This window comes from Antedon mediterranea, chromosome 3 (genome assembly GCF_964355755.1).
Source record: "Antedon mediterranea chromosome 3, ecAntMedi1.1, whole genome shotgun sequence".
NCBI lineage: Eukaryota > Metazoa > Echinodermata > Crinoidea > Comatulida > Antedonidae > Antedon > Antedon mediterranea.
This window is the reverse complement of record NC_092672.1, coordinates 33550542-33694720: the sequence shown is the minus strand read 5'-3', so window position 1 is coordinate 33694720 and position 144179 is coordinate 33550542. Positions and strand designations below refer to the sequence as shown.

Below are 144179 nucleotides of genomic sequence, written 5' to 3'. Positions count from 1 at the left end.
AAGCCGGGGTGCCATACAACATCGGCATATTCAAGGAGGGGTCTAATATACCCGCAGTAGACAGAGCATAGTTCATCAGGGTTGAAGCCAAATTTCTTTAGACTCCTTAAAATAAAAAGCTTCCTATTAGCCTTGAGGACAATATCCCCAATATGCTTATCCCATTTTAAGTTATTTTGTAACGTGACTCCAAGTATTTTAGCATGAGTGACAAATGCTAGTTCGTTACCCCCGATATAAATTTTATTTTCAGGAATATTCCTTTTACTAAAACATATTTGTAGTGCCTGGCATTTAGCAGGGTTCAGGTCCATAATATTCCTTTTACACCAATCATGAAACTCATTAAGATCATGCTGCAAGTGACCTGGTTGTGTTATCTTACGATTTTCATAAACAGATAGGTCATCAACGTATTTTAAAGCATTCGTTTTAGCACCCTTAACAGCATCATTGATCATGATTTGAAATGCAATGGGACCAAGTTTAGTCCCCTGGGGGACACCAGCTTTTAACGTGATAGCACTTGATAGGGAGTTGTTATATTTTACACATTGTTCTCTGCAGCTGAGGAAGCTACAAATCCAAGGGACGATAGACCTACGGACTCCAATGTCGATGATTTTATTGATTAAGGTGTTGTGTTCAATTCGATCAAAGGCCTTAGTGAAGTCCGTAAGGACAACCGTCCCTATGTTATGAGCCTCCTCAGCTGCAGCACACATATCATGAACTAGACGTACTAAGTAGTGGCTAGTTGATGCCCCTTTGACATTGCCATACTGTCTTACATCTAATTTATTCTGGATATCAGATACCACCCATTCACAAACAAATTGCTCTGCCACTTTTGCAAAGGCAGATGTTAACGAGATAGGTCTTAACTTATCAATTTTTGGTGGATGTACCTTGGGGATAGGAACAGTCACAGCAGATTTCCATTGGGTCGGGAGACTTCCTTCCCTAAATGAGCAATTTAAAATATTAGTGAGGGGTTCACTTAACTCAAGGGCAAACTCTTTAAGAATTAAGGGTGGTATTTTATCAGGTCCTACTAATTTATGCGGGTTGGTTTTTCTTAACTTATTATAAACCTCCCATTCTTTAACTTGCGGTGCAGGGCTGTTACATGGCAAATATGCCGGTAAAATACAATAGTCTAGTGGGGGTATGTCATTATTAATGCTAGCAAACTGGGAATTAATTGCATTAGCGATACCTATGTGATCAGAGGCGGATATGTCTGTAACATTAATATTTAGATCTCGACCCATTTTAGATGATGTTAAATCTTTAATTTGCGAGTGCCATTTTCGTGGGTCATTGTGCCGTAGGTGTCTTATTCTAGTTGAAAAATACTTAGTTTTGGCCAATTCAATTTCTCGTTTTACTTTATTTCGTAACTTCTTAAAAAGTGTTGTGTCCCCCCTAGCAAAAGCAGTCTGCCTCTTAGCTATTAGGTCTCTAATGCAATTAGTTATCCAGGGTCTATCAGCACAGGGGCGCAGCCAGCAAAGGATTAAAGGGGGGGTCAACCAATATGTGAGTATTTTGCGAGCGAAGCGAGCAACCATGGGCTGGGGGCCAGGGGGCCGCCAAGGGCCCCCGGTTGGGGTCCAGGGGGCGAAGCCCCCTGGAAGCTTTGGCGGTCTAGGGCAATCTAGATCATTTGAATCGGTTTACGCACACACAAATATGACAATGTTAACACTAAAAAACTGTAACAAAGAAAACAAAAAACAACTCTCATTTTCATTACAGAACATTTTTATATTCCAGGCTGCCACAGACAAACACTTTTTTTCTTGCTTGTTTGTTGATTTGTGTAGAGAGGCTGTAAACTCAGAGGAGGAATTATTTGAATTCCTCCCTTTTCACCAATACAAAAGTTGCATGAAATGAACGTAGAGATGCAAAAGTTTGAAAAAAGAAATTAGAATGATAGCATGGAGGGAGTGATATTATTAAATGAGAACCGTAAGGTTAGAGTTCATACTGTGCAAGTCCAAGAAGCTATCTTGGCTCCGTGTTTATGTGAGACGCTTATCATACCCAGTACATACAATATTTTGTTTAAAAATATACCTATTTTGTTCGAATGTATAGTATAGGTGATAGCTTATACATAATTGTAATAACTAACTTCTAAATTATTATCATACATTTTACGTTAGTTACTATAACGGCGCTCTTGACATCGCGTGATGCATCTTTAAACATAAGTTTGGAACATACATTCTTCTTGGCTTGGAGACAGAATTCGCGAATGACATTCTCTGTATTAATGTTCATGTTAAAGTGTATGTTCATGAGGCACAATCCCAAAAGCTGCTCATAAGACATGTGATTTCCCAAACAGGTTTTTTTCTCCATAAAGTCGAAAAACTCAGACGTTACGGGCATAGGCCTACGCGATTAGAAGAAGTGCACGCACATTCGGGAACACATCTGGATCCGCTAATTTTACACAGTCGCTTCCATCACTGAAGCTCGGAATGAAGATGTTCGTGTCTTGGCAGATCATCGTACCAAATTCAAGTTCCTTGAAGACTTCTTCAACATTACACTTCACTATAGACTCGGGTGCTACGCCAAATATTTTAAAGCATGGCCTGTTATCGGCAGAAAAACGGGTTTTTAACTCGGTTTGTAATCAAGAAGTTGATTTGGTAATACTGCTCGGTAGTAATCTTCCACAGTATCTCCAGGATGATTTGATCTGTATTGTTGTCTCATGTTTTTATTTATTTTTTCTAAAAAAAAAGGGGGGTCAGGACCCCCGTGACCCCCCACTGGCTGCGCCCCTGCAGCACAGTGTATTTTTACTTTTTTTGTCGGAAAATACTTATCTATTGCACTGTTCAAAATGTTATAAAGAGCGTCCATTTTGTCTTGAGTAGAAGCGCTATTGATCACCTCAAGCCAATCCTGTGTTAATAACCATCTTCCAAACTCACATTTTCTTGATTCATAAAATGGACGAACCACTATGTTCTTTGTAGAGTTGAGTCGCGGTCTGATCTTTGGTTTCCATAGTACACACACATGATCGCTCATACCAATAGGCGCTAATGCAGATGGTGCTGTATAAAACGTGTCATCCATATTTGTAATGATTAGATCAAGAACAGCATTATTACGCGTGTTAAATTTAACAATTTGACGAAAATCGTTGCCTTTAAGAATGTCACCAATTACCATACGGTTGAAATCACCAGCTATGCAAAATCCGGTATCTGGGGACCGTGTGCGAATTTCATCAATTGTGTTGATTAGATGTTCTTTCAATAACTGTTGATGTGGTGAATCTGTGACTATATATATACCACACACTACAATTTGCGATAGTCCTCTAGGTAGTCTGGTGCCTCTTAAGCCCCTTTCTCACAGAGTTGTGTGCCAGGAATATTGCGGGAATATACCATTACCATGCCGGTATGGTTTTCTGTGAGAACGGGTCGTCTTGGCATCATGCCGGCATCGACATGACCTGCTTTAGACCTAGTAATATTCTAGGGATATTCCCCGCAATGCCAGACGGGCATTCTGTGAGAACGTATTGCCGTTATATTCCGGGGTTCCCCGTCGAGGCTTTGACACCTTGCGCAGTCAAGTGTATCACTTTGGCGCATATTCAATTCAATTAACAATAGTAATGTCGAACTGGAGGGATAATGAGATAAGAGAGCTGCTTAAAATAAGGGGACAAGAAGAAATTTGTAGCATAATCTATATAGGCCGCTAGGCTCAGGCCAGCCATAGCTCTTTGTTTGTTGGTGCCTGACCTTTCGTCGCCTTGTAAATTGTAGGCCTACAGCCTTCTAAGGTGTTTTACAGATTGCCGATGACGGCAAATTAATTGCTATACCTGTATAATATATGCACAATATACTGTATTTATTGCATAAATATGCTATAAAGGAAAATAATAATCTGTAACTTAACATTCGCCGCCATATCATCGCTAGACAAAAATAATAACAATAAAGGACGCCCTCAATAATTATTTTGTCAGAGACTTTTTATTGGCCGAATATGCCCGACTCCTTTCTCACAGAAAGCCGGTATATACCGGTTATATTTCCGGCACGATAGTCCGATGAGAATGGGTATATGCCGGTAACGATACCGGCACGACGCCAGCACTGTACCGGTATATTGCAGGCACATCTGTGAGAAAGGGGCTTTAGTTTGATCCAAAGAATCTCCAACTCAGGGGGGGCTGCAACCTTAAGTTCTTGAGCATTGAGGCCATCTTTGCTGTAGATTGCTACTCCACCCCCACGTCGGTCTTCACGACATTTGGAGAATAAGGCATAACCAGGTATGTCCAGTTGGTCTTGATGGTGGGTGGTAGAAAACCAGCTCTCAGTAATTATACCAACATTAACTGATTCCTTATTCATCAACAGATGAAATTCATCACGCTTATTGATCAGCGATTGGGCGTTCGTTACTAAAAAATTAGGCAAATGTTGTTGCTTAATATTCTTCTCTATCGTTAGCCTATTGTTATCCTGCTTTGTTGAAGTAGCGATATGAATGACAGTTCTCACAGGGGTTCTATAAATGATGTGAGGCCGTTTAGATTCAATCGGGAAAACATTGAATATGACTGGAATCATGCGCCGTACTTTCCGCCCTGCTCTCCTTCCTCTAGGCCTATGCCTAGCTCTGATCACGCTTCCGGATGTTGTTAACTCATCATAGCGAGTGCCGGTGGAATTCTGCTTGCACATTGTAGCGGCCAACGGAAGCGGGGTAGCCTAGCCTATGTTGCAGATTGTTGGTCGGAGAGTATATAACACGTAAAAAACAGTTCACAAGACTATAAAAACGAGACAGCACAATCGGGAACAGTTACTAACATCAAAAATCATCAAATTACATCAAAAAAGGGGCTACGAACAAAAAACACACACAAAAAAAGAAGAAAGCGAAGAGCGAACAAGAAAAACGTGATGGCTGCAGCTTGATCAGCGCCCTCAAATGCATTGTGTTCTACATACCCAACATAATACCCCAGGAACACAATGCTTCAACATAGGAAAACGGCCTCATATTACAGTGGTTTATTCATCATATATAATACCCAAAATGATACCTCAGGAACACAATGCTTTAACATAGGAAAACGGCCTCATATTACAGTGGTTTATTCATCATATATAATGCATTGTGTTCCATATACCCAAAATGATACCCCAGGAACACAATACTTCAACATAGGAAAACGGCCTCATATTACAGTGGTTTATTCATCATATATAATGCATTGACAGTTCCATATACCCAAAATGATACCCCAGGAACACAATACTTTAACATAGGAAAACGGCCTAATTGCTTATTACAGTGGTTTATTCATCATATATAATGCATTGTGTTCCATATACACAAAATGATACCCCAGGAACACAATGCTATGACATAGCAAAACGGCCTCATTGCTTATTACAGTGGTTTATTCATTATTATAATGCATTGTGTTCCATATACCCAAAATGATACCACAGGAACACAATGCTTTAACATAGGAAAACGGCCTCATTATTACAGTGGTTTATTCATCATATATAATGCATTGTGTTCCATATACCCAAAATGATACCACAGGAACACAATGCTATAACATAGCAAAACGGCCTCATTGCTTACAGTGGTTTATTCATTATATAATGCATTGTGTTCCATATACCCAAAATGATACCCCAGGAACACAAAACTTTAACATAGGAAAACGGCCTCATATTACAGTGGTTTATTCATCATATATAATGCATTGTGTTCCATATACCCAAAATGATACCCCAGGAACACAATGCTTTAACATAGGAAAACGGCCTCGTATTGTGGTTTATTCATTATATATAATGCATTTGTTCCATATACCCAAAATGATACCACGGAACACAATGCTTTAACATATGAAAACGGCCTCATTGCTTATTACAGTGGTTTATTCATCATATATGCATTGTGTTCCATATAGGCCTACCCAAAATGATACCCCAGGAACACAATACTATAATTTTGCTATGGTTACTTAATTTTACTTAATCTTTATTAATACAAATATATTGATTTCCAAAGTGGTTCACAAAAGTTCTACAAAACTAAATGAAAATGATACACATTAATAAAACGCAAATTCAAGAAATGTTTCTACACTTCATACAAAAGAAAACTTTTAGAGGAAATCATGGAAGTGAATTACATTAACACATCTACTTTGCAGAAAATGTAAACAAATAATACTGTAACTGAATTGATAAGCACTGATCCCTTTAAACTTTACTCTAAAACACTATCAATTACGAAGGAAAAAAAACATGTTTCCACTACTTGATACTAGAGAGTATAATAGAGAATGCTCGATTGTCGAAATGACGCTCTCCCTCAATATCCAATCACACCTTCCTTTAAAACTTCCTAAGTTGTTAATAATCAATGTCCATGAGCATGTTCATGTCTTCATTTTGATGGTCCGAATATAGCTCCCATTTGATACTGAATGTGTGGTGACTACTTCTTCGCATGCAGCTAAAGTAAAATGACGTCACCTTAAAGCGTGTCGTCACAGAGTCTCATGCATATGCAAAAGGATGTTTTGTCTCTGCTTTGCGAGCTCATGATTTTACAAAATGTTTTCAGAGTGATATGATGGTGCGATCGGTGGTACAGAAAATAAAATAATTCCGATATTGTTCCTGATAACAAAGAAGCAGATTAAATATAGTTGTTTATTTGACCCATTTGGCTTAGATGCCTAGGCCTAGAAAGACTTTTCTAGGATACTAACTCACTAGCGGCCTAACTAAAGTAAAATGCAGCAGTATATTAGAGTAAGTTTACACTACCCACTATCAGGCCATCCATATCCTCCATCGTTACCGCGCGCGTAGCATCGTACACTAACCCAGCATCTAGCTAACTAAACCGTCCCACCAACCCTAGCTCTAGCTAGGTATGCACTGCGCTGCCACTAGGCCTAGGCCTAGCCTATTTCGAGTCTCATGTCTTGCAGCATTTGAAAATACGCATACTATATACTGTACATTAATATACAAATAATGAATGTTTATGAGTGCAATGGTACAAATAATGGCACGAGGTGAATGATGAAAGGTTATATCAACGAGGCAAAGCCGAGTTGATATAACCTTTCATCATTCACCAAGTGCCATTATTTGTACCATTACACGAATACAAAACATTCATTATTTGTTTTATATAACATCTAGACGTTTTTTTTTCGTACACAAAAATGTTTCAAAAAGTACTATTTAACGATCGTTGAATAGTGCGTACTATTGCACGCCATGTGACCCACATTCGTCCAATCAAATGACAGGAATTTATATAGGTGTTATATAATATTTGTTATTCGCACTGGAAGTATCTAGGCTTTCCTGTTATGTTAAAATTAAATATATTATTTATTATCCTCAGCAGTTAAAACAATTATATTTGACTCAGGAGTTTCGATAAATCTCGCGTCGCGTAAAATCAGCACCAAACCTAGAAAAAATTATTTACAAAGCGATTTTTATGGGAAAACCTTTATATGAATCTAAAATACCACCAAAAAAAAGTTCTAAGGATTTGGCCCATGGGAAACTTTTTTTTGGCGCCATTTTCAAAATGGCCGCTTACAACTTGACATGCTTGTATCTTGGTAACCATTAATCATGGAGACTTGGTTTTGGTCTTAAATTGTTTAGAAGATACATATTCCTATTCTTCATAATGAAACATTTTGTACAAAAGTGACCAGAAATTATATTTCTGACGTTTTGACCTTTGACCTCAGCTTATTATATCTCAAGAACTACTGGTCGCATAATCTTCATATTGGTCTCAAATTGTTAAGAACATGTATGTTCCTATTTGGTATAATGGAGCATTATGTACAATTGTGACGAGAAGTATGGTTTTATTAACTAATATGTGAAAAGAGCACCAAACTTGAGAAAAAAAATCACATTTTAAATGTTTTTGAGGGTGGGGGAGGGGATTATTCATCATGTAATAACACCGAAACTTGGATATTGCTCCCAGTCGTTTACTTACTAAAGATTCCTTATTATTGGTAATAGTTTAAAATCTACATGTAATTATAGACGTGCAATGATATTATTTTTACCAAATAATCAACTTTCTTTAAAACATACACCGTCACTTAGACGAAAGCTGATGATTTTTTTGTTGTTGAGACTAGCCAGATTATTACTGTGTCAGTAAAGTCTAGGTGTCTTCATCAGAAAAATGAATGAAAAGTTACATGAGCCATTTTCACATTTGCCCATACATGACCCACATGCACTTAAGCATTTAAGTTTACTCTTTCTACAATTACATCTATTCGTTTTACACATCTCATTACCATTTCCAGATTTACAGTTACAACAGATAAACTTTAAGAGTGACATAGGAGCATATTCGTCTAATGTTGGGACTGGTGTTAGTTCACCATTGATGTTTTTCCAACCGTATTTGGTGGCATCAATTTCATGATGTGCTAATTTCCTCCAGTCCAGTACTTGAAACCATACCCTCAATGAGTGCTGTAGGATGGCACCTTCAGTTGGAGGTAGACGCTCAATTGTTAAGCTACCCTTCGCTACCATTTTGGAGTACATACGTACTCTTAATGTTGTCATGTCTTCATCAGCACCATACATTAGTTGCATCAATGAGATGCCTGCTTCGTGTATCCCCTCATTTGTGGGGGTGTCTGAATAAAATACATCAATTTTCTCTAGATTACTGATTTTTTCAAGCTTTGATGCTAGTTTAACTTTTCCCTTGCCAAACACAGAAGATGTACTATCACATCCACTGAATGCATGAATTAATAATATATACTTAAGAACAGTCTTAGGTAGTTTCTCTTGTATTTCTAACACATTATACATAGTTAATTTTGTTTTAAGATAGATGTTATTTCCCTTATTCCAGTGAACCAGCATAACCAAAATGTCCGTGTCCTCTGCTACAACCACTATATTGGAACTTAGTTCGGTTGATTGTATTGCACGTTCAACTATGAGCATGTCAGCATCTGCTGAATAAGCATGGTAAACATTAACTCCATCCTCGGCTAAAGTCGATCCTAATAAGTTAATTAGTTCTTGCTTATTTTTCAAATTTGAAAGAAACTGTGTCTTTTGGACAATACATCTTTGGTTTGTTGACACCTTATAATTTGCACATTTAATCTTTGTTCTGCGTTTGTGTTCACGGTCTTTTATTGATGCATGTGTGTAAGTGTCAAAAATGACTTCTACTGTTCCTGCCTGGAAATTCTTTTTGATATAATTACTGTAGGATTTAATTATATCTAGGAATTTTGAATTTGGAGTCCATGGAATCTGATGTATCAACCATCCTCCATCTATAACGTACACACTGGGTTGGATTGTTGATGTTTGAAGACTGGCTGACTCAGATATGGTTTTGAGATAGTTCCCAAGTGACGCCTTGTCAGGCTTCTGTAAAAATTCAGAGGTATCATACAGGGATGTTGGTAGAGGTGTCAGTTCATATTTTAATGTTTCACGTAGTGAAAAGTTATCACGTTCTCTGAGAAAGACAAGTCTTGTAAACATTTTTGTAGACATGATAATGGTTTAATGTTTCGTGTAGACATTCTGTGATTCAGAGGTTTAGCATCTACTTGTTTCTGTATGGTGAGACCTATATTGTAGCCATTGTCACAATTTACTTCGTTGACGAATTCAGTGGATAAACCTGTCGACAGTGAAACGATGATTTTACTATTCTGTGGATCTTCAAATGGAGAACGTTCATTGAACCAATTGAGTACTTGACCGAAGGTAGATGTGTCAATTTTCATTGCACTTTGTGAGCATTCTTTGTGTGGCAGGTTTGGAGTGTTTCCTTTGTCTTCTAGTAGGTGATGGATCTCAGAAACATGATTCAAAGTCAGTGCCCAAGGCAGGTATGTTGCTCCGCTTGTAGTTGAAGTACCCCTCATCCGGCCCATAGACAAACCGCCCTGTGATTTTGAATGTCTCATAAGGGTCTGTTCAATTGCTATGTCACTCCATACACCTGTCCACTGTTTTTCGTTATATCTGATGGTATGATCCCCATTGCAGAATATCGCCCATGTGGCAGGATCATCTTTTTTCAGCTGCAACATAGTCTGAAGGTATATACTGCTGCCTTTGTCTAATGTGTGTTGCTTCTCTATACATAAACAAATATTCTATTTATGCTTACCAAAATTGCATTTGATATGCTGTTGCTGCACTCTTTCTAACAAACATTTGAAATGTATCCTGCTAGATGGCGCTTCCTGATTGGTCAAAAAGTTTAGCCTATGTACAGCCATGTGGTGGCGGTGTTAATACTTGAATTATATTATTAATAATAATTGAATAATCCTAGAGGGTGAGCTCGCTTCGCTCGCTCCCCCTCTAGGAAGTGTAGACGATGGTTCTCGGAATGATAATGTTCTCCTTATACGTTTTCTGTCGGTTACCATTATTGAAAATGCTTGACATTCGTAAAACTAAACTACTTTGTTTCACAGTGTTTTAGATGATTAATAACATTTTAAAGTACAGTTTTTATTGTTTGGTAGGGCCCTTTGGGGAGGCGGAGGTCATTTGAGGGAGGTGCTTATTCGAGGGATATATGTTACATTTTGTAGTTTTAATAATATGGTAACATTTATAATAAAATGAAATCCTCTAATAGATATGAAAAGTGCTAAAAAAGAATAACAAATGCTTGATAAATTGTAGATAACAGTGCGGTGAATTCTACTACAAATAGTATAATTGTGTTGTTATAAATATGTGGATGGACGTTTATTAGATAGTTGGGTTGGCGGGAGGGGGGGGGGGATTATTCAAAGTGATGTTTTATTGGAGAGGCGTTTATTCAAATGAATACCATCCTAATAATTATTAATACATTATTTAATTTAATCATCTTTTGAAACTAACTGCCGTGACAGAGTGGGCCCAAGAAAGAAGACATTACGGCTTGCAACATGGGCAGACATCTCGGTCCTTACGGGACACAGGAAGATAGCCTACAGTTATTCCTGCAAGCTTACTCAATAAAACTCAGCTATCGGGATTTCACTCTAAAAATGTCTTATCCTCAAATCTCCCTATGTAATTTTATAATACTATTCCCCACAATATATTCTGATCTTTATGGCGAATATTTAATTTGATCTTTATTAATTTGCAGTATAATTCCTATTATTTAACTACTGTACCTTCACACACGCGCGGTATGTTTTAAAATAAACAAAAAAACTGAAATGGCTATGATTAATGGCCAACTTAAGGGACACTGTATTGATTGATGGAAAGTGCCTGTTTCCAGTCACCTTTAGGGTCAAATCTATTATTTTAACTGCTCCCTTGTGTTTAAAAGAGAGAAAATATTTGAAACTAAGGTTGTTGCAAGGTGAACTTATCTTAAACCCGGAAATTACTTTGACCGGGAAGAATTGAAATTGAGAGGAAAATCTAATGTTGAAATCATAAATGTTGTTAAAAAACTCTTTATAATAATATCTTCCTAAGATATAAATATGGAACAATAGCGTCGGCGTGAACACTAATGTTATCAAATCTACGTTTCGCGGTACATCTCGGATAGATAAGGTAGGTATCCAAGGCGGAGATTTGTACCGAAGTTTTTGCATTGTGCTCGCCTATGTCAGAATTAACCATAATTTACCATAATTTATATATAGATTGGTTAATTGGGTTCAACGGTCAATAAATGGTATTTCTACTTGCTTTATAGAAAAATGTGTCATTACTGCAAATATAAAGTTGTACATTATAAACAAATTAAGACCAAAACCCACTCTCTAGGTCAAATAGTTATGTAGCTATGAAACTTCCGGTCAAGAAAGGTCAAAGGTCAGAAATAGCATTGCTGGTAATTTTTTAGAAAAATATTCCATTATTGCAAATAGGAAATTGTACATTGCGAACAATTTGAGACTAAAATTAAGCATCTACACTGTGTGGTTAATGAAGTACTAACTCATTACTAAAAATAGATTGACCTTTATATAAAAGGTCATAACTCCTTCCCCCATAGAGAAAATCACTAGAACTTTTTTTTGGTGACCCCTGGGACTTATATGTTAAGTTTGATGATAAAAATCCTTTGTAAATAATTTTTTCCAGGTTTGGTTAAAAAATGACGTTTTTAACCCTAACTATGTGGTGGTGTGGTGGAAAACACTCTCAGCAAGTTTGCTTCATTAATATGCATGATACTCTGTGACTACCCACTTTAACGTGACGTCATTTTACTTTAGCTGCATGCGAAGAAGTAGTCACCGTAGTACTGTATAACCTAGGTCTATAATTATAATGCGAGCGAGTTCCATTGTTTGGTTGGGCCTACGACTCGACTCTGGTTGCCGGCGGACAATTTCACATTAGATGAATGAAGTTTTACAGTAGTACAGTACTGGGACATGCAACAGTGACACATGCGTGATATGGATGGGCCTGTTATGGTCGCTTGACATGGAACAGCGCAGCAGTTTCTTGTTGTTAGACATGAACCGTACGAGAATGGTGGTTATATATAATACATACAGCTGATTAAAAGATTTTATCATAACATTATTAAAACTATTAAAAATACAATATTAAAAAGGAAGAATTGCACAATGATACGTTAACTCTCGAACAAGTCAAGCAAAAAAATGTGTACAGTATCAATTAGAAATTTCGCCAATAATGATCATTGACCAAATTACGTTTTGACAGTCATCAAAACCTCAATTTGCTTCTTAAAAAATAAATTTTAGTGACTTAGGCCTACAACTGTGTTTAACGCCTTTGAAAAAAAACAAACTCGTGAGTGATTGGTTTGTTGTCCAAATGTATACTTTGCTTTCCACCAATCAAAAGCAATCTTCATTTTCCAATCATATAAATATGCTCGCTCTCCAAACAAAGTCCAACATACGTTTAGCTTTGGAAACAATGACATGGACATGGTCATCCCAGGTCAATTTTGAGTTAAAAGTAACACCAAGGTATTTAAAAGATGTCACCGGACTAATATGAGAGCCAAACAAAAGGTATTTAGACAACTGTCTGTTACGCGAACGTGTGACATGCAGGACATTCGTCTTCATAACATTGAAAGGCATGCGATTTGCTTGGCTCCACAGACCGAGTCGGTCCAGATCAGCTTGAAGGTTTAGAGAATCCTGAGGAGAGTTAATTGCATTATAAATAAGAGTATCATCAGCAAAAATAGCAGTTTTACATTTAAGTGAACAAATAATATCGTTAATAAAAAAGTTAAAAAGAATGGGACCGAGTACACTGTCTTGAGGTTCCCCACTGGTTACCTCCACCCAGTTAGATGAAGACCCTTTAAATTGAACCTTTTGGTATATTTTAATTAAAAAAGACTTTAACCAGTACCATATATCACCAGTAATGTTAAATTGCTGCGGGAAAGCTTATTGAGGAGAATGTCATGAGGCATCCGGTCAAAGGCCTTCGAGATATCTAAAAAAATGGCATCAATATGGAGTGGAGATCTTTTATCTAAAATAGAGGACCAGTCATGGATAAATAGATTTATATAACATATAGCATATTATTGGCTAACCAATTGTTATGTCGAACTTTTGTGTAATAGCTGTCGCACTTTCCACTTTGTAATAGGTACCTATAATACTTTTTAATAACGTGTTCGCACTTTGAAATATCTATCGCACTTTCTAAAAAAGTTTTCGCGCTTGTATTCCTTTTGCACTTTGTAGTGAAAGTGATCGCACTTTGTAATAACTGATCTATCGCACTTTAAATTGCACAGTCGCACTTTGTAACACTGCATGTCACACTTTGCGATACCTTTTTTCTTTATATGCATGGGGGTCAAATACGAGTAATGTAGTATTAAGATTATAGTGAATTTTAAAGCTTCACAGTTTCTAGCAAAAGGTTCCACAGTTTCAGCATCACATTTATATCACATGTGGTGCCTGTATCAAGTGGGTACGTGTTGCTACTAGATACATGCGAAACACATGTGATGTATTACCAAATTCTTATGATACTTCGGAAATAGATAAAGTCCGGATAATCGGCTGAATGAAAAACTTAGCTCTCCTCATCAAGATTTTTCGCTGTTTTTTTGTTTCTGGATGTATCTAGAAGTTCGCTCACATTTTAACAAAGACATGTTAGTCAGGTCAAAATATGAAAATATAGGGCCTAACCCCAAAAAATTTGTAAAAAAAAATTTTTTTTTTATGTATGACAATTATATATGGTAACAAAATGGAATTTCCGGTCATGTTTCAACAAAATGTTCAGAAAGTGTCACTATAAACATGTATAGTTTAAACAATTTGATACTAAATAGACAGCTCCGCCATAACTTTGCTGCTCAGAATACGGACAACATTATTTCAAGTTTCAAAACGAACATTGGCTATACTCAATGGCTTCTCAACTAATCAAAGTAAAATTATTTTCCGTAGGATGATTTTTGTTTTCCTATGTAATGTTGTGTTTCTAATACATGATGACGTCGCCTGGTCTCTTCCGAAACAATTTCTTTGGTTTATAACATTTTAATCATTTGTTATGTTAAATTACCATGTTGAAAACATAGGTGTGTAAAGGGTAATCCTGATCTCTATTTAGATGTAGATCTAAAAATGATTTCCTATAGCTCTTTTATATGATATTTTTGTCTTTTCAGGCTCAGAAAGAATTTGACCATGTATATTGCATTGTTATGCATTTTGGTTTTTACTCCGTCGATCTACGGAGAGGATGAAGCAGAAGTTATCGATAAGGTCAGAGCTGGGGTAGAAGCCGGAAATGAGATCGTCAACGTTTTTAGTGATGAACACTTGTCCAGCCAGTTTAGCAATGATATCGCCAAGTTCACCAAGAATATTGGACCATTCTTAAGTGCCATCGGGCCAGTAATGGCGTTGGTCTCTATATTTTTACCAACTTCTCCGTCTGCTGAATTGAAATTAATGAAGACCGAATTCCAAAAAATAGACGAAAAATTCGACAAAGTGTTTACAAAGTTTCAAGAAGTGAAAAATCTTATTCAAGAAACATCTCTGAAAGCTCAGTATGGACAATATGAAGGCGAAATATATGCTTTGTCTCATCGCCTACAACAGTTTCTCGACGCTCCAACTGATGCAATTGAAGGACAGAAGGAATTATTTATCGCTGCTTACTCAGTCCAAATAGATAGCGCCATATTAATCATCGGGCGCGGTATGATGGAAGAATCTACTTTGTCAGATAACATTCCGAAAACAGCAATTACATATACAGACAGGCACCGAGGAAAAGTTCAAACAATTATGAAAGGAATAATGAACTTAATATTACAGGGTGTCAAAGTTCATCTAGCGTACCTGAAAGTCAAAGATTATAATGCCGCATATGAAGATGAAAAAACATTTTGGGAAGACAACATCAAAAAGTTAGCTGACCATATGATTGACGTAGACACAAGAGTGAAAGATGTTTGGAAACAACAGCTCCTAACCGATTTAAATAACAATTTGGCGTTGTTAAATGGCAAAAGCAACAGTGACTTTGCTGATAAATTTTATGCATTCCTCACTGAAAAATACGATTGGAGACATTGGCACATTGTTGTTTACAATGACATTTCCGGAGAAGATAATCATTGGGTGAGATTTTGCGGCGGGTATAAATCATTCCGCAAGCATGGCGGAAACACCGTCGTAGCAAGCTGTTCTAAAGAAGAACCAGGCAGTAGTCAATCGTACGCCAGAAACGCCCTCAACACTGTCGAAATTCTAGCTTATCGGCGACGGAGATTTCCGTTGTTCCCCGACCCAATTCAACCTCCTAATAATTATGGAGCTGAAGAAATTTTCAATTTCTTGCCGGCTGATCTTCGGACGGGTTGCACTTATGCGGCAGTAGGCATCATACGGAAAAATGCAAATGTCCATCACCGGGCCCCATCTGGGCGCCTTTCTGTTGTTGAAAGAGGAGATTACAAGCTTCATGCGTTTGATTAACGGCTCTGATTTCTGTTTTTCTTTTTACATAAAGCTTTTGTGGTATTATGTTATTGATTTCTAATTTCTAAGATAAAAAAACCTAAATTGACAGTATGAATAAATGTTTAAAACTTGCCCACATGTGTATGATTCCAATGATAATAAAGTATAATTCCAATGCACATTTACTTTACATAAATCTTTTTCTTACAAAAATTATATATATCAGCTATTTATATTCAGTATTTTTTAATTTAAGTCTGTTGCTACTGAGTAGCTTAATCATTTTCTTTCTCGAACTTTGCTTCATAAATTAGGTACTCTGAAAAATGTATGATGATAATAAGTAAGGCCCCTATGTAAATATGTTGTTGTTACACTGCTATATAGCTAGCTATATTTGATATACTTGGTTCTGGAAATGATTTATGTTATATAAATAGAAATTTCTAAACGAATTAGATGCTATATTTAACATTTGATATTTTACTGCTATTTGATAATATGAATAAGTCTCTAGCTGATGTATTTTTTTTTAAATCTGGAATTTCTTTCTATCTGCTATTTTGAAAATTGATTGATTAATTGATCATACGTAGGCCTATAATATTTCTACACTAATATAACTGCTATAATTGATAATTGATATTTTGAATATGCATTGTTTCTGAAAAACCATTTATTCAATTAATTAGTACGCTGGCGATGTTTGTTCGTTCTTGCTTTGATTCCAATGTTGTTGTATTGAGTATTATTGATAGTTATTAAAATACATTATTCGCATTACATTGGTCTACTGTATGTGTAGAGTTGTGCCATATAAACCACAAATTGTCGTTATATCTGTTAAGGCAACTCATTACAATTTCAAATGAATATAGTGGATAGAAGATAGGCCTTGTTGCTATAGACCTAGCTGCATATATACATTTACGTAAGGGCAAAATTCGGTAAATCGCGCGTCCACGTTCTATCATTTTTACTCGATGATGTATATAAAGTTGGTTCTGATTTTAACCACTTGATGTTACCCTGAACTAATTAGAATCTGAAATAAGCAGTGTGTGTTTCTCGGAACTTGTGGGCGTGGTCTCGATACTCACGGAGGGATAGTTTGGGTTGGTTCCAGATGGAGTTTTGTCTTAATTTTAGTAAAAAGATAAATATTTTTGCACATATGGCGTTTCATACGTATTCAGTAAGGGCAAACTTCTTTCTAGAATCTTTACTCGATATAATATATAAAGTTGGTTCATACTTTCGGTACTGATTTTAACCACCCTAACTAATTAGAATCTGAAATAAGCAGGTGTCTTTCTCGGAACTTGTGGGCGTGACTGAAAATTGTAGGGTCTCGATATTCACGGAGAGCAAGCAAATTATTTTGTGACGTTAAAAAAAGTAGCAACACTCAGATCAGCCGTCGTCGAATCACTTGTTTAACAACGAGCCCGTCGGATTTGGTTTAGGTGATTCTTGTTAAAAAGCTCACAAACACTCCTTCTATCACCTTATTGGTTGAAATGTTTATAATTTAAATAACATCAAAACTGATGCTTTTGTGTATCGCATTCTACCAACCAACATCAGAAGGGGGAGGGAAGTTCGAAATTATTGGGCAAGTGATGACATAACAAATTAATACATTCACATTGAATAGTTTTAAATATCAATTTAAATTTTCTACTTCTCATTCCTAGCGGAGTTTTGGAAATAATGTATCGTAAACATATAACAAGCTGGATTGGAATTATTACAATTTTATTGTGACAATATTCGAGCACTCAAGGCATTCTAAGCAGCGCAAACTAATCTACTTTTTTTCACATATCAACAACAATAACAATCAAATAACCGCTGCTGGGCCGGTCATTCCGTATTCAATATTCTGAACTTGTTTTTTGTACATGTCAAAAGAGCACCTCTATACAAGAATACATGCACTGTTTCAGTCGCCAACTCCAACTTGTTTCAGTAATGGCCTATCGTGGAAGCGGTACTGAGAATAATATGACTATGGGCTATGACGATGAATTGTTTGTTTTCCCCCACCTGTGTGAAATCAAACCGGCGTTATTTGCAGCACTGTTGCGTCGTCGGTTCCCACTTGTGATTTCGCAATACAGCACTTTGCGCCGATTTGTCGCTGCGTTGCGTTCTAGTGGGAACCACGCTTTAGTACCAGGGTGGTTTACAGTTATTATACTTAATATCATATATTTCCCAAACAAAAGCAAACTAGTATGATAAATTAAATAGTAATAAAGAGAGAATATATATATTTACAGTAATAATAATAATATTAATAATAATAGAGACCCAGTACAGAAATATAAACAATGCACACTGATACAAAAATAGTACATGCAAACATACACATTTACAACAACATTGTTTTTTTTAAGAAATAAAGCAAGCAGCCATACTGCTTTTTGGTCTTCTTGTTTTTTTTCAAAGTTACTTTGTGCTATTTTATCATGAAGCAAAACAAATGGCAAGAAAACATGTTTCATTTGTCTTTTAAAGAATGGATCTTGCTAATGATCTTCAAAGCTGGGCCTAGCTTCATGTTCATGGCGGTCATCAGAAGGTCCTCTTTTAGAAGCATTAAAGCCTGTCCATCAATCTCCTGCGCAAGGAACTCATTAGCATAATCCTTGCAGCCTGGGATAGCATTGATAAAATTGGATACCTGTTGAGGAGTCCATTGCGACGGTTGAGTTGGCAGTTGTTCAGATTCCTCTTCTATGTCCTCTTTGTCCGAATACGCCGCTGGTTCCAACTCGCTTGTCGGAGAAGCATTCCTGGGTGTAGAAAAGGTGGCATCTTCAGAAGGAGTTGAGGAACTCATGGCGCCTTCTGATAATGTAGCAGAGTTTGAGCTTTCATCAACATCCATGGGTTCTTCAGGTTTGCAAACCTCGTCAAGATCTTCATCATCATCCAGTTCATCTTCTTCCTCGATGTCATCTGCTATCAGCTGTGGAGTCTCAAGATGCTCTAACTGCTGGAAAACAAGTCAAAGTGTTATTATTAGGGCTTCACGCTATGCTTGTCGTGTCAACACTGTTGATCTAGCCCCAGGCCATCATTAATATTCACTACATCAAATCTTAAATGTACACATATAACATCGTGCAAGTTCACTTGGAAATTACAGGATGGATAAAATATATTTTACTCTAATGTGCCATTTGAGGCGTGGAGAGTGGAGTTCTCCCATTAAAACTCTGGCACTAGGTCAGAATTGAACCCTGGACCTTGGAAGTCAAACATGTTAACCACGAAGCAACAGTTCCATTACAGTACATGAGCACAGAAAAGTTATTTTTTTAGCTTCTTTTCCAGAAACTTTCATTTAGATTTCAACATTTCTATCTGCAGCAAATTTGGAATGTTATTGACTACTTACGTCTTTGCCTTTTTCTGGACGCTGAGTATTAAAAGCCAAGCGGCCATGCTTCACACGAACACCCTTCAGTGGGGCAGCTCGCTTCTTCATCTTCATATTGTGTTTCAGCCTTTCAACATTCAATCGCTTTGGTTTGAAGAGGCCAAGTCGTTTGCTGCAGCCTACGTTGTACCGTTTAGCACAGGCCATTGAACAGAACCGCTTGGATCGCTTGAATTTATTTGGCGCATCCATCTTGCCGCAAAACTCGCATTTCAACAAATCATCTTCTTTTTTTTCTGAAGTGTAAAATTTATTTATTTACATTTATTTTTACAAATTTCTTGTTTAACCTGGGTTAAAACCCAACTGTCATGTATACGTAGATGTAAGCAGGTGTGTATTAACATAACAACAAAGGAACAAGCCAACATTTTAAAGGAAACAGACATCACTTTTTAGGAAAACACAAGGGTGTCCGATTTAGGGAGGTGAATGTACATTACAAGTGTGGTAATGTAGCTTGGTGGTTAACGTTCTTGCCTTCAAATCCCAAGGTCCAGTGTTCAACCATGACCTAGTGCCAGTGTTGTAACTCCACTCTCCCCAAGCCTCAAATGAGACTTAGTTTATAAGCATGATAAATTATAAAATAGTTTATCCATCCTGTAATTGGCGAGTTACTCGCTGTTGGATTATTCAAGAAGCCGGAATGATGGGCATGTTTAAAAAGGAAAACGGAAAATGGGGGGAAAGAGAGGCACTTTACCTTCTACTGCAGTGTGGCCATTGCTTTGTGTCTTGCAGGTTTTTTCAGGTAGAGTTTCTTCAACAATTGCAGATCTTGTAATCTTTAAAAAGACAAAATTACTATCATGAAATATTAACATCACTATTTAAGATAGTGTAGTTAAGTTAATCAACTTTTAAAAGTACACTATGAACAAACCAATTTCATATATTTTATAATTCATATCCTTCTTACGCAATGGTACGTGTATACAGTAAAGTACATCTTTTTGACAAAGAAAATATGAATTGTTTATTAATAATTATAGAAGAAATCATAATAAAATTACCGGAAATGGTTCCGAGGCCTCCTCTATGACGAACCCATCAATTATGTGAGTTAAAACTTGCGGTTTGACTATGGCATGCGGTAAGTCCTTCACTCGGTTCTTGTTCTGAAGAATTGAGGTGGAAGTAGAAGGCCTCGTTGAAGAAGGTGTATTATGTAAAATATGAGGGGTACTAACTACATTTCCAGTAGGCATTCTGGTAGGGGGTAGAGTGGTTCGAATAACCATAAAGGGATCAAGATTCTGGCTAAATCCGGATGATCGTGGGCTTGAATATCCTATCGGTTTGACGGGCCTAAGGAGATGTCTTGGACGAATCTGCACTGAATTAGCCAGTGGAACAGGTGACTTCATAACCCGAACATGTTTAGGCCTAGCTGTTGATGGTACTTGATAGGCTATGTGTGATGTTGGAGGACTTTGAATGGGAATGGCAACAGCAACTGTAGGATTTCCTCTAACAGTATTTGATGGAAGTGGATTGCCAGTACTTGAGGTTAGCATAACTTGTCGTTGATATGATGTGATTGCTGTTGGGCGCGGTGCTCTCCCGTGGGGGTAGCGTACAATAGTTTGTATACGTGGAGAATTCATAGAAATCACTTGATGTCTCGCGGTGTGCGGTATAGTAATCGGAGGGTTAGTAATCATCGACGTTGACTGGACAGGATTGCGTATAATCTGAGAACTCTTAAACATACGAAGATCACTCGGTTGTAAGGGTCGAACTTGAATAGGTCTAACATGTTTACTTGTTGACACATGGCTAATAGGAACACTAGTTGTCGTCCCTGGAGCCCGTACAAACATCGGCGTTCGTGTTGTAGGAATGTTTGATTGTTGTCGAGACGGTGGGGCATTAACAATAAGCGTCTGCCTGCTGACCACTGGTTTTTGGCTTATGACCACTTTGTGTTGACTTGGGTCAGCCGGTTGTATGTCTTGAGGGGGTTGTCTTGTGGTTGATGACGTAGGTTGGTCTTTTGGAACACTAGGTACAGGACCTGAAAAGTTGAGCAAATTAAAATATCAACGATTTTAAATTAGATTCAGTATAAAAAATGTAATGACAAAGACTAAAAATAGAAAGAAATTATACATTGTAAATAAACATATGGCAGAGATTAAAACGATTGACATGTACACCTAAGCCCTTGGCCCAAAAAAAAATAAAATTTTATAATTCCATGCTTGGCCTTAGCATGATTTAGGCTTATCGATATCATATGTTGAGCATTATTATTCATTTAAACAACAAAGTTCCCTGTTTGTACAGTACCTTCTGTTCCTGTTCCTGCTCCATTCTTCCCAGATTGAGATTTCTGTTGGGAAAAAACAAACAACATGTTTAAAAATTTTATTTATAATAAATCTCCCTGATCAATTGAAGACAAGAACAAATAATTAAATCGTGAAAGGGCCGTGAAAGGCTATAAAATAATAGCTATGTCTAGGCTAGTCTTCCTTTTAATTTAATAATTAAACCAATTAAATATAGATAAATAGTCCTAGCCTTTTTAGTTAGTTAGGTCGTGTAGCCCTGGTATAAATACATCATCATCACAACGCCACAAACAATATTTTAATAAGACAAAACAAAGTAGGTCTCCATCATTAGCCTGCCTTGTCGTCTAATATACATGTTGCTAGGCCTAGCTAGGCAAAGAATCCCTAGCTAGGCCAGTATGCTGACAGATTCAGCGAGCTAGGCTCTCTCTAATTATGCACCATTGACTGCTGCAATGCACCGCCGACCAAACTAACTCAAACTAACCCCCGCCCTGCCTGCTGCCGAAGTGAAAAGGAAAAGGGGTGTAGGCTAGGCTAGGCTTAACATTTTTTAGTAAAAAAAAAAACCGACCTTATCACTGTGAAGTCCAAGACTACTGCGCCACGCATTAACATCCATTGCATATGCCAAAATAATAAGTGCTTATTTATACAATGGAAATTTGGACATAATTTACATAAAAAATAATAGTATTTTTCTGCAAAACTATACCAACATACGTCTCGGGAGAACACAAAGCACAACACACAATGCGTTTGTTTGTTTTCAGTTAAGCGCCCTCAACCTTTAGATTAATTACAGATCAAAGATCCCTGTATTACAGAAAAATATTCAATTTTCTCCTCCGTGATTGATCACTAATTTTAAATTCAAAATAAATGAGAGTTTTACAATCATGCATACTACAATTTTTGTTTAACATATCCAGTTATCAAGCTATTTTTATTTTTATTTTATTCAGTTGTGTCAACCAACAGCGATGAAACCGCCACTAACAGGTTGAATCTAAACATAATAAACATAAAATGTATTCATATAAACAACACAAACATAACAACATTAAAGAGATTTAACAAGTTTACCCTTAAATACATTTAAACTATCATAAAATAATTCAATATCCAAACAAGTAACAAGTAACCTATTAAATGTGTTAGGTAACCGCTGAAAGATACCTCGTTTTGTGCATTCAACACGACCACAATTAATAAAATTAATAATAAATAAATAATTATAAGATTAATTGTTAATACGTTATTTACTTCCTTTAGAGCCGAGGATAAGAAATAAATTCATTTAGTACGATGATAAATGGATTTTTTTCCATTATTACTTCGCATCCTTGTATTGAACGATTTACCCCCTCAGAGGTTCACATAAATTGTTATGACATTTGTGGATGACAGATTGAAAAAAATAAAGTGAAAGAAAAAAACAATTAACGTTAAATGCCTGCCATAATACATATAAACGTAGGTTATTGACCAGATCATGCCATCAGCAAACAAATTTAATCAGTGATGTAAAGGATTTCAGACACGAAATAAATGAAGAGAATGGGAATAGGTGATTAATTGAATGAATAAAATAAACAACGGATTGAAAAAAAATATGAATAAACCCATAATCGGTAATAAAAAGTTACACATTCTGGCTATTGACCATAGTATGACCTATCGGCTTCGTGAAGTCTCGCTTATACCCGTATTAATGGGTTGTATAAAGTCAATTTCGATAAACCGTTTCACTTTATATTAGTACTGCGATTTTCAAAAAGTTCTTCGATACAGTGGCTTTAAGACACGTGTTGTAAAACAGCTGCAAAAACATGTTATAATAATGGTTATATATAGCAGAATGTTCTATGTGTATTTCTGTTGAATGCAGGCCGGGATTTCTCTCATTCGATTCTCACAGATTTCCTTTAATATATTATTTTATTCCGTAATATTTATCACAAGATACATATTTTGGCACATATGGCGTTTCATACGTATAATACTTCTTGAGCTCACAACTACGTATTTTCGAGACAAAAATCAAAACGTCGACGGATGGACTAAGATAAAAAAAGACAATAAAATAATTACAGACTTCGGGCCAGTGGCGTAATGTATTTTACTGTTTTAAAGCGCCTGAAAATAATCAATGCGATGTTTAGAATCGAAAATTTTAAATTCAGCAACAATTTAAACGTATTATATTCATAATACATTCATGGTATGAAATTCTATGCTTTATTTTCAGAAATCGATTTCACGCGCACACAAATTACAAAAGTAATATACATAATTTTCAAAATATTTCTATCCATTCAATATATCGTGAATTGAATACGAAATTAGTAATTTTTATCGTTCCCGTTTATTGCTTCTATATATAAAATTACATTAAAGAAACTGAATAATATCACACGACTCTAAAAAATAACAGTATGTTTATGGGTAATTTAGTGGTAATGTTACTTTTTCAACACGTTTGATTTCATATTAAAGAGGTTACTATTTCTAGAGTTATTATTATTATTATTAATTACAAGTGCGTAAGCTGTTACCATCAACGTTTTGATGCACGCACACACGTAGGCCTACGTATTGATATTGTGTCAGTTAAAACATGCTTACCTATAGTGATATTACACGGGCGTGCGTAAGCTGTTACCATCAACGCACGCACACACGTACGTATTTTTGTCGTGCTTACCTTTTGTGATGCTTACCTTTTGATATTAAACGCGCGTGCGTAAGCTGTTACCATCAACGCACGCACACACTCACGTATTGATATCGTGTCAGTATAAAAATACTTAGCTTTAGTGATGTTTACCTTTAGTGATATTACACGCGCGTGCGTAAGCTGTTACCATCAACGCACGCACACACGTACGTATTTATATTGTGCTTACCTTTAGTGATGATTACCTTCAGTGATATTAAAGAGAGGCAGTGAGTTAGAACTCGTAAGGGTTGCCTCTTCTAAAGTGTAAAAGTATATGGTATTTGTTTAGCTATATAACTAATACAACCACCACAAAAAAGTTCTTTGAAAATGATACGATTTTGATTATAGGTTTTTATAATTGCTAGCATTATCATTTGATTGGAATTTTCCAAATATTCCCTGTGGAGAAAATACAAATTTAGAATTTGTTCAACAAGTTATTTTTAATTATTTTTCCTATTGAAGTAGCCTGTAATAACCCTATGAGATACGCGTTGTCACGCTTCAATAAGAGCAATACAGGTAGGGCTAATAATAAATCAAGCAAATCAAGAATACAGAACACTATCACCGCGGCGTTTATTTGATAATTTACAGCACTTATCTTTTCCAAATTTGAAATTTAGTAATCTTTAATACCCACTATATTAACCGAGAACATCACCTGTCTTTGAAGTCTCCGAAACCGGCACGCGTTTTTAATATTATTAGAATGATGATAGCAAAAATGAATAGCCTTGAATATAGTGCAGTGAATGCAGTTAGTGTAATAGGCAAAATATAATGAGAAATAATCGTTATCATCGCTGTAATGACCAAGGTCATTCTAAAAAACAAACGAACACAAAATAATTCTGTTTTATTTAATAACAAACTAAAGTATAAAGTGTGGGTTAAGTAAGAAAATCTTAGAAAATACATTATAAAATCATTTTTACAAGAACACTCATTGGAATGGAAATCAGTGGCTTAACGTCTATGAGCGCTCACTGGTTAAACCCAGGGGCCCCACCAGAGCTTATACAATAATTATGTCGAAAAGGCTAAAACGTCGGAGCCTCCAGCTTTAGAAGGCCACTTACGATTCCTAAACCAAGGGCCCAGGCGTCTGCGTTTAGGCCTACGTCACCTGGTAGAAAATGTTTCACAACTGTTTGGACTAACTTCTCTATAAGTTATCATTATGATAATATTTCTCCAGTACTTGTTGACAGCAAACGCAAAGAAAATGCTACATTGGGTTCTCGGCTTGATCATCATTGAGATCCAGCCACTTATACCCACATCATTGTCATTTTTCAGTGCTTATTTTATTTTTATCTCTATTGAGATACATCCACTGATACCAACAGCATTGTCATTTTTCAGTGCTTATTTTATTTTTATCTCTATTGAGATATATCCACTGATACTCACAGCATTGTCATTTTTCAGTGCTTATTTTATTTTTATCTCTATTGAGATATATCCACTGATACTCACAGCATTGTCATTTTTCAATGCTTATTTTATTTTTATCTCTATTGAGATCCAGCCACACCAACAGCATTGTGATTATTTTCAATGCTTATTTTAGTTGTATCTCTATTGAGATGCAGCCACACTCATACCCACAGCATTGTAATTTCATTTAATGCTTAGGCCTATTTTAATTGTATCTCCATTGAGATTCAGCCACTTATACCCACATTATTGTAATTTTTTTGCAATGCTTATTTTAATTTAATTTAGTTTAATTCTTATTGACTCTCACCGTATATTACGGTACTGTCATAGAAAACAAATAACACAGAAATAACACAAAAAATGTTACACAACAAAATAAAATGTGTATCTCCAGTAAGATCCAGCCACTAATACCCAGAGCATTGTAATGTTTTTCAGTAATTTGCCTTTGATTTATACTGCATACAAACAACATTCCATTTAAAACCGAACTGCAACAGTAAAATATATAAATGCTATAGTTTAATGCTAATGTATTGCACGACTACAGTAGATTATATGCTTATCAGCCAATTGTCGAATACAGAGATTTATATAATTGGTGTAATCAAAATACAATTTCCATTTGTATGCATCAATAACACTACATTAATAACGATACCAAAACATGTTATAACAGTGACCTTTCAGCTTGAAGGCATTTATCGTTTAGTGTTATTGATGGTAATAACTAAATAACATCATAACGCGAAATACTAACCTTGCAGATTATTGTATTTTTAGTTTAGTATAGTGCAATTTACCGTGATAATACCATCGGTCAATAGCCGGCCGAATCGTGTTCAAAGAGTTCAAAGGTAAATTGATGCAAGAAAATCTAACAACTGAATACTGAGTTCCGGAGATCAAATGGTTTATTTGTGGCTGCGACACGATCCTGCTCCACTCCCCTAACCCGAATATGTACATACAGTAATGCTTTTATTTTTCGCAGCCAGACATATAAGATCAAAATGAATGTTACGATTTGCTATCTTGGCAAGGCTAGCTCAGTCCTGCTGTTAGATTGTCTTGTGCTGTTATGCTTCAAAACAATAAATGAATGCTGGGATCGACGTACCATAAACTTCAATGTTGATCAAATTGAGAATAATCTATTTTAAATAAATTGTTAACTGTTTGATGCACGATTTATTAACAAAAATAAATCATAGAAAAACAAAATAAATGAATCTAATTTAAATCTACATTATTTTGGTCTAAAACTTTAATTTCGAATATCGTCACATATTAACCGGCCGTTAAGTTAATTTGCTGTACTGTGTGTGTGATTATGTTTTTAATAAGATTCTCATTACAAGTACAGGTAATTATCTTTTACTTATAGTAACACAAACGACGGTACTGCAGTCAGATTTTATTACAAAGAAAGCTGAATATATTGTTAAAGATCCGTTGGTGCAGTTAGATGAAATATACATAGATTGGATAGTGAAGGCAGCTCATAAAATAATTAAGGATGTTGATCTTCCCCTTAGCAAATACTTTATTATCAAACGCAATGGTAGAATACATGTTCCAATAACTAAGACAGATCGAGATATGCCTTTGTTGAAAATGCGATTCATATAATTAATTCACGTCACCATCGATAAAATGTTATGTAATACAAGACTATGTAAACAATGAAACTTTATAAAATGTTTTTACATTTTCAATATTTTTAAACGTTTTTAACATTTTTAGCCTATTTGAATTTTAGCAATTTATAAATTGTAAGGTTTTAGGATCACTTGACAAATTAATATTTCAACATTTTACAAGACGTTGGCCGTTGAATAGAAACATTCAATAGAAATATATCAGTATATTTAACTGCAGGGATATCTGTTTATATTAAGTTCTGTCTACACTTATATCAAACTTTATGTGACAAATGTGATGTGCCCATATTATGGCCATGATGATGTCATATCATTACCATATTTGAACATATCACTACCATATTTGGGCACATAACACTTTTTTTGTCAAACTAGTTTGATAGTGTAGACAGAGCTTTAAGGAGACAAATTAGATGGAAATGGGTAAGCAAGAATATATTGACGTGTACAGTTATTCTACACACTTACGTCACTATTCCGTCATTAGTGATACATTAGTTGAGAATAAATCGCTTTTTAATTACGCCCAATTAACCTAATTGTCTCTCTTTGAACATTACATGCAATATATACAATATTGTAATAATAATAATAATTTCATTAATATATTAATTTTGATTGGATATAGTGAGATGATGGATGTATTCATTCTACATTCCTAACTTAAGCCTTGTCTACACTATAAACTTTATGTGTCAAAAAATGTGATGTGCCCATATATGGACATGATGATGTCATATCACTGCCATATTTAAGCGTATTACTACCATAGGCACATCAAACTTGTTTGACAAATAAAGTTTAATAGTGTAGACAAGGCTTTAGACCATATTCCATTATTTCACCTACTTATAATAATACTGTTATACTGCATTTATTAATAATGCTTCTTTTTAAATTTTGCTTTTTACTTGCCAAAATATAATTTGCCAAGTATATAGTACCTTTGCTTGTTTGATTGTTAGCACGCCTACAATTTTAATATTACCAGCTACATAAATTTTATTTATTTATTTTATATTTATTCAATTTCTGCCATATACATAACAAAGAAGACAAAACAATTATAAAAGGAGGCACGGAAAGACCAAACAGGTTCTAAACACCTATGCTAGTTGGTCAACCCAGAACAGAGAAAAATAAATAAATTACGTTCTACAATAAAAGCATCGACAAGAAAGCGACCAACTACACACATTTTCAATATCAAAATTATTTAAAAAATAAATATTGAGATTAATTAATATCAATTTACAAGTTATACATTTCGGTTTAAGTATATTATAGACCATGCCTATTATAATTTAAGAAAATTGGTTCATTAATAACTTTACAATTAATAATAAAAGAAGGAAAATTTGTATTATTGTTAACATGCGCCCTCTGTGATGTGGCAATACTTTGTTAGAAAAAAAATGTTTGTAAGATGCATTGATATGCGCTCTGCGTAGGAGGACAGATCCTAAAATATGCATTCTCCATACGTGTATGTAGTGTATATAGAAATAAAAGAACAATTGAATATTTATGCATCATCCATGTACGCGTGTATGTAGAAACACACAGTAATTGAATAGCTTCATTTTATGTTGTTGACGTCAACAAACAACATAGGTTATCATGGCCTATAATATCACTTTATTCATTCATTCGTTTCCTTTATTTCGGATAGTACATCCATATACAAAACACATACAAAACAAGAAGAGAAACAATTTTACCAGGAAATTAACAATAGCACCTTTCACAAAAACAACTGCATCTGGGTTCCAGACGGAGTTTTGACTTAAAATTAGTAAAAGGATAAATATTTTGGCACATATGGCGTTTCATACGTATACTATTTGAGCTTGATACTTGGGCTACAGTCGCGTGCGCAAATTTGAGTTAGTGTTTACCGACCGACCGACCAACCAACCAACCGACCGACCGACATAGTGAACAGCCTACAATAACTTAAAATGTTCAACAATGCCGACGCATGTTGAATCGTGGAAGTAAATTAATATGGTTTTGATTAGTGTCACGCCCAGATTGAAGTTAACTATATGGCTACTGAAGAACGCAATTAAAAGTATACAGATATATAATATTAGCAACTGAATGTCTTTACTTCTTTGTCCGCCGGTCACTTGTGGACTTGTTCACTACCAATTACATTCCAATCATACATAAACAATCATGTGTATACTCGGCTTGGTTTACGATTTACTACAAATGGTGGTCAGATAGTTGTGTATTGGTACCAACTTCAGCCCAACGGGCAGCAAATGGTCAATCTGTATTATTGCTGAGGTGCGACACCTCCCTTCTCTACAAGGTTGATGTGAGGCGTAATTACTACATTCCTCCCCAATTCTTTTATACGGTAATACACCTGACTAGTTCTATGCAAATTACCCTTTGCGTTTAACTTTACATATCCGTCACTTTTGACTGTGACAATTAGACTATTACAACTGTCATGAATTCTGTTCCTTTATATTTATTATATTTTTAAAATAAAAAATAAATAAAACTATGAATGGAGTTCCTCCAATATTCATAAAATGAGGGAACGTTATTCTTAACAAACGTCATGCTTGCATTGTAACTGGTAAATTGAGTAGCTTACGTAACTCATTATTAAATATAGCTAAATAAATTATTTAAAATAAAATGAGTTCACAGAACCTTCACTGACTTAATAATCATACACTGACCGAATGATAATTAGTGTACGACCGGGAACAAATATCTACATAGTACGACCGGAAACAATCAAATCTTAGAAGTAACATTATTGTAAAAAAAAAGTAATTCAATTTTAAGTTTAAATTATAGATTCAATTTCTTAATAATTGTTTGGCAAATTTGATAATAAATTTAATGGCTGTTCCTATCAAATTGACGACGATAATAATTGAAGAAAATTATCAAAAACATTAGGAAATTCTAAACTGCATTCAAATTGTAAATACGTTTATTGTCGTTATTAGTTTAGTTACTCTGTTCAATGTAGCTAAATAAATTATTTAAAATAAAATGAGTTCACAGAACCTTCACTGACTTTAATCATACACTGACCGAATGATAATTAGTGTACGACCGGGAACAAATATCTACATAGTACGACCGGAAACAATCAAATCTTAGAAGCAACATTATTGTAAAAAAAAAGTAATTCAATTTTAAGTTTAAATTATAGATTCAATTTCTTAATAATTCTTTGGCAAATTTGATAATAAATTTAATGGCTGTTCCTATCAAATTGACGACGATAATAATTGAAGAAAATTATCAAAAACATTAGGAAATTCTAAACTGCATTCAAATTGTAAATACGTTTGTTGTCGTTATTAGTTTAGTTACTCTGTTTAATAATTCTTTAATTCAGCCCACGATTGGGAATAACCTAAGTGTAGTGACGACTGCTGATATAATTCAAAACAATGGCAATATTGTAATGGAAGTGGCCCTAATTAAATTAGATTCAATTTATAAAACAAAAGCCAAATACATGGCTGCAGTCGTGTGCTCAAATTTGAGTTAGTATACCAACCAACCGAACGACCGACCGACATAGTGAACTGTAGAGTCGTGTTTGCACGCGACTGCACCAAGTGACAGTAGTGACGACTGCTGATATAATTCAAAACAATGTGTCAATATTGTAATGAAAGTGGCATTACATTCTTAAAAAACAATACCTTCTTAATGATTAATTAAATTAGATTCAATTTATAAAACAAAGCCATATACACGGTTGCAGTCGAGTGCTGAAATTTGAGTTAGTGTTTACCAACCGACCAACCAACCGACCGATCAACTGACCGACATAGTGAGCTGTAGAGTTGTGTTTGCACGCGACTGCACGCGACTAAAAATAATTCTTGCTGCAAAGCAAATTCATTCGTGTCATATTACGTGTATTTATTTTATTCCTTTTTGTAATTTAACTCCTTTTCGTAAATGTACATTACATAACTTTGAAAGTTTGACCCTGTATTGTTATTTTACTGTATTAGCAAGTTTAAAGAATCTGTATGCATGTTTTTAACTTTGTATTTTCTATAAATAGGACCAATGTAAAACAGGTATGACTGATATGTTTTTATCCTGTATAAATATGTTTTAAATAAAATAAATAAGTTTAAAAAAATAAAATACTGACTACTTACATGTTGAGCGACAGCAAAATGTGAACGAATAACAAAAACAGCAGTAACGTCCAGAATGCATTCAAATAGTATAATTCATTGATTTTCGTTTGTTTTTTTCTTGTACTTAATTGAACAACAATTCCGAGTTCCTACAGCATTGTCATCAAAGTGTAATATAATCATAAGTAAAACATTGCCATGCTTAAAATCGTAGTCAATACCAGTAAATACATAATGGCATTAAAGGGTTCAGTATTAAAATCCGTACTCAAAGAAATAAACATACATATTCTTATTCAGTCATCTTTACACCTGTTATGCAAATTAGACAACTGATATCGCTCCACTGACACATGCCTCATTTTAATTGGTCGATTTAAAGACATGGTATTCAACTGTTTAATTTTCTCGTGTCATTATTAAAGCTCGGTTCCCGCAACGAAATGACGTAAGCGCAATGCAAGTCATTTGACCAATCACAATGTTCTAGTGGAAACCAAGATCAAGCTTCTACAATGATTAGAAGGACAATCACACCATGATTTTAAAAATCCATAATGATGATATCATGATGCGGATGTTGATAGTGATGATATTGATGACGACAACGACAATCATGATGATGATAATGATGGTGTTGATAGTGATGGTATGATGATGATGACGATGATAATGATGATGAAAATGATAATAATGATGATGATGAAAGTTATGCTGTGAGTGATGATGATGACGACGATGTTGATTAGAATGATGATGATGATAATGATGACGATACCATGATTACGATAATGATTGTGATGGTATGATGATGATGACGACGATGTTGATGATGATAATGATTCGAGTGATGGTGATGAAGAATAAATCCTTTTTTTTGTCTGCTAACAATATTCATTTTTTTTATGTACAAAAACATACGACTAGTTCATTAATCTATACCGTACATATTTTACGAAAACACAAATCAATAAAATTATCATTCATATTACCAGCTATATAATATCATCATTGTTATTAATTTATTTCTGTTTTTTAAAGAGATAATAGACACCAAAATAAAAACAACATTCAACAGATATATTCTTATTCAATATCATAGCGTTCTTCGTGTGCATAAATATACCAGTATCGATTTTATATTACACAAATACACTTATAATATTGTAGTTCATTGCCGCCGTGAGAATATCTTATAAAACTATGGTTGCTATAATATTATTACAACGGTATAATACTATACATAATAGTGTCAGCATACAATATTTATTTTATGTATTTACAATATGTATTATTTCATAATCAACCATTATGTCAAATTTATGTGAACGCTCAGGCAGCTGCACAGAAGCCGGATTTCTGTTTGAAAACCGGATCGGATCCTTGATCGGATGCCAGAATGGAACTCTGTTAAACCATGGATTAAAGAATAGAAGGATATTAGTCCGGTGGCAGGAGGGGGGGATATCACCACCCGAAAGGGGACAAATTGCCATCCAACTTTTCTAGACCAGAATTTTCCGTAGATTACAAATATGTAAGGTAATCGATCAGGATAGGAAGCGTTTTCGAGATATAAGGGGTCAAAGTTCAAAATTGACCAATATAAAAACATGCTATATCTCTGGAAATTCTGGACTTAGTGAGATAATTTTGGTGTCAAATTGTTCACAATGTATATGTTTATATTAGCTCTAACAGAATTTTCTTTGAAAAAATGACTGGAAACCCCATTGTTAGCAATTTTGACCTTTGACCTCTTTTTGCTATATCTAAGTAACGGCAGGTCGGAGAGAATTAAATATAGGAGCAAATTGTTCCCAAGATATACATTTATATTCAGTATAACAGATGATATTGCTTGAAAATGACCGGAAGTGTGGTTATTAACCTTTGACATAATTGAATAAGGTTATAAAAACATAAATTAATAAATATTTGTCGTAAGGAGCCAATTTTGGTATCAAATTGTTCACAATATATATGTTTATACTTGCCATAATACAACATTTTTTTCAAAAAGTGACTGAAACACCTATTTTTTCTGTAATTTTAACCTTTGACCTGTTTTTCTCATCTAAATAACGACATGGCATAGAGATTTCTAACGGCAAATTGTTTATAATAGATATTTTTATTCAATCTAACAGATTATAATGTTTGAAAAATACAAGTGTGATTATTGCCTTGAAATCCTGTACATAAGAGCCTATCAGGGCGGATTTAATTCAAAGAGGCGTGGAAGGGGAATAATACTATTACTATACAGTACTATGTCTTTCTTTTGAGCAATTTCAATCAGGTATCCATGTATCTCCAATAAACGGAATGTACGGCTCATAGAGAATTCAGAAGTTACCCTTGGTTCATTTTGGAAAATCCATATGGGTTCCTTTAAAAAGGATTGAGGGTGCACAGACAGGCTTTTCCCATGGCTTAATATTGGAACCTACAGTTTTAGTTACCCGATATATTTCTAACACAGTAACTTATGTAGCCAAATGCATTGATCCGATACAGGGGCCAAATGTAGAACTGAACATACAGTAGAGAACCACAGAAGGGTCTAAATAGATGACCTGCTGTTGTTTCATTTTAGGCAAATCCAAATCGGTTCCTTAAGGATCGAGAGTGCACAGGCAGCTTTATTCCATGTGCCTGTCTATTATGAACCCACAGTGTCAACCCTTATATGTCCATTATGGGGCTTAATGTCCATCCATGGAGGACCGGCCTTTGAGGGTTAATTTGGGTAAATCCATAATTTTCCTTAAGGATCGAGAGTGCACAGGCAGCTTTATTCCATGTGCCTGCCTATATAAACCCACAGTGTCACCCATTATATTTCCATTATGGGGCTTAATAACCATCCATGGAGGACCGGCCCTTGGGTTAATTTGGGGAAATCCATAAGTGTTCCTTAAGGATCGAGAGTGCACAGGCAGCTTTATTCCATGGTTCTGCCTGTCTATATAAACCCACAGTGTCACCCATTATATTTCCATTATGGGGCTTAATGTCCATGGAGGACCGGCCCTTGGGTTAATTTGGGCCAATCCATAAACTTTTCTTAAGGATCGAGAGTGCACAGGCAGCTTAATTCATGGGCCGCCCCTGTCTATATGAACTCACAGTGTCACCCCTTATATTTCCATTATGGGGCTTAATGTCCATCCATGGAGAACGACTGGCCTCTGGGTTCATTTGGGCAAATCCATAAATGTTATTTAAATATTGAGGGTGCACATTTAGTTTTATTTCATAGTTCATCCATGAACTATTTACCCCATACTAATTTCTAATACAGGGCCTTATGTAGCACACCACATAGAGATCCCAAAAGGATCCTTAGAGGGTTCATTCGGGCAAATCCATATAGGTTATTTTAGAATCCTTTGTATACAGGAAACTCTTTCCTGTATGGGCCAAACTATATAAAAATTGTGGTCTGTCTGTGTAGTGAGTTGTGGATTGAGTTTGGCCACCTGGATCTGCCTATGCCCTATCCTGTACGAATTGGTATTCTCTGGTTCTGATGAATAGTAGTTTATTTTCCAAAAACGAATATTGTAGCCCTAATAAATGCAACTGTATAGTGGCAAATCATTGAAGGTCAGCGCAACATTTTAACATCATAACATTTTAATCGTCATAATATTAATTTTATTATTTATTTTACAGTATTAGGCCTATATTAATACATTTAAAATAATGTGCACTAGAAAAAATATAAAAATACCATAACTTCACTGATCAAATAACGTTATTACATTTATTAACATCGATCTCATAGTTTGAATAACTTTGCATTATTTAGTATATCATTTATTCACATGTTGACCTTTGACCCATGTCAACTTGTGTAATGATAAATGTGCTCTTTTGATTGTGTATGATTGATAGATGTCTTAACAGAATGATAAAACATAACATTTTGTCTTAAATGTTAGTTTTTATTTGGTTTTAAATGCAAATTGTGTGATTGGTCAATATTGACATTTGACCTTTAATTGCAAAGTATTTGTTTTATAAGGCGACTGAATAACACCATACAACACCTATAACCATACAAATGTATTAAAAGACCAAACTGAACTTTAATAAATTGGTTATAATAGTATATAATACATTGTTATAATTGGTCAATTTTGAACTTTGACCCCTTATCTCTTCCTATTTGCTTCCTATCCTGATCGAAGTCTGATTTGATTAAATACAGTATTATACTGAAATAACATAACTTTACTAATCAAATAATTTGATTACTTGTAAAACCATCAATATCCTAGTTTGGACAACTTTGCATCTAATACGCGTATTAAAATGTTGACCTTTGACCTTATGTCAACTGATGAAATTGACCTTATGTCAACTGATGAAATGATGTATTCGCTCTTTTACATTGCGTATGATTGATTAACAGGATGAGAAAACATCCAATTTTGATTAAATATTAGTTTTTATTTGGTTTTATAGGTACGTTCTATGATTGGTCAATATTGACATTTGACCCTTAATCACAAAAGATTTTTTTTTCATAAGGTGATTGAATAGACACTTATAATCATAAAAATGTAATAAAAGACCAAATTGTGCTTCAATAAATTTGTTATAATACATATACATAATACATTGTTGTAATTGGTCAATTTTGAACTTTGACCCCTTATATCTCGAAAACGCTTCCTATCCTGATCGATTACCTTCCATATTCATAATCTACGGAAAATTCTAGTCTAGAAAAGTTGGATGGCAATTTGTCCCCTTTTGGGTGGTGATTCCCCCTCCTGCCACCGACTATATGCATCGACGTGAGATCAAGGGTTCCTTGACTCTCGCCGACAGAGCGCGGACCGCCCACAATGTTACAGTTTAATCATGAATTAAAGAATAATCCATGATGGGTAACAACGAAACGGTCGCGTGCCTAATATATTGTTTACTGCACATGTGCAACGAGATTTAACCTTGTTGGTTATAATGTTTATTAAACAGTTATTAAATTACATTGTATGTTAATGTGAAGACCCTAGTGTAGGCTTACTTCATCAATATACCAGATAAAATACTATATTGTTATTGGCTTAGAATTGTAGATGCTATAATTTTAATTAGTATAGGTTTCTGCCGCGATTGATCTACGCTAATGTTTTTATGACAAAGTAGCATTTTATGACCTGAAGTAGTCCTACATCTGATACAATAACTATTTGTTGTCTCAGCCTACATGTAAAATTACAAAATCAGCAAGGATACTAGGCCTAGGCCTTCTATTCTTACTTGTAAACCATATGATTTGCCGACATTGATACTGCATAGGTAGGCCTAGGCTAATCTTAAGTGTAGTAGATACAACGTGTAATCATGATCTATATACTCACCGTTGTCTTACTTCTTGTGTGAATAATAATAGGTACTTCGTTTGTTCGTGATTAAGTTTGCCCTGCGTGTACTTTTCAAAATGACCGCTAGGTAACGAATCGCAACTATACATAGCCAGCCAATCCCGGATCAGGGATCGCTGTTTTCATTCAATTAAGACCCGGTGATTGGATGTGATGTGGATGACATAACCACTAGCCAATCACCAGGCACTACAATTTAAATATAATCAAATCGATAATTAAGGAGATTTATGAAGAAACCACTGCTTAGCCATATATTAAAAACACGATTGTTGTATGGGTGAACACCGGCCACGCTAACAACATACATATGGTCAAATGCATAATTTAATATTCTATAGATTAACGCAATTTTTAATGACAGAAGATGGCAGGCAAATAATGATAATTCAAATATAAAAATTGCATATTTTATCAATATTACCAACTACTTAAAATTACCAGTCGTAAGAAAGTGAACTTTTCGTAGGCCTAGTCCGATTGTGATGAAACTAAAACAGAATTATTCAGCAATATATTTTTGTTGTCAATTAATCATCGACGCAGACATGTCAATAGAACATTCAGACTGCACATACGATTTCTACATGGTTACGTTTTGGTCTCACGCTAACAACATACATATGGTCAAATGCATAATTTAATATTCTATAGATTAACGCAATTTTTAATGACAGAAGATGGCAGGCAAATAATGATAATTCAAATATAAAAATTGCATATTTTATCAATATTACCAACTACTTAAAATTACCAGTCGTAAGAAAGTGAACTTTTCGTAGTCCGATTGTGATGAAACTAAAACAGAATTATTCAGCAATATATTTTTGTTGTCAATTAATCATCGACGCAGACATGTCAATAGAACATTCAGACTGCGCATACGATTTCTACATGGTTACGTTTTGGTCTCAACAAATGTAACAGTTGATTCGCAGCGTTTTACAGAGGGCCGCGGTTAGAGACACGGAGTTCAATGAGCGTTTTTGTTTGATTGGGCAGCAGTGCTTTAGTATAGGCAAGCGCGTTGTAAAATCGTTTGATGTTACCGTCGATGCATATCCTTCTATTCTTTAATCCATGGTTAAACTGGATGGCTCCTTGTTTGGAAGCCGGACTGGATCCCTGTTTAGAAACCGGACTGAAACTCTGTTCGGAAACCGAATCGGATCCTTGTTCAAGCCTCACTGGATCCCTGTTCGGAGACCAGACCGGAACCCTGTTAGGCTGGACTAGATCCTTGTTCGCAAACTGGATCGGAATATTGTTCGGAAACATGCCTGGATCCTTGTTCGGAAACCGGACTGAATCCCTGTTTGGAAACCAGACAGGAATACTGTTCAGAAATCTGACTTGATCCATGTTCAGAGAGCTTTACCCATTACAAATTTCACATATTAATGTAACAGTATCAGTGACGATCAACTCAAGGTGTTATTGCACAATGTATCTAATATTATAGGACTTAAATAATTTCTGCTTAAACATTTGTTTGTTTATATACGGAACGAGGAATACGTCATGTAGGCCTAAACATTCTGTTATTTGAGAGTGATAAGATATGGAGACATCGAAACAAAATGGATTAATACTCCAGCTTATCGTAACATATAATATGATAAAGAGAATCCATTCACATAGTAATCAGTTCATAATCTGTTTATGCTAAGAGTTGTGAAATGAGCCAATAGGGTTATGCGCAATGACTTGGAAATAAGCCAATCAAATGCCAAGGCAACTTGATTTCTTAATTTTCATTTATTTACAGGTTCACATAGTAACTGAATGTGAACCTATATATACAAGAAATTATATTGCACTGATGAAGGGCTAGTGTTGCCCGAAAGCTCTGCTAATTTTTCTGACTGTTTTACTTTATCGTTTTGATTTAGCTTTTCGCTTTTTTTTGTATCTCCATTGAGATCCAGCCACTGATACCCACAGTGGGACATAACCGTATAATTCAATTTATGAAACAGTCATTGCAGAGTAAAATATGTGTTTTTCTCCAAAAAAATAATAATTACAATATCCTGCATTTATATATCGCCTACTGTTGTGAAACCTCTAAGCGCTGTAGTCTGTACATAAACTAACACAATCAAAGGGATTCCAACCATGTAAAGTAAAAACTTGCTGATTTTCTGGTATACTTTAAAGAGTAAGCATTGTAATTACTGCAGTAACTGCAGTAGACTACTTTGTAAATGGTTCCTAAAAAACATAATATTAGAAAAAACAATCAGTGTACCTCCAGTATTTATTATGTTTTCCAACAGTAAACCATCATCCGCATTCTGCTTTTTTAATTGAATACATCTGTACATCATTCAAGTAATGCATGCCTGTGTTCTATTTATGTAACTTGGCTTCAGATAATTTTAGTACGCTGTAAGATTACGTTTCTAAATTAGATTATTATAAAGACGCATTAATGGCATAATATTATGAGCTTACTAATTTGTATAAACACTATTATTATCTTTATAATCTCCACAGTATTACAAATAAATGCGTCTAAAGCAAACTGCCATTAAAGATTGAACGTTTATCTTAACAATAATTTGTTTAATATATTTACGTAAAGAATAAATGCAAAATGACATAACCGGCCTACATTAGAATTAGGTACACTATATATAGTTAATCTATACAATACAGAGGCCGTTTGGATATTGATGGAGATGACGGCGAGGATGAATATGATGAATATGGTGATGACGATGGTGGCAATGACGACGACGATGATGATGATAATAGTGATGATGACGACGATGATGATGACGACGCCGATGATGATGATAGTGATGATGATGATGACGATAATAATAATGAATAGATGATGATGATGATAATGATGATGACGAATTTAATGATGACTTTGATGATGATGACTACAAACACGATGATGGTGATGATGATGTTGATTTTCCCTATGTTGTAGTTATTTTGAGGCTTTTCGATGTTTGTCTGAACCTGAAACCGGGCCTGAAATGTTTCGAGCTCAAGTAGTATACGTATGAAACGCCATATATGCCAACATATTTATCTTGTTACTGATATTAAGTCAAAAGTTCATCTGGAAGCCAGACTAATGATGATGATGATGGTGATGATGATGATAGTGATGATGCTGATGATGGTGATGATGACGATGCTGCTGATGATGATGATGATGATGACGACAAAGACGTCGACAATGATGATGATGATGACGACGACGATGATGATAATAATAATGAATAGATGATGATGATGATAATGGTAAGGAAGATAATGATGACGAAGACGATTTTGATGATGATGATCATGATGATGACGACTAAGATGTAGACGATCATGATGATGGTGATGCCTATGACGATGACGACGACGATCATGATGATGGCGATGACAATGACGACGACGGCGACGATGATAATTGCTTAGATTTACAATTACTGTGTACATTAGGATAGTATCTATTCTTTCAGAATGAATAAGATGCCATGAGCTATTTAATGTACATATATAATTTAAATGAAGTAGAACCTACTTATATTGTATATAGATAACATACTTATATGTATTCTGTTCTACTTATGCTAAACATAGACATACAATGAATAAAGTTTTAAAAACTTTGTTCAATCGTAATTATATTGCACCAGTAGCCTAAAACTGTTTTAAAATGTATGAATTCATATCTTATTGTACAATTTAGTTTATCTACCCCAAACCTCATAATACCCAACATTTGGCACCTGGTTTTCGGTACTGTATCTAGATTTTTCCAGCATAATATAATATTTGGTAATACCATCATTGTCTCTCTCTTTAATATTGTTATTATTCGTACAGTATAATTAAGTTTCCACATTCAGTCCATATGGTGCTCGAACCTGATCGAATAGGCATATTCGATTCGCCTCGGTGTCAAAATATGAACTAGCCTGCAGTTATAGACATTAACAACCATTTTTGTTTAATCTAGCAGACTGTTTGCGTTGACATTTTCGACCTTCATCAAACATAACATATCGCCTAATTTATATAAAAACCATTAAAAGTGATCCTCAATAATATATGTCTATGGATAGATTCAATCCCATCAATACAGAGCGATCATCATTATACCAAGCAATATGTAACAATATCTCCGATAGGATTCGAACCTGCCACTTCTGGTTCACAGGTCGAGTGCAATACCAATTGTGTGGTTTATGTTTTTATTCCACCAGTTTCGTTTCGATTTTTGTCTAGCAAGTATTATATGTATGAAACGCCAGGTGTGCCAAAATATTTAGCTGTTTATCAATTCAGTCGAATCACCGCTAGAACAAGACTATTCTCACTACTACAGGACGCGCCTCCAATCGTAACATGTACTAAACTTTAGTTGTAGGAGATTCATCTGATTGGTTCATAATTGTTGACTTAATCGTTGGTTTCGACGAATCATTTAACAGGGAACTCTGCTGTTTTGGCGAGTTCATGTTACAGTTTGTTGGCGATTTACGACAACAGCAGAAAAACTCAATAAATGATTGACGATAAAGCGTATTTGTCATATTGTAAATGACAGGATTGACTGCGGCGTTTAGGTACATTAGTGGCCGAAATACGTTGACGCTTTTTTTGACGACGTCTGGATCTACTTCAAAATACATGTATATAGTGTTTAAAATATTATAAGGTGTAAAACATAGTGCGAATATGCTGACTGTCAGTAAAACCGTTCGAAATATATTTAGGTCCTGAGCTTTGCGACGATTCTTTCCACTGGAACTTACAAAACGAGAATTACGCAATCGCCTGATCATTGTAGCGTAAAGGGGTATCAGAATTAGAATCACCAACAATCCGATTACGATATCAAAAGTGTATAAGTTATCAATAATTCTACATCTGGTAGAGTTTTTTGGTGAACATATGCTGCAGACGGTCGACACGTTTGGTTGACCTTTGTACATATGTGGCCACGGGTATTTGGCGACTTCAACAGTCATTGTCAACAGAAGTCTGGATTGGTAAATCAATACACAAAGCCAAACAACACAACATATTTTAGCCGCTCGTAATCTAGTTCCGTAATTGCGATACTGTAGAGGCCTACAGATAGCTAAGAATCTTTCAACTGAGATGCACAATATCATTAAATATCCAACTTGGTATGCCGTCTCTATGATCAGGTTATTGATCTTACAAAAAGTATTGCTAATATTTGGCGCGTCATACATATCATGAATGTCACTGCTTGCAAGCGATTGCCAGGCTATGATCGGTGCCATCAGCAGGAACAGCATATCAGCAATGGCTAAGCTTGTCAAGTAAACGTTCAACGATGTCTGCATACGTGGACATCTAGTTAGCACAAGAATGGTGATAAAGTTACCGATGACCCCAATGCCGATGATAACCGGGTTAAGGGCACCGATCACCCATCGGTCTATTTCAGTGTACAAGTAAGGTTCTACGTCGTAACCGACCGTTGGCCAGTTTCCAGTTTCGTTTACCACCATTCTGAAATTTAAACACAATGTATCAACTTAGCACAAACTCATTATTATTACAACTACGAGTTGGGTACACAGAGAGAACGAAAGTGGATCTCCCTATGTGTTTGAGCAAGGTAATTTAACAACAGAAAACTGAGCTCGCCTTCCAAGATAGGTGCTCGTATCAGTCTTTTGATTTTATGTCTGGCTGCGACAAATACCAACAGTACTGCACTATGTATTATGTACATTATCCACGACGCGCGGTGTCTGTAAAGCTTGGTTCTCACTAGGACGTAAACGCAAACCAAACGTGTTGACCAATGACAAGCGGCCGTTCGAATAGTCGATCGCTTTTGATTGGTTAACTCACTTACGTTGCGTTACGTCCATTGTCTTGCGTTTCTAGTGGGAACCAAGCATACATGGGCTTTGTACGTGACCGTACGGAGTGTGTACTGACGTACTTGCCTCGCAACAGTAGTGTTGGCCTAAACTAAATAATGCATGCTCCAATTACTCGGAACTTGTGTTATAATGACATAATTAATTTTAGTTTTCAATTCACGCTAAAGGTTAAATTCAGGAACACATTCTATAGTGTTATAGTTAGTTGTTAAAAACAATAATACAAGTATTAAAAAACCAACACAGTACTAATGTTAACAAAATCGTAATTAGTCAATAGATATTCGTTACCAGGACAACCATAATAAAAGATATCCGCGTTGTTTTGCAATTCAATATACTGTAAGTGCCTGGAAAATGTTTTTAAAATTAGAATTGTGTGCGTACCTGGGAATTTTGATTTAGTATCGTAGTTTTTGTATTATCTATTATTCTCTAAGGTAAATTAGATAGTGAATCAAACAGCTTCGAAATGTAGGTCTTATTTATATTTTCTCGCATCTAGACAGCAACGTGGGATTCAAAATCTCCAAATAGGTCATTCGTGTTTGCAGATGAAATATAACGTGTTCTTTCATTTTATTCAAAATAATTCACGGATACAACGCAAGTAATTTAAACAATCACTACGCGATGTATCATCTCAACTGCTGCTTATGATTAGTCAACTCACTTATGTTGCACGTACGCCATTGCTATAGTGTGCGCCGGGCTTAAGTCTGTATTTATTGTCTTTTTTATGTTCGTCCACCAGTCGAAGTTTCGATTTTTGTCCGAGGTAGTATACGTATGAAACGCCATATGTGCCGAAATATTTATCTTTTTCCTAAATTGAGTCAAAACTCCGTCTGGAACCCAGAGTAGCCATTGCGTTGCTTCCAGCAGGTATGTTTGCAGTTGATGACTACCTATCGGTTACTGTGTAAATAAATCTCAACCTTCAGAAAACGATTTGACCACAGACAACGAATCATCCATATGACGCTTCACAAGTAATGGGTCGTCATATATGTCACTCTTGTGATTGGTCTAACTTGCGGTGCGTCTACTAGTGAGAATTCTATGGGCGGCCGTTAGAGCCAGATTAGACAATGTATAGACATGCAGATTGGACAAACAGTACACACGCGGACAAAAAAAACCCAACACAAACCTCTTTTGTCATTTCGCATTGTCTATTCTGGCCCCCACGGCCGCCCATACAATTCAAACTAAAAGATCGGTTGTTCACACTAGGATGCCGCAGAGGGAACGAAGCGTTGTGTGTAGCATCATCGCAATCAACGGACAACAACAGTATAATCGGTAAAACAGCTAGGTCACACAGGAGAAGAAGGCAAACATCTTAATCAAAATTACACTGACAAGCTATTAGTTATCATAAGTATCTGGCAAAAGTAGCAGCCTTCAAAGAAATTGTCTAAAACTAATTTGAAACGATAACGGATGTTGGCCTACATATGAACATTTATATGATTGGTTGTAAGGAATACAGTAATTGATGACATTATGCTATCTACTATAGCAATGTAATTCTGAGAGTTATCAGTAATTGAAAATATCTGAGCTGATTAATGTTTAGAATCTGTTTTTAGTTGATTAACTATCGTCCTTTTCCCAACAACGAGGTTTGGTTTCAAATCAATTTTGTTTTCCTAACGCGCCACTCAACTTGTGCTTGGCTGTTAAGCTTAATTCCCATTGGACGCTGCAGAATGACGTAGGTACATCGCAAGTCACTTTACCAATCACAAACAACAGCTAGTTGGGGTGTGATATATCGCGTCGTGATTGGTCAAATTACTTGCGGCGCGCTACGTCCCCCTTTGCGTTGCGTCGCAATAATGGAAACCATAGCTGCGTATCGTATATTCACGTAGTTCGTATTCAAAACAAAAGGTCGCTACCGATTTTGGAAGTACGAAATAATCAAACAGGACAATTTTTATTTTAAACAAAACAAGAAAACACAATGATATTAAGCAGCAATTTAACACCGGTTCTTCACGACCGAAGTTAAGCAACGTTAGGCCCGGCTGCGTTCTGGATGGCAGACCGTCTGGGTGCTGTATAAAGGGGAAGGATGTAATGATAATATTGGACTAGCATGTGATAGGCCTAGTCATGAGATCAAACCTATCTTTAACACACAACATTGTATTCTTCGGATGGAATGTAAAGCCGTTGTCGATGTTCCGTGTACAAAAATAATGTGCACGTTGGTTCGATAATTTGGTACACTATTCAACAAGAGTAGGGGATCGTCCCCCGGTGTGCTTCTGGTAGGCGCTGTACTGTTGGCTGCCGGGGATCCGTAGACGGCCTAATTCGAATTTCCTTTATAGTAAATTTATTTGATTATACTTCGTATAAAAATAAGATGAAGTATTATCGTATGACACACCAGGTGTACCATTATATTTTTACCAGTATTAAATCGAATCGTCAATGCACACTAGATGTTATAAATATAAATGACCTATTAACCCAAAACAATTATACATCGTTCTATGAAAGTTGATAAAAGTACTTTCTGTATGTCATCAAAACCATTAGAGGCGAATTTGAATCGTAATGGTATTCTAATCCTAGCCCGCATTATTACATCATACAGTTGGTTTGGAAGTATAGGTCATTAACAAAATACGAACTCTAGTAGCATACACTTGGTGTTATGGTTATATTAATCGCTTAGTAGGTCTATCTCTCTCATATCGGTTAAGCCGTAAATTAGCTGGTGCTAAGTCGATGATTTGTGTATTATTAATATTCATTTTTTTGTTTTCACTCAATGACATGATTTCGTGAAATGTTACCTTTTATGCCATCGGTATTTTTCATTATTTATTACTTGGCATATGTTTCAAGTATGTATACTTTACACTGTTTTTTGTTTGTTTTTGTTTTTAATTGATTGCTTGTTTGTTTGTTTTATTGTTTCTTTGCACGAAACGTTCACGATTTTTATTTATTTTATACTTTTATTTTCTGAATTTTCTTGTGTAAACATTTTTATTTGGTTTTTGTTCTGTGCGTTTGTTATTTGTTTTCTATGACAATACTGTAACGTACGTTGAGGGTCAATACAGAATTATTTATATATTTAATTGTTGTTCATGATTTACTGAATAAAGATACTAAGATATACTTCCGAGCGCTTTTAAAAATCATAAATTGCTGCATTTTCCAAATGACGTATGTTGTTTGATTGATACAGATTATTATATCGGTTCTTTAGATCTGAAAGAAATATCAAAATGTAATTCAAGGCGTAATATAATCATATAGAGGTTGATAAATGCACGAAGACGTGACAGTTATCTATTTGCCCGAAGTAAAAATGTCGGCCAAAGATAAAGACAGCAAATGACTATATTTATTAGTTGAAACTGTAGGCTATACAGAATATTAATTATCTTAATAATCATTGGAGAAAACAAAACAAAATGTTAATGGTACAAAATCGTCCTCTCTCCCACTTTGTTAAACAATTTAAATAAAATAAATAATAATGATAAAAACTTGTTTTCCTTTGTAGCGCGACATCTCGCAAGCAAGAAGCGAGTTGACCAATCCATCGATTATGATTGGTCAAATCACTTACGTTGCGTTACCTTCTTTGCGGTGGGTCGCTAGTAGGAAATAAGATTAACTGAATTTAAATTATTTAACAATGAAAAATACAGCATTATATTATTTATAAGATTTATAATATATTATTATTAATATAGATGTAACGAATACACGAACAAGACAAAATACGCAACCGCAACAAAGTTACCCGTATCTATCCGAATTGTCGCTTGTCAATGGTTAAATCGCTTGCTTTTTTCATTGCAGTGCACGATAGTGAAGAGAAAGATTGATTACATCGGTATATATTGCGAAAGTCTGGGTTCCAGTCAGAGTTTTGACTTAATATTAGTAACAAGATAAATAGTTTGGCACCTATGGCGTTTCATACGTATACTACTTAAGCTTAAAAACTTGAATTTCAGACAAACATCGAAAAGCCTCGAAATAACTACCGATTTAGGGCAAGCCTATTATAGCTATTGAAAGCTTTCTTCCCTACCCTTTTTTTTATAGAGTGAAATGGACTACAGACAAAGAGAAGTAAAATATTATGTTTGATTGTGATTATCATGTGATTACGTATTACGAGACATAGATAATTATAACCAATGTAAATCTGGGTTAGCATAATTTTATCTTAATTGAAGTTGATTAGTATAAGTATTTTCAACTATCCGTTGGCGTTAATGTCATTATTAAGATTAACATTAATTGTTCCAGTCAGGACGTCACTGAGAAATGCAATCCTTTTACGTTTAGTATCCGTTGTCTACTATTATAATTGAAAATCATAAATATTATCTCGGTAAATGTGCTAAGTTGATGTAAAAAGCATATAAGCTTAATTGAATTTTTAGTAAGTGTGCATTTAATTGGTTCATGGTTTTCATCATGTGAATTACGACTTGCATGGTATACATTATTTGTTTTAATGTATATTGCACGAGCGTGTGAAATGTATATTGCACGGGTGTCAAATGTATATTGCACGCGTGTGAAAAGGATATTGCACGCGTTAATATACAAATAATGAATGTTTATGAGTGCAATGGTACAAATAATGGCACGAGGTGAATGATGAAAGGTTATATCAACGAGGCAAAGCCGAGTTGATATAACCTTTCATCATTCACCAAGTGCCATTATTTGTACCATTACACGAATACAAAACATTCATTATTTGTTTTATATAACATCTAGACGTTTTTTTTTCGTACACAAAAATGTTTCAAAAAGTACTATTTAACGATCGTTGAATAGTGCGTACTATTGCACGCCATGTGACCCACATTCGTCCAATCAAATGACAGGAATTTATATAGGTGTTATATAAAAATGAATATTGCACGCGTGTCAAATGAATATTGCACGTGTGTTAAATAAATATTGCACGCGCGCAAAATGTATATTGCACGTGTGTCAAGTAAATATTTCACGCGCGTCAAATGAATATTACATGCGTGTCAAATGAATATTACACGTGTGTTAAGTAAATATTGCACGCGTGTCAAATTTATATTGCACGTGTCAAGTAAATATTGCACGTGCGTCAAATCAATATTCACGCGTGTCAAATGAATATTGCACGTGAGTTAAATGAATATTGCACCCGTGTGCGTTTCAAATGAATAATGGTTATTATGATGAATATTGTCCCAAAGCAAAATAGGAGTAACACCAAACATGTTTCTACATTCAATTCTTTATCAGCGTTCAGTGTAGTGCCATAGGCCTACTGCAAGGACGAATAAACATGCAGGCCTACTAATTCAGTAACTAGATCTCCAATTCTTTGATCAAGACGTCTAATAATAGAAAGCACAAACAGACGACGGTCACTTATTCGTTTAATTGATTGGTCAATTTTAGTTTTTTATTTCACAGAAACTTGTTATTTTTATACCAAACATATTCACTTAGTGACCTGTAATTGCTTATCCGATTAGGACACAAAGTGACCACATAACTTCACCAGTATCATGCTGAAAATAAGTCACTGTAATGAAGACATTCACAGCTCGTGTATATCGGGTGATACACTTATATTACAAATCATAGATAAGCACGAAATCGGTTACTGTTGTACGTACATGTATTGTTTTGCGCGGATCACCAACTTGGCAGTGAAGAGTTCAAATTGATGTAGAAATCACGTTATCGATACAAATCCCTACAAATGCCTTTGATTTGAAATATCAAGCTCAACACAAGATTAGATTTCTAATCCTATATGAAATATACTACTCAGACCTCCTGTCGCTACGTTAAGTGTAATATTTTGTTTATTGTACTTATATTATAGATGCCCTTATTACGTAAATATATATGCACACTGAAGTTAAAAATAAATGCTTTCGCAGGGGAGGGAGGAACGGCTATTGACGTGTGATACAGCTACCTATTACAACATTACACACCTGATCAAAATTAAGCTCATTAGTTTGAATCGAACATGGACGGCTGTGTGTTTTTTGTCTCTGTCTCTCTGTGTTGATCTTGTAGGCGACCGTGGGTCCGTGAGAAGGGCCTAATCCGAATTTCTTCAGTTTCCAGTTAAGCTTGCGCGGACCAGAATGAATAAATTTGACATTTACATATTAAGGATGAATGGTTTGCAAGGTGACAAATGGTTGGTAGTCATGAGAAAGAATCAGTGGAAAACTTGGTAGCAAGTTGCAACAATGTCAGATGACGGAGAAGAGGACAACCCCACATTTTCGTTAAAAGTCAGCGGAACCATGACGTAAGCTCGTATAATTACTATATTAAATTAAGTAGGTTCATGGTGCTACCGCACGTTTATTGATACAAAAGCAAGATACCGTACGTATTTTAAAGTTGCAACCTTGCCTCGCTTCGAACACATTCTATGGTCGTCTAAAATCCAAAGAGTCATCCAATGGCGTCATCCTGGATGTTGAGTGTCCAAAGTAGGTTGTAATGCAAACTCATATCCGACTGCACGTAAATTGCTAAAGTGCGCCTCATAAATTGCTGTCTGCCTTTAAGTGAACATGAAAGTTCTCACGGAAATGAAACATGATGTTGGGTATTTGTAAACAGGCGGGCGTACGATAATGGCTAACATTATCCAAATCTATTTTACGTGATCGGTCTTACATCACAGGTATTGCACTAATTGCAAAGGGCGTACTAACACTATATTCTGGGGCGGCATCTTACATTGAGTGGTGAGTAATTGAAGAAGCATCAAAAGAGATAATGGAGTGTTTCAGATGATAATGTATTTGGCATGTATTACGTCATATATTTTACAGAAGATAATAGATGAACAAACAAGTAAAAATAAAGTAAAAATAAATTATAAGCATAGAGCTATATATTAGCTCCATGACGTATATCTCGTAAATAATGAAATGAGAAAAATAAAGAATTTTTTAATGAATCAACGCTAACATGGTGGTAGTAGTAGTAGTCATAATATATATTAAAAAGTGAGGAGCGTGCGCCCCAGATTCCATGTTTCATCGCCTGGGATTTGTTAACGGTCAAATTTCGGGTAACATTTACTGTGTTTAATAGTGCGTAAAACCAACAAAAACATCACTACACAACTCATGTACTAATACATCAACAACAAATTCCAGACGGAGTTTTTAATTGAAAGCTAAATATTTTGGCACATATGGCGTTTCATACGTGTAATACTTGAGCTTGTATGTCAGACATGGATACATTTTTTCATGTTTCTCCATGGTCAGACAAACGAAAAGCCTCGAAATAACAGACTTTAGGGTAAGTCTAACATGTGGGAAAAATACTAATTATTTATCGACTCATTAATATTATTCATAAATTGTTCAAATTTCATAAGTTCAACATTGGAATCAACAAAAAATTTCACACTGCCAATTTTTTCCTGAAGATTATTTAGGATTTGTCATGGTATTATTCATGATTAAAATGTTGAGATTGCAATCTATTATCATAGATAGTGTGATTATTTCAATCAGAATTGTAATCGATTGCTCGATTGTAGTCAAGTCAAATATGTTGTACTTAAAATTTCTCTGATGAATATGACACGAAATATATCGTTTGAATTTAGCTGTGTTCAACTAAATTGAAAGTGCGATATCGAAATCCTTTCATTTTGTCGCGCAAACAGTATCCCACCGTAGTACGTTTTTCGGAATAAAACAGTTTGGATACAAGTCTGGATCCAAACGAAATTTTGACTTAGTATTAGTAAAAAGATAAATATTTTGGCACATATGGCGTTTATACGTATAATTATGAACTTGTAAACTTGTATTTCAGACCACGGGAAATAGTTCCATGTTCAGACAAACATCAAAAAGCTGCGAAATAAGTACAGACTTGGGGCAAGTCTATTTGGATATCTTCAACTGAAGCTTTTGCATGGGGTAGTTCATTTTTTTTTACTCTGGCACTATGGCATAACACAAAAACATAAAATAAAACTTGTTTTATATTTTAAAATAATGATAATAGTAGCTGCATTGTTTTTCTTTTTAAAATAGTTATACGTTTTTGATCGATGATTATATCGGGCTGCAAAATAAGGCCAAGATTGTCAAAGTGGCAGGAAATTGCACTCGCCTACATAATATTGATTCTCTTTTATTCAACAAAGATCAAATCACATTTGAAAGATTCTAATCCGGTTAAACTTAGCATCGAGAGGGTGATAAAAATAATTTGTCACGAATGGAATTACATTTGTTCTATCTGAGGTACAATTTGTATACAAAATGACTAAAAAAAATCAGAAATGCATTTTTTTAGCCTCCTACAGATTTTTCTATTTTAAGAGAATATTAAAGAATTAAAATACAGAAAATTACCAAATATAGATCGTTTAGATTCCATAAGATACATTTTAAAATAATGTATACAGTCTGTATATAGGGTAACAAAATGAATTGTATATCTCAAAAAATACATACTGAAAATAATTACATTATTAAATGTATCTTCTGCAGTACATTTATTAGTTAAGTGTTTACAATTTTAGATGTAGAGAATTGTAGAACAAAAAAAAATATTAGAAAATTAAGAAAAAAGTGAATATAACAGAAAAGAAATATTAATGTACAGATTCTCTAAGAACAAAAACATTGATAAAATCACATAATGTAAATATATATATAAAAAAAACAAAAGTAAGAATAACAATGATATAGTTATTACTGTTAATATCACAGAAGTATTCAATAATTGTATTAATCTGTTGATGATGAAATGAATAAATAGTGGTTAACGCCACAAAAGAAAAAAAAGATTACATAAGATAACTGGAACCGAGTTCTTATTCCATCTTCTGTTTATAATAGTTTTTATAGGCCCACCTTTTCCCCCGACATTAATTTTTTAGTGGCAAAGGATACAATGGAATGTGTAAGTGATTTCCATCATTTGAATTCCACAATTTACATCAAATTTACATTTTTATTATTTGTTAGCAAATAAGTGTGCATTAATTTATAGTTCGTAGCACTTATGTGACACGGGTGTCTAATACACTAAAGCTGTATAGCATGTATTATTTATCAAAAGTGACAGTTGACACAATTAATAAGACCGTATCAGAGTACTATACATCCATAATGCATTAATAATGTATTATACATTTTGCATCGTTGGCACTTGTTTTTGAAGATCAACTCCCGGTCGCCGGATGTCTAGGGAATTAATGTTTATTGTTCCTAAAAGTGTGAATGTACGTCATACGTATATACAAGCTTATTAAAATGTAACCCATGTAAAGAAAACGTAATTTATAATGAACGAGTATAAGGATACTGTTTATTTTAATTTAATTTAATTTTATTTCATCAAGACCAATAGCAACAAAAGATGTTACTTATATTGAAGGTATGAAACAGAAAACAGATTCTATTCTATTCTATACATGGACAGGTTTTTATATGGCGCCCTACAAAGAACAAAGCGCCAAAAATACTTAGTAATTAATTAAAAAGACAAGTTTTAAGATGACGTTTAAATAGAGGTGTCGAATTTGCTCCTCTCAAATCGACAGGTGCGCGTTCCAGATCCGCTGACAGCAAAAGCCATAGGATAAAGCAAACTTTTAAATAAATATAATTATGTTAAATAGTAGAAATTAGCCTATTGAGCACAATTATTTTAAAAAAGTACAAGGAGTTGTAAATAAAGAATAAATGAAAAAAAACATTTACATTTACATTGGATTCACCTTAAAAAGGCAAGCACTGAAACCCACTTTTTGAAACTTTTACTATTAAAAGGAACATAAAAAGTGGACTTAAGTCTCGCGAGAAGGCGAATGTAAACTGAAAAGAGAACACAGCAGTCGATCACAACAACAAACAATTTAGGCCTACACTCTTGTAAAGAAACAGTAAATCAGACACATTTCTTATAAACGTAAGAGGTTCAAGACAATTAACAACATCAACAAGTTTACAAAGAAACCTAACAAACTTGTGGGATTATGAACAGAAATTGAATTAAAAATAAAAAAGAATAAGGTAATAGTTCGGTTTATGACCCAAAAAACATACTTTGTCGCCGGCTGAATGTGTGTTTATTTTACCCTATAAGTAGTGTTAACACACGAGAACACGTGCCTAAACATTAACAACAGACATGATAGTACCCTAGAGAATCTCAAATGATATTAGCTTTTATAAGAGCCACGGGTTTAGCCAAGTAAAAGTGATAAGCAACATGTCTAAGACCGCTCGGCTATTCGTCAGGTCAATCTCTAAGACCGCTCGGCTATTCGTCAGGTCAATCTCTAAGACCGCTCGGCTATTCGTCAGGTCAATCTCTGAATGTCAATGTTTCGGTTTACAGTATGTCCATCAAGTTTTATTGTTTTTTTGTTTAAAATTAGATAAAGAAACGTGACTTTATCATTTTTCTACTAGAAGATATACCGCGTACCAGCACTAGTGAGAACCTCTTCCGCACTCCATTCCCCAGTATGTAGTTTAAAACCTTCACAGTACACATTTCGGTCACGCTGATACCGCATTACAATTTACTCCCACTATTCTTCACCACTCAGCACCCTCCTCCCCCCGTGGATACAGACTTTACAGTCATTCATGTGTGAATGCGCTCAGTTAGACTTGCCCAAAGTCTGTATTTATTTTATTTTTAATGCTATTACACGACGTTTTGATTTTTTGTCTGTAAATACAAGCTCAAATAGTATACGTATGAAACGCCATATGTGCCAACATATTTATCTTTTTATTAATATTAAGTCACATGACCTCACTCCCTATGCTAAAGTACAATATTAAAAAGATGATATTTGAAACATATTGCTAGCTACTATTGCTACTTCAAAATTGGGGTTGTAAATATTTTGCTTATCTCAATTTGTTTTTTTTTCTTTTTCTGTCTCAAAATGTCATTTTTTGTTAATGTAATTCGTCCGTATATGTTTTATGTTTATGCTTAGGACTACAAAGACAAGCCACTTTGGCTTCTGTGTATCTTAACCCATAAACTATATGTATCTACGTATCTTTATTATCAATGTAATTATTGTATTGTATTAAATATTTATCATGTTCTCTCCGTCAAAAAAAAAAACTCCGTCTAGAACTTAACCCAGACTAGTGTGCAGTATGACACAAGTAATAGACACATGTTGCTTTGTTTATTTTTCTGCGTGCTGATTGGTTTACGCGGCATTTTTTTTCTAATCGCAAAATCCAGAAATAAAATAATATTATGGAATGGGAACGCATGCTCAATTCGTGTACTGACATTTACAGTATATGTATTTTTCAAGGAAAATTTCAGGCGAAAAAATTATTCATGAAAACGTTGTCACCACACGTGTTTATGTTATTACGCCCGTGTTTAAACCACCCGACATATGCACGCGTGGTCGCTTTGCGCGTCATTGACACGCTTTGGTGAACATAATCAATAGGCCTAGTATTACTTTAAAAAGTTCATATTTAAATTACATTCCAGTTCAACCTGCAGTTGATAATCATATTTTAAGTTAAATGAATTCGATATTATAGCTTTATTATACATTAACCTTGAAAGTAACGATTTGTAATCCGTAAACTATATAACAGAAAGCCGCGTGGAAATTAACAATCGATTTTTCTTTATTATTCTCTTACAAAAACACATTTTTTCATCTTCAATACCACCGTACGTTCTCAATTTAGATATTCTTAATTAGTGACGGAAAATTGATGGTTTTGGAAAAATATATCATTTTCATCACACAATTGAAATAGCTCTTCTAACTTGAAAGTATGTCCTAATGCCAAGGTTACGCGTCGATATACCGCCGTAGGAACACTCAGTTGGTAAATCACAATTAGCTATAGACCTATCACATGTCTCTGCTACAATTATATTGCGTTATAAGTAACACGGACTATTACGTCCCATAGCATATTTAGAGTTTACAACAGCTTGGTCTCGCACTAGAGACACAACGCACGGATGTGTATACGCAAGTAAGTTGACCAATGGCAAACGACAGGTTGAGTAATCATCGCATGTGATTGGTCAAATCAAAAAGTGGTGCGTCTCTATAACCAAGCATTAGATCATCATCCAGATCCAGGATTTATCATCCAGATCCAGGATTTATTCATCCAGATCCAGGATTTATGTATATTAATGTATGGATGTTGGTTTGTTTGTTTTTTCGTCATTGTTTGGTCAGTTTTGTGAAGTTGTGAAATTAATAAAAAAAAAATTATAAAACAAATTCAGTTAAGTATGATGTTTGTACACCGAGAGACGCACCCCTGGCACATATACCCATGTGGTCCTTCGTCAGTATTCATCCAGATCCAGGACCAGTGGAAAGATGATCCCCTTCTGATGTTTCTGATGTTTGAATGATGAATTTTGTTTACGTAGTTAAGTACAGTAGGCCTACTAACTATAGTTTACAAAAAATAGAAACATAAAATAAAACATCAGTCATGCGTGAAAGATCAGTCATTCGTGAACAAGAAAAAAAGATATTACAATTTTGATGCAATCAAGCCTATATATACGATCTTCTTAGAAATGTTTTTGCAAAGTAAAGGGGCGTACAAGGTTTATTACAATTAGGCCTAGCTACACATGAACCAACGCAAATAAATTGGAGTGGCCTATTAAAGTAAGCATGATCAGCTTAGTAACCCAACAATTAACAATCCTCTCTAGCATTGTTATAGTAGAAAGGGAGACCAACTGATAGTTGCTGAAAAATTTGCCAGAAAACATCAAAAAGATGTCCATTACATTATACCACTGCGATTAAAATTAACTAGCTACAGGTTTGTTTATTATATTATTTATAAGATGTTTTCACCAACATATTTCAGAATGTTCTTACCGTTAAGAGTACCGTATATAGGCTACTGTAATTAAAAGAAATAATTACCAGGTTAGTGCCTGTAAGTACTAATTTCCTGTCTCATAGCATTTATGTAAAAACCAAGAAGCACCATATTAGAAAAAAGGGAAAGGGAAGCTCATCTCATGACATTCCTACGCCTTTACCGGTGATGGAAAATAATTGTGTTGTTAAGGTAATAATAATAATAATAATAATATTATATTAATAGCTAATATTAACTTTATAGCCGGAGCTACCCTTTAAGACTCCAAAAAATATGTCATAGAAAATTCCGTATTTTAAAAAGTGGGGGCTCATATCATGACACTGTTTCTCCTTTACCGGTGACGGAAAAAATGTTGTTGTCAAGGTAATAATAATTATTATATTAATAATATTAACTTTATACACGGAGCTACACTTTGAGGCTGCAAAACTATCCCATAGAAAATTCCATTTTTTTCCGGAATCACCAAAAGTTTGCCCGAAAGTTGAGCGGTTGTATTTAGATTAATGAATACCTGACCTGTTTTGTGTTTGCTTTTCATCAAGCAATTTTCACGGAGTTCGGTTGTTGTACTTTTGACCATCTTCTGGATTAAGCCTAACTACTCGAGAAGAAGAAGACAGTTTAAATGTACATCGAAGAGATGTTCTCAATTTTATATCCGTTTTAAATCACACTGTGTACCGCAAATAAAACTTTAGTGTAATTTTCTGTCATGTGTGAATGATAGATAATCGCTACATGTTATCTATCAAGTTGTCCGATATTATGACTTACGATCATTGCGATGTTTTTCTAGCGGTATGTTTTTTTAGTTAAGACGAAGGCAATAGTTCGAAGCTTTTTATTAATGCAAAATACTCTATCACACGTTTCCACGCACAGTAGTGCCTCGTAAACATTGCTTCCAAGGTTACATTTAAAATAGCTTATTAATCGAATCTAAATAAAAATAATAAAAATATAATGAATGAGTGGTTTAATACTTATGCTATGATTTATGTGGTTCGTCATTATTTTATAAAAATTTATATTTTACAACGTACTTAAAAACATTTCAAATACGTTATTAATAATCGTTTTTTATTACTAAGGTCAGACGTTCATGTTGTATTCTAACTTTCTTTCATTACAGTAATACGGACTCATAAAGGTCACAATTTTAATGATAGCTTCAAGCCGGAAATCTATACTTTTAAAAATCACTTCTAACCTAAACCTAGTTATAGTCCTCACGTACAGATGGCCTGTGCGTACAGATAGATGGCCTACGCGTACAGATAGATGGCCTACGCGTACAGACAGATGGCCTACGAGTACAGACGGATGGAATACGAGTACAGACGGATGGAATACGCGTACAGACAGATGGAATACGCGTACAGACAGATGGCCTACGCGTACAGACAGATGGCCTACGCGTACAGACAGATGGCCTACGCGTACAGACAGATGGCCTACGCGTACAGACAAATGGCCTACGCGTACAGACAGATGGCCTACGCGTACACGACAAATGGCCTACGCGTACACGACAAATGGCCTACGCGTACACGACAAATGGCCTACGCGTACAGACATGTGGCCTACGCCTACAGACATGTGGCCTACGCCTACAGACATGTGGCCTACGCCTACAGACATGTGGCCTACGCGTACAGACGGATGGCCTACGCGTACAGACGGATGGTCTACGCGTACAGACGGATGGCCTACGCGTACAGACGGATGGCATACGCGTACAGACGGATGGCATACGCGTACAGACGGATGGCATACGCGTACAGACGGATGGCATACGCGTACAGACGGATGGCATACGCGTACAGACGGATGGCATACGCGTACAGACGGATGGCATACGCGTACAGACGGATGGCATACGCGTACAGACGGATGGCATACGCGTACAGACGGATGGCATACGCGTACAGACGGATGGCATACGCGCGTTCAGATGTCCTACGCGTACAGACGGATGGCATACGCGTACAGACAGATGGCATACGCGTACAGACAGATGGCATACGCGTACAGACAGATGGCATACGCGTACAGACAGATGGCCTACGCGTACAGACAGATGGCCTACGCGTACAGACAGATGGCTTACGCGCGTTCAGATGTCCTACGCGTACAGACAGATGGCCTACGCGTACAGACAGATGGCCTACGCGTACAGATAGATGGCCTACGCGTACCGACAGATGGCCTACGCGTACAGACAGATGGCCTACGCGTACAGACAGATGGCCTACGCGTACAGACGGATGGCATACGCGTACAGACAGGTGGCCTACGCGTACCTACAGATGGCCTACGCGTTCAGACAGATGGCCTACGCGTACAGACAGATGGCCTACGCGTACAGACAGATGGCTTACGCGTACAGACAGATGGCCTACGCGTACAGACAGAAGGCCTACGCGTAAATAAGGTATTTTTTACAATATTACAAAGTGTTATACCAGCACCATTATAAAATGCTATCAACAATGTGTAACTAAAGTAATATTATCCTACCGTCAACATACGATAATTGTTTGTTAGCAGTCGTTCTACATTGATATAGTTTTGTAATTGATGTTTGCTTTCTCTAAATCTAATTTATATTACAACATTTGAGAGTATAATTTAAGCAGTTAGAGTAATCACAGTAGGCCTAACTATTAATTTATTGTTAGGACAACAACGTGTTTTTGTAAATCAGCGTTTCTAAAATTAGATTATAAACAATTATTTGAAAGTCATACAAAAAACAACGTGTAATTCAATCTTTGATGTTGCGGGTACATCATCTAGGCTATTGTGTGATTATAAACACAGAGAACATACAGACACCTTAAAAGAAGTGCGATACGTGCGTAATATGTCGTTTCAAATTCATCGCGTACATTCAAAACATATTGTTCCATTAGGCTTGTTTGAACTATTACTGTGTCTGTTCTTATATCTATAATCTATCAATTATCTTTAGTGCAGATTACGTCTTAGCCAAAAAATGTGTTGCTAGCCATACTTCTAATCTTATTATGTTATTATTTGAGTGTCTTTCTTTCTGTGAACTCAGAAAAACAATTCCAGCTTTGATATATTTAGATGGTAAGAATTATGTACGTTGTTGCTGTTATATTCACACGACAGCGTCCAATACCTAGGCGCCCCATACCCTTTAAAACAATTGAAATCATTGATAATCTCAGCTCCTAAGACATTTCAATTCTACATGAGTATAATAAACAGATATTTATTAAAACATTACAAACAATTACAGCTTGAGAATTTTTTATCCTCAGAATTGTGTACGGTGTTACTGTTATATTCATGACAGCGTCCCATACCTAGGCGTCCCATATCTTTAAAAAAAGTTGAAATAATTGATAATTTTCCAAGATATTTCAATTCTATATAAGTACAAATAAACAGATATTTATATTGAAACATTATTTAAAAAATTACAGCTTGAGTATTTTTTATCCTCAGAATTGTGTGTACGGTGTTGCTGTTATATTCATGACAGCGTCCCATACCTAGGCGTCCCATACCTTTTAAAACAGTTGACATAATTGATAATCTCCCAAGATATTTCAATTCTACATGAGTACAATACACGGATACAGTATTTTATTAAACATTATTACAAAAAAATGACAGCGTCCCATACCTAGGCGTCCCATACTTTTAAAACAGTTTAAATAATTGACATTTCAATTCTACATGAGTATAATAAACAGATATTAAAACATTAATACAATTGGAAAGAGACCAATTAGAGAAAGCAGATGTCATTTCGAGATCGCTACAATCACTTAAAAAGAACAAAATAAAGATAGTTAATTTTAGATCACTGTATCGTTTCCATAAGATAAATTACCATGATGTTCAAAGTGGAATTAAATCTATCATGCGTGTTTGAATTGAACAACGATGCAGAAACAACAAAACATACATTTTAATTTCAATTAAAGTTGTTTTTCTCTCCTAGTGCAGTACATAATGCAGGTGCTTTTTTGTTTTATTAATAGCAAATTGATTCAATTCCAAAGAGAGATGCGTTGGTTGTTAAGCTTGATTCCCACTAGAACGTAACGCAAGGACGTAAACGCAACGAAAGCGTTTTAACCAATGACAAGCGAAGTTATAGACAGTTAGCAATTACAAGCGAATAAGCCATCGCTTGTGATTCGTCAATTCACTTGCGTTGCGTTACGTCCTTGTGTTGCGTCGCTAGTAGGAACGATGCTTTAGTAATTTTAATATTATTAAACAGAATGAGGAGATGAAACGGTAAATAAAAAAAAACCTTATCCCCATCTTCTTCCCAGTGTAAACACAGCTTAATGGAAGCAGTTTGATGTATTCTGTTTGACATACGTGATTGAATGCTTGTGGTTCCCAACAGGATGCACCACAAGGACGTAAGCGCGACGCAATTAGTTGACCAATCACAAGCGACAAACGAATCACGTGTTTTGGTATTATCCCTTCTGATCAAGCTTGGGGTAAATTAAAATTAATCAACATTCTTTAATTTACTTTTAATTGATTAATATTCTCTCACAAGCGATGGATTATTCCAAATGTCGCTTAAGCTTGGTTCCCAATAGAACGTAACGCAAGGACGTAAACGCAACGCAAGCGTTTTAACCAATGACAAGCGAAGGTAATAGACAGTTAGCAATCACAAGCGAATAGGACATCGCTTGTGATTGGTCAATTCACTTGCGTTGCGTTTACGTCCTTGCGTTACGTTCTAGTGGGAACCAAGCTTTATGATTGATCAATTCGCTAGCGTTGCGGCTTACGGCCTTTCATGAGCCGAAAGGCGAATTTGTTCGCGCGAATCGAAAGCGTCATGCTATGCACATGCGTATTCGCGTTTCTGTCTGTCATACTGCCTTGGGGGGAACAAACATACAACATCTAAAGCTTGGTTCTCAATAACGACGCAAAGTAACGCAATCTATGCAACGTAAGAAAATGCCCTTCCAATCATTGTGTTTGCCCCCGCCTGCGTGAACAAATCTGCGATGTCTGCAGCACTATTGCGTCGTCGGTTCCCACTTGTTGATTACTCAATACAGCACTTTGCGTTGCGTTCTAGTGGGAAACACGCTTAAGTTGTATGACGAAAACACCTTAAATATGATTTTTGTGTGATTAAACTTATTTGTATACATCACTGGACAATTATAACTTTTTTTCTAAACAGATATAATTGATTCTAAAATAAAGTATTTCAACAAAGATATAATAACAGCAGTTGTAATTGAAATAATCATAGCTTAGGCTGCTATTATCCCTGTCTGTCAATGTATGATTACCGGAGTAGCTCAGATGAGGGAGTTATAATGCGTTCATGTGATAACTTAATGTAATTTATATTTTATAGATTTTGCGTGGGCAACAATATAAAGTTAAGTCTATTTTCCATTAGGCGAATTTGTTCGCGCGAATCGAAAGCGTCATGCTATGCACATGCGTATTCGCGTTTCTGTCTGTCATACTGCCTTCTTCGTCGAATTCTAGTTTCTTTGATTTTTCGCTTCAGCGAAATTTACTAGTTCGAATTGTTTCTACTTTTTGCGAAGCGAAATATTGCGCAACCAATCAGAGCTCAGGAAATGAGCTATGACGATTTCATGAGCACTCATGCGAATCGAAATGCTCAGCAACCACGCGAGGAACATGAACGTCGCAGCTATTCGCTCTGGAGTGGAAAGAGAGTAGGCGATTTTTTTCTCTTCGAAACGTTGGATTCGCGCGAACAAATTCGCCTAGTGGAAAATAGGCTTGGATAAACATCAATTTTCCCGAATGTAACACTATTGTAGCCTAGATCTTTCCAGTAATTGCACAGATCAGGATCTTACTAATCATTTAATTTGCTATCAATGTATTCATATAAATAAACCACACTAGCATAAGCACAATTAAGTATTATTATCTCTAAACCAGAAGATGCAAGGTTACTGTAGGCCTACCTAAAATATGTCTTGCAACCAATTCCAACAGTGGAAAGCGCGCAATTTTTTACCAACCGAGTCATTTGACAGTTGGAAGCGTCGTTGTTTCTGCACGCTCTGTAGCATCTTTTAAAAGAAGATTGGGGACTCAGAATTAAATAAAGGGGCGAAGCTAGCATGTACATCACGATTACGTTTATCAGCACATGCTTACTGAACATGCAGCTAAAGAATTACGAATTTTGTTACATAATTGGGAAAATGCTTTTAAGAAAGAAGAAGAAAATAATAATAATGTTCAACTAAATTATGGATCAGAAGACCAAAATCATCAATAAAAGTATAAAGTTCAGGAGCAATGGTCGGGAAAATAAATCGATACTCGAGTTGGTTCTGTTGATAATGACTTTCGTATTAGTGTTTACACCAATATACTCTGTAGGCGGTTACCTTCAAATTTCCAAATTCATCGTTTACATTTTTACCCACAATGCTTATCCTACCTTAGTCTATCCATCCACAATGCATCGTTTTTTATGACGACTTTCAAAGCATCTTATAAGAATGTTTTATACACAGACTGCTAGTTTTTGTTTGTAATATAACGTGCTAGGACTTGTGTTTCAATTTGTTAAATAAACCTCTTGTGAAAGATAAACAAAATGTTGTTCCAGATAACTGTCAACTTTTTTGAATACAAAAAATACTTGAAGACAGCCGCCATCCGACTGTTGTATGTTTGTGGAAAAACTAAAGGAAGTCGAACGCAGTTAAGAAAAATGATAAATTGCTCGACAGCCTATAATTACATATAAGTGAACATATTGACACAGGGTGAAGTAATCAATTACAAAACTTAAGCAGTTAATTTTATCCTCAGTTAAAAAAATAATATTTATTCTTACCAATCATATTAACACACGCGCGCCCAATATTGTGTGTCCGGACGGCTGATGTTTCACATTATATAATTCCATTGAAATGTCAGTTTCTTTACGCTTGGTTCACCCTAATTTCACTGGACCAATTAATTATCACGTATAGCCCTAAATCACTAGTGAAAGTTTTAAAGGTTTAATAAATCATGTGTCACATGAATAGTAACCACGCGCGAAGCTCGCGTGGTACAGACGCGAGCTACTGTCTAATCTCATTAATTTAAAACATTTACGTTGGTTTATTGTCTAAGATGTCTTATTTAATTTAAGACATTAAGTCAAGTCAATTTGAAATATTGCTTTTATTTAAAGTGCATTTGTTGTCTGTGTGTTTGTTCTTTATATTATTTGAAAGTGATATATTTATTTTTGATATAGAATGTAAACACAAGTTTATTACTTGTAATTATTTTAATAAACCAGAATTAAATTGAATTAAGGGTTCGTACATAACACACGTACCGTTTTAATTACGGTACGTAACATAAACTTACTAACTATACTATTACAGGTTATTCAAAATAGGATTAAGATTAGAAAATAACTGTAAAGTATAAAAAACGAAAGAAAAATACATATTTTTCGTTTAGAAATTTTAAACAAGTGAGATGGAAAAAGCAGCACTCAAATGTATATTTAACCATACTGTTTCAAATGTAATGGATATTTAAAGGTTATTACAATCATTTATACTTTAAGACGAACACATTTCCTTGCAAAGAACCAATAAATAATTCCTAGTATGTAAATACCGGGACCAACAGACTATCATTTGAAATAAATGCTTCGAAACCGAAACGAATAAAGGTTAACTCTACAGTAACCAATGTTAAAGTGCGCATCCACATTTACAACTCAGAAGTTGTTGCGCGCGTCCATAAATATTTATTGTCAACACACAAAGATGACGCGTGTCCGTATACATTGATTGTCAACCCAAAGTTTGACGCGCGCGTCCACATTGATTTTGGGGTGATAACACACACCGATTGTTAATGATAGCGTACAAAAAGGTGTACGTACATTTTATATCATTATGTGCGTAGAATTTGTCTAATTTTTGTGTAACTGACAGCATACGTTAGTTTTGTAGAATGACATATGAAATAGGGAAGGCGATTATTAAACAACTAGAGTTTAGTCTTCGAAAACATTAGTTATAAAAATCTTTACAGAACAAAAACCTTGCTACCGGGGTTTATACATGGTAAATACTACTATATTAAATGAACATTCCCCCTAAAACTATCCGCGTTGATTTGTTACTTTATCTACATTCTGATTCAACTAAAGTTAATGTTTCAATATTTCCCTTTAAGGTAAAAAAGAGATTAAACTGTAATTTAAAAATCCTAAATTTAAAAGGTCAACAGAGAAAAAGTCATTTAATGACATTTAAAACTCGCCTGAAATATGCATGCATGGAGACATTAAAACGAGGATAAATATTATGATACAGACGTGCGCACGCAGTATTTATTTTCATTTTTTTAAATTTCATTTCATTCATTTTGCCTCATAAAAATACAATATAAAAAAAAAACATGGACAAAGAACAAGAAAACATCACACAAAACCAGGCACAGACAGGATTCCTAAAAAGCGAACTTAATCACTATCTTTATTTATTTATTTATTTATTCGGTATATAAAAATATATTACAAAACGACAGTCAAGGACTGAAATGAATTGTAAAACAAATGACTAAAAATTAGTTAAAATTGCTATAAAAATAGAAACATACATGAATAAAAAACCTTAAAACATTCACTTATAACATATCTAAAAAAGAGCTAGTGGTGCCTATGGTGTCTATCTATTAGGTCTCCTATTGCACTGATTGTATAAAAAAAATTTAGAATAAAATTTGCATAAACATAAAAATGCAAATAATACTAAATCAAAATAAATTAAAATATATTGCACTACACGCAGACAATTTGCGAGTATCTTGACAAACTTGCATTTGGTCTTATGAAAATAAAATTAGTACAGTGAACAGACATACAAGTTTTCATCCTATTCTAACTTTGAATACATGAGATTAATACATGTAAAAACATAGCGTGCATGTGAATGATTAACTAGTTTAAAGGTGAAGTTCTAGTTTGAATTCTGAGAGTTACTTATTTTCATCAAAACATAATTCTTTTGTAAGCTTGACAAATTTGTTTAAAGCATTGTGTTGGATTGCCATAAGTAAAAACATGAAGTTCATTCGCTTGTGGATTTGTTTAACAGTATGAAACAAAGTCAGACATAGACATTGTAACTTATTCCGTAAAATCAAGTAATTCATTATTGCATGTTGACAATCCTAAAGCTCTGTCTACACTAGAAGAAGATGTTAAACATTTCCTGTTTATTTGTAGTAAGTAAGAATTGAAGAATTGCAAACACTTCAACGTATTCTTATTGCAATGAATTGTGTAGATACTTTGGTTAATTTTATTTTATTTCTGGTGACCTATCTCTTAAGGTTCAATATGTCCTAGGAAGCACGCTATTTCATAAAAATAACTCTCTATTTATGCAGTGTTTGACAGTTTATTGTAAAATGTACACAAGCCGTGCTTGGAAATTAAGAAATGCAATTGTATTACAACTTTGAACTGTTATATTATTTTATTAAAGAAGTGTTTTTAATCGCGTGGAAGCGACTCTATAGTTCACTATGTCGGTCGGTCGGTTGGTCTGTCGGTCTGTCGGTCTGTCTGTCGGTCCGGTATCACTATGCGTTTTATCGCTTTCTGACCTTATCTTGATATCAGTTTAATCTAGCTAAGTCAATTTTTCACAGTATATTCCTTATGGCCAGGAATCGATGTGGTTATGTGTTCACGATGCGCAATAAAAAATTACGCGGTCTACGCACGATTTAACGAAATCACGTTTGTAATCATATCTTCACAACCATGAATCACAATTAAATAAAATTTGGTACTCATAAATGTCAGGGCATAAATCATCATATGGCAATACAATTACGTGCGTAGCGCATGTAACGCATGCGTACGCGCACTTAAAATTTTCAAAATTTATTTTCGATGAAATTAGAGTACGTTTCAGGCAATTTTAAGCGTTTACAAAATTGCCATGAGTGCGCCGATTTTTGCGCGCGCACTGCGCGTTAAATGTTATTGCGCACTCTTTTTGCCCGATTTCTGTTTTCTTGACTTACTTTTCAACTCGAAATTACGTTATACGAGCACGTCAAAAGTGACAGGCTACGCACGTGTAAATTAAAAAAATATAACTGTTTTTAAACATTTCAACATTTTTTAAGCATGTTCAGTAATTTCGGTCAGTTGGTAGGTTGGTCAGTCGGTCGGTAAACACTAAGCACGTGACTGCAGCCATCTATATGGCCTTGTTCTTTTCCATTGCTGTTGCAAAATTAGTAGTTGTATTAGTGTAGTTTTAGTTTAAAAATAAGTTTTGTAATAGCGTCGAGTCCAATTTTATGTCATTATTTTGAATATGTTCTATTTTAGTTTCAGTTTTTATTTTCCATTGTTTTTGTATTAAATTTTGTAATTGGTATGGACGCACCATCTACGTATGTGTGCCACTGTTAAAAAAAGTTGTTCCAAATAAATATTATTATTATTATCAAAACTGATACTGACACTAGCAAAACTGAATGTGACAAAAGAAATGTGATGCGGTCTTATATGAACATGATGATGTCATATCAATACCATACTTTTTCTCTCAAACTAGTTTAAAAGTATAGACAGAGTTAAGCTTGACAAATCATTTGTTTAAAGAATGTTGTTGGATTTTTGCTGTAAGTAAAAACATGTAGTTAATTCGCTTGTGAAAAATCTGTATCTATACAAAACAAGGTCTAATACGAACAGAAGCTGAAATAGCTTATTCCGAAAAATTAAAAAAGCAAATCACGTAAAAATGAGTTATTAGTGTCTGGATCTACCAATCGCAATGGCAAATAAAATAAGCACAAATCTAATAAAATAAAACATAAAGTAAAAAAGCCAAAATGAAAATACAAAGCTTTCTGCTAACGGAACTTTTCTTCAGAATATAAGTATGCGCGCTTTGTAAGGTTTTAGCATTGTACACGCTTTGATAATAATTATTTCTGAAAATCAAAATAATAGGCTTAGGACTACCGATGTGTCAACAGCGCTAGTGCAAATCTTTTCATAGATTTTCAGCTGTGGATATTGGCTTGAAATTATGGTTTATGTAAACAACAACTGCTTTTTTTTTAAATGTCAATATAAACTCTTCAATTAGAAACAACTAATGAGTAATGAATAATAGGAATTATTTCTTTAGGCTTAAATTAGTCGTAATGGTGAAACATTAATTTTTACGAATTTTATTATGAAGTACTTGTTAAATTAAATGTTTGTACAGCGTTGCCTTAAATACACGTTCACACAAATGACATCTTAGTAAACTGACAGATACTTACTTTATTTTTTGCTGAAACAGAGTGCCGTCGTGTGAAACCTCAATCACTACAGCAGAAATCCGTGGCAATGTTTTGTAAATCAATGCAAAATTCCTATATATAAAACAAATACGTCACTTTACAACGTATCACCGTGTAAATTAATGTGCGCCACGCATGGTGCGTGAAGCAAGCAGCAGCTATGCGAGGGCTACTGTTGCAGCAGCAGTTTATTATGATACTGAATGCAGTTCTCAATACAATAGGCTTACAATATACGTTCAATACGGTGACGTCATCATTCGAATGCACCAGTGTTGAGCCAGGATTGATGGAATAGTCGATGATACACAGGGTGATCAGAAGATGTCAGTACTCACAACTCAAAGTAATATTTTACTCTTCTTGAAAAACCAATCCAAAATAAGTCGACTATTGAATATAGGCCTATTCATGTAAAACTGCTAAGTGCTTCTGTTTTAATATGAAATATATGTTTAAAAAATCAAGTTTAAAATGCGCTTTCAGTGCCGTGTTTTATAATATTTTTAATATAATAATATATATATGGGCCTATGGTATCGAACGATGGATTTAAACAATAAAAATACTAATTGAGCACGTTGTGCTATAATGATTACTTTTGAGAATTACAGACACGATGATGATTACAAAAAGATAAATGAATGTACCTGTCAGACTAATCCATTATTAAACCAATATAGATATTAATATAACATTTGCCGTCGTTCTTTAAAAATTGTTTCCTTAAGCCTTGTCTACATTATCAAACTTTATGTGACAAAAAATGTGATGCGCGCCTATACATGAACATGATGATGTCATATCACTACCATATTTGGGTATATCGCTACCATATTTTGGTACATAACACTTTTTTTGTCAAACTAGTTTGATAGTGTAGACAGAGCTTTAATTTCGTATTCTTCCCTGGTACAAAATACAGCATCAGCGAATGTTAATATGTTCACATTGTAATGTTGAATAAGCCTATATAGTTTACAAAATGTTATATTTTATCGGTGTTGCATACTAAGTATTCCTAATTATTTAACTGTATTGGAATTTGAACAATTCTTAAAGATGTATTGTCCTGAAATAATAATGTTTTCAATTGTTTAATATGCCATTTCGATGTTCCGTAATAGTTATTCACTTTGACCAAAAATTGAATTGAAAAAAAACCTTCTTTACGTGAAAAACTGTAATTAATTTAAAGGAAAACAAAGTAAAATTGGCTGCCAGTCAATGGGGTTTTGGTTAAATTTAACAGTTTTTTTCTTTTTGTATAAGTAGGCCTAAAAAGATTTCTTTTTTTCGGTTTTTTTTCTGTGGAAGTGATTACCTTATTGAAACTACAAAATTGCCTATTCAAAATCTGATTTTATTAAACTGAATTTTCATGTTTTGGTTGGTCAATGCATCTTTAAATACTCAAGTGAAACAAAATTTTTAGTTGAAATATAAAATCTACAGTAGGAGATATTATGGATAAGTCTAGATTTAAGCATATTAATGAAATAACTCCACTGTTGAAACGAAGGGAAAATGCATTTTTAAAATATATGGCACTAATTGACGCTATTCCAAGAAACTGGAAAGTTATAGTGGTTGAGAAACCCTATTGTTATATACATAAAGAGGTTGATACAATAGACAAAAATGTTAATGTTACTTCAAATTATACAACTGTCAAACAATTCTATTCCACTTTTACCGATGTAGCATATAAAGCGTGCATACCAAAAGCACAAGATAAATGGGAAAACCAACTTCATAATTGTTTTATTGACTGGAATCTATGTTGGAAAAACAAAGTTAAGAGTATGTTGCACATAAAAAGAGTGGCTTTCTTTAATTTTAAGTTGCTACATAAAATTTTACCAATTAGGTGTAAGCTAAAATTATGGAATTTGTCAAACAATAATTATTGTGAATATTGTAATGAGGAGGTTGAAAATGAAAAGCATGTGTTATTTACATGCAAAGAAGTAAAACATTGCTGGGTAAAATGTTGCGCTATGCTGAAAACATGTTTTGCATTTACTCAGGAAGTTACATGGGAGAACATTTTACTTGGAAAATATGATGTCAAAATTAATGAAATATTTTCCATTTTAACTTTATGTGTTTATAAAAGTAAAGTCAAACACAGACTAGGACTTGTTAAAAAATGTCCATGGTTAATGTTCACTGCGGAGTTAGAAGGTATAATCAATTGTGAGTTTTTAATAAATAAAGAAAAGGCAAAAAAAATGTGGTCAGATATGGACCGTAACAATTTAGCAAGGTATAAAATTAACGTTTATAAAATTGATATTTAGGTAAAGTAAAATTTAATTTTTTTTTTATTGCCTGAAAGAGATAAAAAGAGTTATAAAATAAAAAATTCTGTGGTAAATTATACGTACATTGTTAAGGATTGAAAAACGTGTAAAGAGTGTATAACATAGAGGAAATTTTTTTTTCTTTCCTTATACTATTATATATAAAATGCAATGGTAGGAGTGAGATATCAGATGTACTGAAAGGTACTTAATGTCAATTATATTGTATTGTATCATTACATTATTCATGTGCAATGCATTGTAAACGAACATTTTATTGATGAAGAAATTAAAGTGGGTCGATCCTACATAAGACAAAAAAAAAGAAATATACAATCTGATTGTCTACAAACAGTAAAATACTAAAAAACAAGTTTGGTCATCTGATGATAAGACAGACGGAGAAATAGAGATCACGATTTGTTTTTATGGACATTCTAAGCTGGAACCGAGTAGCGAATGGCGTCGGTCTACTGCTATAGGTTGCTTCTTTCGCGTTTAACTTATATCGTTAATAACAATCGTATCAGTCATTTATAGTCATCTTACTAATTGTTTGTAGAATTAATTGTCTTGTGTCGTCTGGTCACGACTCAATATTATGATGTATTGTAGTATTGACATATCAATTCAATATGCTACATGGTTAAAATAATAATTGAACAATCGTTGAAAACGCGTCATAGATTAATTTAAAAACACGTCATAGATTAATTTAAAAACGCGTCAGATAATAATTTAAAAACGCGTCAGAGATTAATTTTAAAATGCGTCACAGAATAATTTAAAAACGCGTCTTAGATTGATTTTAAAACGCGTCACAGAATAATTTAAAAAAGCGTCAGAGAATAATTTAAAAACGCGTCAGAGATTAATTTAAAAATGCGTCATGGATTCATGTCGGAGAAGCGCTGATGACAGTTTGGTATGTTTTTGTTTTCCACATAATGCATGTCAAATCCTAACTAACTTGTCATAAAACCTATTTTTCAAATTATATTGCACGGCTGCGATGAGTCTGTAGTACACTGCCTGAAAAGTTTATTTACGTTTGCAATATTTTCTATAGTCTTGCTCTATTTGGCGCATCATGAAACACGTGTACGGGCCCACGTAGCTACAAACAGAATTTAGAGTATCTCTATTGTATTATTTTAAAAGAAGTTCATTACCCACTCAGAGAATAAAAAAAATATCAAAATCACAATGATCAAAATAACTCTTTACCGATTTTGTATATTTATGAATTTTTAACGATTTTGTAACATTGTTTTATTGTTTTTATTTTATTTTATTAACTTTTTACTTGTTGTAGGCCTATGTGCAATGTAATTTTGATCAAAAATATAAATTTAAAAAGATAGCAAAATGCCTATATGTACAATTAATTAATGTTATGTTTTATGTGTTTGTGATTTCGAATGTGTAGGATAGGCATGTGCTAACCTACTACATGTGCTTAAAAAACGCATACGCTATGCCAGTCCATTCAGTGGCGTAACGCAGAGGCATGAGGCCTCCAACGATGGAGGCCTCGGGTGTTTTTTACCTTTTTCGACATTATTTTAATGCCTGTTTTTCCTCTGGACACTGCCCAGGAGCCCCATAAGACCCGGGTCCCTGAGTTTAGCCAGACGTAGCTGTTACGTCACTGAGTCCATTGCTTGCAGTGCGTAGTGTACAAACGGTCCTACAATATTCGCGTATCACTTTTATCGTTACAAAACTGTCGGGTATTTAAATCGTGTGAAACTGTTTCTTACAATATGGCATGACGTGAACAAAGAAACAAACGCCATTTTGCCTCCTTCAAAAGTTGTTGTTGTCATGTTAAAACACATTTCTTTCTTGCTTGATTGAATTCAATTTTGAAGTTAATTATTTTGTTCGATTCTTAAGCCTAGGCGACAGCCACAGCTTGTGTATAGTGTTTTGACAATTGGCTATAGTCTGTTGTTTTCTGCTTTATCATTTCTTTAATTATGTGTCAACAGAAATAGAATGATTATTATACAGTATACTGGATCGTTCTATACCGGTATTGTACAAAAGAGGTCGATGCTCACTTTACGTGAGATGAATACGGAAAGAATGTCAATGTGTCTTATTTTATAGTCCTTAACTTGTCCTAGTTCGCGGGCCACAGGCGCCAAATGGTCACTTACCATACCTCAAAAAACACTCAATTTAATGCACATGTTCAATAGAGAGAAATGGCGAACATGCGGTCGTTTATATAGACCATACGGTGATTGAAGCTGAAAAGATTGTTTCCCGTTCCCTATTCAGCATACTTTCGTTGATTTGTAATAATATTAAGAATGCTTGACCCAAATTTTTCTCCCAATCTATCCCGTAATTTTAGAAAAATATTGATTTAAAAACGATAAAAAAAATTAGTTTCTGCCGTTGTCATTCTTCATCACATGACCTTAATTTGACCAATGATGCTCGATATATTTTCATCAGACGACGAACTGCTAGAGTAATAAATAAGTAATTTTACGTTTTAGGGCTCGCATAATATGGTTTAGAAAGGCTTTATAAAGTGATTATTTACAACTCTAGACGCACCTAAGATCAGATAAAGCAGGAGCGTTAAGCTCTGTCTACACTATAAAACTAGTTTGAAAAAAAAGTGTGATGTGCCCAAATATGGTAGTGATATGCCTAGATATGACATGATCATGTCCATATATAAGCACACCACATTTGGTTGTGGCATAACGTTTTATAGTGTAGACAGAGCTTTAGAGCAACATTTTGATACATTCCACTAACTACAACTTAAAGCGAATGTTATTATGTATTCTGCGTATTTCATAATAAACCGCTGGTTATGTTTCGTATAGTTTATGTTGCAATACTTTCTGATGTATTTAAACTTTTGTTTATAAATTTAAAATTTGTATTTATTCAGGCAGATTAGATTTTAAGAGCAGATCACCAGCCAAATCAATCAATCAATCACAAGAACAAGAATGAAAAATAAGCCATGTAGATAGGTCTAGGCCTACAACGAAACAGAAATAAATATATCGGTGTAATTGAGAGTGCCACATTCCAATTATAGGCAGATACAAATTCGGATCCAATTTCGGATCCAAATTCGGATCTAAATTCATTTCACAATATTTTGGCTCCACCACTGCCAATTGGTTCGTAAGCATGCGCAGTACTCCCACAATTCGAATAGTACAAGCGCGTTGGCAGAAATATCACGTTCGTTATTAACAGATTCGAAAGATAAAATGTAAAACACATTATAAAATTTAATTAATTTTGTGAGAGGTCGATGGTCTACAGGGAAAGATGGTTTTCGGAAAGAAATGAAAGATTTGATTGATGGTGATTTAGATTAATATTATTTCATTAAATATAATATCATTCCAATGCATCATCCTAAATATCTAATTTTCTAACTTTTGCATTCCTCTTTTTTCATCTCATCCATTTTGTCTTGGTGAAAATTAGAGAGGATATGTTATATTCCTCCTCTGAGCTTAGATAGCGACGTTTATCTTAATCGCTGTTTATCGTCTTTTATTGCCACGTTTGTTTTAAATATTTAATTAACATCTTCTTTAAAAATGTAATTGAAAGCAAATATTGGTTTTATATTGAAATCAATAGTCTTATTATGTAAATATGCATGTATTTTATCTACTTTTAACACTGTAAGAATCTTATATATTCAATTGTAATAAAATGTACATATAATAATAAGAGAAACCCACGCAAGACAAACAAAAGTAACGTGTTTAAAAGCAGATGTTTGTTGGATATTAATTTACTCAAACGTATACAGTTCTTCTGGGAAATAACGGCTTAACACATTAGAATAAAGATGTATTGTCCCCTTGAAAAATAATTGTTAACATCATTTTTTTTAATATGCCATTTCAATGTAACATAATGGTTATCGACTTTTACCAAAAATTGGATCGAAAAAAAAAATGTATTTACTTGAAAAAAAAAACTAATTTAAAGCAAACAATTGACAAATTGGCTGCCAGTCAATGGGATTTCGGTTGAATTCAACCATTTTGTCATTTTATAAGTGAAACCATTATTTTTTTTCTACGGAAGTGATTAATTTTATTAAAACTACAAAATAACATATTCAAAGTATGATTTAATTAATCTTCATTTTTCATGTTTTTTTAGGACAATACATCTTTAAATGATGGTAAGATAAACAAAAATTGTTTTTTTCAGAATTTGTAGGGACGATAGTGTAAGGGAGGCACGGTGTCGGGAGAAGATGACGGACTATCTAGGCCTATATATTATATCCAATTGACTGGCAGCTTCCTATGGCATCGACCATTAAAGTAGGCCTACATCAGTAATCTAGGTCTTAAGAGGCTAAGATAATGTTACGAGCATTTTTATGCCATTTGTTCGATCCGGTTACTTAAGCCTGTTTCCACTTTAGGCCTATGTATTCGCGCCAATCCATGTTTCTGCAGACTGAAACAGTTCATTACGACGCGTCACACCTTAAGAATATGACTAATGAATATTCGTATATTTGTTGACGTTTCATGAGGGTTCCCCAACTTATGTACGAAAAGAAATATCGCTCGCAGGTTTACTCAAACTACACGAACTTCATTCTCCACTCAGCACTTTGTGTAGCTCGTGTATAATAAATTGTATTAAAAACACATAAAAATAATTAAGTAATAGAGTGGATGGTTCTTATAATTACTTTACATTAAAATTTATGTTTTTTTGGATAAAAGAAATTCAAAGGAATTTGTATTTACATTTAAAAAAAAAAAAATTAATTGAATCTTTAAATTGAATTTACATATTCATTTATTTGGCCGTTGAATAAAGAATATTTGTGTTTAATATTATAAATCTGTCTCTTGAAAAATTAGAAAGAGAAAATTCGAAAAAGAATGTCATTTTGTCTAATGTCAATCATTATAGATATTAAACATTACAAACAATGATCGTAAAACGGGTCATGCTAAGAGGGGTAATTTTCTGAGCGTGCGCAAAAAGACCGACAGCTGTGTAGTCGAGTGGCGCGTCGTGGAAAAGAAATCTTTACTAAGTTACTTTATGAGAAATCAAATTTAGTGTTAAGTTAAAAAAAAATTTAACGAGACGGGAAGAAGTACATTAGTTTTAATTATTTGGGGAACAAAATGAATCAATGGTAAAAGCATTAAAAGTGAACTTTTCGAAAACATCAAACATGAACAGAAAAGCATATCGAGCATCATAAATCTTTAGACAAACCAAAGTAAAAAATTAGGTTAAAATTAGGAAAAAAAAAATTTTTTTCTTTTACTAAGCATACATAAATATTGGTCAGTTGAAAAAAAAGGAGATTACATAATTTCTTGAAACATGATAAAACTAGGAATTATATCTCATTTTAAAATCTCAGTTCAGGGTAGCTGATGTGCGCTAATAATAAAATACCATGGATTATAAAGCGTCTAATGTTGTTAAACCTCAAGCGTTATACATATTATTACCCTGGTCATTTTTTATGAAACACGTAATGCAGTTAGTAATCAGCTAAAAGTTGTGTGTCTTTACCTTACAGGTACGCATTTGTACATCTAGCTAAATGAAAATGTAAGTAGTGTAAGAATAAAAGCAACGAGCCGGCGTTGGATTGACCCATAATCTCACGTACCGTAGTCCAACACACTGCGCCACACGCAGCTACCATATGCTCAGTTAATTACTTCAAACTAACGACACTGAGTCGTTGAAGTCATCGTTTTAAATGTTAAACTTGGGACATTACAAAGATTGCTTTTAGCAGTAAATGTGAATGTAAATGATGTAATTACCGGAGAACATTATTGTTAGGAGACGAATACAAAATGAATGTTTGTCATTTTAAAGCTACTTACAGAAACCCACTGTAGCCCTACACAATTACAATATTAACTTTAAATACTTTTATTTACACAATTCACAATTACAATGTGCCATAGTACCAACAGAAGCGGGTGCTTGTCAGTTTGGATACAGTTAACATTGAGGAAAAAAGACATAATAATATCAATCAATCAATTCGTATTTATAATGCGCCGAATTCTTCCCAAAAAGATAAACGCCAGAACCGCTAGCACTCGTAAATTTGTTGGAATCAATATAATTTCAGATGCCTTTAAAACAAGTTTGTAGATTTTGATTTGATTGATTTTGAATATGGTAAAATCACGACCGGTTAGCACCTCCGGTGAGACACTCCGTGCAGGGGGAGGAATTTCCCCTTTGTGTAGTTAAGCGCACATAAAAGTGTCCGCCACAGGAGAGGTATAACAAACAGGTTTTTTATTATTACAGATGTTCATGTTTTATTGACATTTGACCCAGTTACTGCCTTCAAACAGCTTCCTTACACTCCACCTTAATTTGAGGCCAGTGCTATAATGACTCAATAGGCTATATTAGAAAGATAACAGCCCATGGATATAACGTATATGATTCGTCCGTCATGAACTGTGCACTTACAAGCCTGGTTAAAAAATTTCCCACGCTAGGCGTCTGCACGACGCTTTAATATCGAGTGTTTCATTTTCTAGTGAAATAGGTGTTGTTGTGTTGTAGTCGCTTGTGATAAGCCTACGTCAATCACTAAACAGTACGCGTGACCTGCGACGAGGAGGACGAATTAAAGAGGGAAATGCAAATGGTGTGTACCACACGCCATCTAGGCCTACATTGGTTTTACTTACCGTCAAGTTGTGAATTTGTGATTGGATTGGAAGCGTAACCTACGTTGTGCATTTTTAGTCGCGTGGAAGCGACTCTATAGTTCTCTATGTCGGTCGGTTGGTCGGTCTGTCTGTCTGTCTGTCTGTCGGTCTGTCTGTCGGTCTGTCTGTCTGTCTGTCTGTCTGTCGGTCTGTCTGTCTGTCGGTCCGGTATCACTATGCGTTTTATCGCTTTCTGACCTTATCTTGATATCAGTTTAATCTAGCTAGGTCAATTTTTCACAGTATATTCCTCATGGCCAGGAATCAATGTGGTTATGTTTTCACGGTGCGCAATAAAAAATTACGCGGTCTACGCACGATTTAACGAAATCACGTTTGTAATCATATCTTCACAACCATGAATCACAATTAAATAAAATTTGGTACTCATAAATTTCAGGGCATAAATCATCATATGGCAATACAATTACGTGCGTAGTGCATGTAACGCATGCGTACGCGCGCATAAAATTTTCAAAATTTATTTTCGATGAAATAAGAGTACATTTCAGGCAATTTTAAGCGTTTACAAAATTGCCATGAGTGCGCACATTTTTGCGCGCGCACTGCGCGTTAAATGTTATTGCGCACTCTTTTTGCCCGATTTCTGTTTTCTTGACTTACTTTTCAACTCGAAATTACGTTATACGAGCACGTCGAAAGTGACAGGCTACGCACGTGTAAATTAAAAAAATATAAATGTTTTTAAACATTTCAACATTTTTAAACATGTTCAGTAATTTCGGTCAGTATAGTTCACTATGTCGGTCGGTCGGTCTGTCTGTCTGTCTGTCGGTCTGTCGGTCTGTCGGTCCGGTATCACTATGCATTGTAGCACGCGACTTAATGGCTGTTGGCCTTGTTTTTACTCATTTCTGTACGTGTATTTCTTCTTTCATAGCTGAGCTGCTTCAGACGTTGTTGATACGCTGCGTAATGGCGAGTAAATATAAAGCAGGCAACTCGCTAATGAATACTAACAAACAACTCATTAATTTACATGTTGAATAATAAATACTTCAGCTGCTTGGACTTGTTGTCAACGTAAGCATAAACATTCTATATTAGACCATGAATCAAAACAACACTAAAGTTGACATTCAAAAAATAATCATATATTGACAGGCAGCTAGAACACAAGTTTAAGACTATCCCGAAATGTGCATTTTCCTTTGGAGGTTGAGGGTAATAATTAAAAAGTATAATAGAAGACGTAATCAATACACATCGACATAATGCCAGAGAACAGGTGCTACGTGCTATTAAAACAAACGATTACAACGGAAACGCGAAAAACATGGACGTTGAGCCATTCTTACAGTCGTTCAACATAACATAGAGATCTTGTATGTAACTTCGTATAAGAAAGGGCTAGACTTGTGTAGGCCTACATGCTGTGGCAATGCCATAAATAAGTATTACTATTAGGCCTATGATTTAAATTAAAGGAACGTAAACAAAGATCCTAATAGGCCTAATGAATTTGTTTCCAGAAAATATTTCTTTAAGAAGACGAATCTCGCTACTGTACTGTATGATAGGCAAATGGAGTCTCACATTATCACACTGTGTCATAGACCATAAGCCTAACCTAGCCTAACATTAACATAATAGAGGCGTCACATGTGATACATTGTGATATTGTATTAAAGATGATATGATACATTGTATATATGTTGATATACAAAGTATGCCAGTAAAACGCAACGTAAAATGTGTTCTGCTCATATCCACATCTTTTATAATTAAACGTACATACAGATGATAAAATTTCGCTTTAAATGTTGGTTGTGGAATTTTTATGTGTGCACATCAGAATTAATCGTAAATTTAAAATAGATAAATGTTCATGTTAATTCGCCTCCGCAAGATCTATATACCCTTTTGGAATTCATCAATATTTTAAAGTGATCTGGATACGATTGCAAATTACTCATAGAATTTCGGAATGTTTGATTTCGAACTTTCTGTCACGCTTTACCTTAATTAAGCTGTTTTCCAACGTGCAATTCATTAATTTCCAGTAGAAATGAACGATAGATACGTGAGGTAATTTTTGAATAAATGTGTATACAATTTTTTTCAATTTCTAAACAGAGAGGCATATTTTGGTTTACTTTACCACATGTATTAACATATCATGTCTACCGACAATAAACGTATCTGCTGACTGAAACACTCACATTAATGTGGATTGTAACATTATTCTGCTTCTAAATAGTTTATTATAACTCGATTGTTAGTCGCGTGCATGCAACGCGACTCTACAGCTCACTATGTTGGTCGGTTGGTCGGCCGGTTAGTCGGTAAACACCAACTTGAGCACGCGAGTGAAGCCATGTATATGGCCTTGCTAATTAAAGATTTACTTGATCGTTTCGATTTAGCTTTTCGCTTTTTTGTACCTCTATTGAGATCCAGCCACTGATACCAACAGCATTGTCATTTCAGTATATATGTACATCCAAAGGCAAATTACCGGAAAATTGACAATGCTGTGGGTATATCAATAGCTGGATCTCAAAGGAGATACGAAAAAAACGAAAAGCTAAATCAAAACGATAAAGTCAAAAACAGCAAGAAAACTTAGTAGAACTTTCGGGCAAGACTAGCCCTTCATCAGTATATACATCAACTTGATCTTAACTTAACCAAATTGATGTTTTTACGTACAAAGCCGAGGCCTCGCGAGGGTGTTCAAGATTCACTATCCAATAACATGCCTTTCAAGTCTTTGTTTTGTGTAAAGTGTTTTTATGATAACGTTTTTATGATAAACTGTTGTTTTTATATATCTAAGATTCTGTAAATACATTCTAGGAATAGGTAATTCTGCACCAAGTGTTGCAGTGAGAGGAGAATGTGGAAGATTTACTATCCAAATTCAAATTATCATTAATATAATTCGTTACTGGCTAAGAGTAATCCAAATGGATAATGACAAATTTATTAAACAATGTTATGATTTTCAATATAGAAAAGCTCAAAGAAATGAGCAATGTTGGGCCAATGACGTAAAACAAAATACTATGCATAAATGGATTTGGTAACATAGGGTACTCACAACAGGTTAATAATATATATACTTTTATTTCAAATTTTAAACAAAGGCTTACAGACATTGAACGACAGAAATTCGACGAAGATACTAGGCTACACTTTAAGCTCCAATATTACAAGCACATTAAATATAATTTTGGAATTGAAGAATATCTAACTAAAGTAACAAATTACAAACATAGACAAATTATGACTAAGATAAGACTAGGAATTTTAGAATTAGAAATTGAAAAAGGAAGATGGAATTGTATAAATAGAAATGAAAGATTATGCAAATTATGTGCTTTACAATCAATTGAAGATGAATCATTTCACTTTAGTTTGTCCATTTTACTCAGATATTAGAACTAAATATATGTTTTCCTTTTATACAAACAACCCAACTAAATTAAAATATATTTATCTTATGTCTGCCACAAATACTGATCTTATTGTTAAACTTGGAAAATATTTAATTTTTTCATTTAAACGTAGAACAGAATTTTTAAACGCACTCAACTGATATTTATTTAATATTGTATTACATTGTATATTATTTGGGCCAAAGGCCATATATAATAAATGTTTCTTGGATCTCCAAGAAAGAAGAATATACCTTATCCTTTTTAGAAAAAAAAATGTGTACCCATTACACTCTTCCACGATGTAACGTACACTAAATATTGTGCAATAACTGCAATATTTATTCATGGACTATTTTGGAGAAATAAAAGTGGGAAGAACCCATAAAAGACAAAAACAAAAGATCATGACCTTTATATTATTTTTTTTAAATTTTGTTTTGGCGGTTTAGACTCAAACTTTTTTTAAGTTTGTTTATTTGTTTTTTTTTTCTGTATAAAGCAAACATCGAATGGACGTTTGAGTGAGATACTCAACTAACCTTAATACAGTCGTGAGGTAATTTCCCGATTGATCGTAATCAAAACGGTACTGGGTTTGGTCTAAGCGTTCCTGCTCCCAACTCGTCATCCATTCATAGAAGCCTTGATGAAGTAAGTCTATATGGTGGTGGCCATAGAAAGGTCCCGAGAAAACGACTATACTTCGGCTTTAGTCGATAGGAGATTGAAATATTGTTAGATATAGAGTATACGATGTTTGATTATGTGTAGATGTGTGACTTGTTCTAGTATTCAAATGATATTCCGCATGGAGATGAAGATAGTGATTGGGTGTAATGATTTTGTATATCAATTAATTATCCTAAGCTAGGCCTAGATGGTTTGACCCTGAAGGTAAATGCCTCGATTTTGTTTTCAAATTGAATGATGAATACACAACAAAGCGGCTCTGTAATTTAAACACATGCGGGATTGACATTTTCAAATGTACAAACCAAGATAATTTCGTGGGCGTATGCTAATATAGGTTGAGTTTATTAATACATTTAATGTTGACCAACAATTAAGGTTTATTAGATATATGTAATTACAGAAACAAGACGATATATGCATTTTTTTATATTTACAAAGAGTATTCTACTGCTCTCATGACATTTTTAAAATTGTTAACGGACCCTTTTTATGGAATAATTTTACTTAAACATAATTATCGCCAACCTTACTTTCTTTAAAAAATACTTACTTTCTTTTAAAAATACAAATTATATTATATATATTTTTTATATTCATTAGATAGCTATTAAGTTTGCTCCTATGGAATGTATATCTTACTTTTTCTATTAATATACAACCAAAAATCTGTTTTTATGTTTTACCAAGTCTACCAAAAAACCCCTTGCCTGGCAGCCAATTTGACTATTTTTTGCTTTAAATTACAGTTTTTAGGTAAATAAATTTAACCTAAGTGGATAAATATTAAGCGACATTAAAATGGCATATTCAACAACAAGATTTTTAAGAACTATTTTTTTTCAGCGGGACAATACATCTTTGACAATGTACGCTACATCTTCTTTTTCAATCTTATTTTTTATTTTAAGGGCTTTGGGACAATCTGTTGATAGTTTTATCCTTTAAAAAAGCACTATAGGCCTAAAAATATCGACACTGCACTAACATTAACATTACATATTGTCCACTTACGCTTGTCGGTCGGTCGGTCTGTCTATCGGTCTGTCTGTCGGTCTGTCTGTCTGTCTGTCGGTCCGGTATCACTATGCGTTTTATCGCTTTATGACCTTATCTTGATATCAGTTTAATCTAGCTAAGTCAATTTTTCACAGAATATTCCTTATGGCCAGGAATCGATGTGGTTATGTTTTCACGGTGCGCAATAAAACATTACGCGGTCTACGCACGATTTAACGAAATCACGTTTGTAATCATATCTTAACAACCATGAATCACAATTAAATAAAATTTGGTACTCATAAATTTCAGGGCATAAATCATCATATGGCAATACAATTACGTGCGTAGCGCATGTAACGCATGCGTACGCGCGCTTAAAATTTTCAAAATTTATTTTCGATGAAATAGCCTAAGAGTACGTTTCAGGCCATTTTAAGCGTTTACAAAATTGCCATGAGTGCGCAGATTTTTGCGCGCGCACTGCGCGTTAAATGTTATTGCGCACTCTTTTTGCCCGATTTCTGTTTTCTTGACTTACTTTTCAACTCGAAATTACGTTATACGAGCACGTCAAAAGTGACAGGCTACGCACGTGTAAATTAAAAAAATATAAATGTTTTTAAACATTTCAACATTTTTAAACATGTTCAGTAATTTCGGTCAGTATAGTTCACTATGTCGGTCGGTCCGTCTGTCTGTCGGTCTGTCTGTCTGTCGGTCTGTTTGTCTGTCGGTCCGGTATCACTATGCATTGTAGCACGCGACTTAATGGCTGTTGGCCTTGTTATTAAAATAGTTTAATAGTCAAGAAGTCAAACGAGAGAGATTTTGCAAGAACTTTTTTGTTCCTAATATTTAAGGAAAAATATGCACACAATTTGCTCAGAATATTTCTAAAACTGACCTATAAGCAAAATCATTGACTTAAAATAACAAGTTATTTTTTAGCTAAGCAAATTTAACACATGAATAATCATTGCTGATGTTTCGTTGGTAACTTTTCCATTTTACTGTTTTTCCATTTCTTTTTAGAAACATGCAAAATGTTCCAGAAAACATTGATGTCAGTCACTGTACTGTTTTAAAAGTTACTCAAAGTCAGCAAGTTCATATCAGACAGATAGCATAATTATGATGAATGTGCTACTGAACAAACATTAATATCAGTATTCACTACTTAGTGGTAAGTTCGTGGTTAAGTTCCACGACGCATTGTAATTAATCAAAGTACCCAATTGATTAATTAAGTGCAGTTTACATCTTTCCAACAAGTATGTGTATCTTGCTTAGATAAAGCAGTCTCTCTTAGCCAAAGTCTAATGTAACGACAGGATATTGCTCTTCAGAGATCATTTTTTTTTATCTCTGGCTGCGATACGACCATGTCCCGACAACCTCACCCCCGTCTTCCATACTCCACATACTGGGCTGTTTCGCATAAACCCCAAACCTATTTAGGGTGCACATTAGCCCATATTTCGAGGTAAATTGATGGCTGCAACACCCAGCCTATTTTTGGCAAGTCAATTATAATAATATGCTTATATTTAATGCGTCGCTTTTTAGCTCCTCATCAAAGTTCATCGAAGATTCAGAGGAGCGACAATCTCCTCCTCAAAACAAGTCAGATAAATCTTAATGTTTTGCTGTTTTAAAGAGATAGTCTCATGATATAAGGAAAGTAAAAATGAAGGTTTTACACATAGTACATCCCGTATATTATCAAAAAAATTCATGTTTGTGTACGATATCCAAATATCTAAAATCAGAACGACTTTTAAAGTGATTGATTGTAAAGGAATAGCACTATATTGTAAACTTTTCACCCGGATTGATAGTGATATTAAATGTTTTATAGTTATGAAATTACATATAAAAAGACGTCATAGCCGCTTCATAGTAAAAACTTATGAAGGAACGTTTCGAACACCCGATCGTTGTCACGTTTCAGCGTATAAAGTGAATGACTTGGAGTTTAATACGTTTTCACATTTTATGGTCCGTTTTTTAACGTTCTTTTAACATATAATTTATATTATATAATGTTGATGACGTCTTTAAAATATTAGCAATTCTGATCATGTATTAGATAAGAAGATTATAAAACGTGCTTGGTATAGATAAGTATGGTGAGTGGTTTCAACAGAATATTTGACACTACAGTTGAATAATATTCTTAACAACGGAAAAAAAATGTTGTTGGTCGTTGAAATACCCGCCAGATAAATCGTAACAGGCAATTTTTATTTATTTTTTATTTGATTTATAAACTTACATGGATGATGAACCTCTATCGGTACGTATAGTCTACCAATCCGATATTCGTTTTCATTTCAATATTTGTTTAATTAGGCCTAAAGCGCAAAAGATCAGCGTGTCTTAAGTTCCTGAGAAATTCGAGAACAGCACTTTTTAGTCGCGTGGAAGCGACTCTATAGTTCACTATGTCGGTCGGTTGGTCGGTCTGTCTGTCGGTCTGTCTGTCTGTCTGTCGGTCTGTCGGTCCGGTATCACTATGCGTTTTATCACTTTCTGACCTTATCTTGATATCAGTTTAATCTAGCTAGGTCAATTTTTCACAGTATATTCCTTATGGCCAGGAATCAATGTGGTTATGTTTTTACGGTGCGCAATAAAAAATTACGCGGTCTACGCATGATTTAACGAAATCACGTTTGTAATCATATCTTCACAACCATGAATCACAATTAAATAAAATTTGGTGCTCATAAATTTCAGGGCATAAATCATCATATGGCAATACAATTACGTGCGTAGCGCATGTAACGCATGCGTACGCGCGCTTAAAATTTTCAAAATTTATTTTCGATGAAATAAGAGTACGTTTCAGGCAATTTTAAGCGTTTACAAAATTGCCATGAGTGCGCATATTTTTGCGCGCGCACTGCGCAATGTTATTGCGCACTCTTTTTTCCCGATTTTTGTTTTCTTGACTTACTTTTCAACTCGAAATTACGTTATACGAGCACGTCAAAAGTGACAGGCTACGCACGTGTAAATTAAAAAAATATAAATGTTTTTAAACATTTCAACATTTTTAAACATGTTCTGTAATTTCGGTCAGTATAGTTCACTATGTCGGTCGGTCGGTCTGTCTGTCTGTCGGTCTGTCTGTCGGTCTGTCGGTCTGTCGGTCTGTCTGTTGGTCCGGTATCACTATGCATTGTAGCACGCGACTTAATGGCTGTTGGCCTTGTTTTATATAAAGCCGATTTTCCACTAGGCGAATTTGTTCGCACGAATCGAACGCGTCAGCTTATACGCATGCGTAATCATGTTTCCATCTTCCAAATCCCTCTCTCTTAATAATGTGAACAAAACGTGGAACGCTTTATAAGCGAAATGTAACACCGGAATACAGTACGTACATTTTTGACAATTTTAAAGTATTTGGGGCATAACGTTTTTAGAACAGCACGTTATAGTTATCAATAAAATGTGCAACATGTACAAGGGGAGAACTGCCTGAACAAAACATGTTTTTACCCCTCAATTGTCCTGGTTTTGCTTAGCCATAAATCTGTCATTGATCGTAAAGATGATTTATTTTTAGAATAAAAAAAAGTCAATGTTTTGTAGCGTGTGTTAAAGTATTAATAAGTATTAGTATATGTTGTTGTTTTGACGTGCTGAGAATAAAAACAACTTAAAGATTAAGTAGACCTTTAATTTGTATAGAAATTGTAAATGATTTATTACATAAATATTACGTTTTTTCTACATCTTTTAAAGTTACAGTACAGTTTTTTTTTATCTTTTGTGGTAGCCACAACCTTTATTCATCATTCAATCTTTCATAAATATATTACAATTGTTGTATATAGGTTCTACACTCATTTCATATAATATATAATACATTTCCGTTTCCTCAGTAGTTTTACTTTTTTTTTTCTATTAACACGTGTTATTTTCAACATCCTACTTAACATCTAATATTCAATTAACAATGTTTGTTTTTTCTTCTGATTAGAACAATTAGTTGTATTCATTTCGTAACCTGTTCTTATATAATTTCTACTAGTACTGATTTCTTTTTTGTATACATATAATCTATTCTAACCCTTTCTCATTCTCTTAGCATTTTTTTCAACAATAACAAAATATTAACATTGCTTTTTATTTTGAATAAAAAAATATTTTCATTTAACATTGGTTTTTATTTTAAATAAATCCACTTTTCAACAGAGTTTCTTTTGCCTTATTGTTACATAAAATTTACTTGAAACATAGCGAATGTTGCATGAAATGTTAGTGAGTCCAAGATATATGATGAACCATAAAATATTTAACTACATAAAATGTCGTATAGTATGTTCCCAATCTTAGTACAAATATTGCACATTCCTTGTGATTAGTTCATTATGAAAGACATTAATAAGATTGTTTTTATGGTTACTGTGTTTAAATTTACATATTGAGAATTTAGAAATAAAAATAATTGTATTTATTTATTTACAATTCATTCTTTGTGCGTAAAATCCAAACATGACAATGTTCTAACTCTATATTTATCATTATATTTCGTCTCAGTTCATCCCATAAACAGGAGACTCTGGGACACAGATATAAATAATGTTCTATATTATCTATCAATTGTGCATTAGGCCTACAGAAGTTACAAAACTGATCTTCAATTATTCCTATTTTTTCAGTAAAATGTTTGTTGGGTAACAATTATTCAGGATTTACAGTTACAGTACAGTTATTTCTTTAATGTTCAGCCATTTGTTTCCCGAAATCGTACTATTTGTTTTTCTTTTAAACAATCAACACTGAGCATGAATAGCGTACGTGACATCGGATAACCGAATTCGTGCTCGGTGTGAAACCACGCTCAACGCTCGCTTTTCTCAGAGCGCTGGACCGAATCCGGGCGCGATGTGAAAGCATACTTAGAGGTTGAGTTAGGTAGTGTTTGACTGGTGCATGTGTACAGTTTCACTCAAGTATTGACGCAAAGTGTTGTATTGTGTAATCACAAGTGGGAAAAACCGACGACATCGCAGGTTTTATTTCACGGAGGCGGAGGAAAACACAATTGTTAGAAGGGTATTTGCTTACGTTGCGTAGATTGCGTTACGTTGCGTCGCCAAGCTTTAGAATCACACTAAACAAACATGTCTATATAAATAAAAAATGTATAACATAAATGATTACAGTATAATTACATTACGTTATAAATCACCAGACGGCGGCTAAACAGATTTTCTTAATCTGACTGTTCAAAATCTAATAATCTTTCTTTGGTGCAATTACTGATGATAAAACATGAGTTCCATAAGCAAAGGTCTCACAATAGCTTCAATAAGCCAATTTACACTAGGACGATAACGATCGACGATAAATAGATAAACATAAAACAAAATAAATTGGAAAAGTGTTGTCATTGATGAAAATAATATTTTTAAGATCAAATGACGTCATGTTCACTAATAACAATAACATCGTTGTATTGCCACGATACCATTGCTTTTACTGATCATGACGTCATTTTATTAGACATGTGAAAATAAAAATGTAATTTTCATCAAAGGCAGCATGGTTCTCCTATAATTCAAAGATAAAAATTGTTTAGATTTCCTTTGTTTTATGTATGAAAAATGCATTTTTATCTATTTATCGTCGATCGTTATCGTCCTAGGTGTATGAAAGCAATGTTCGCATTTATACCTTAATCGACTACGATAAGAAAGTTTTACTCCAATAGGAATTTAAGAATATATTTAAAAAGGGGAACTTAAAGATGTATTGTCCCTTTGTCAAATTCCAAAAAACTAAATATAAAAAGATTGCGAAAAAAAGTGGATCATTATGAAGTATCATAATAGTTATTAACTTTCACTAAAAATTAGTCGAAAAAAAAATTACTCAACTGAAATACAGACGTTTTTTGGTTCAAACAATAACTTTGACTTCCAAGTCAAAGTTTTCGATCAAAACATATGTTATTAAATGCAATGCGCTTATTTGGCTACTCTGTATGCATAATCATAAAACTTCCTCTCGATCATCTTTGTGAAAACACCTTCTCAACCGTGACGAGTTGTAAACAATCCTAATTAGCATCATGCATAATGTATACTCATGGTTTGAAATCTTTGTTTACTTTCGCTCGCGACTATTTTCCAGACGAAATGTAATAAAATTAATATAGCTGTTAATTACGTAAAATTGTTGTTTTTGGCTCGAATTTTCGACTTAAAGTGAATAACTTTAATATTACTTTAATATGGCCAATTAAAATTTAGTATATTTTGACCTTCATTTTTTGTGTGTTTCAAGGGACAATACATCTTTAAGTAAAGTTTATTTTATGGAGCAAAGGGGTGGAAACTTAAATATTCATTAAAGCACTCTATGGTATAGCATTTCATAGTTTCATTCATTAAAGCTTGGTTTCCACTAGAGACGCAACACAAGGACGTAACGCAACGTAAGCGAGTTGACCAATGACAAGCGACAGTTTAAATATTTCATTGCTTTTTTTTTGTCTTGTGGGTTGTCGTCCCACTTTTATTATAATTCTCTGTTTTATATGTATATATATATTATATATAAAAATAAAGGTATACATTTGTAACAATTATTATTTGCATGAATATTTCTCTTTCTATTGTATATTACTACGATTTTTACAGTGTTAAAAGTAGTTAAAATGCTGGCATATTTACATAAAAAGATGATTGATTTCAATATAAAACCATATGCTTTCATTTACAATTTTAAAGAAGATGTTAATTAAAATATAAATATAAAACATGGTAATTAAATTCTGTGAACTGTCACTGAAATCGTTCTTATAAAATCTTCATTGATTATGATTGGTTAAATCACTTACGTTGCGTTACGTCCTTATGTTGCGTATGTAGGAGAACCAAGCTTTATTATTTGTATTCTAAAAAATAACGTACCATATACACAGAGAAAAGGCCAGGGGAAAAGGCATTGACTTAATTTAAAGACGTGCCACTGCCGTCCAGGTTAACAAATGATGTGGTTAAAACACTAATACAAGAAGGCAACACTTGATCCAAGTGGACAGATTTAGTAGGCCCCTAAAACTTGCTGAGATGAACCGAACTGCTACTTAATTCGAAGAAATGCACAATTTCAACCAACACCAAGCCAACAAGCAGACATCTAACGTCTGAATGTAAACTATAATTAAACATTATAAAAATCTAAAAGTCTAATCTAAAAATATAAATCCTAGATGATTTATTTATTATTCAACATTCAATCCAATATACATTTCAAACATTTTCCAAGAAGAATTCGAAATTTTAGAATTAAGAAATAAATATTATTGCTAATAAAATTAAGTCCTTAATCCTTCTACTACAAAAGATAAATTGTATTCCCTTCGACATCAATACGCAAATCTCTGCAAGATCAATGCTTTCATCATCATCGCAGACAAACATGTTATTGAACCTACAACATTATAAAAATATTGATATAAAGTTTGTGGTTATATCTGGTTTTTGAGAACTGTTTTTTTTTCATTTGATTTCGCCATGCAAATCTTCAAACAACATACAAGTAATGGATGTTTATAAGTATGATCGTCCGAAGCGCTTAAAAATTTCGAAAAGCATTGTGGGAAAGAATAGAGCTAATGGGTGGCGCCATTGTGAGCCATGGAGTAGGGCGCCCGCATCAAATTAGAAAGTCAAAATCATAGAGGGGATCTGCTAATACTCTAGGGGGGTAGAGTAATTGACTTCCTAGTTTGGAGGGGGCGCTGCTCCATGCTGTGAAATGGCGTCGCCCAGTTTGACCTTTTAACCCTGTACTTCCGATACTATGTTTTGAATGCAAATTGAAGAACAGGAGATTCTTGTGTTATAAGTTCTTTGGTATGATGTACGCATATAAACGTTTTGGACGCGCGCATACACATTTTGTACGCGCACACACATTTTGTACGTGCATACACCTCATCATGCGTTATCAACAATTTGATTTTCTACATTTAGGAAAAAATAACACGCATTTCTTATTTGTAGCAGGTCACTTACTTTTAAGGAATTTAACAAAAATAAAAGGAAAATAAAACATTTAAATGAAAGAATTATCATAAAATTGGTATTTAAAATTAAAGTATAAGATAGGATACGTTCACAATGTTTAGTTTACTATACAAATAAATTATAATGAATGATACAATTTAGACCTACTTAAATTACAATCACGTATGATTAATAGTTACAAGTTGTGTATAAATATGAGAGGACATAATACAAGCATTAAATGCGCCTTCAAAAAGACTAAACACAAAGAAAGGCAATGAAAAAGAATAAAGCTTGTGTGTATGTGCGAAGAAAACCTGGACTTTAAGAAGTATTTCCTCACAATGTTCAATTCTGTTTTGTTTTATTATGAGTCAAATAACCTTCACGAGAGAAATCCTCGACTTATCATAAATTATCTATACTTGTATTATACAATTAATGAATGTTTATGAGTTGGATGGTGAGAATATTTTACGAGTTGAACAACTGACAAATAGAGCAGTCAATATGGTTCATCGAATGAAATATTCTCTCCATTGAAGGAATACAAAACAGTCATTATTTGTTTTATAACACACCTACTTTCATTCAAGTCCATCGAGTTGCTAGTCCGGGAATCAACCCATACAAAAGACAGTGCTCGAACTTTAGACGCGGCCCGAGGTAGAACCGTTTAGACGTCGCGCACAACAAGTTGATTACCGAACGCGATCTGACAAAAAACGTTGCGTGGCAAAAATGCTAAAAATGTTTACAGAATGTTAAACGTGCATTAGAGCGCGTTAATTATCCCTATTAGATATCACTTTTTCATTGGATAGGGTTAATATCATATTACGTGATGCGTAATTGACCAATCAAAGTGAAATAATACAATCAGGTGTGTTATAAAACACTATGTTTACTATATTTTATGTTTAAAAACTATTCTATTGATATTCATTAATAATAATAAGTATATTGTTCTTATATCTTTGTTAATTTTCCATTCTACCACCTCCATTATCGATTACCAATTTCAATATAATCGATTTTTTTCGATGACGTGAATCGGTTTTGTTGAAAACTAGTTACAATTTCGGTAAAGGTTTTGTTTTTGGTTTCGGGTACGATGAAGTAAACGAACACCACTGTCAGAAATAAAAACAGAGTGAAGACTAGGAATGAGTATCCACCTAATCCCTCCTGCAAAAAAAAAAATTGTATTTCGAGGTAAGTCATGTTGAAAATCCTACTTGATAAAAGTGTGTCCACATGCAATATTTCCCCAGTAGGAAAATGCTGTAATACAGTAACTCGTGGTGCCTGTAAGGTTAGGTTAAAGTTATGTTCTTATTATCTAATGGTACTTTGAAACACGTGTGAAACACATGTGATGATGTATTACGAAATTTACCTACGAAACTAGGAAATCGGGTGTAAATCTACAAGTGACGCATATTGTCGGGAAGGACGAACGTTAATTGGACAAAAACATAGCCCAGATCACACCCGATTCTTATTGCCGCATTATGACAAGGTGTTCAGTCTCATCTCATTGTGTATCATATGTTGCCTGTATCATATAGGTTAGGGTAAATGATACAGGCGTTGCGTATGAAACACACGTGACTCTGTATCACGTAGTTTGCCTATGATACAGTACGGAAAATGTGGTGTATGCATGAGTGGCGTCACTGGCGAATATATCATGTTGGCTAGAATTATACGCTACATATAATTGTCATAAAATATATTTTGTATTCATTTTGTTAGTTACCTTATTAAACTATTTGTCAATTATGTATCATTTTGTAGAAAATATAAAGAAGAATATCGCAATTAAAATGTTATATAGCGTGTTAAGATATTGTTTACACTAATAAGAAATAATATTTGGATATATATATAGACTGGCATTGTTATTTATTACTATTAATTGAGTACATTGTTTGTTCGGGGTAATTGTTGTTCCTGGTTCTGTGATTACGACTGACCATAACAATGCATGCAATCAACCACATTATTGTTGGAAGATAATTAGATCTATTCCCAGGCTAGGCCTTTTAAGCTCATCAGTACTTTATTGGATATTATGATAAGTTACTAAAGCAGCTGAACAGTGTAATAAAACGGATGTACGTGCGCTATTACAAATAATATAATTATCCGAAGAGATAACATCGACGAACCGAAAGATGTACCGTGCATGTTAATGGTTAAAAGCATGGAATAGTGACATAGGCATTATGTAATCGAAGAAAGAAGGTTCGTGCGCGTCTTAAGTTCTTTCTACATTATCAAACAAAAGATGTGATATGCCTATATATGGACATATCACTACATATTTGGGTATATCACTACTATATTTGGGTATATCACTACCATATTTGGGTACATCACACTTTTTTTGTCAAACTAGTTTCATAGCTAAGTGTGGACAGAGCTTTACATTTTTGTTTAGTTGTGTTCGGATTATGTTTGAAAATAAGTAATATACTGTTACAAGTTCAGATATTTTACCAGCATAAATGGAAATGCAAGTCCAACAGTGAAGTTTGACCACCAGTTAAATTGTCCTGCAAACGCCATTGCAGCAGGTCTGGGGCCTTGAGTCCAAAGCTCTGGTATTACCACAAACGTCATTGCGCCTTAAAGATGAAAAGATAATCAAAAATACTGTAGACGAATTTACATCTGTAGGTTATTTAGCTTGGTTGAAAACGTGGGCATAAGCGCAACGCAAGTAATCTGACCAATCACAACCGATGAATCATATTATAGGGCGTGTGGCGCAGTGTGTTGGACGTTGGACTACCGATCGTCAGACCTAGGTTCGAATCCAACTCTCGCTGCATTGCTTGTATCCGTAGGCAAGATACTTTACTTACGTTGCCTCTCTCCACCCAGGTGTATAAATGGGTACCCAGTTAGATCTAGACACAACTTTGCGCTGGTTACCGGCTGCATTATGGGAGTATGTTTCCATACGTGTTTGATCCCCCAAAAAATACTGGGGTAATAATGCTTGTAAAGCGCCTTTGAGCATGATTACTCATGAAAAGGGCGCTATATAAATGTGGTATTATTATATATATTATATAATCATTCGAAGTTTCGCTTGTGATTGGTAAATTCACTACGGCGCGCTTACGTAAATACGTTTCACTGATGAAAAGATAATCAAAAATACTGTAGACGAATTTACATCTGTAGGTTATTTAGCTTGGTTGAAAACGTGGGCATAAGCGCAACGCAAGTAATCTGACCAATCACAACCGATGAATCATAGTATATGATATAGTGTGGCGCAGTGTGTTGGACGTTGGACTACCGATCGTCAGACCTAGGTTCGAATCCAACTCTCGCTGCATTGCTTGTATCCGTAGGCAAGATACTTTACTTACGTTGCCTCTCTCCACCCAGGTGTATAAATGGGTACCCAGTTAAATCTAGACACAACTTTGCGCTGGTTACCGGCTGCATTATGGGAGTATGTTTCCATACGTGTTTGATCCACCAAAAAATACTGGGGTAATAATGCTTGTAAAGCGCCTTTGGGCATGATTACTCATGAAAAGGGCGCTATATAAATGTGGTATTATTATATATATTATATTCGAAGTTTCGCTTGTGATTGGTAAATTCGCTACGGCGCGCTTACGTAAATACGTTTCACTCAACAAGTGTGAACCAAACGCTAATGAAGTTAATTACCACACGCAAGATACTCGCGTGTGAATGAAATTCGAGACTGCGTTTATTCTTTCTATCATCACATCACTGCAGAAACTGGGAATATACAGTACACTTAGACCTAGCCTGTCTTAAATTTTGGTTTGACATGTTATGAACATATATCCCCTACGATCAAACATCGGTTGTTTTTTTTTTCAATTTTGAGAGGCTACTTAAAACCTGTTATTATTGTACATCTAAAAGCGATGAGCGCCTGGGGCTAGCGTTAGTTTCACTTGTATGAAGTGCAAGTGTAATGTACTATCATTATTTAGGAATTTTACACCTGAAATACTGTATTATAGATTATTGATTGATACCTACGCACCTAATGTTTGTTAAAAAAAATATGCGGCACGTTAGTAAAACACTTTAATAATAGGAATTTATAAAGAGTTTATTGAAAATAGGTTTTAATTATGATATTTCCTCTATGATGAGACCAAGTTTATATGTTAGGGTAAATATTTTTCTAAATATTTTTTAAATGAATTACAGAAGTTCATAGCAACGTAATTCAATAACAAATTAAAATATTTTTTTTCCATTTCTGAAGCTAGAGTACTACTAAATCCATTTTAAATTATAAACTAAAGGTAAAATTCCAGAAGTAAATATCAACGTATAATTGTTTTTAATAATCATATTATTATTTGAAAAGTAAAAAAAAACACAAATCATAGGCAAATGCCGTAATATAGCATCTCATGTCTATCACAAGTGATACCTGTATCATGGAAGGTTAGGCTAAATGTTAGGTTAGGTTCTATGATACAGGCATCACATGTGCACACATGTGATGGTGTATCATTTAAATTGTCTATGATACTGGTAAAAGTACAAATAATTGACTGAATTTAGAGACAAAAAAGACAAATTAATAATTACCTGGTCCAGGTGAAAATCCAAAGATGAAGAGATACACAAATAAGATGGACAAATATGACCAAGCAGCACCCTTAAATACGAAAAAAAAAAGGTGTAAAAATGAAAAATATTATTTTTGGCTCTGTGTATCACACCATGTAATAACATTACAGAATGCTTCTACTGGTCTTGCTCTATATCTTCTGTAAACACGGAGTATTCTATAGAGATGATATAGACACATTTGAAAGGAAGATGTAATTGAAAGAAAAAAAACAAAGTGACAATTTTCTACGGAAGGTGATCAATATTGGTTTTGATTGCTAATTAAAAACCATTAGGCCTACGCTATGAATGGAAATGTATTAAATTGACTTTAGTAGAGTCATTTTCATGAGATCCGTGACTAATTTTAGGATACCTTTTTTGGATATGAATTTAGTGAGATGAACCAATTTATAAAAAATATAGCTCCTATGCACCTCCCAAAAATCCCAGCAAAGTGTATTTTAGAGGGCGTTTTCAAAATGGCCGCCTATAAGATTAGGCTCTTGTATCTTTGTAACCACTCATGATAGAGACCTCATTTTGATCTTAAATTGTTCACAATATGCACATTTATATTCGCTCTTATGAAAAATGTTGCCGTAAAATGACCGGAAATGCTATTTTTGGACTATTTGACCTTTGACCTCAAGTTGTCGTATCTCAATAAGTTCTGGTCCTAAAAGCTTGAAATTTGTCACATAGTGTTCAGAATATGAATATTTATATTTGTCCTAATGAAATTTTTTGTCAAATTTTGACCGGAAGTGCCCTTTCTGACCTTTGACACTACACATGTATTAAATGACTGTGTTAACATTGGTTCTAACATCTGCCTGGGTGCAGAACGGTTAATATACACATTTGCGGGAAAAAAGTATAGTGTCACATATGTTCTGTTAATATGCTAATTATATTTGTTTGTTATTTGCAAATTATGCAAACTACGTTACGCTCGGTGAAGTAATAAAAGAGTAGTTGAATTAAAAGAACCGTGTTGACGAGTCACACTTGTAATATGGTGTCAGAATAGTGGAAATTCACTCAAAATGGAATCGTTGAAATTTAAGCCGCCTCCACCCTTCGATTTTGATGGTCCTAGTGTGTCTGCTGCTTGGAAAAGGTGGAAACAGAGATTTACATTCTTTCTGAAAGCGACTGGCAGTGCACGTAAAAGTGGTGAAATAAAGGTAGCAATTTTAATTACTACACTGGAAGGGCGTGGCTTAGATATTTACAACAACTTTACGTTCACTGATCTTGTAGGCGAACCGGGTCAGGAAGATTATGTCCCAGCAGAGGACAATAATAATTTTGATACAGTAATGTCAAAGTATGATGAATACTGTAATAAACGGGACCCGATAATGGCGTTACGAGCGCAATATTGGCAATATGAACGACCCGAAGGTCAGGGTTTGGATGAGTTTGTGAATGACTTAAGAACAATGGCGGTGAATTGTAAATTTGTGGATCAAGACGGTACGATTCGTGATAAGCTTTTCTTCAGTGTAACAAATCCAGTGATGAAAATGAAAGTTATGGGCGATGATGGCAACGCTACACTTGATACTGTGATACACCGAATGAGAACTTTTGAGAGTTCTAGACGCGAGCTTGAAATGGCCGGTGTTGCAAGTGATTATAAGCCGAAGGTTCATGCATTGAGAAGAACCAAATCACATAAACAGACGCCAAGGGTTAGTGGTCAACAGAATCATCAGTTTACGGATGCAGCCAAAATTAAATGTAGCAGGTGCGGTTCTTCACATCTACCTCGTCAGTGTCCAGCTTATGGTAAAACATGCTACGGGTGTAAGGGTTTGAATCATTTTCAGTCTGTGTGCACCAAACGTTTTTCCCGAGGACGCGGTCGTGGACGTGGAAGAGCTGTACATACAATGGATGAACAGTATATTATTGCCGAAGGTGTAAGTGATCCTAATGACTTATACATTGACACTTTAACTGTTAAAGATAAAAATGAGTACTTTTATATTGACACTCTAAGAGATAACGATGACAAGAACGCTTGGTTCTATGATGTGTTTGTGGGAGGTAATGTGTTAAAGATGAAGCTTGACACAGGAGCAGGTGTTAACTGCATACCACTGGAAACATTTAGAAAGTTACCAGGACATAAGAACATTAAAGTATATCATTCTAAAACTAACCTATATAGTTATAGTGATGAAATTGTAAAACATATTGGTAAAGTTACTCTAAATGTAAAAGTTGATAACATCCAAAATGATTATGACTTCTTTATTACTAATGTTGATGGTCCACCTATACTTGGATTGAAAGCCTGTAGGGAGCTTGGTCTGATCAAACGTGGTAACAATATGATGTGTAGTGATAATGTGATAAATAATAAATATGTACATGCACTAACTAAAGATTCTTTGATTCGAGAGAATCGTGATGTATTTACAGGTTTAGGTAAATATCAAGATCCTTATGACATCAAGTTGAAAAGTGGTGTTTCTCCGGTAGTCCATCCACCCCGCAGGGTGCCACTTAGTCTGCATACCAAGCTGAAAGAAAAACTTGACGATATGGAGAAGAGGGGCGTGATTAAACGGACCGACAAACCAACAGATTGGGTCAACAGCCTAGTGATAGTGGAGAAACGAGACGGATCCTTGAGGTTGTGTTTGGATCCACGTGATTTGAACAAAGCCATTAGACGTGAACATCATATGATACCGACTGGTAAGGACGTAGTGAGTCAGCTGTCAGGTAAAACACTTTTCACTGTCTTTGACCAGAAAGATGCGTACTGGCAAGTTCCTCTTACTGACGCTAGCGCAGATATATGTACATTCAATACTCCTTTTGGACGATACAGTTTTCTAAGAATGCCATTTGGTATCTGCAGTGCTAGTGAGGTGCTACAGAAACGAAACCAGCAAATATTTGGTCATATACCTAACGTACACATAATATCTGATGATATGATTATAGCTACAGGTAGTGAAGCAGAGCATAATGCAACAGTACAGAGGGTGATGGATACGGCCAGAGCGAACAATGCCAAATTCAATGGAAGCAAGCTTAAGTATAAACAGTCTGAATTGGTGTTCATGGGAAACGTGGTGAGTGCCGATGGACAGAAACCAGACGAAGAAAAGGTTAGAGTTATCAAAGAAATGCCTGACCCACAATGTAAATCTGACTTGCAACGTATAATGGGGATGCTTAATTATCTTTCACAATTCATACCTAATATGTCCAATGTGAGTGCACCTCTCCGGGAATTGCTCAAGAAAGATGTTGCATGGTTTTGGGGTCCAGAACAAGCAGAATCCCTGAGGCAGTTAAAGGCGTTGATTAGTAGCAAACCAGTCTTAAGTTTCTTTGATCCACAGAAGCCAACCATTATCCAATGTGATGCATCATCCACAGGGCTCGGAAGCTGTTTGCTTCAAGAGGGTCATCCGGTTGCGTTTGCCTCTAGGTCGTTAACATCAGCTGAAGTTAATTACTCACAAATTGAGAAGGAGATGTTGGCGATCTGCTTTTCTATACACAAATACCACCAATATGTATATGGCCGAGCTGTTGAAGTTCACACTGACCATAAACCACTCGAAACAATCACACGTAAACCACTCCATAAAGCTAGTCCTAGAATACAACAAATGCTGCTCAAATTGATAAAGTATGAGCTTGATGTTAAGTATGTTCCTGGAAAGTACATGTACATAGCTGATGCTCTCAGCAGAGCATATCCTGATAAGGTTGATCGTGATGCCCAACCCCTTGAACAGTTGAAATATAGGGTGCATAGTCTAGACGAAATATTGCCCATGAGTAAAGCAAAAATTGAAGAAGCAATACGAGCTACACAGGCAGATGTGGTACTCCAAACTCTAATTCTAACATGCAAAAGCGGGTGGCCTAAACATAGATGGGGTGCACCGGAGCAAGTTAGGCAGTATTGGCATCTTCGTGATGAGATACATGAAATTGATGGTCTTGTGTTTTTAGGTGAGAAGTTGATTGTTCCTAGCCAAATGAGAGCAGATATGCTGAATAAAATTCATGAAAGTCACCTTGGGATGGAGAAGTGTAAGGCGAGGGCCAGGTCTATTTTGTATTGGCCAGGTATGACCAACGATATAGAATCAGTAGTGTCAAGGTGCCCTGTTTGTGTAAAGTTCATGCGTAGAAATCAACGGGAGCCGATCATTCCACATAAGGTTCCTATGAGACCATGGGCTAAGCTGGGCGCGGATATATTTACATTCGCTGGCAGAGATCATCTTATTGTAGTTGACTATTTTTCCAAATACCCGGAAGTAGTGACACTCACTAGCAAAACGGCTGGAGAAATCATCAAAAAATTGAAATCTATATTCTCAAGACATGGCATCCCTGAAATATTAATGACTGATAACATGCCGTTCGCCAGCTACGAGTTCAAACAGTTTGCTAACCAGTGGGGGTTCGATTTAGTGACGTCCAGTCCGACATATGCCAGAAGTAATGGGCAAGTTGAACGTTTCGTCCAAACCATTAAGCAACTCATGAGGAAGTCCGTTGATGAGGGAAGCGATTTTCATCTTGCTCTACTAGACTATCGTGATTCACCAATTGCAGGGTTGAATTGTTCTCCTGCTCAGTTGTTGATGAGCAGAAAGTTAAGGTCAACACTTCCAGTCACACATACATTGCTGCAACCACAAGTTATTGTCGGAGCTAGAGATTTCCTGCAGTCACGTCAACAATCTATGACAAAATATTATGATCGTGGTACACGTGTATTGACGAAACTAAGAAAAGGGGACAACGTGAGAATATTGAAAGGACGGCAATGGGAACCTGCTGTTGTGGCTAAGGAACATGAGCTACCCCGTTCATATGTAGTGATGACCGAAGATGGAACGTCGTACAGACGGAATCGACAACATTTATTAAACACTCAACAACCGGATACTTTGCAGAAGGGCGTACCAACTTTGCAGAAGGTACCGGAAGCACCACCCTTACGTAGAAGTGATCGTGTTAGTCGTCCACCGGATCGATTGGATTATAAATAAATGTATCAATAATTAACTTCATTTTATGTTTATTTTGCAGATATCATGTTTATTTTCAAACCATCCTATAATGTATGAAACATATGAATGTGATCTAAGAAACAATTTGAAACATATGAATGTGATCTAAGAAACAATTTGAAACATATGAATGTGATCTAAGAAACAATTTATGTTTAAGGAAAAGTAATATTATTTATTTATGAGAATGTGATATATCGTGTCTAATTTACTTTTGATATTAATTTTAAAAGAAAATAAAAATTAAACTTTAGAAATTTATTTTGTTAGAAAAGGAAAGATGTCACATATGTTCTGTTAATATGCTAATTATATTTGTTTGTTATTTGCAAATTATGCAAACTACGTTACGCTCGGTGAAGTAATAAAAGAGTAGTTGAATTAAAAGAACCGTGTTGACGAGTCACACTTGTAATATATAGGAAATTTTTTTTTCGGTTTTTCTGATAGAGTATACCATATAGAATTTGAGAAAAAAAATCCCCATCCCAGAGTCTTGGGGACAATTTTTTACAGCACTTTCACATTTTTGCCTATGATAAAACACACATTAATGATTAACACACACAAATACCTATATATAGGGGATAGGGAAAACCAATTCACGTTTTTTTTTACTTGGAGTTGTGTTATGATGATTAAAATTAGCTGAGGCTTACTTTAATAACTACTTCTCATAGTAGTTGATAAATCGAGTTGATAACAATGACATCATCATGCCAGAATCCAATATGGCGTCCAATTTGGCGGGAAAAACAGGGAATTGCTAAACCCTGCAATGATACAAGAGCCTAATCTTATAGGCGGCCATTTTGAAAACGCCCTCTAAAATACACTTTGCTGGGATTTTTGGGAGGTGTATAGGAGCTATATTTTTTCTAAATTGGTTCATCTCACCAAATCCATAGCCAAAAAAAGGTATCCTAAAATTAGTCACGGATCTCATGAAAATGACTCTACTACTTCGGAATATATCAATAACGGTAAGACATTCTAAAGCTGTCTACACTATATCAAACTTTATGTATACGCACAATCTGTAATAACGGTTTGTTCGAATGTATCAAAATGTTACTCTAAAGCTCTGTCTACACTATCAAACTTTATGTATACGCACAATCTGTAATAACGGTTTGTTCGAATGTATCAAAATGTTGCTCTAAAGCTCTGTCTACACTATCAAAATGTTATGCCACAACCAAATGTAATTCATCCATATATGGACATGATGTCATATCACTACCATATTTGGGCATATCACTACCATATTTAGGCACATCACACTTTTGTTGATAGTGTAAACAGAGCTTTGGATATGACTTTTTTTAAAAGGTTTCCATAAACCATGGAGAGGAAACATAAACATACAAACCATATTTTATAGCATAATAAAATATCATGCAGAAATAATGACGCACGTGATGTGATGTGCCCATATATGGACATGATGATATCATATCATTACCATATTTGGGCATATCACTACCATATTTGGGCACATCACAATTTTTTAAAAGGTTTCCATAAACTGTGGAGGAAACATAACCATACAAACCATATTTTATAGCATAATAAAATATACAGAAATAATGACGCACGTGCACTATTTACAATATTCATATCTAGAGCGTCCCGTGTTGATCATAAATTATCATTTGACCAACATGGTCAAGTGTAAGGTGAAGTAATCAACCTTTTAATTTCAAAATGATTAAGATTAATTATTGTAAAAATATTATTGTTACAGGCCGGTGCTTTTCTTTGAAACTAGCTTGACAAAAAAAGTGTGATGTACCTAAATATGGTAGTGATATGTCAAAATATGGTAGTGATATGACATGACATCATCATGTCCACATATGGACACATCACATTTTTTTGTCACACAGCATTTTATATTGTAGATAGAATAAATACTTGCCATTGGTAATTTCGTATCACGTGCAATTCAGTATCAAATCAAATAATAAAGTATGAACATTTATTTCTTTCGTTTCAAATTAAATTCCTCATTGCTTATTGCTTCTAAAAGTAAGAACGGCCTAATTACCAATAAGTTTTTGATACTCATTTTGAGAATACGCTACCACGAGTTCGTTGACTAATCCGTGATAAACCTACAGTGTGCGCGTCTACTCCGCGTCCAAAATTGGATCGTTCGTTGCCTTCACGGCCTAAAACTTAGATTAAGATTAACAGCGGAATAATTGAATAGATTAATCTCCCCATCAACTCAAACGTTTGCTCCATTTTTGTCTTTCTTTTCTTTTGATTTTGGACTTTTTCACGGTTTTATTTTATTTGTGGCACACTCAAGCGAAATCGGACATAAGTTGGAATTTTCAAAATTGAGAAAAAAAAAATAAAACTACAGATTTGAAAATACTGAAACAAATATGTTGATACCATGTTTACTTCCAGAGATAATAGTTATTAAATTTGACCAAAAATCAAATCGAAATAAATGTATTTACCAGAAAAATTAATTCAAAGTAACAAATGGGTTTTTGGTTGAATTTAACTCATGTTTATTTCGTCATTTTATAAGTGAAAACATTTTTTTTTTCATTTTTTTTTTCATATAGAAGTGAATAATTTTGTTAAAACTACAACATGGCCTAATCAAAGTCTGATTCAATTAATCTTCATTTTTCATGTTTTTTGGAAGACAATCATTTTGAACTACAATTGAAAGACAAACGTACCGTACGCTATTCATTAAAACTATTTTAAAAAACATTGGTTTCACAGAATCAATATTGTTCCTTACATTAATCGACAGGAATCTTCACGTGATTGACTTCTGAAGAAACTAATTTATTTAAAATGATCTGTTAACAAAAGTTAATGATCAAAATTATCAGAAAACAGCTGAATGGAAATTGAACCGTTTTATAATAAAAACAATAAAATGGGAGAAATGTATATATGTTCTATTTACTAAATTTAAGTACATCACAATGAGATTGTTATTGTCATTTCATTTCATTTCAAAAGACATTTATTTTCCTCCATAGCAAAACAATACAAAATAATAAACAGAAATGGTAAGGTATATTAAAAATGAAATAGGCCTAGATGATTGTTGGGTATAGAAAAGAAAAGTGAATTTAAGAAAATTGGCTATGGCTAATCTAACAGTGATAATAATATACCTATTCCTACGAGAAAATAAATGTAATATATATTTATGTTCAGTTCAGTACTGTCATAACAACAACATGGGACGCTATTATACAAAGTTGTTTTTCTTTTTCGTTTAGCATGAGACATGGAAAAATATGCATCTATACATATACACGTATTACATCTGTTTCATATCTAGACAGTGAGTAAGAATTAAAAGGTCCGCTACATTGTTTAGTCAAAATACATCTTTGTCTTTGCGGGAAAAAATAAATTAATGTGTATTGGCTGCGCCTTATTTCAACTGGCACCTTGGACTGACAGGAGAAATAGAGCGAGAAAACGTCGCAGCAGCGCGACTAGAAAAGAGTTGAAGCATTTTCAATATTGAAGTCACGTCGCTTGTCGTTTTATCGCGCGACGATATATCGCTTCAATGTGAGCACATCTATGTTGCTTTTTCGCATCCAATGTTTTATTGCGTCGCTAGTATCGCATGTCGCGTCGCTTTATAAACAGGCCTTTTTATGCGTAATTGGCCGGAATTGCAACGCGCAAAATAAATGGCATATTTAAAACAGGTTAGGTAAAACCCAGCTCACACTAGAGCTTTCGGCTGAGCCAACTGGCACGAGTAACACTTGGCTCACTAAAAAAATTGCCGCAAACTGTGATCGCGTTCTATCGGACGCACACTAAACGCCTTCAGTATGCGATTTTCTGATTGAATAATTACTTACAACGCTATATACGGCACGCGCTGACACATTAGTATAATAAAGCAGAACATGTCATGCGAAGTGGAATTTGTTAGTGAGCTATCTGCTCATGTTCACCGCACACTTGAGGAAAATGACGCGTGCCAAAATAAAATTAAACACAATGGATATTTACGCGTGGCCGATTCCTCACGAATTCCCCGGCGCACACTGTGAGCCAAGTGTTACTCGTGCCAGTTGGCTCAGCCGAAAGCTCTAGTGTGCGCCGGGCTTAAGGGTACTATTTTAGTCAAGTGTTCACAAAATAGTATGGTATAATTGAACTCAATGCTCTGAAATGTAGGCCTACTTAACAGTAATATCACTGACGTCGATGAAACTATAGCGGGTGAAATCGATCTAATTCCATGCGCCATCTTAAGTGTTGCCGTATACCTAAAATGCACTCAAGTCAAAAGTTAGGTTCAATATAATTTGACACATATATCGAACTATTTACAAGCAGAGTATGCACTTATTTTTGCGAAAATACGAACACATACGCATACGTTTGGAACCATTTTAACGTTTATTTTAAGTGAATTTGTAAGCGCAGCATAAAAAATGTATTCTCCAAAAAACATAAAAAAAGGAAGAATAATAACATCAGTCTTTGAAAGGCTATTTTGTAGTTTTACAAAGCTAATCACTTCTGTAGAAAAAAAAAACTAAATTAAAGACAAATTTCAAATTAAACTTACCGATGAGGTAAGTGATATTGTTAGTAATATTGTAGCACAAGTCATTAGAGAATATGAAGCAAGCAGGAAGAATCTTCGGCCAAGACGGTCAACGTTCAATATCTAAAAACAAACAAAATACGTAGTATTTTAGATACTTTTTACTACAGTAAAGTTTGGTTACCACTAGCGACGCAACGTAACGCCACTTACGCAACTTACGCAACGTAAGACAATTCCCTTCCATTAATTGTGTTTGCCCCCGCCTGCGTGAAATCAAACCTGTGATGTATGCAGCACTGTTGCGTCGTCGTCGGTTCACACTTGTGATTACGCAATGCGGTACTTTGCGTTAAAACGTCGCTGCGTTGCGTTACGATGCGTGGCTAGTCGGAACTATGCTTATGTGTATATTATTAAGATTATATAATTAGTTCAAAATCATTTGTTCAATTCAATTCAATTCAACTTAACATTTATTTCTTCCTTCAAGAAAATGAGGTTGTTAATAATTCTATTCACGTATTTAATTGGTTAAACGCTTTTTTTCATTCATTGTAAATAGTAGGTAAATCAAAATGTAAACCAACCACATTTCATTTCTACCTTGTTGTTAAAAATGACAATAAATAATATCGTATCGAATTTAATTCAATCTCTAATTTTTGGTTTTTAATAGTTATGCCAATTTCATCACGTGATTGTTTCTGGTTTAATGGTTTTAAATGAGTATAGCGCAACATCCAAATAGTCTCTATGCGCTTTTAAACACAAGTGTAAAAAGAAAGTGTTTTAGTTAAATAAACCAGGAAAAAGCCTAATAAACTGAACAAATTGACACCACACTGTTTCACTAACTAATTTGAGCATCTGACTATTAACAACATATACATTTTACAGTTGATTACAGTAGTAATTACAATGATTATAATTATGATAGTGTTTAGGCCCTATCTACTATACCGTTTGAAACTATTTCTTCATGAAACCACCTTTAGACAAACGCTATGCCCTTTTCATCGTTTTACAAACGCAAATGAACTAAAGGTGACGCGTTCGTACAAAAGAAAACTTTTTATCGTGGGAACGCTTCATCATTTCAATCGATTTTGAACGCGTGTGTCACCTGCGTGATGTCACGGACGACGAAATCGTAGCAATTATGTATATATTACAACGTACTCTACTTTAGTTGTTCTAATCACACCTTGATGAATTCAACATAAATGGTAATAAAACTTGCTCGATATCATCAAAATAAATGAACCTAAACTGTGTTTATAACGATATTACGATACAATTCTTGAGCCAAAGTGCATCTGACCTTAAATAAATAATTAATGCAGTGTTGGTGAACATTGGAAATAGAGCTTTTAAATTGTAAGTAATAATATGATGTTAATAATGCTGTTGATTAGAATCGACGAAATGTAGTTTTGTATACCTTAAGCGCGGTATAATATTAAAAATAAGTAACTCGATATCATTAGTTTTATTTCGATACCGGTACTGTAGTAAATGACTAAACCGTGGTTCCCACTAGCGACGCAACGTAACGCAATTTACGCAACGTAAGAACATGCCCGTCCAAACTTGCGATGTTTGCAGCACTGTTGCGTCGTCGGTTCCCACTTGTGATTACGCAATACAGCACGTTGCGTCGATACGTCGCTGCGTTGCGTTCTAGTGGGAACCACGTTTTAGTAAGAGTTTATAGATGGCGCTATTGTTTTGAATTTCTTCCCTACCAACAACACATTAACACAAGTCAATATAGGGTTTGTAGAAAATAGTTCGTCGTCCAGGCATTAAGGTAAAAGTTGAAAAATGGGCACAAACGGTGACTACCACGACATGCTTGTATGAAAACTTATGTAATGTGATGTCACTCAGTGACGTCTACCACTAAATATATTAGGTATAATGTTATAATGATAATGTACTGTATTCATCTTCATTAAGATAATGTGAAATGCATTAATGTCTTTATGCTCTGATTATAACAATAATGACAGTGAGTTCACAAGGCTTCTGACTTCTGACAATTTGAATATCCATCATTTGTGATTAGTCAAATCCCTAAAGCTTGGTTTCCACGAGTAACGCAACGTAACGCAACCTACGCAACGTAAGAAAATGCCCTTCCAATAATTGTGTTTGACCCCGCCTGCGTGAAATCAAACCTGCGTTGTTTGCAGCACTGTTGCATCGTGGGTTTCTACTTGTGATTACGCAATATACAGCACGTTGCGTCAATACGCCGTTGCGTTGTGTCCTAGTGGGAACCACGCTTTACGATGCGTTACGTAGTTGTGTTTCGTCTCTAGCATTACGGTCTGCGTGATTAAGAAAAGCTCTCGGGGGAATACAGCAAAAAACACTGATGACACTAGTATGATTGAATATAATCCATGAGATCAAACAATAATTGGATACAATATCTAAAGCAAGAAAAATAGAAATCTTACTGTTACAATTGACATCATAGTCGTGACTGTGCCGATTCCCACAGTGGCTATGCTAATGGTATTGTCATCTAAGCCGGCTTGCACAAACAGTTCAGTCGTGTAGTACATGATCTAAGAACAAAGTATAATGTAAGAATGATTGATCAGGAATAAAACAAAAACTTATACTTATCATTACGTTGCGTAATCTGAGCACCCGGTTGTCTCTGAGCACCCGGTCGCCTGTGGCAAGGCAAATGTGTATCCTGTTCCTTTGTTTGGTCACTTTGGGCCTGTTTCTGCTGCATACAAAATAACCGGTTAAAATCGGTGTGAATAAATTAAAATCGGTGTGAATAAATTAACTCCATTTTCTTGGCAGCAGAAACAGGACACATTTGTGGTAACCGGTTAAAAGGCAGCGCAAAATAACCGGTTAAAAACACCAATTTAAATCGGTGTTAGAACGCCGTTTAACCGGTTATCGCTGAGCAATTCTTAGCTGCAACACGAAATAACGGTTATTTGATTGACAGTTGTGACCCCGGGTCAGATACCGTCGCATACGGTGCGTGTTTTCCTCGTGGTTTTGACAGTCGAACGAAGAAGTGAACATGTATGTGGATGAATGAAATCACAAGATATGTTATTCAGTTGTGGGGGGAGAGAAAGTACGGGAAAGGATGGCAGGCAATAGAAAAGAATCACAGATAATAAATAAGAGCATTTTTGCGAAAGTAAAAGAGGAATTTGGGGTGGAGTTCCGGGGACTACCCATGCTAAGCAATTTGAGGCGTTAGTACACGCTCGCGAAGGGTATGGATGGTCCTATATTAAAACCAAAACGGAAACAAAAGGGACTCAGAATGTTGCAAATACCTACCAAACGATAGTAGATAATGGTTAATTAATTATGAAAACCCAAATTTTATAGCAAAAATCATCCGAATTTATGTTATAAACGATGAATTTAGCAACAAAAACTTAATCCAAACGAGCGTATTTATGGCACGCCCTTAGTGCCTTTAATAGGAGAACAATGAACAATCTTAATTTGATCGTTTTATATAATTTTTTTAGAAAAACTTCACATCGACCGAAAACAAAGGTTATGAGAGCCTTTGATAATATATTAAATATGATTTTATTAAGCATAGAAATGTGTTATTATTTATGTTAGTACATAAATATACGAAACAATGTTTAATACTCATTATTCTATTAAAGGCACTATGTGCGTGCGATATTCTATGGAGTATGACTTGGATACTCTCGTTTGATATAAGTTTTTGTGGCTAAACTCGTCGTTTTTAACATAAATTCGGACGATTTTTGCTATAAAAGTTAGGGTTTCATAATTAATTAACAATTACCTACTCTCGTTTGGTAGGTATTGCAACATTATAATCGTTTTTGTTTCCGTTTGGTTTTTTGTAGGACCGCGCTCGCGAAAGACAACAGTCGTTCACGTGGGAAGGGCCGTATCACCATCGCCTTTGTTGAGGAATTTTAGGCTAGATAAAAATTATCCTAGGCGATCGGGCGCTGCACGACCCTCCCCATGTTATTGAAGGCGCCATGAGAATTAATTTTATTAGCGATCAGTAAGTAGGCTTTACAAAAAACAAAACTTGTAGACCTGTAGACAACATTTTATTATTTTAACATGTTTGAGATGTTCGGCGATATACACACTACGTGTGTATTGACGTTGACGACGTCGATGTAAACAAACAGCCAACTTACTACTTCCGTCTGAGTGTATTGCATTTTGGGTAATGATGACGTTTTGCTCGACGACCACCCATAGATTTAACCGGTTATTTCGGAGCACAAATTGAGCAGAAACGCGGTCTTGTTATTGTTATCTATTTTTAATCTATTTTAAAATAACTGGTTAAATTGCGTTATGCAGCAGAAACAGACCCCTAGGTAGGGGTCCGGGACCGCGACAGAACGAGAACGGATGGGGACCCTCCAAAGAAATTGCATTTTATTTGTCAGGCATTTGTATGATTTGTTTTTTATTTTTTTAAATGCGCCTTGAGCACTCTTGAGTGGTATGTGCGCTATAAAAATCCTGTTATTAGGCCTATATTATATTATTATATATTACATATTACTGTATAATATACTTATATTACATATTACTGTATAATATACTTATATTACATATTACTGTATAATATACTTATATTACATATTACTGTATAATATACTTATATTACATATTACTGTATAATATACTTATATTACATATTACTGTATAATATACTTATATTACATATTACTGTATAATATACTTATATTACATATTACTGTATAATATACTTATATTACATATTACTGTATAATATACTTATATTACTAATACCCAATCAAATGATCATTAATAACAATGCAATCGGTGTATCGTCACGTTATTAATAGGCCTGCTCTTACTAAAATATTATTTTAATCAAAGGTATCAAATGGTTATCCTATAGTTCTATCATGAAAACTTTTCTAATTTCTATTGTTTTTATGTAAGACAAATTCATATTTATCTAGTTATTGTCGATCGTTATCGTCTTAGAATAAACGGACTTTAATAAGGCGCTGCGTGGCTGGCGTGTTTACAATTATCACGTTAGTACTTGCTAATAATGTTCATTGATGATGTTAGGCATACCATGGAGAAATAAGTTAGTGTTTCTTCATGTTTATATTTAAAAAATGTAGGTTATATCTTGATATACCCAGAAAAGAATGGAAGTTCATTCTTTCAATATAACATCAATATAACATTTATTCAATAATGGTAAGGAAAATAATACAAGAATAATAAACAATAAGAAACAGCAATACAATACAAAAACAAGAAAAGGTAAACAATAGAAAGGAATGCCATCATTGGGGTCATGATTAGAAGTAAAAAACTTGTCTCACCATGACCCCGAGATAAGAGAAAACAAAAGATATAAAAGGCTACCTTAATTAATGCTATATAAAATTATTGTTGGTACAGTGATAAATATTTATTTTTTAATTTACTTTTAAAAAGCTGGTAAATAAACATAATTGTTTAAATTGATGCATCCTGTAATTTTTCACACCAAAGGCGTGTCACACTAAACTGGTCATCGTTTCGCAGTCACAGAGATGAACACTTTGATCCTCGGAGCTCAGTATCCAGTTGTTAGATTACCTTAATATAAGCAATTACTTACAGCATTTATTCCACACAATTGTTGGTTCGATATCAAGACGATAGATATGATAAGTGGCCATTTCCAGACTGGATTCTTTAACTTTATCAAGTCTAATATGCTGACATTGCCGCCGTCACTGCTGTCCTCCAATTTAGCACGCTCTCTCAACATTTCATTGAGCTCGACATCGACGTCGACTGTGCCTCGAAGTTTAGACAGAGCTAGAAGAATCAATTTATTTATTTATTTATCCGTATTATTACTCCAGTAATTGTTTTTGTTGATCAAACACGTATGGAAACATACTCCCATAATGCAGCTAACCAGCGCAAAGTTGTGTATTGATCTAACCGGGTACCCATTTATACACCTGGGTGGAGAGAGGCAAACGTAGATAAAGCATCTAAGGACACAATCAATGCGGCGAGAGTTGGATTCGAACCAGGATGTCACTATCAGTAATCCAACCATGGACCTATAAATTAGATCAAAGAGCCATACTATGTTGTGAGTCCTTCTAATTTATAGGTCCATGATATTATGATCAAACGTCCAACACACTGCGCCACACACACTTACCTTAGTGATTATCACTGAAGTACGTACAAGAAATTGACATGCTAAACATTGATCAATTTTCTTCAAAATGTTTAGTATCAATCGTAAAGCAGTTTTAGATTCCTATGGGTCTAACGTCTATTTTTTTCTTTATAGGCCTATATACTTACAACTTGAGTAAAATAATATTATACCAGAGAAGAATAATTTCACACTTCTCTGATTATACCTTATATCAGTTTGAAAAAAAAAATGCATTTTCAATGTATTTATTTATTTATTTATTTCTAACGTGGCAGGATTCTATTTATAGCTCACGAAGTGAAATTCACTTGGAATGCAATTATTATCAGTATAAATCGCATATAATCCAATAATTATTGATGAAAAATATTGATGAAATATTTTCATTAAAAAACAAACCTTTTCTAGATGGTTCTTTTATAATGGCGTCATCTATAATAAGTGGCTGTAACTCATCTATGAAAAATTAGAAGCAATTAACCTTAATATTCCACAGTGGTTTTAATAAATGAGCTGCTGTACAATAAAATCGATGTCTTAAATTTGTTTTTTATCAATTTTCACTGTCATAAAGTCTACGTCGTATCGGACAAATAGACGAATAAAAGACGATTCCCAATCGCTGTGTAAAGTAGTCCATACTTCGTCTCGGACAAACAGACAACAGACAACATAATAAAAGTAAGATTATCGCTTCCATAAAGTCTACAGCTCTGTTTACACTATTAAACTAGTTTAATGTGATGTGCCCAAATATGGTATATATATATATATATATATATATATATATATATATATATATATATATATATATATATATATATATATATGGTATTGATCAACATGTCCATATTACATTTTTTGACACATAAAGTTTATGTAGACAGAACGTTGTCTCGGACAAATAGACAACGACAACGATTCTATCATTATTAATTATAAATGATCATTATGACCTTGATATAATACGTTACCAGAATGTCTGCTTGATTTAAATTGGTTTAATAATAACCATCTTGGACTCTCAGGGCAAAAATATAACGCAGCAGCTCCAATCCAGCTTATAAACATATTCAAAAGGAGAGCGAATGGCCATGCTTCTTCAGAACGAAATAGATATAACCCAGAAACCTTAAAATATAACATTACGTAACTTTTACAGCAATCATGCAATCACGGTGTATAATACTTGCCGTGTAGACCTACATAAAACTTTTATTAAACTAACATACTTCTTAACACGACCAATATCTGCTTATTTATTTTTATTTACTGTGTAGACTCTACCACAAGTGGGATTGATCCAGTCGTCAAACTATTTCCATACAGGTGTTATCTGAAAAAAATGACATACCCCTCCAAGTAAAATGCCAGAGGCGACACCAAGCTGATGGAATGCCGAAATACCACCTCGATATCTAACAGGTGATATTTCAGACAGATATAGCGGAACAGCTACAGTAACACTACCTATAGAATAAACAATGATATGTATAAACTAAAAGTATATAACAGGCATAGAAATATTCCAAACCGCCCGGTAATACACTGAAAATTATTTAATTAATTTTTGAAACGATAAAGATGAGGGAATCTGGGAGAATGAGAAAAAGTCGCCCCAACCGAGACTCGAACTCGGACCGTCTGCTTGATATGCAGTTGCCCTAACCATTAAACCACTGGGGCTTTCATGGTATTGTTCTTTAACTCGATCGGATAACGACCCTTTAACATTCTCGGCGTGGTACGGTTGGAACACAAATAGTCCTCAGTTGTACGCACATATATATATATATATGTATTACACTATTTATAGATATACGTATCATATGTCCACAATTACACGCTACGTATCAATGAGTTGCAATTACGTCGGTGATTAAGCCTTTTGAGTATATGTTTCGTAGATTCAATTTCATGGCTTGAAATTAGGTAAGGTAGTTTTCGAAATACATAGACATATCATTTTTGTGTGTGTTTAGGTTCAGTTAGGAAATAGGTCGCCTATCTTGTAATTCTTTAAAGATGTATTGTCCCTTGAAACACAAAAAAATGAAGGTCAAAATATTCTAAATTTAAAGTGGCCATATCAAAGTAATATTAAAGTTATTCACTTTAAGTCGAAAATTTGAGCCAAAAACAACAAGTTTACGTAATTAACAGGTAAATTAGCTTGATTACATTTCATCTGGAAAATCGTCACGAGCGAAAGTAAACAAAGATTTCAAACCATGAGTACGCATTATGCATATGCTAAATTAGGATTGTTTACAACTCGTCACGGTTAAGAAGGTATTTTCACACAGATCATGAGGAAGTTTTATGATTATGCATACAGAGTAGCCAAACAAGCGCGTTTCATTATGGGATATGTTTTGATTGAAAACTTTGACTGGAAGTCAAAGTTATTTTTTTAACAAAAAAACGTCTGTATTTCAGTTAATTTTTTTTTTTTTCGAAAAATTTTTGGTGATAGTTAATAACTATTATGATACTTCAAAATGACCCATCTTTTTTCGAAATCTATTATTTTTTATTTTTTTGGAATTAGTCAAAGGGACAATACATCTTTAACATAAGAATAATTAACCTTAGGTTTAAGAAAAAAAATCAGGGAATCGAACCACAACGAATACGGTGCTGGGTTGACGCTCCTTCTCGACTAGCAAATTAGAAAATGGCGCGTTTTCAGAAAATCCACTGCTTATTCTAGCCTAATTTTTGTTAAAACATTCAGTAGGCCTATTCAGCTACCTTGATTTGCATATGACAGTCAGTACCTGATACATTATTAGCATATACCAGTTTCGTCGTCATTCATGCCTTCTCGCTTCAATAGCTTTACTGAGAAGAAAAAACCTAGATGCAACTGGTGCTAACCGCAGCTCATTAGTTCGAACCCTGATTAGCGACTTTCTCCCTTTTCCTTTACTTTTACTATTTACTTTTTTGTTTACATCGGTTCAAAACTTTCTTTTTCGTGCTTTACAAATTCATAACCATTATTATGTGAGAGTGCACTAACCTGCTGTGATTCCTATAACAAATCGTCCAACAATTAGAATCTCATAAATATTTACATACAAGCTTAGAAACATAAACAGCGCACCCACCGACGTGACAGCAGTGTTGATGAGTAATGTTCCTCTTCTGCAAACAAACAAATAAGAAATGAAGGGTTCTCCTTCAATAACTGTATTATAACGTAAAAGTATGTTTTTATACGCCTACATGAATCAGTTTTATTTATTATACCTTCCAGCTATATTGGTAAAATATGTCGCTATTAGCGCACCACATGAGCCTCCTATACAAAACACAGCTACAGTTATTGCCCACAGCCAGCGTATGTGATTTTCAGAGAGGTATTCATTGGTTTTTGAATGGTAGGATGCGTTGTAGAAATCTTGAACAAACTAATGAATAAGAATTGATAGTTCATTAACATTTTCTGTGTCCAGCAATAGGTTTCTTATTTACAAACAAACCTTTTTAAGAAAAAAAGCAAATCAAAGAAAGACATTTATTCTTATTATACACTGCGCTGTGTAACTTCTTTTCCGTAGTTATACGAGACTGTTCTCCCAGAGAGTCAATGCACATGACTATAATGTAGTCTGGGTTCTAGACGGAGTTTTGACTTTGAGTATTAGTAAAAAGATAAATATTTTGGCACATAATAGGCCTATGGCGTTTCATACGTATACTTCTTGAGTTTGTAAACTCCTGTATTTTCAGGAAACGTCGACTGGTACATTTTTTGGCACATATGGCGTCATACGTATACTACTTGAGCTTGTAAACTTCTGTATTTTCAGACAAAAATCGAAACGTCGACTGGTGGACTAACATAACACATATAATACAGACTTGGAGCAAGTCTAACTATATGATCAGATCAGTTCTTTGGGTAGACGTCCCATCCTAAGGACAAGGCAAATTATGTTACTTAAGGATAAAAGCAATTATGTCATAATAAGTGTCTAACCCATGCCTCTCACGTGCTAGTCAAATGCTCTTTATAATTACGCTATATCACTCTATCTATCACCAGATATTCCCAGAATCCCAGCCCAACGTTGCAAACGATTGGTTCCCCCACTAGCACTCATTGAAAGGGCGTGGATTCAAACGAATGATTAGACCAAGTACCAAGTAGTACTATTACTTACAGTTGATAGTCCTGTCAAGACACTAATATTATAACCATACTGTATGGATGAACCATATGCGGCTATAAGCGCTGATGTAAAGAGGCATAACGTTATTTTATCACCCTGTAAGTAAATGTTAAAGCAGATATTACATATTCTTAACATTAATAACATGAATACAATAAAACTTAATGAGCTAGGTGCGAACTGACAACTGTAGATCGTACTAAGAGTTAAACAAAATGAAATAAAGATTAGTGGATAAATTACGTATCAAATGTATGTATAATTTATAGGCTTAAATAATAACTGAGATATAAGCCTACTGTTACTAATAGTAGTGTTATTTTAAGCCCGTGTTTTAAATTACATAGAGTAACCTTAGCACAAATCAAGGTGGTTTTATCCGCTATCATCTGGATAATATCATTGAATTATTAAATTAAATTTTTATAATTAAAATAATTAAATTCAATTTACTTGAAGGTAATCATTATGAAAACTATTATAGCATATATTTTTATTGTTGTTATTGTTATTAAAAAAAAAAAGAACAAGACAAAAAACCTGGTTAAGTCTTTGTGTGGAATCTCAAATAAGCCAAAAAGGCTGAGTTTCCAAAAGACATTACATTGTACATGGTAACTTAAAATTGCTTTCTACCAAAAAAACACAAAACAACAAAAAAGCCGGATTTTAGTTGAATATCATAGAAATATTACTTTTACAATTATCAATCGAAATATTAATAGTATAAGAAACAAAAATATAAATAATTATAATGTTGTACAATACCTTTTTGTTTTCACCCAAAGAGTCATTACTTGGTTCCACACTCTCTTGCATTCTTAAAGCGTTTAATTTTGAAGTGGAATTATGACATGATTAATAGGCTTTAGTATAGAAAAGATTTACCTAAGAGTTAGCCAAGATTTTGTTCATTTTGACTGACGTCACTAATTGTACAATAAAGCTGGTAGCTATAGTAAGACACGTAAAGGTTAATGTAGCGATAATAGGCTAAGATAGAGGAACCATGTGATACATATGTGACCCTGTATTTCAGAATTTGCTTGTGACGCCTGTATCATGTTTATGTTAGAGCTAGGTTAGGCGTGTATTATAAAATTTGTCTATGATACTGAACACATTATAGATACAGTATTACCGTGAATTGGCTAATCATTTTTTAGAGAAAACTATACATTGTTTACCTGAATTTTAAATAATATTTAGATAAATTCAGTGGAGTACAAAGTGTGAAGAAAACAAACGTATTTCACAAAGCATATTTATTTTTATAAGTTATAAAGTACAGCATTATAGTATTAAAGAATAAATAAAGGGCCCAGCAAAGATAATCTTAATAATTGCGTCGTTAAAACCAGGATACGTACGGCACTCAGAATTAGCAATAAACACTGCTTGCCATTTAAAATAATAAAACGTGTTATAAGAGATTTAAAAGTATTCTTCTCCATTTCGCTTTAAAAAAAAAAATTAGAACTTTACTTTTTCTAACTGCATTATACTTCTTTTCAAATAAAAAAATATTTTTTTTTTTCATAATTAAAATCATGAACACATTGGGAGAATTACCTTTTTAAATAATTCTTGTTTTCATCTTGTGGTAAATATCCGTTATCGTTTTTCTTCTTACAACTGAAATCTTTATCTAAATTGACTATTGTGTAGAAGTATCCGAGTGAGGAAAGTCTATTTCTCGGATACTTTATATGCACGCACAGAATATATAATTAATAAAATGATTATATTATTATAAGACCGGAGTTGAATTAGACCGATCCTGGTTAAGCGTGGTTCCCACTAGCGACGCAACGCAAGGACGTAACGCAACCCAAGTGAATTAACCAATCACAAGCGATGGCTTATTCGCTTGTGATTGCTAACTGCCTATAACTTCGCTTGTCATTGGTTAAAACGCTTGCGTTGCGTTTACGTCCTTGAGTTACGTTCTAGTGGAAACAAAGCTTTAGTGACGAAGGCTTACTTACTCGGTTTAATTCTTTATTGGCATGGTTGGAATTCCCTTTTATCTTATTAGTTTACGTACAGCGCTTAGAGGTTTCACAACATGAGGCGCTATATAAATCCAGGATATTATTATTATACCATTTACTGGTACGGAAACTCTCTAATCAAAAGTAATTTTCGTAATTAAACTTTAATGATAGTAGTGTAAGTGAGCTTCCAAAGTTTACGACGAACAATAACCTATTTAGGTCAATCGATGTGTCGTTAGTTTAGAAACCAAGAGAAAACTGTGTCAAGTAATGGAGTTGGGAGTGAAGAAGCGCCTTCCAACTTCCCCGCATGCGCACAATGTACTAACATGACGTAGTTCCGGTAATTGGTCATCACATTGGTCAATCATGGTATATTCATAGTTTGGAAGTTAATTTAAAGCTCTTTCTACACTACCAAACTTTATGTGACAAAAATAGACATATGGACATGATGATACCACTACCACCAGTACCATATTTAGGCATATCACTACCATATTTGGCCACATCAAACTTTCTTTGACAGAGCTTTAATAGAATCATCACTTAGGCTTACATTACTTATATTTAAAAACTATGTATGATAGGTGGTTGTGAAAATATCACATTTTCATTAGGCTGTTATAACGGATGTTAACAATGAAATGAAAGTAGTACTTATTTAAATAGCTATAGGCCTATTCTGTCGAGGAAAACAATTTGTTCATACTTTAAAGATGTATTGTCCTCCAAAAACATGAACAATTAAGTTTAATTAAATTAAAATTTGAATAGGTTATTTTGTAGTTTTAATAAAGTTAATCAATTCTATAGAAAAAAAAATGTTTGCACATAAAATGACAAATTAAATGGTTAAATTCAACCAAAAATGTATTGGCTGGCAGCCAATTTGACAATTTTTGGCTTAAGATTACAGTTTTTCGGGTAAATAATTTTTTTGATCCAATTTTTGGTCAAAATGGATAACTATTATGTAACATTAAAATGGCATATTCAACAAAAAAATGTTCAATAATTATTTTTTCAGGAGGACATTACATCTTTAATAATGAAAGTATAGTACTAGTTTTGTATGCATGCATTAACTATTTTATTTTTTTTCTAGAAGCAAAAAGTTTGTTACGATATATTGTTTCATGGTATTTTAAGTCGCGTCGGGTAATCGAAGCATCAGTCCCCGTATCCATTACTGGCCACTACGGCGAAATTAAATCCAATTGTCATTAACACCGTCGTAACCTTAACGTAACGAGGTTTTGTATATTTCAGTCCAAATTAACGTTGCTAAAAAAGGTTTAGATGTATTATATTATTCGTAGATCCTATTTTCTAAGTTAATAACGTTCCATAATTACTATCGAACATCTACCTATACTATTATTTCAGCCAATATTAGTTTACTATATTAGTTTAACAAAGATTTCTTTTTTGTAACAACCAAAAAAAATGATAAGCAAAGTTACAGAACGTTTCGAAACCTGACAGATTTCATACTCAACTCATAGGATAAACAACGCTAGACGATGAAACGCCAGTTGAGAATAAAAACTGTCAGGTTTGAAACGTTCCGAAGTCCGCTTACGATTATTTGGTTGTTACAAAAAGAAATCTTTGTTATGTTTATTGTAAAACCTGATGACATTTCTCCAATATATTAGTTTAGTTGACCATTTCAAAACTTTCCGAAGACGTAAATCGGTTACGTTGAAAACTAGTTACAATTTCAGTGAACGTTTTGTTTTTCGTCTCGGGTACGATGAAGTACGTGAAGAGAACGGTTATGATTAAAACCAGAGTGAAGATTAGAAAAGAATAGCCGCCCATACCTTCCTGCAAGATAGAATATCAAGTAGCTTTATTAGGCCAAGTTATTTACATTATTTATTTTATGTTTTATTTCATCCAACAGCGAGTAACTCGCCAATTACAGGATGTATAAACTATTTATCGTGCTTATAAACGAGTCTCATTTAAGGCTTAGGAAGTTGAGTAGTATAAAGGGTTAGTTACAACACTGGCACTAGGTCAGTATTGAACCTGGGACCTTGGGATTGGAATGCAAGCACGTTAACCTCTAAGCTACAGCTCCACTTACAATATATTTCCATATTTGTATTCTAGCAATTGTGCATTTTCACCATTAACATCTAATGGTGAAAAATTCATTCTTTTGGTATTCAAACTTTTTTTTAACTTTTTTCTTTCCAATACTATTTAATAAAGATACAGACCCAACAAGCACTGTTTCTGTGTCCATTACAGTTTATAGTTAGTCAGTTATTAGGTTAGTCATGAATTCGGCTTTCGAAAATGGGACATAATTATATTAAAATATATTGTAACCAAAAATGGTTAAAATTTCAACTTGGACGCAACTCAAGTAAGTTGACTAATCACAAACGACGGTTCAGATGACCTATTGTGTCGTTAGTTAGTTATGAGTTGCGTCTAAGTGGGAAACCAAGAAAAATCTTATGTTGTCCCTGTCACTATGTTTCTTTATTATAAACATACCAACATAAATGGAAACGCAAGTCCAACAGTGAAGTTTGACCACCAGTTAAATTGTCCTGCAAACGCCATTGCAACAGGTCTAGGGCCTTGAGTCCAAAGCTCTGGTATTACAACGAATGTCATTGCACCTGTGGAAACAGAGGATTCAACTTGATATGGGTGTTGAAATATTCTATATGACTTAATAATCTAATCTAAACTAATAATACGGGCGTGGTGTGTTTGGTGTTGTCACGCGCGTAAAACTAGCGACGCAACGTAATGCAACCTATGCAACATAAGCAAATGCCCTTCCAATAATTGTGCTTGACCCGCCTGCTTGAAATCAAACCTGTGATGTTTGCAGCACTGTCGCTAAAGCGTGGTTCCCACTAGAACGCAACGTAGCGACGTATTGACGCAACGTGATGTATTGTGTAATCACAAGTGGGAACCGATGACAACAGTGCTGCAAAAATCGCAGGTTTGATTTCATGCAGGCGGGGGCAAACACAATTATTGGAAGGGCAGTTGCTTATGTTGCGTAGGTTGCGTTACGTTGCGTCGCAAGTGGGAACCAAGCTTTAAAGGCCAACTCAGACTGCGTCGTACAACGAGGCCCGACAAACGTCTTTACTCGAAACAACTTGTCGGGCATCGTCGTACGACGCTGCCTTAGATGTATACAAATCCTTTGTCGTATTACCATTTCACTTAAGTATCATTAGTTATTTTGTATTGCAAATAATTACTAAATCGTATTAATAATCATCATTGCATCGGTTAATACACACTTCAGTGTTACATACAATGCATGCTTTATCACATTACAGATCCCATTAATTAAATTATTATTATACTATTTACGTTTTTCTTCTTGTTGTTTTTGTATTGTCATGTAACGTAATAGTGTATTTTAAAACAATTTTAAAAATATTTTTATATTATTACTACTACTTGTCTGATTTTAAGTTAAGATTAAGATTTAAGTATTGTTTATTCTTATTTGATACAATTATTATTATTAGTTATTAGTGAAACCAGGCTTAAAGCTCTATGTTGCTTATTTGGTCTTTTCCAGGCTTTGCATCTTTTATTTAATATTTTGAATTATTCTGATACCTCTTATCAGGTGTGATGCATTGTGAAATAAAACGAACGAATGTATGGGTACAATATCCATAATCTATTACATACATTAAGATATTGTAGTGTTTGCAGTGAAGTAATATGCTACGCTTACTTGTTGTATTATTCATTGGAAGCAACACCCGATGAAATACATCTAATGAATTTTAAACAACAGTGTCATTTCTTGATTTCTTTCTTCCATAATTTAAACTTGTCAATTACCGGGATGCATTAACATGTATCGTATTTATAAACTACCGCCCGTATTTCTAAGTCGTAGTTAAAAAACTTCAAATTTGATTACTTCTTTTTGAATCGAATTTGGTTTAAACTTAGCACTTTTTGAAGTCGAACTACTAAAGTTCGGTTTAAGAATACGGACGTAAGTTTCATTTGAGAATAGAAAGATTTGTAAGTTACCATTACACTTGGTCAGGAGTGAACACTGGCAAGCATGTTAATCACCGAGTTACAGCTTCACTACTTAAACATTACCGCGTGCTCGTACATTAGGCCTATAATGTAACATAATACTACTGTACGATTGTGATAAGGCGACACTCGATTTTGCTAAGACCAGGACATACTCATCAGTGACGACACAAACTATTAGTTCGCCATCTGCAGCAAGATAAAAATAATGGAGTCGATATGACGTCACTGAATCTTGTACTGGTCAAAAAAACTTTGTATTACCTGGCCCTGGTGAAAATCCAAGTATAAACATATACACAAATACAATCGAAAAATATGACCAGGCAGAACCCTATAAACGGTAAAAGAAACACGTGTTGTTATATAATAATAATAATAATACATCGTTTAATTATCAGTAAAAAAAAGTTTGCAAAGAACAGAGGGCGCTAAATACCGAACTATCATAATCAAGCTGGATCTAGCCATGTGCGCACAATGTTATTTATTTATTCAATGTATTTTTATTTAATAAAAGTATAACGAATCGTATTCCACATTGTTTGACTAATAATTTCTGTTACTTTTTTTGATAAATATATGTAATTATTTTTGTTTTAAACGTTTATTTCTTTCAACTTAAGTTTAAAAGCAACAGAGGGCGCTCTATATTATACTATAAATTTTAAAATCACTATACGGTTTTTAGCTCTACTGTAAAATTTATTAATTCATTATTCCTAACTTCTTTCTTTACTAGGAACAGTGCCTAAGATATACACATATGCCATTGGTCCGAATACAAAAATAATAATAATAAAATAAACTTATGTGTGCGTTAAAAAATGCCTTAAACTCTACACTATCAAACTTTATGTGATGTGCCCATATATGGACATGATGATGTCATATCACTACCATATTTGGCCATATCACTACCATATTTAGGCACATCACACTTTTTGTCGAAATAGTTTGATAGTGCTCTGTCTACACTATCAAACTTTATGTGACAATAAAATACGATGTGTTCATAAATGGACACAATGATGTCATATCACTACCATATTTAGGCACGGTTTTTTTGTCAAGCTAGTTTGATAGTGTAGACAGAACTGTAAGATCTGTCTACACTATCAAACTTTATGTGACAAAACATGCGATGTGCTCATATTAAGGACACAATGATGACATATCACTACCAAATTTGAGCATATCACTACCCTATTTAGGCACATCAAACCAGTTTGATAGTGTAGACATAGCTTAATAGGCTGAGAGTAACTCACCGAGGATAGCAATGATATTGATAGGAACACTGTTGCAACAGCCATTACAGAATACGCAACAATCAGGAAGAACCGCCGTCCAAGTTTGTCCACGTTTAAGATCTATAAATAGTTATATTGTTTACTTGATGATATGTCAGATATTGGTAGGGGTGGTACTAAAATTACTACTACGTTACCAATCACAAGCAATGGTTTATCCGAATTTTCGCTTGTGATTGGCCAACTCGTTTGCTTTGCGCTTACGTCCTTGCGTTGCGTCCTATTGGGAAAAGAGCTTTAGTAACCGACAACGTATAGTCCACGTCGAAAACAACCAACACTTCGTTAGTGACTAGTCTATTCATTAGCCAATCGTAAATTTAGTATAGTACAGTCTTCATGCCTTAGGGTGATAACATTTATTAGTATATATGGTCGTGTTAAATAAAGTTGGTAAAGTGTATTTTTGTAATGACTGTATTTCATCTATGCCTATTGCGAAAACTAAAATAGAGTATTAGTAAAACAAGATTATACCATAAATAAATGTATATCTTACTGTTACAATAGCCATAGTTGTCGGAATGAGTCCGGTTCCTAGGCTAGCTAGTCGTACCGTCTCCTCATTTAAACCAGCTGCCATGAAGACTTCAGTCGTGTAATACATAATCTACAAGAAACGAGTAGGCCTATTAACAATGAAAATTGTATGCATCAATATTACAATGTTAGATTAAGCCTAAATTCTGAAAACAACAACAGTTTACTTATCAAAATGAAAATGATAATAACTGTATCTTTTCATAATACTTTTCATATTTGACTGATAAATAGATAGCAAGTTCAACCTTTTAGTTTTTTTACAGACAGACCAAAATTAACCAAAGGGTCAGTTTCTTTATCATGCTAAAATAATCTTAACTTTAACTAGAGTAGTCACTTCAATGATTTAGATTCAGATGTCAAAACAACATATAATAGGATCAAAACTGTTGATAAATAAAGTCTTAGTTATTCTTCTTTAATGATGTTGACTTTTTAGTAAAACAATTATAAATGCCAGTCCGGATATTTATTATTGCAACTTACCGCGTTTATTCCACAAAACTGCTGATTCGTGATTAACACGATGGAGATGATAAGGGGCCATTTCCACACTGGGTTCTTTAATTTGATTAAATCTAACATACTGACTTTGCCGTCTGTGCTATCTTCCAACTTTGCACGTTCTATCAGCATTTCATTAATTTCACCCTCCACTTCGAAAGTACCTCGAAGTTTTACCAGAGCTATAGTCAGAAAATATTTCTTTTCAAACACATTTTAAAAGCACCCGATTACTTTATCTTATATAGTTATAAATTATTTGGCAAGTTTTAATAATTATGGCTACATATTTGTCATGAACATGTTATGTTTTTTTTTTTTGTCTTTATGTACATATGGCCAAGGATTACCAATAATAAATGTCACTGTCCTGTTAGATGGTAATTATTAGCTGGTAATTCCCTTGATACAGGGGCTATTTTTTAAAACACCGGGCTAATATCCTACTCGTCTCGAATGATGAACTGGGTTCTTGAGTGTAGAGTGAACCTAATGTTTATAGTCATCCGAAAAGAGGAACTAGGAGCGAGTCGGCCTCGAACACATGCCAATATTGTTGGTTCTTTAAGTGGTAAGGTAAACCTGCCTTAACCGCTCGGCCATTTAATTCGAATAGACATGGACAGAATAACAATAATCTTATTCGCAATTAATATCAATAATACATAATAATAAAGGTTAAAAATCTAAAACCATCACTACATTAAATTAATTATACATTGCATGATTAATACTACTGACCTTTTCTTGCTATAGCTTTCTGAATGCCATTATCAACCAATAGTTGTGATTCATCTATTCAATAAATTAAACTGATGTTGTATATTTGTTTAATGTATAATTCACTAATTGAGTTGGTCAGTTAAGGCAAACTCGTACAACGAGGCTCCGCGAAACGTCTTGACTCGTCGGTGCTGTCTGAGTTGAATCTCGACGAGATGAGTCGTCTTGATATAGCGTCAGGCGTAATTTTTAGGTCGTCGGGAAAACATTAAATATTTTATTTTATCCCGTCGGGCCGCGTGGTACGACGCTGTCTGAATTGGCCTTTAGTCCACAGTCAGTAGTCCTGTCAGCACTATCACGTTGTTCACTCGTTGAGAGTAGTATACGTCCATAGCTAATGGTTAGCTGTTTTGCTGGTCGATAGAATCAGTAGGTCGGTTGGTCCATCAAAATAAATCATATGTATACAGCCAAAGAATATATATCACAAGAATGAGTAATCCGCGATTTTCCCTGTAACAGTAATATTGTCCATGTGGTAGGGCACCGCCATAAGTGTGGATGTATCTGGGATGTATACAACTTTTGGTGAAGGTTTCACTAATCAAAGGCTGGACCACCGGAGTATTTTCCGATGATAAAAATGTTATCAACTACATGCCAACATCATGTTAAATACTATTTGGATATTTAATTGTTCGTTTTATGCAATTCATTTAGTAAAAACTGCCGTATAAACAGTTTGCTTTATCAACCGGGCGCTACGATAGCGTGACCGGGCGTGTTGGTGTTTACGCGTTTTCACGAAGGATAGTTTAATAATATTCCTATATTTAACTTGTTTCTGGTAAAACAAATAAATGTTAATGACATTTAACATTTTCTCCTATTAATAACATGTGTTTTATACTAATTTATATCATAAAAACAATACTTAATTTACCGGGCGTAGAGTAGTACACGGCAATGGTAAAGAATAGGCCGTGCTGAGTAATATTCGTTGATTTTTGGTGTTGCTGTGTTAGGCCTTTTTTGTGAACTAACTTAGCATGTTAGTAAATAATTGTCTGTAAAAGTGAATAAACACTAGTTTGTTAATAAATATGTATTATAAAATAGTTTACAATTGCAAAAACTATCATCATAATTCTATTTAATGTGGCACGTATCATGTCTATTAAATCAAGTCTTATTTAGTATGTATACATCCGCCCTTATGAGGGCGGGCATCACTCACTGGAACTCTCTGTTACAAATTTCTCATGCAAAAATCGCGGAATACTCATTCTTGTGATATATATTCTTTGATACAGCTAGCTAGTGTTAACTTACCTGTACTTCCTCCAGAACAAGGTCTGTATCGATTTAGTAATAGCCATCGTGGACTCTCCGGGCAAAAGTACAAACATGTCGCTCCAGTCCAACTTATAAATAGAGTCAGAAGTAGCGCGAACGGCCATTTAGTATCGGAATAAAATGCATATAATCCTATAGACTAAATAAAATAATGAATATTGATGTTTTACTTTGGAAAACACATCTATTACTTAACAAACCCCCAAAATAAATGATGTATTTATTTGCTGACATCATTTTAAAGTGATGGCACATTTTTATTTCAACTTTTATTTAGTTCACTAAATTGCTTGACGTGTTTTGTAATACCTTTAGTTAATTTTAGGCCTACCTGTCCGCATAAAATTCCAGATGCAACGCCCAGTTGATGGAACGCCGCAATGCCGCCTCGATATCTTACCGGTGATATTTCAGACAGGTAAAGAGGAACCGCCACAATCACAATGCCTGACATAAAAGAAATCATTAATTAAACATGTAATATTAATCTTTCATAATCATATACTACTCTATTTTATCTTTAATATCATTTTTTTTAAAAAGAATATTTAAAATCATCACTTTATGAGTTAACATTAACTTTTCTTTCATAAAGTTAAGTAATGCCACTGATACTGTTCAGGTTATCAGAATTTCAAAACGTTGGTGGCAGTATAACAAATGTGGTCACTAAGTACCTATAGTTAAAATGTATTTGCCATTGTATTTTGCATAGTACAAGGTTGTGGGCCTACTATTTATACGTAAATAATAGTGACAACTAACCTACAGCGATTCCCATAATCCAACGCCCAAAAATGAGGATTTCATAGCTATTAATGTACTTGCTGATGAACATGAACAGCGCCGCCAATGTCGAGATGATGCTGTTGAGGAGTAATGTCCCTCTTCTTAAATAGAAAGTATTTTTTAACGTATGGAACAATAAACATTGATGACGTTTGTAACTGTCGCATGTACAACCAAATATTATAAGCAGACTATTATTGACAAAGATCGTATAATATTATTGTCAATATGTTTAGTAGGTACAAGATGTATTTACTGGGTATACGCTCAGGCCTAAACAGTGTAACGTTACGAATTAATAGAAAGATTATGTTTGGCTGCATTTAACTGCATTTAAAAACGTTATAATTAAGATGGATAAAACAAATATTAAAAAGTGTATTATGGCAGTAACACACGTGTGAGAAAAAGTTTGTTGAATTTGTAAAAAGTAAACATAACAGTTTTGTTTCCACTCCGACTCAACGCAATTACGTACAGTACGTAGCTGCAACGCACGTGAATTGACCAATCACAACAACGATAGATGACCCATTGCGTCGTGATTGGTCAAATTACCTGCGACGCGCTTACATTTCTGCGTTGCATTCAAGTGTGACGAAAAGCTTTACCTGCCAAAAAAGTTTGTAGAAGAAATTGCAATAAGTGAACCACATGACCCTCCAATACAATACACTGCAATCGTCATTGCCCATAGCCAACGTAGATGATTCTCTGACAGGTATTCATTAGTTTTTGAATAGTAAGATTCGTTGTAAAATGTCTGAATAAACTGTAAACAAATTAACATTTTGAACGTGAGAGTATTATACTAAATTTTTCAGAAGGTGAATGAATGGCGGGAAAGAAAAAAATGTACATATAAGTGAAACAATTTTTTTTTCTTTGGAAGTGATTAACTTTATTAAAACTACAAAATAACATATTGAAAGTCTGATTTAATTAATCTTCATTTTTCATGTTTTTGGAGGAAAATACACCATTATTTACAAAAAGCGAAATAAACTCAAAACAGCTATCTCTGGTATAACGCAGTTGTGCTGAATTACGTTTGACTCATTGTTACCAGCATTTTTTTCTTCAACAACTAAAATCACTTATTTATACAATAAGCAATCAAATAATACTATTGAATCATAAGACATGAATTGTTCACAGTTCATAATAGTTAATCTCATCTCAACACTATTTGTACAGTGTAAGGTTTATAGCCTGGGTGCAGAACAATTATTATACACATTTGCGGGAAAAAAGTATAGGAAAATGTTTTTTTTTGGTTTTTCTAATAGAGTATACCATATAGAATGTCAGAAAAAAATCCCCATCCCAAGGTCTTGGGGAAATTTTTCATGGCACTTTTAAATTTTGGCCTATATAACACACACAAATTCCTATTAACATACACAAATACCTATATATAGGGGATAGGGAAAATTATCATTATTATTTTCATTATTTTTTGGTTAAAAATTAGCAATCATTTTTTACCAAAAAATGATGTTTTACCCCAAAAAATAAGTAGTTAACAGTAGAAATTTTTTTTTTTTTTAAACATGGATATACCCAGTGGGTCGTACACTACATGATTCAATCACTTTTATTATGTTGGTTCGGTGGGGTTTGCTATGTTTTTTTTAACTAGTAGGTTTGCAAGGGTTTGCGGGGTTTAGCAATACCCTGTTTTTTCCGCCAAATTGGACGCCATATTGGATTCTGGCATGATGATGTCATTGTTATCGACTCGATTTATCAACTACTATGAGAAGTAGTTATTAAAGTAAGCCTCAGCAAATTTTAATCATCATAACACAACTCCAAGTAAAAAAAAACGTGAATTGGTTTTCCCTATCCCCTATATATAGGTATTTGTGTGTGTTAATAGGCATTTGTGTGTGTTATATAGGCCAAAATTTAAAAGTGCCGTAAACAATTTTTCCCAAGACCCTGGGATGGGGATTTTTTTCTGACATTCTATATGGTATACTCTATCAGAAAAAAAGAAAAAAATTTTCCTATACTTTTTCCCCGCAAAATTTTTACTGCACCCAGGCTATTAGAATATTAAGGAATAATACATGCATTGCAATTGGTTCCTCCTTGTAAGATCCACCTAAAAAACGTACGCGCTGTGCATTTAATTTAACAAATTAAAAATGTATTGTCCCTTGAAACACAAAAAATGAAGGTCAAAATATTCTAAAATTGAATTGGCCATATCAAAGTAATATTAAAGTTATTCACTTTAAGTCGAAAATTCGAGCCAAAAACAACAAGTTTGATTATATTTGGTCTGGAAAATCGTCACGAGCGAAAGTAATCAAATATTTCAAACCACGAGTATTCATTATGCATAATAAGGGTTGTTTACAACTCGTCACGGTTGGGAAGGTGTTTTCACACAGATCATGAGGAAGTTTTATGATTATGCATACAGAGTAGCCAAACAAGCGCGTTGCATTATGAGATACGTTTTGATAAAAAACTTTGATTGGTACTCAAAAGTTATTTTTTGAACAAAAAAACGTCTGTTTAAATGATTTTTTTCGCCTAATTTTTGGAGAAAGTATGCAACTAATAAGATTCTTCAAAATGACTTACTTTTATTCGAAATCTTAAATTTTTAATTTTTTTTGGAATTAGTCAAAGGGACAATACATCTTTAATGAAAAGTTATAATAGACACGTCTCTTGTAATTGTTCAAATTACTTCGTGCGTTGCGCCCATCTAACGAACGCAACCATCAAAATTGGCGCTTGTGATTGGTCAAATCACTTGCGTGTACACCTTTATACGTTGTGCCCAACTAAGAACCAATATATAAGTAGAAAGACTTACTGACGATACGCCAGTCATGACGCTGATATTATATCCATATTGCAGCGATGAACCTAGCCCTGCTGCCAATGACGATCCAATGAGACATAGCGTTAAACCACCACCATCACTGGTGCTAAAACCACAGCTTCTACTCTCATCACTGTTAACTCGGCCTCTCTGTAAAAACAAAAAGTATGGCCTAGCCTACTGTATACAGAAAATGTATAGAAACTGAATGTAAAACAATGTTTCCTCTGCAATACTTCTTACAAATAACACAAAAGGAATGCGAATATTCTACGATGCTTTAACATAAAACATTAAAGGCCTGTATATTAATTAATAAATATACAAATAAAACAAGAAGATTGTAAAGTCGATGCCGGATTGGTTGCCAGTATGGAATTGCGCAAACAAAATTTCTGGCAAAACAAAACACAAAGAATGTTTACTTACTCGTGTTTTCAATTATTATATAGAAAAGATAAATAATTGCTTGTCTTACCATTATACGACCGTTTCCATGAGATCCGTTTCCGACGAAAGTAAGCCAACTGGACATTGCTGCTGTTTGTATTAGTAATGTGAACATGGGTTTGGTTTATATATATTATTTGATCCTGTGATTGTATTTTATTAACAATTAACTTTTAATCACTTGGTAAGCTGGTATGTTGACTTTTTGTGCTGGCGTTCTTATGCAGTACCACACTGGATCAGGAAAATCATTACAAAAATCGTACGCAGAGATAATAAATATTTAAATCTTCATAAACAACATTCAAGATAATTAATTTATTATTCTCACTCCCGAGGAAGATCAAAGCATGATCGAAACGTCGAGAAACTCAACAGTTCTTTTCAAAACTATGCTGTGTACCGCAAACTTTATATCATGCTAATGTATTTGTGTTATCATAATAAATTCTTTAAAGTTTATACTAGCACACCAATAGAACTACTATTCAAATCTTAACATCATAATTACCCTTGTCGTGTATTCTATTATTCCATACAATGTCCCACTGGGACGCCAGGGTGCGAACTTTCTCTAAAAGATACGTGAAAGATAGCCGAACTACTTCCTAAATATAACTAAATCTAACCCTCTAAATAATATCTCGTAACATAAAGTAACATAAAGTAACAAAAAGTGGGTTATGGGATTCGCAACCCATACATCGACCAAAGTCGAGAGCCTAATCCATTCGACTACACAGACAGCTCGACGGAAAGCGTAATAAAAAGTGCATTCATAGGGCGAGCGCAGAGCAGATGAAACATGATGCATATTCATACTAATGATCCCTCTCTCGTATTTTCAGAAAAAGTCTTTGGGGAAAATATTTTCGCCGCCCGTGTGAATCGCCGCATAGTTTTAGTTTACGTTGTTACGTAAACAGACTGATTTGTTTTTCCGTAAACCGTTAAAATCGACGCAGAGGGTCATTTTCGACTGTTGTTGCGTCTGTTTAGGTGGTTTGTTTCCCACGTGTGACACGAAACGTTATATTTTCATACGGCACTTTCTGTCGATAGGTTGCTCCTAGTGGTAACCAAACTTTAAAAATGTCAGTTTTATTACTCAACGCAGCAGCACCAACAAATGTGAACTGATCATATCGGACAATTACTTCACATAGTTGGTTATTTTTCGTTGTAGCGGGTTCTATCACAACGTACGATTTGCAATTGTCAATTGTGCTATCATGTTTTTTTTAGCCACATGGTTCAATAAATGCCCTATAATATTGCGATGATCAGTTAATTGTAATGAAACAAACTAGTTATAATCAGAAATACACGCGTACGTGCTATTACGTCATAGGTCATGAACCTGACATTTCGATATGGTTGCCATGATGTGACGTATTGTTTTTGAAATGTGAATAAATCTCTGCAAAGGTTTTCTGTTTTGTTTCAGGTACACAGAAGTAAAAGAATATAACAACCATCGCTAAAAAGGCTGAAAAAAGCAGAAAAGAATATCCCCCTAGACCGGTCTAAAAAATAAAAGGAGAATTGTGAAAATTAGTAACATATAAAACAAAATCTTTTCGACAATAGGCGTCGATTATTTGCTCAAAACAGCGCAGTCAAATACCTTTACATGCGTTTACAGAGAGAGAAGCGCGTTAAAAATAGTTTTGGAAAACTTGTTACAGAGAAATTTATACTGCAACAAAAACCATTTAAAAAAGAGAATTCTATCTTCTTACCAACATATATGGAAATGCAATTCCTATGATGCAGTTAGACCACCAGTTAAATTGAAGAGCAATAGTAATAGCCGCGGCACGCGGGCCTTGTGTCCAAATCTCCGGGACAATCACCATTGTCATGGCTCCTGAAAGTTAAACCAGCCACTCATTTAATTAAATCACTTGATTCTGCAGCTGACAGTAGATAGTGTCTAACAGACTGTCGCAAGTCATGTGGATGTATTAAATACGTTAACAATAGTAAATATGATAAAGAACATGAAAAACGCATATTGAAATATTTTGTATATAACTCTTGTATATAACTTTTTTTACTACTAGTATTTTTACCTGGTCCTGGTGAAAAACCACAAAGGAACATATATACAGCAACAATAGACAAAACTGACCAAACTTCACCCTTTGTTTGTTGAAGGAATAATTAGAAGAAAAACACAATTTAATTCAATTTAATTGTTGAACATTTTTTTATCCATTAAAATGTGTTTTACTTGTCACTACATAAAATACAAATATATTCACCGTGAAAAGTAAATTGATTTCTATGTACCACAAAACAAAGAGGTACATCTGTAGTGCATTGATACGTATTATCAGGTATAAAGCAGGTATAATTGTGTTTTTTTTATTTTTTTTTTTATTTTTTTTTTTTTTTATATATTTAGGCAAATTGCCAAGGATAACCATAAGCAAATTCAATCACTATCCTTCTTAAAGGTGGCAATCCGTTCACGAGACAAACATATACACACAATGCTCTACATAAACAAAGTCTTTATTACAAGTCTTTGGGAGTGGAGTTGTAAATTGTCATTAGAAAAAATCCTGACATATGACAGGACTTGAACCCAGGACCCTTGGATTGGCAGCCAAGCATCATAACCACCAGGCCACAACTCTACTCCAAATATAGCAAAGTTAACATTTACTATATATTGTGTTTGAATCAACAATAACAATTAGTTACGAAACAATCTTACATTTGCTGTTAGAGTCACGGTTAGAAAGGTTGTTGCTACCGCCATAAGGGAATATGCAAATATCAAGAAAAATCGTCTGCCAAGTTTGTCAACAAGTAATATCTGACGGAGGAAAATATTTATTTTGTGGACAAAAGAACAAAATAAAAGTTGAATTGAATTAATTTAATGGATAGTTTATTTGTTTGTTGCTTCATTTGCTTTACACAAATGATACATAATAATAATTTCTTTATAAATAATTAAGTATAAATGTTGATGGTGGTCAAAATGAGTCTAAAAATAGAGCAGAGGCCACAATTTACGAAATAGAAAAACATTAGACCTATATTGAGGTTACAGTACAATAACTAATTAGATAAATAAATAAATAAAAGGAAGTGTGGTTTATAACACTACAATGGTAGTAGTCTATGAAGCTATTTAGCTTAATATTCTCCAAAATGAATAATTTTTGCATAAACGGCGTGTCGTTAACTATATCAGAATCGAAAAAAACTTCCTGGTGGCGCTACATTAAAAAAATTACAATGGCTGATTAGCACAAAAATATACTATATACCAGAACATACATCATATTGGAATGTATTGTAAACAATGGTTGAATATGTTTATGTTTACTAATTAGGCCTATGAAGAAAATGTAAGAAAACCCACCGTTATGGTATCCGTTATAATGGCTATAAGACCAGTACCACACGTTGCAAGCTTGATAACATCCTCACTTAAATTTGCCTCTGAAAATAGTTCGGTTGTGTAATACAACACCTACAAGAAATTGAAGTCTAACGTTACCACATAGTTCGTAGAGGGCAGTGTATAGTGACATACACAGTATACAATACTTACGGCATTTATTCCTCCAAGTTGTTGACTTGAATGGAGAAGAATTGAAATGATCAGCGGCCATTTCCACATCGGATCTTTTAACCTAAGTATATCCAGTATACCGACTGAAGTACTGTTAGAGGTCGCTTCTTGTCGACGTTCGTAGAGCATCTCTTGGATTTCATCATTGACGTTATCTGTACCTCGAAGACGCTTCAAAGCTATCAAGAGGCGGTTATTCATTTATTAAAAAAAATATATATTATATATATATATATATATAATATGTAGGCCTATAATAAAATTATTTTAAAAGAAAAGATAGTGGAACAGAACACTTATGTTTGAGCAAGCATTTTGAGTCATTGGAGAAGGATGGAGATTTGTTTCTATTTACGTAGTTGCAGTTATGACACGCCATGCGCTAACGTCGTTACGGGATCTTAACCTTGGTTTTCACTAGAGACGCAACGCAAGGACGTACGCGCAACGCAAGCGTGTTGACCAATGACAAGCAACAGTTTGAATAATCCATCGCTTGTGATGGGGCAACTCACTTACGTTGCGTTACGTCCTTGTGTTGCGTCGCTAGTGGGAACCAAGCTTAAACTTTACTTACAGTTCACTGCTTTGTTATATCTTATGACATCATATTCAATGAGAATCTCGGATTCTGTTGATAAAAAAATATTATTGAATGCATAATAAGCTGAACATACCTATTCATCAAATGAGTGCCGTTTTAAATGTGGAGTGGGGGCGGTTATTCCCTGTGTTTACGGTGTCAAGTCAAGCGACGATAAACTCTTTATGTCATACCTGCAGGCAGCAAATGTCACCACCACAGATAGAAGTATTACTACCTGTTTTTGTAGTAAATGTATAATGCACGGCACAGTATAATAATAATAATATATTTCAGGGGGTTACCTTCATTTTTTTCAGTAGGCCCACTGGAACCGGATGTGATGAGATACCATCTAGGACTTTCCGGACAAAAGAGTAGCACAGTACATCCGATCAAACTCAGGACACCGTTCAATGCAAGTAACACAGGCCACAGCTCTTGGGTGTAAAGAGGATACAATCCTATAATCTACAAAATGTGTATTAATATTTATGTTATCAACGTTATTTTTATTTATTAAAAAGCGCTCATTCAAACTGCATCAGATGCGGACCAGGATAATACTAAACGAAAGAGCGCTAACATAACATTCATAAGCTGTCTACTTCAGAATTTAGTAGGCCTAGCTGCTGTCAAATCAGCCGTGACATTTTGTATTAATATAGTATGTAGGCTATGTATGTTTTATAAACATTTACCTGCGCTGAGAATATACCAAGTGATGCTCCCAATTGGTGGATAGAGCCGAAGGCTCCACGATAACGAACAGGTGAGATTTCAGCCAAGTACACTGGCGTCGCTACTGACGAAACCCCTGTGTATTAATAAGTGTAAACATTATTATGTGTACGATGTAGTAGCCTGTACAAATATAGATTCGATATGAAATAAGTCAAGTCAAGTCAAGTCAAGTATCATTTATTATCATTTGTTTTAAGAAAAAACATAGAAATTCCGAACTCAAAAAAAAAAAACATTACAAAAATAAGGTACTAATAAAACAAGATAAATTACACTAGAACTCAGAGTTGACCGTAACATTGAAACAAATTTCTTGTTCATTTCACTGAGGAAATTGTACCCTTAACATAGGTGTCCCCTCAATATAAGTATCTACAAGTACTGTATGGGTTCCATTTTATGTGATTTTATTTCTCTTTAGGAGTAGTTCAGTCAATATCTGTATAATATTGCATAGTCTATGTAAATACAAAAACGTGATTGGTCGAAATGGAATCACATTATGACTAAACGGTTCAGAGGATCGAAAACATTAACGGTTTATGAAAAATAACCGACCGGTATGACGTCTTCGGATTACAACAAATAAACACCCAATACCTTCGGGAACATAATCCTCGAGAATAATATAATTACCTCAGGGGATCGCAAATGTTATAATAACCCTCTAAGCAGGCAATATCTATAATATAATTGATATATTACCTGATGAGATACCAATAACAAATCGACCTACGAAAACGAGTTGGTAAATATTTACACGCTGACTAATTCCCATAAAAATGGATGAAATAATGGTTACAACACACGTCACAAGTATCGCACTTCGTCTGCAGAAAAGAAAAACTGAACTGCAATGTGTGACATATAGTTATACAATATGTGACGTAATATGATATAGTTATACAATGTGTGACGTAATGCGATACAGTTATACAATGTGTGACGCAATACGATATAGTAGTTATACAATGTGTGACGTAATTCCATATAGTTATACAATGTGTGACGCAATACGATATTAGTATAAAATGTGACGTAGTATGATATTAGTATACAATGTGCTACGTAATAATGATACGAGTATACAATGTGTGACGTAATACTCTGTTGGTATACGACGTGTGACATGATACGGTGTTAGTACAGTATACAGTGTGTGATGTAATACGATAATAATATAGTTGTTTTGTACGCATTACCTTTGTACCTATCTCATTCTGCGCTTGCTCATATAGTTTTTTGACAGTTTTGTAATCGCGTGGTACGCTGTGAAAACGGAAATGTTAAAGATGCGATGGAATAAGGTAGAAAACGAAAAACAATAAAGTATCTTAGTTATGATAAATATCTATTCCGCCTCTAGACCGAATCACCTCTAATTACCTTCCAATAGCATTAGAAATGGGAGTTGCTAACAGTGCTCCAACTGATCCTCCTACGCTGATTATGGTAATAGTAATGGCCCAAAGCAATAGGATTTGACTCTCCGAAATATATTCTCCATATTGGTCAAAGTGAGACTGGTTGTAAAAGTTCTGTATAAACTGTAGACGAAAATATACACATGATCAAACTGATATCATATATGTTTGAGTAATGAAACAATTTAAAGGAAAACTGTCTAAAGGAGAAGATGGAATAAAGGCCAATTGACACTGACGAGCGGCAACGGTAATAACAAACATAGAATCTATTTATTCCTTATGACCATTTACACACAACGCGGAGCAAACGGGCGGTTTCCGCTTAGGATAGATACGATTTTACGTGTAACAATCTACGCGGTTTTCCGCTTCCCGCTACCGCTTGTCTGTGTAGCCTAAATTGAGAGACAGTTAAAACAAAGTGACTGAAATGTTTACGCCTTTTTTTACTTAAAAAATATGGAATGGGGTTATCAAGCGAAATTGTACTGAAGGGTTTTTTTTCCATTACTTTGGCGAGTAGGGGAACCCACTCAGGCCGGGTATTTTTTCTATTAAAACATAAAATAATAATATTTCAAACATACAGCAGAAGGTCCGGTCATCGCACTTAAGTTGTAGCCCAGGACTACAGATGTACCGATGGCTGCCGCAAACGAAGACACCAGCAAACAAGTAGTAATTCGTCCCTGAAAATGTATAAAAGGCTTTGCATGACTACCATGCTAGGCCAGCTATATTAATATTTTCTTATCACAAAGTCTTCATGCACTGTTTTCAATGTGAATTGTTTGAATACTGTAGCTTTATCACAATGTTCAGAAATACCAACATGACTTAAATAATATACTTAAATCAGTATACAACCTAAGTACACTAAAATAAGCAAAGCAATGAATCTATCAAATTCTAAACAAATATGGTGGTGATATACCCAAATATGGTGGTGATATACCCAAATAATATTATAGTAATAGTGTACAGAGAAAACTAATTACTCCAAAAGGAGGGGATTCAACACTATACCTCAGACACTGGTGGCGGAGAGACCAAACTATCGCTTTCTGATCCATATTTGGTCATGCTGAATGAAGTGACGTGCCGTAGACGTAGCCCCACTATTGTGTCCGTGTGTCTTCGACAGGCCTACTATTTAAAATCATCATACCTTTAAATAATTTGCATTAATATTTGTTACTAAGTCAATTATCTTTGCTGGTACAATCCTATAAAAGCAGAGACTTCTAAACCATTTACTCGGTATCTTCAAAGCGAGCTTGACAAAATTATATTAATAATCATTATTAATTATTAACTGCTTATAATTGTTTTTATTTTTTTTTAACGCGGAGACTATTATTTCTCTATGCCGACAAGCTGGTGTCATTTATTACGTCAGAAAATGGACTATTTTTTTTATAATGAGCGGGTTATAAAATATTATAATATTGTTTTGTTTTCAACCGTACAGCAAAGTTCTCGATTGCATCATCAATACCATCATTTATTTCCAATGGACCTTACATATGGAATAACTTACTACTCAATCTAAAAGCAATACCTATCATAAATTCATCGAAAATAAAAAAAAAACAAAACAAATACTTATTTCAAACTATTTAGAACATTAGTATTCACAATTTCCTCAAGAATGGTTTTTTTTTTCTCTTTATTGTGCCTCTTTATTCGTCAATTAGACGAAAGAAAGAAGTGTTTTTCCCCTCACTTAAATTAAATAATACTTATTTATTTATCTGGAGGACCAAACTTAAAGCCTTGGCTTAATGTGTCCTCCTCACACAATTATCTATATATAAATTTACGTAAGGGCACAATTCTGTAAATCACGCATTATTTCTAGAATGTTTACTCGATGGTATATAAAGTTGGTTCGTACTTTTGGTACTGATTTTAACCACCTAATGTAATACTGTTTACTAAATAAATTGAGTTTGATGATTAGTTATTGACAATTAGTTATTGACAATTAAAACGAATTTAGGTTCAACGATTTGCCCCAAATAAGGGTGTTTCCCGATCGTGGTATACACTGTCTAATAGATGTCCATCTTGAAAAATGCCCGCACACAATAGTACAAGGATGCTTCGCATTTCCTATCTCCAAATTTAAAATTCAAAAAACACTTTTATTGTCCAATTACATACACAAAACATACAATTGGAAATGTGTCGTTTGATACACTACATACATAACAATTACAAAATTATATAGAGTTATACTGTACATCAATCACACAAAATTTGTTACAACAAAAAAATAAAATATAAAATATAAAAGAACACACGTAACTAAAACTAAAACGTAATGTATTGTGTTGAGGAGAGACTAGGCGTATTGCAGATTATTAAAATATCATAAAAAAGATACTCTATTTAAAATCATAATTCATAATCATAATAATCATCATTCATAATTGTATATTTATCTATTGCACTGCTGTGTGTATAAGTATAACAAATTCAAATCGTTGAACCTAAATATATATATATATATATATATATATATATTATATATTCAATCTTGTGATTGTATTTTACTTAGCAAATAACTTTTAATCACCATGGTAAGCTGGTATGTATAGATTTTCTGTGCTGGCGTTACTATGCAGTATTACACTGGACCAGGAAAATCATTACCAAAATCGTATGCAGAGACAATAAAGATTTAAATCTTTATACACAACATTCAAGATAATTGATATATTATTCTCACTCCCGGTTAAGATCAAAGCATATTGATCGAAACATCAAGAAACTCAACAGTTCATTCCAGAACTATTGATTGATTGAAATATATATTTATACTGGGTAACCTCTTCAGTCAAAGACTGGTCTCCCAGAGGGCCCAGTTGGTGATCAGTGGCTGTGATGTACTAACACACCGGGGTAACCCCCTACTCGTCTCGAAAGATGTACTAGGTTCTTTAAAGTGCACACGAGCTAGATGTGTACACTGGACCTACGGTTTATAGTCCTTATCCGAGAAGACTCGTTCTACCACCAGAACCATGGAGTGAGTGAGCCTCGAACCCATGCCGATGTTATGGCTACGTAATTACGGTTCCACTGTCTTAACCGCTCGGCCACTCACTCACTATGTTGTGTACCGCAAACTTTATATCATGAATTAGCGTTATTAAATCAATTCTTTAATGTTGATACAATCACATCAAAATAACTACTACTCAAATCATAATTACCCTAAAGCGTGGTTCCCACTAGCGACGCAACGTAACGCAATCTACGCAACGTAAACAAATGCTCTTCCAATAGTTGTGTTTACCCCCGCCTGCGTGAAAATAAACCTGCGATATTTGCAGCACTGTTGCATCGTCGGTTCTCACTTGTGATTACGCAATACGTCACTTTGCGTCGATACGTCGTTGCGTTACGTTGCGTTGCGTTCTATTGGGAACCACGCTTTATTGTCTATTCTATTATTCCATACCATGGGGTGGTTCCCACCAGGACGCCCGGTTCGTTTACGTTGTTACGTAATTTGAATTCCGTAGACCATTAAAATCGTTGCGTCTGTTTGACGTGTGACACGCACCGTTATATTTTCTTACGGCACTTTGCGTCGACACGTTGCTCCTAGTGGGAACCAAACTTTAAAAATGTCAGTTTTAATACTCAACGCAGCACCAACAAATATGAACTAATCATCTGGTCAAGTGTCAAATTCACTTGGTTAAAGCAATTCAATTGACCAAGGACAATCGAAAGTTTGTATAACTTATCAAATTACTTTTGTTGCGCTTGTGCTCTTGCATTGCGTCATAGTTGGAATCAAGCTTTATACAATACGATAGACGATGTTTCCATTGATTCGCGAGTTACTCGCGATGATCAGTTAATGGTAATGAAACAAACTAATTATATTCAGAAATTCACGCGTGCTATGACGTCATAGGTCATCAATTCGACATTTCGAAATGATTACCATGATGTGACGTATTATTTTTGAAATGTGAATAAATCTCTGCAAATGGTTTCTGTTTTGTTTCAGGTACACAGAAGTAAAAGAATATAACAAGTATCACTAAAAAAGCTGAAAAGAGCAGAAAAGAATATCCCCCTAGATCGGTCTGAAAATAAAAGGAAAATTGTGAAAATTAGTAACATATAAAACAAAATTGCACAAAACAGCGCCGTCGAATACCATTAATATGCGTATGGGGAGAGAGAGAGGGAGAGAGAGAGAGCGTCGTTGGAAATAGTTTTGGAAAATTTGTTATACTTGTTTTTTTTTCACGCTGCTGCTCTAGCCCGCTACGTCCCACTAGGTCTACTCAATCATAAGCTAAAGCAAGCAGCAGTAATATTATCTAAGGACGACAGTTTTGCGAAAATGGAAACTCCACTATAATTTATAGATTCCCTACTAGACCCAGAAAAACGTCTTGGAAAAATTCTATTTGGCTAAAATTACACATCCCAAAGCATTTCTGGTATTTATCTCATTTGACTATAATACTGACTTTTGACTGTAATTCACTGTCAGATATTCATTTAATTATTATCAAAACAGTCCATTAAAGTTTGTGTTTGTAATAGAATACTTCACACTTGAAATATCTAGGGTGATGAAGTGACCCCCAGAATTGACCTTAGCAATAAAATTAACTAAAAAGTGACAGAAATTGAGTATTAACTTCTGTAACAACAAAATAATATTTATTCACATAAAAAGAGAAAAGAAACCCAAAAAACATTGTCAATTTAAGTATTTAATTACATTTTTTCAGGTAGAATAATTATTATGTGACAATAAAATGACACATTCAAATTTGAAATAACAAATATTTGTCAATAAGCGAGCAGCGTTTTTTGTAAGAAATATTTCTTGTTTATTTAATCTTTGTATATTATCTTTGTCATGGAATGGCATAATAAATAAAAATTCACGAAAGAAAAAAAAAAACTTATACTGCAACAAAAACCATTAAGGTCAATTCTATCTTCTTACCAACATATATGGAAATGCAATTCCTATTATGCAGTTAGACCACCAGTTAAATTGAAGAGCAATAGTAATAGCCGCGGCACGTGGGCCTTGTGTCCAAATCTCCGGCACAATCACCATTGTCATGGCTCCTAAATGTTAAACCAAGCCACTCATTTAATGAAATCACTTGATTCTGCAGCTGTCAGTAGATAGAGTCTAACCGACTATCGCAAGTCAGTAAATACGTTAAATAATCAATAGTAAATAATGATAAAGGATCATGAAAAACGCAAAACAAATGCCTACAGCATATTGAAATATTTGAAATTTAACTCAGTTATCAACATTTTTAGTCGCGCAAACTCTACAGCTCACTATGTCCGTTGGTCGGAAAAAACTAACTCAAATTTGAGCACGCGACTGCAGCCATGTATATGGCCTTGTTTAATTAGTACTATTATTTTTACCTGGTCCTGGTGAAAAACCACAAAGGAACATATATACAGCAACAATAGATAGAACTGACCAAACTTCACCCTGTGGTTGTTGAAGAATTAGAGGCAAAATACAATTTAATTAAAAGGTTGAACAATTTATGTATCCATCAAAATGCAAATGATATTCACCGCGAATAGTACATTGGATTCTAGGTACCACAAATGAAAGATGTACATCTGTAGTGTATTGATACATATTTATCAGGCTATAAGGCAGGTATAATTGTGTTAACATTTACTATATATTGTTTGAATCAACACATGAACAGGGTAGTGTATCATTTAATAATTAGTTAAAAAAAAAGCTTACATTTGCTGTTAGAGTCACGGTTAGAAAGGCTGTTGCTACCGCCATAAGTGAATATGCAGACATCAAGAAAAATCGTCTGCCAAGTTTGTCAACAAGGAATATCTGACAGAAGAAAATATTTATATGTATTATAATGTATTATATGGACAAAAGAACAAAATTAAAGTTGAATTGAATTACTTTAATTGTTGTTTTTTTTTAGTTGATTTCTACAAATAATACATAATATAGGCCTTTTAGTGAATCTGCGTGGTATATTTCTTTATAAATAATTAATTAAGTATAAATATGGATGGTGTTCAAAATAAGTCTAAAAATAGACTTTAAGCAGAGACCACCATTTACAAAAAAGAAAAACATTAGACCTACATTGGTTACAGTACAACAATTAATTAAATAAATAAAAGGTAGAATGTTTATTACACTACAATGGTAGTACGACACGCCGTTTATGCCAACAATTAGTCTATGAAGCTATTCTCCGAAATAAATAGTTTTTGGCATAAACGGCGTGTCGTTAACTATATTAAAATCGAAAAAAACTACTTTCTGGTCGCACTACATAAAAAAAAATAACATTTGCTGATTAGCACAAAAATAGACTATATACCATAACACACATATTGGAATGTATTGTAAACAATGCTTGAATATGTTTAAATTTACAAATTAGGCCTATGAAGAAATTGTAAGAGAACCTACCGTTATGGTATCCATTACAATGGTCACAAGGCCAATACCACAAGTTGCAAGCTTGATAACATCTTCACTTAAATTTGCCTCTGAAAATAGTTCAGTTGTGTAAAACAACACCTACAAGAGATTGAAGTCTAACGTTACTACATAGTCCGTAGAGGGCAGTGTATATACACAGTATTCAGAGCCATAGAGAGAGTTTCGACATTGAATGGATTAGAAGCCGTGTTTGTGTCCAACTATTCCTATGTAGCGTATGGAGTTGAGTCTTTTGTTTTGAAAATGTATAACGTTCAAAAGGCTTTAACAAAAATAATTATAAAGTTACTGGGTCATTTTGAAGTATCATAATAGTTATTAACTTTCACCAAAAATTAGTCTAAAAAAATTATTTAACCGAAATACAGACGTTTTTTTGTTCAAAAAATAACTTTGACTTCTATTCAAAGATTTCGATCAAAACATATCTCATAATGCAACGCGCTTGTTTGGCTACTCTGTATGCATAATCATAAAACTTCTTCACGATCTGTGTGAAAACACCTTCTCAACCACGAAGAGTTGTAAACAATCCTAATTAGCATCATGCATAATGCATACTAATGGTTTGAAATCTTTGTTTACTTTCACTCGTGACGATTTTCGAGACGAAATGTAATCAAATTAACTTGTTGTTTTTGGCTCGAATTTTTGACTTAAAGTGAATAACTTTAATATTACTTTGTTATGACCAATTTAAATTTAGAATATTTTTTTTTTTCATTTTTTGCGTTTCAAGGAACAATACATCTTTAACAAAAACCTTTAAACAAATTGATTGTTTTGATATTAAATTCGATATTTAAAGCTTTGTGAATGTTATACATTTTTTAAGCAAATGACTCAACTCCATATGCTATATAAGCATAGTTGGACACAAAGATGGCCGGTGTGAGCTCCACGTGACTTTCGAAAATCTGTGAACGCAATGTCGAAACTCTCTCTATATATGGCTCTGACAGTATTTAATACTTACGACACTTATTCCTCCAAGTTGTTGACTTGAATAGAGAAGAATTGAAATGATCAGCGGCCATTTCCACATCGGATCTTTTAATCTAAGTATATCCAGTACACCGACTGAAGAACTGTTAGAGGTCGCTTCTTGTCGATGTTCGTACAGCATCTCTTGGATTTCATCATCGACGTCATCTGTACCTCGAAGACGCTTCAAAGCTATCAAGAGTCAATTATTTAAAGTGTTTTGTTCTATTTAGAGTCAAAACATTTCAATTTTTTAAAGAAAATATATTAGAACAAAACATCTAAGTTCGGGTAAGTATTTTGAGTCATTGGAAGATGATTAAGACTTGTTTCCCTTTACGTAGCGCCACCAGGCAGTGGGTTGGTTTGGTATTTATTCCAGATCAATTATAGTTATGACACGCCATGTATGCAAGATGTGCTGCTTGTGGTCAATTTTTTAAAGATTTTTTAGGATAGAGTGTAGTTTGGCTAAAAGATACATTTGTAGTTTTTTTTGTGACAAATCACAGGCTATAGATTATTCAGTCGCTTGTAATTGGTCAAGTCGTTACGGAAACTAAGCTCTACTTACAGTTCACTGCTTTGTTATATCTTATGACATCATATTCAAGTAGACTTTCGGATTCTGTTAAAAAAAATTATTGAATACATAATAAGCTGGACATACCTATTAATCAAATGAGTGCCGATTTAAAGGATGGGGTGGGGGTTATGCCCTGTTATTTACGGTGTCATGTCTAGCAACGATAAACTCTTTATATTATGCCTGCAGGCAGCAAACGTCTCCACCACAGAACACCTCTCTCCACCATAGAGGTATTATGTCTGCGTGTTTTTGTAGCTAGAGTTTCTTTATCCTCTAAAGTGAATGTATAATTCATGGCACAGGATAATACACTTTTAGGGGTTACCTTCCTCTTTTTGAGTAGGCCCACTTGAATTAGATGTGATGAGATTCCATCTAGGACTTTCCGAACAAAAGAGTAGCACAGTACATCCGATCAAACTTAGGACACCGTTCAATGCAAGTAACACAGGCCACAGCTCTTGAGTGTAAAGAGGATACAATCCTAAAATCTACAAAATGTGTAGTAATATTTATGTTATCAACATTATTTTTTATTTATCAAAAAGCACTCATTTAAATTACATCAGAGGCGGACCAGGATATACCAAACGGAAGAGCGCTAACATAACATTCATAAGCTGTCTATTTCAGATTTTAGTTTAGCTGCTGTCAAATTAACCATATATTTTTCGAGAATTGAAGTAATATTTTGTATTAATATGATATGTAGGCTATGTATGTTTATATAAACTTTTACCTGCGCTGAAAATATACCAAGTGACACTCCCAATTGGTGGATAGAGCCGAAGGCTCCACGATAACGAACAGGCGAGATTTCAGCCAAGTAAACTGGCGTCGCTACTGACGAAACCCCTATTAATAAGTGTAAACATTATTATGTATACGATGTAGCAACCTGTACGAATATAGATACGATATGAAATAAGTCAAGTCAAGTCAAGTAAAGTATCAT

General features: G+C 34.4%; 5 protein-coding genes and 3 long non-coding RNA genes across 10 annotated transcripts; 1 reads left to right on the top strand and 7 right to left on the bottom strand.

Moving 5' to 3' along the window:
* The first annotated feature begins 12956 nt into the window (after window positions 1–12956).
* Window positions 12957–16066, top strand: LOC140044328 (uncharacterized). The gene is made up of 2 exons (XM_072088807.1): window positions 12957–13057; window positions 14746–16066. Exons 1-2 carry the CDS (start codon window positions 12957–12959, stop codon window positions 16064–16066), a joined length of 1422 nt encoding a protein of 473 aa, XP_071944908.1.
* A 1647-nt stretch (window positions 16067–17713) lies between these two features.
* LOC140045284 (uncharacterized) lies at window positions 17714–22529 on the bottom strand. Of its 2 annotated transcripts, none has more exons than XM_072090130.1 (6): window positions 22380–22529; window positions 21798–21840; window positions 20519–21522; window positions 20209–20290; window positions 19461–19738; window positions 17714–19055 (listed from the first exon to the last, which is right to left on the bottom strand). In XM_072090130.1, the coding sequence occupies exons 1-6, from the start codon at window positions 22425–22427 to the stop codon at window positions 18558–18560; spliced, it is 1953 nt and encodes a 650-aa protein (XP_071946231.1). In that variant the 5' UTR covers window positions 22428–22529; the 3' UTR covers window positions 17714–18557. The 2 variants fall into 2 exon arrangements, with proteins under 2 accessions (XP_071946231.1, XP_071946232.1); XM_072090131.1 differs by having other exon boundaries at window positions 17714–19052.
* Window positions 22530–39056: 16527 nt separating this feature from the next.
* Window positions 39057–67560, bottom strand: LOC140043894 (neuropeptides capa receptor-like). The gene is made up of 2 exons (XM_072088370.1): window positions 67354–67560; window positions 39057–42689 (listed from the first exon to the last, which is right to left on the bottom strand). The coding sequence occupies exon 2, from the start codon at window positions 42686–42688 to the stop codon at window positions 41555–41557; it is 1134 nt and encodes a 377-aa protein (XP_071944471.1). The 5' UTR covers window position 42689; window positions 67354–67560; the 3' UTR covers window positions 39057–41554.
* A 22209-nt stretch (window positions 67561–89769) lies between these two features.
* Window positions 89770–115043, bottom strand: LOC140043893 (solute carrier family 2, facilitated glucose transporter member 3-like). 2 transcript variants are annotated; one of them, XM_072088368.1, is made up of 13 exons: window positions 114978–115043; window positions 114201–114305; window positions 113284–113444; window positions 113054–113178; window positions 111383–111498; window positions 111003–111159; window positions 110428–110484; window positions 109465–109667; window positions 106277–106387; window positions 103830–103931; window positions 94155–94224; window positions 92052–92179; window positions 89770–90734 (listed from the first exon to the last, which is right to left on the bottom strand). In XM_072088368.1, the coding sequence occupies exons 1-13, from the start codon at window positions 115026–115028 to the stop codon at window positions 90552–90554; spliced, it is 1569 nt and encodes a 522-aa protein (XP_071944469.1). In that variant the 5' UTR covers window positions 115029–115043; the 3' UTR covers window positions 89770–90551. The 2 variants fall into 2 exon arrangements, with proteins under 2 accessions (XP_071944469.1, XP_071944470.1); XM_072088369.1 differs by having other exon boundaries at window positions 90641–90734; window positions 92035–92179.
* Window positions 115044–117192: 2149 nt separating this feature from the next.
* LOC140043892 (solute carrier family 2, facilitated glucose transporter member 1-like) lies at window positions 117193–122183 on the bottom strand. The gene is made up of 5 exons (XM_072088367.1): window positions 122078–122183; window positions 121537–121638; window positions 120530–120599; window positions 118724–118851; window positions 117193–118039 (listed from the first exon to the last, which is right to left on the bottom strand). Exons 1-5 carry the CDS (start codon window positions 122159–122161, stop codon window positions 117869–117871), a joined length of 555 nt encoding a protein of 184 aa, XP_071944468.1. The 5' UTR covers window positions 122162–122183; the 3' UTR covers window positions 117193–117868.
* Window positions 122184–122624: 441 nt separating this feature from the next.
* On the bottom strand, window positions 122625–124732 carry LOC140044776 (uncharacterized). Its single transcript, XR_011844492.1, has 3 exons — window positions 124684–124732; window positions 123367–123420; window positions 122625–122807 (listed from the first exon to the last, which is right to left on the bottom strand). It is a non-coding gene; the product is annotated as an uncharacterized lncRNA (long non-coding RNA).
* A 766-nt stretch (window positions 124733–125498) lies between these two features.
* LOC140043942 (uncharacterized) lies at window positions 125499–128603 on the bottom strand. Its single transcript, XR_011844441.1, has 3 exons — window positions 128333–128603; window positions 126108–126268; window positions 125499–125597 (listed from the first exon to the last, which is right to left on the bottom strand). It is a non-coding gene; the product is annotated as an uncharacterized lncRNA (long non-coding RNA).
* Window positions 128604–130865: 2262 nt separating this feature from the next.
* Window positions 130866–132430, bottom strand: LOC140043891 (uncharacterized). Its single transcript, XR_011844434.1, has 4 exons — window positions 132366–132430; window positions 132174–132284; window positions 131517–131618; window positions 130866–130936 (listed from the first exon to the last, which is right to left on the bottom strand). It is a non-coding gene; the product is annotated as an uncharacterized lncRNA (long non-coding RNA).
* Between the last annotated feature and the right edge of the window lie 11749 nt (window positions 132431–144179).

Bases quoted from the DNA above. Each gene is read 5' to 3' on its own strand.
- LOC140043892 (XM_072088367.1), bottom strand. From the start codon at position 122,161: ATGGCAGCTGGTTTAAATGAGGAGACGGTACGACTAGCTAGCCTAGGA. The intron at 121,639-122,077 runs GTAAGATATACA...AACTATTTATAG, and splicing joins CAACTATGGCTATTGTAACA to ATCTTAAACGTGGACAAACT. The intron at 118,852-120,529 runs GTAATACAAAGT...CTGTTTCCACAG, and splicing joins TGGATTTTCACCAGGGCCAG to GTGCAATGACATTCGTTGTA.
- LOC140044328 (XM_072088807.1), top strand. From the start codon at position 12,957: ATGCTCGCTCTCCAAACAAAGTCCAACATACGTTTAGCTTTGGAAACA. The intron at 13,058-14,745 runs GTATTTAAAAGA...TTGTCTTTTCAG, and splicing joins GAGTTAAAAGTAACACCAAG to GCTCAGAAAGAATTTGACCA.
- LOC140043893 (XM_072088368.1), bottom strand. From the start codon at position 115,028: ATGCAAGAGAGTGTGGAACCAAGTAATGACTCTTTGGGTGAAAACAAA. The intron at 113,445-114,200 runs GTAAGTAATAGT...CTTATTCATTAG, and splicing joins TCTTGACAGGACTATCAACT to TTTGTTCAAGATTTCTACAA. The intron at 111,499-113,053 runs GTTAGTGCACTC...TTTATTCTATAG, and splicing joins TGTTATAGGAATCACAGCAG to GTAGTGTTACTGTAGCTGTT.
- LOC140045284 (XM_072090130.1), bottom strand. From the start codon at position 22,427: ATGGATGTTAATGCGTGGCGCAGTAGTCTTGGACTTCACAGTGATAAG. The intron at 21,841-22,379 runs GTCGGTTTTTTT...TTTTCCCAACAG, and splicing joins TTGGACTTCACAGTGATAAG to AAATCTCAATCTGGGAAGAA. The intron at 19,739-20,208 runs GTAAAGTGCCTC...TTTACACTTCAG, and splicing joins TGGCCACACTGCAGTAGAAG to AAAAAAAAGAAGATGATTTG.
- LOC140043894 (XM_072088370.1), bottom strand. From the start codon at position 42,688: ATGGTGGTAAACGAAACTGGAAACTGGCCAACGGTCGGTTACGACGTA.